The 125,294-nt window shown below is 44.0% G+C and overlaps 3 protein-coding genes and 1 non-coding gene across 4 annotated transcripts; 3 read left to right on the forward strand and 1 right to left on the reverse strand.

Moving 5' to 3' along the window:
- Positions 1-2,657: 2,657 nt before the first annotated feature.
- On the reverse strand, positions 2,658-8,988 carry TMEM9 (transmembrane protein 9). The gene is made up of 6 exons (XM_056844551.1): positions 8,869-8,988; positions 8,203-8,304; positions 7,320-7,411; positions 6,049-6,157; positions 4,994-5,125; positions 2,658-2,862 (listed from the first exon to the last, which is right to left on the reverse strand). Exons 2-6 carry the CDS (start codon positions 8,266-8,268, stop codon positions 2,713-2,715), a joined length of 549 nt encoding a protein of 182 aa, XP_056700529.1. The 5' UTR covers positions 8,269-8,304; positions 8,869-8,988; the 3' UTR covers positions 2,658-2,712.
- Positions 4,618-4,689, forward strand: TRNAG-GCC (transfer RNA glycine (anticodon GCC)). The gene has a single exon. It is a non-coding gene; the product is annotated as a tRNA-Gly (tRNA).
- Positions 8,989-13,330: 4,342 nt separating the features above from the next.
- LOC130473328 (uncharacterized) lies at positions 13,331-51,681 on the forward strand. The gene is made up of 6 exons (XM_056844851.1): positions 13,331-13,491; positions 44,016-44,133; positions 48,628-48,687; positions 49,533-49,694; positions 50,697-50,781; positions 51,425-51,681. Exons 1-6 carry the CDS (start codon positions 13,331-13,333, stop codon positions 51,679-51,681), a joined length of 843 nt encoding a protein of 280 aa, XP_056700829.1.
- Positions 51,682-70,817: 19,136 nt separating this feature from the next.
- On the forward strand, positions 70,818-105,537 carry IGFN1 (immunoglobulin like and fibronectin type III domain containing 1). Its single transcript, XM_056844852.1, has 22 exons — positions 70,818-70,836; positions 72,757-72,879; positions 73,478-73,617; positions 75,661-75,760; positions 77,503-77,550; positions 77,698-77,743; positions 78,805-78,982; positions 79,314-79,430; positions 80,287-80,458; positions 81,710-81,982; positions 85,261-89,259; positions 89,369-89,493; positions 90,414-90,555; positions 94,076-94,372; positions 95,662-95,961; positions 97,565-97,738; positions 99,106-99,234; positions 100,128-100,430; positions 101,011-101,099; positions 102,291-102,486; positions 104,623-104,922; positions 105,173-105,537. Exons 1-22 carry the CDS (start codon positions 70,818-70,820, stop codon positions 105,535-105,537), a joined length of 7,635 nt encoding a protein of 2,544 aa, XP_056700830.1.
- The last annotated feature ends 19,757 nt before the right edge of the window (positions 105,538-125,294 follow it).

Here is a 125,294-nt window from a genome sequence, read left to right on the forward strand (position 1 = left end):
ACACATCCAACATAAAATTCAAAGCATCAATGATCTTACACCTAAGAAATTTAGTATCGTTAGCTCCAGAGCAAGTACATACCGACCTGCCTCGTACATAACCAGCTGTTACAAAGTTGCATATGAAGATGTATGTACAACCTTGACAGTCCAGTCCCTTTCTATAATCCTTGGATGACACATTAATTGTGGTGTGGATACAAATGTAAGCTTCTATTTTCTTGCCTTGTCTCCTCCAGATTCTCATTTTAGACCTCTGGAACACCATTATCAAAGATGGAGAACTCTAGGTGCATTGGGGAAAAAACCCACTTTCAAATGCTTTAAGTACAGTGTCTGAGCTCCTGCTTTTCTACAGACTCCCTGTGGCTTGCACATGCCAAGCCCACAAACAGACTGAACCACTAGTGACAGTTCCCATCAACTAGGACTGAGAACTATGAATGGAAAATGGATTAAGAACAGCAGTGGCATGAAAACCAAACACTTTCAGACTACTTATGCTTTCTTCTCTCATGTACTGCTGACTTTTAAGATATTCTTTACAACTTAACATGGTATTCCTGATTTTAGGGGAACTGTAATTTATTACCTTGAGAAAGATGTTTTTAACTTATGCTTTCTTCTCTCATGTACTGCTGACTTTTAAGATATTCTTTACAACTTAACATGGTATTCCTGATTTTAGGGGAACTGTAATTTATTACCTTGAGAAAGATGTTTTTAACTGTTTTCTGCTGGTATGGTACAACATTAGCCACCTGAAGAAAGGCCCTGTGCCTGCAGCTGCCCCCTTGGTTCAATGTAATAAAAATTATCAGAGGCAGAGTACCAAATCAGTCTTCTCTACATTAAGACTAACTAATCTTGTATTAGATCAAAGATAATGGAGAGAATAAGAATGAGTCCACCCCAATCACATTAGTAATGCATCCACTTCTTGGGGTGGGGGGAGACCCCTATTTTCACATTTCCCATCATTCTGCAAGATGTGTGTCCTGCAGACTACAGGGTCCGGCGTATATTGCTACTAGTAGCAGCTTCTAAATTCAAGCCAATACAGCGCAGGTAGGAATACATAACCAGCTGTTACAAAGTTGTGGGGGGAGACCCCTATTTTCACATTTCCCATCATTCTGCAAGATGTGTGTCCTGCAGACTACAGGGTCCGGCGTATATTGCTACTAGTAGCAGCTTCTAAATTCAAGCCAATACAGGGCAGGTAGGAGTACATAACCAGCTGTTACAAAGTTGTGGGGGGAGACCCCTATTTTCACATTTCCCATCATTCTGCAAGATGTGTGTCCTGCAGACTACAGGGTCCGGCGTATATTGCTACTAGTAGCAGCTTCTAAATTCAAGCCAATACAGCGCAGGTAGGAGTACATAACCAGCTGTTACAAAGTTGTGTGGGGAGACCCCTATTTTCACATTTCCCATCATTCTGCAAGATGTGTGTCCTGCAGACTACAGGGTCCGGCATATATTGCTACTAGTTACAGCTTCTAACTTCAAGCCGATACAGCGCAGGTAGGAGTACATAACCAGCTGTTACTTCCGCTGATCACAAATAAATCAGGCGGCAGCACTCACTGCTTGGCCCACGAAGTGCAGCTTCAGCCAATGGGGGAGATAAATGGAATGTTTGTCCCATATGTACTTGTGGTAGAAGCCTTATCCTAATTTACAGCTACAGCAGCCAATAGGATCAGAGTTCTAAGGGTCTTACGGAACAATCCTAAGCAGGCTTGCTTGGAAGTAAATTCCATGGTTATTCAGGGGGGCTTACCCCAGGATAGGGCCCTTAGGATTGCAGCCAGCGTCAGTTAGAAAAGGTCTGGGAAGAGGGAGAGTATCAGGTGTATGGATTAAGGATTTTTAGCTAAATTCTCCTTAGTCTGATAGGGAACAGTTTTAGCCACAGGAGAAACAGTTTAGCAGGACAAAAGTTCTGATTCTTTGAAACCAATGTTGTTCAACAAGTTACAAGCCTACCAGGATTAAATCCTTCGCATTTCCGTCAAGTTTATATGTTTAAGTTATACATATTATGAGTTCTACAAAAGAAAGCTTTTACTTTGGAGCACTGGCGTGGGGGAGGGGCTGTGGCTCAGTGGTAGAGCATCTGCTTGGCATGCAGAAGGTCCCAGGTTCAATCCTCGGCATCTCCAGTTAAAGGGACTAGGCAGGTAGGTGATGTGAAAGACCTCTGCCTGAGACTCTGTAGAGCCGCTGCCAGTCTGAGTAGACAACAGTGGCTTTGATGAACCAAGGGTGTGATTCAGTAGAAGGCAGGTTCATGTGTGTTCGTGTGTGTGTGTGTTGGGCTTCTCTCACCCCATGCTTCTGCTAAAGGCTTGCCATTTTACAAACAAATCCTATTATAACCCCAATGAAGTCCTGTAGGCTATTCTAGGGAGGGGAAAAGCATGGAGGTAATCTTTTTTTTGGGGGGGGGGGAGTGTTAAGTGAGATACAGGCTTCCAGTGATCCACCCCAGTAGGTCACAGCACTAAAATACTTTTGGGATGTGCAGCCCATGGCTCTTGCTTCAACCTCGCTTACTCTTTGAAAAACAACAACAAACAAATCAAGAAGGGAAGGTGCAACAGATTCAAGCTACAAGCTTCTTTTGCACTGGCTAACCGGTATCATCTGCGCAGCTAACCCACAGAGGCTGTTCCCTCCAGGAGTGGGAACTCCCTGTGAGCTCTAACTGAGCATTTTGTGCCGATCAAAGACAGTCTTCCTCTGCTCCTGCACCTGACGCTTCCACCGTTGCTGAGCTCCTTCCACTCTCTCCAGCACCGTGTTTGCCCTGGTGCTGGCAGAAGGTCGCACGGCTGCCAACGAATGGGCATCCTGAAAGGCAAGGGGGGGGGGGGAAGAATCAAAGGTGACCAGCAGGTGGGAAAAGTGGCATTGAAGAACTGGGTTGTCAAGTGAAAGGGGAACTCTAGCAAAATGCATCACTTCACATAGATACTTCGTTGTAAACATAAATCACAAGGAAACCATAATGGAGTGACATCTTCCCAACATTCTTCAGAGGGGAAGAGCAGTTTCCTATTCCTGCAAAAATTCAAAGTCACCATGCAATGGTAATAATAAATCCTCCTTAACCATGTTCTTACAACTATCAATTACATTTTGTGGCATGAGACTGAAGAACGACTAAGAAACACTGAAGTGATAGACATTTGCCACCAATAACAGCAATAACCTAAAATCACCCTCAGCCATACAAGCTCCCTGTCACCAGGGCTCCATATGGAGTGATGGTACAATCTGCTGTGGTCCAGAGGGGCCCAGCAACAGCCCAGGTTACAATCCCCATTAGCACAAGGGGAAAACAGAGGGTAAATTGTAGATCATGCCTGAGGATATTTAAAGAAACTTATTTCCTTGTACCTATCATCCAGGTCATTCGTACCAATCATCCAGATTTGCTGCAGCCAATCAGAAGCAGCGTTAGAGCAGCAATCTCAAGTAACATTCTGAACTGCTGGTAGGGTTGCCAACTGCCAGGTAGTAGCAGGAGATCTCCTGCTAATTCAACTGATCTCCAACCGATAGAGATCAGATCACCTGGAGAAAAATGGCCGCTTTGGCAATTGAACTCTGGGGAGGAGAGGGACTTCAATGCCACAAACCCCGCCCTCCTCAGGCTCCGCCCCAAAAATCTCCCACCAGTGGTGAAGAGGGACCTGGCAACCTTAACTGCTGGGCCTCCTGCCCCAGACTAAGGCCCTTCTCTAGAACAAAGAGTGCTTGTGCAGTTAAATTAAGACTGTGTGAGTGAAACTGACAAGACTCTCAGGCAGGGTTTTATTATTAAACAAAAGTAGCAAATTTCTGCAGAAATATAGAACATGTAACAGTAATTTCATAATTAAAACAAACTTTTTTCATGGCCCCTGAGATTGTATCTATGGGAGGAAGGCTTGTGGTGTCAGTATGTGGGGGACATGTTACCGAGTCTAAAAAAATAATGCTTGGGCCCTGCATGTCACATCAACCTCTAAAACGATTTGACTCCAGACCTCTAGGTCTCTGTCTGTATGGAGCAAAACCTCTTCGAAGGGCTTTTTGGCCAGAGACGGTGGCATATACATTTGAAAATTAAATAAACAAAATCATTATGGTTATATGGATCAATATAATATGGGTTCCATGCATATCTATCCATCTTGTACATTTTCACCTCACCCTTCTTCCATGGAGGTCAAAGAGTACATGGTTTTCTCTTGCCCATTTTATCATCAAAACAAGCAAACACACACACTCAGACAAGTTCACCCAGTGAGCTACATGTCAGAGTGTGGATTTGAACCTGGGTCTTCCAGATCCTAGACAAGTACTCTACCCATTATATCTTGCTGGCAGCTCTCATGTGTTTTGCAGATGGAACATCATGCATGTAGCATTGAATCTGGCAATGAAAGACCTCTATTTGCCAGAGAGCATAGAACCTTTACAACTGGTATTTTCAAAGGTCTGGATAGAATGCTGCTCTCAAAAGAGTGAATAGCAAATCTGACTGAAAATATATTTCCCAAAGTCTTAGAACATGTTCAAAGATCACTAATGTTTTGGGGTTGCAGCAGACAGAAAGTGGGGGCTGTGGCTCAGTGGTAGAGCCTCTGCTTGCCATGCAGAAGGTCCCAGGTTCAATCCCCGGCAGCTCCAGTTAAAGGGACTGGGCAAGTAGGTGATGTGAAAGACCCCTGCCTGAGATCCTGGAGAGCCGCTGCCGGTTTGAGTAGACAATACTGACTTTGATGGACCAAGAGTCTGATTCAGTATAAAGCAGCTTCATGTGTTCATGTGTACCCACAATCTGAGGTGAAAATCTAAGTCCCCTCTATTCCAGCTGCTTATTTGGGGGCAACAAAACTTTGAGGTATGGTGTTACCCTCCACACAATCTAACTTCCCCAATGCAGCCCACAGGCCAGTCACCACCAAGAGCAGCCCTGTTCTGTCACACATACCTCGCTCTCTTCCTCGTTGCGCAGTGGCTGGGTGTAGGCGTCGGGCTTGCGGATCAAGGGGTCAACCAGCATCAGAAAGGCCATGTAGAGAAGCAGGGCTCCAACCACCGAGAGGTAAATGATGATTATGAACTGTATGTGAGCAGGCACAGCAACAGATAATCAAGGATTCTGGACTCTTAAGCCATCACTTAAAAAAAAAAAATCACATGCCCCAAAGCTTATACTACATTAGAAAGAAATCATCTCAGCTGGGGAGAATGCCAATGTATGTAGCTCCAGAATGGCGAGGAGACATATATGCCTGAACCAAGACAGCAAGCACCTTAGATTAAGCTTCCCAAAACCTACACAACTAAATAATGAGTTCAGCTGTTTCCCAACAGCCTATAGAATTAATTTAAGGCATGACTTCTCAAATGCAGTCACGGTCGCTGCATGTGAGCACCACGGATTTCTGGCATGGCCTCCAAGGAACTGGCTGTTGCATTCACTAGTAAGGAACATTACTCTGTTGTGGCCACATCAGCACCCCATAAGCATATCCTTGGCCTCAACTACAGCCTCAACACAAGATGCACATAAGCATGGGGAGGGGCTGTGGCTCAGTGGATGAACATCTGCTTGGCATGCAGAAGGTTCCAGGTTCAATCCCTGGCATCTCCAGTTAAAGGGACTAGGCAAGCAGGTGATGTGAAAGACCACTGCCTGAGACCCTGGAGAGCCGCCGCCGGTCTGAGTAGACAATATTGGCTTTGATGGACCAAGGGTCCGATTCAGTATAAGGCAGCTTTATGTGTTCACTACCAATTGTGGCTTTCAGAAGCACAAAGGTCATGGAACTGCTCCATTCTCTCCATCTAGGCTTCTTCTGTATCAAAGTGGATTCCACAGGCTCTGCACACAGTTCCTTACCTCCTTTGTAGGTGGATCCCCCACCCTTTGCATCTCTCTGCTTCCTGAAAATTGCCAACAGGGGCAGTGGTTTGTTGAACAGAGTCAGGAGGGACCAAGGGGCATAACTGTCTTGTATAAACCACGGGCTTGTCTTGTACCTTGATGGTGGTGGTGCTCCGTTCTTCATACTTGCACTCACATAGCAGGCAGTAGGCTTCAACATCATTTCCTGGCACGGGCATTGGTTCCACCACGTGCAGGCAGTTACTGCAATGGCGAGAAACAAGGATCAGTGGAGGATGTCCTGTGCCATGGAGGACAGAAGAAAGTGTGGGATCCCGAGGAGGAGATATTTGAATAAGCCAGTTGGGAAACAGCACTGGCTCAAATGTATAAAGAGGGAATTTGGAAGTAGCATATCAGCACCTGCCACTAAATTAGAATTCACTAGCAAGCTCTACACCACACTTTAACAGGGACTCAGGATTCCTCCCTTACTAAAGGAGATTCTGAACAGGCTCTTCCCAGCTTTTCTTAATGCAGAAGATGCTCTATGAAATGACAGGGCATAGGGAACTAAACTCACTGCTGCCTGTTTCTTTCTCCATCAAGATTTTGGAAGTGCAAATTATGAAGGAAACATCAAACATTAAAATGTCCACAGAAGTGTGTTTCATAAAGTCAGAGTAGCCATTTTGAGTTATTTCGGTACACATGATTCCAAAACAATTTCCCTATATAACACCATGCAAGGCTCTGGTTCTGAAACTGTTACGATTGGCATTGCTGATCAAGGGAATGACGTTTATTGACAATCAGGTAATGTGTGCATTTTAATCTGTTTTAATGCTGTTAATTGGACTATTATTTAAGTCCCCACAACTTGGTTGCTACACCCTTCACCGCCTTCAGTCCAATGAGAAGGCAGGATAGAAATGGTTCAAAGAAAATAAACAAATCTGTGATCTTGAATGTATCTTTCTGATGTGCATTTCAGCGTAAGTATCAGGAAAGGAAAATTATAGATTCTAGCTATTCACACTAGCCAAGACTTATAACTGGGTTCGAGCTAGAAAGTCTTCAGGAACGGTCAGATGAAAAACTAGGGTTCCCAACTTATAGAGGACATTTGCTACACACTTGGGGGCCATGGGACATTAAAACAGCCTAGAAAGAAACTGAGTGGCCTCTGTGGAGCTGGTAGCCCCACAGGGGCCTCTCAGCTCAGCCACTGGTAGCAATGATGGACTTAGGCTCCTTATCATTGCCGGTGGGTATGTCCAAGATGAGCAGTCTTTGGAGGGTTGCCAGCACTGGAGCTGCTGCTGGGCTTGCTCCTGGCCTCCAGTGGCCATCCAGGGAACCTTCTCTGTATATGCCAGGGACAATCTGCCCCTGGCTTGGATGCTGTTGCTGGAGGCTGACTTACCAGTCTTTCTGTGACACATTCTTCTTATAAATTTGCCCGCTGATGTTCCTGTATGGGGGGCAGATGCACTTGCAGCGGATGTCCTCAAAGCTCTACAGATACAGAACAGAATGTCAGCACCGTAAGGAATACTTGTGAAAATATTCTGACCCATCACAGGAGATACAATAGGGCCGTGATGTGTGTTAACTAGCAGTCTTTCTCTCCTGCACAATTAACTGTGTCCAAATCATCCCATTAAAAGCTAAATCCCACATGGATCTAGCATCCTCAAGGTCTTGCAGGAATAAAAATTAATTCTTCCTATTCCCAAAAGGCGAGTCTCAAGTTGTGCTTAGCTGGAGCTCAACTAGAGAGCATCCAACAGAAACCCATGGATTACAGGTTTACGATAAGTGATTGCTCAGAAGTTATCACTGCTTTCAGTATGGCTTACTTCCAAAGCAATAGGCATGGGATTGCTGGGAGCATCATTCATCTTTCAGCAACCATCAAGTTATCTCTACCACACAGTTGCAAAAGGACAAGACAATATCTTTGACTGCATAAGTGCAAGAAAGTGCAAGCTTTCAATGGACAGAGAAGCTTCCAATAGGCACACACTGTTCTGCAGTCCATTGAAAAAATTTAAATATAAAGACAGCATAAAATATAAAAATGGGCATAATAACCTAGCCCATGCGAATCAGGCAAGAGCTCCATTAGCATCAGGAGCAATTTTAAGCAAGTGTGTTTAAGCATCTCTCCTATTAAAAGCAACAGGATCTTGACGTTCATGACTGCGGCTAGAACATGACACAACGAGTCCTCGGTGCAATGCCTGTCCCCTCTCTTGCATTTAGTGCCTTTTAAAAACCCTCTACCAACCCTCTCGCTTCCACACCTTGGTGGCCTCAGATGGCGGTACTAGGACACACCAGATAACGGCAGCAAGAGACAAGAATTTCATGGTTTCTCAGATGTGTCGCATGAGCACCACAGGAGCCTGAAACAGAGAACAGGGAAGAAGATCAGCAAATTCTCCTTTGTGGAGCACCACAGATCATTTTCAATGACTCAAGGGTAGGCAATCCTTAGCACCCATGTTGCAAGGCAGAGTGCCACACCATGGAGCCAGTTCTTCACAGTACTCCCAATGTGTCAGGCCACAGACAACCCTCGTCTCCCAACCCCAGCTGACCCCAAAATCTTCACAGATAGACTCGGGGTGGTGGCAACACTAGGGCCATAAAGGTCATCTTTCTCTGCATTAGAATAATGTTATTGTCCACCATCCACAGCTAAACATGCTCTTCTGTTTAACCACAGTATACTGTTGACAATGAGAGCACATCTTCCTTGTTATCTTCAACAACCCCAAGTCCACAAAGGAATTGTCAGTCAAGTTTTAAAGCAATAACTTGGGACTCCTTCGGATTGTTCAGATTTGAGGAATATGACCCACTTAGAGTGGGTGTAACTCTCTCTGACGTTATGGCCCCCTAAAACATTGTAGATCAAAAGTTGCCCCCCAGGGGAGGGGGAATAAACTTCAAGAGGAGCACCCTACCTTGGAAAAAGGATGTAACTCTTGCAGTCATTAATTCTTTGGACCTTTATCTGTTCAATCAACAGGGAGAAACTCTGCGCAGCAGGCAGACAAAATACTGCAAGGGACAAGCAGTGCAAAGAGGTAGGTGTTAGTTCAATAGTTCCACACATTACAGAACAATCCTAGGTTGATCTCCTGAGGATCCTAAAGCCTATTTGATGGGGCATATTCCAAGGCAAGTGTTCCAAGGATGGTATTGTAAGTCATAGAACCGTGTTGGCGAACCTATGGCACGGGTGCCACTTCCGGCACTCGTAGCCCTCTCTGCCGGCACGGGCGGGTCCTCCAAGCCGCTGGCCTTTCCGGCTCTGCCCTGCCCCGGATGGGGGAGGCTGTAGCCCAGGGGTGGGGAACCTCCGACATCATTGGCGGTGGCCCCCGGACTCTCCCACAGAAGCTGCCGCCATTGCCGCCACTGGAGCGTGCGTGGCCGGCCAGGTGGATGGGAGAGCGGGGAACAGAAGCCGAGCGCCCACACTCGGCATGGCCGGCGGCTTCTCCGGCGCCCTCTGGGCCTGTGCGGGTGGAGGGGCGTGGCTGGCCGGTGGGTGCGAAGGAGGCGTCCTCTGCCCTACCCTGCTCGCCTCTCACTAGCCTGCCGCCGCCGCCACGCCCCACCGAGTGGCAAATCCAAGGCAAAACCTCCCATGCATAAATGGCCTCTTTCTTTTTCTGTCTCCCTCTGTCCTTTTCTTTCCCTACTTTTCTTTCTCTCCCTTGCTCCATTTCCTTCTCCCTTTCTCTCTCTTTTTCTTTCTTTCTCTCCCTCCCTCCCTTCCCTTTCCTTCTCCCTTCCCTTCTTTCCTTCCTTCCTTCTTTCCCTCCAGCGGCTTCTCCGGCGCCCTCTGGGTCTGTGCGGGCGGAGGGGCGTGCAGTCCTATTCCACCTTTGAAGTGCCCACAAGCCATCCTCCAAACACCTTTCCATTTGTCTTGATATGTAGAGAGAAAACACTAAGGAACTAGTTGCCAATCTCCAGGTACTAGCTGGAGATCTCCTCCTATTACAAGTGATCTCCAACCAATAGAGATCAGTTCCCCTGGAAAAAATTGCCACTTTGGCAATTGGACTCTATGGCACTGAAGTCCTTCCCCAAACCCCGCCCTCCTCAGGCGCAAAAACCTCCCACTCATGGCAAAGAGGAACTTGGCAACCCTAGCCTCTCCCTCTGGGCCCCCTCTGGGGGTGGTATTCAGGTTAAATTGCTGCATTGGCACTCGACGATAAATAAGTGGGTTTTTGGTTGCAGTTTGGGCACTCGGTCTCTAAAAGGTTCGCCATCACTGTCATAGAACATCAGCTTCTTCAGTCTGCACAGTCATACATTCCTCTACATTTTAACCCAGTCTAATGGAACAAGTCAACAACCATCGATGGGAGGACCAGCCAAAACTAGTATAATAATTCAGAGTCCCAGATGGATTCTGGCCTGACTGCCTATGAAAGCTTGAAATTGCTTTCAGGCCATAAGTCAGTGGCAGAGCACGTACCTTGTATCCCAAAGATGCTGGGTTCAATCCCTGGTAGCACCAATTTAAAGTGATGGGGTTGAAAATAAAATGACAGTTATCAAAATTCTGTTATTTACATCGCTGCCACCACCACATTTAGAATACTGTGTACAGTTCTAATATGAAGATCTCAGAGAGCTGGAAAAGACAGCAAAAAGTCAAATGGAAGGATTAGAGCACCTTAAGGGACAGGTTTTCTTTAACAAAAATTGAGTACAGTAAAATTAGGAATGGTGAGGAAAGAGACATCTCTCAGTCTCTCATAGTAACTGAGCATCACCCAATGAAGAGGATTGGGAGGAGGTTTAGAACAGAGAAAATGAAGCCCTTCTTCACACAAAGCATAATTCATACAAGGGATCCACCACTACAAGCCCAAGTTTTACTTCTGCTGTGCCTTACAAGAGAGACCCAGGTGTCCTGATTACTTTTTCAGGCGTCAGAATGATGCCTGTTTTTTTAAATTGCATTTTAAAGGGAAGAAGACATTTTTCTTCAGCTTCTTTGTCCCTGTAGCCCTTGGTGCACCATCCACTCAATAGAAGTCCGTAACACTCCCTGCTCTCCATGGTAAAGCATCTACAAACTGCAGACTTCCATTATGCCTTTTTGCATCATACCCTGACACATCTTTTTCTCTCTCTCCTCTTTTTTGTACTCGATGACCTCCTGAAGCATTCTGAAGAGCCTGAAAGTACTATTTTTGTAATAAAAAACATAATATTACTGCTACAAGAGATGATGAGAAACGCTGGTTTACAGTGCAATCCGATGCAGAGTAACTCCAGTCTAAGCATGGGCTCTGCATAGAACTGCATTGTTAGACAGTTTAGAAAGAGGACTAGGCAAATTCACGTGCACGAGAGATAATTCTTACTGCTAGATCTATCTATGGCCATTTATGCACGGAAGGTTTTGCCTTGGATTTGCCACTGTCTAGATGCACATTTTCCCTATCAGAATTCTCAAAACTCTGCAGAGGGGCTTATTTTTTATTTCTGAGAATTTGGATGGGAAAAATGTGCATCTACTGAGCGGCAAATCCAAGGCAAAACCCTCCCATGCATAAATGGCCTATGACAGCTAAACAGAGCCTCCAAATTCCTAAGGGTATACCACCGATTACCAGATCAGGAGGACAATTACAACTGAGCACTGGTGCATTTCTGCACTTCTCTTGAAGAACTACAATGAAAACACAGCAGTGAATTTTGTCGAAAAACGCAAACTCTCAATCCATCGCCACACTTCCGTTCATCCCAGAAGAAAAACACTGACCCGTTTGCAGCAATCCACCCCCTGACCACTACATCAGCATGCACTACAAGATGCAAACTGGACTACACAATCCACCCCGATGTTTCTCCCCAAACGTACCAGCATCAGCCCCCAGAGATAACAAAACACCCACCAGCGCAGATCCTAGAAACGGTGGGGCTCCAAGCTAATCGCCACTCATGTCTTCCGCTGACATCATCTTAACAGACACCACCTGCAGCCAGCCACAGGTTTTGCAAGAGGATGCACTAAGGGACCACTAATAAATTCGTATCCTTGGTTTGAGAAGAATAGGACCAAGATGCTCATCGTAATACAATAGTGATGAGGCCATGGACCATTTACGCTGCTTTCCCTGTGCTTCTATTTTCTGGATATCAGGACGAATCGGTTCTGTTTCAGTTACCTCCGTGCGTTTCTTCAGCTCAGTTGGTCTTCATTCACCGAGGATGTCAGGCACTCCCCAGATTAAAGCTCCTGGTTGCCTGGCGCTAGAGTACCAATGAGCGCGTGCAGAGTTCGATCATCACCACCCCATTAATGTATATCGCGCTTTACAAAAATAGCATTAGCAAAAAGGGAGGGGGGCGACAGGTCCCTGCCCCCATGGAGATGACAGTCTGACTGTGCGGGAGACAACATGGGGGAGGGAGGAAAGGCAGGAACAGTGGCAAAAGGAAACCAACAGTGCAACCCCCGGCATGTCTACTTAGAAGTAAGTTGTATTATATTCAACGAGCTCTACCCCCACGTAGGTGTGCATTTCCGAATGGTTAGGATTAGGTTTGGGATCAGGACGCCGGTTTTTATTTCAAAAGCGAAATGAAGGAAACTGTGCCTCGTTTGATCAGGGACAGAGCGATGGGCACCCAAAGGCATAAGGAATAAAGGCATAAGGAATAATTTAAAGGCATAAGGAATAATTGCCACAAAGCACAATATAAATGATCCTTGAGCCGCTGAAATTCCCCACAAAGGAGGCTTTGTATCAGACGCCGCGTCTCCCGTCAACCACACCTGTACTGCGATGCTTCAAATTGCACCTGGCGACCTGCTATTCTTGTCGGGCGCGGAGCACCTTGACCGCGCACGCCCTAAACCTGCAGCCCGCCTGGAGTAGCCTGCCTCGCAACCCTGGGCATCAATCTCCTCCATCGGCTTGGACGTGCAAAGGGTTAATTAGTAGGAAAGGGCAAGAGTCCAGTAGCACCTTAAAGACTAACAAAAATATTTTCTGGTAGGGTATGAAAGCTCCTACCCTACCAGAAAATATTTTTGTTAGTCTTTAAGATGCTACTGGACTCTTGCCCTTTTCTACGACTGCATTTAATACTATCTCCCATAAACTTTTAAGCTCCTACCCTATCAGAAAATATTTTTTGTTAGTCTTTAAGGTGCTACTGGACTCTTGCCCTTTTCTACTACTGCAGACAGACTAACACGGCGACCCACTGTGGATTATCTTCATTCACCCACTATGAATTATCTTCATTCATTTATTCACCCACAGTGAATTATCTTCATTCACCCACTGTGAATTATCTTCAAGGGTTAATTGGGTCGGGAAGTGACGTCGCCTAGAGGGCGGCGACTGCAGGGTGAACCCCGCGCGGGGCTGCTGCACCGGTGCGATGGCAGCCGTGGACTGCATCATTAAGCTGGGAGGCAGCGCAGTGACGCAGAAGGACCAGCTGGAGACGCTGAAGGCCGGCGCTTTGCAGAAAGCGGCCGCGCTCGTGGCGAAGGTCTCCGCGGCTGGAGCCCGGCGGTGCGTGGTTGTGCACGGCGCAGGGTAGGGCGCTCGGTCACGAGTCAGCTGAAGGCAGTGTTTTCAAGGCGTTGCTCCCGTGGAGCTGCTGCCGGGAGTGGCTGAAGTTTCCGCCCGTGTCTCCGCAGGCCGTCAAGTCGCGACCCGGTAGCTCTAGATGCTAAGCTTCATGGCGCAAATGGGATTCTTTTGTTCTGGGTGCAGGCAATGGATGCTTGCATTACCTTCAGCGGCGGTCTGGTTGAGCGTAGGGTTTCCAGCGGCATTGATTCCAGTGCTGGTTCCCTGTCCGGTTTTTAAAGCAGCCGTGTTTTGGCTGATAAGGCCTTTCTTCTTCTTTTTGTTGAGATATTGCAGCCATGTGTACTGGGAGCCCACTAACAAAAGCACACCACACACTGCTAGCAATGCATCTGGTATGCGCAGTTGCTACTTTTTGCGAAGAGGGCAATTCGTGTAGGTCTCTGGAAACGTTTTTTGTCTTGAGCTCTGAAGTTGCGTGCACATAAAAATCGTCTCATTGAAATCCATGTGGGACCATGCGATTCAGCGGTATTGTAGATTATACATGAACACATGAAGCTGCCTTCTACTGAATCAGACCCTTGGTCCATCAAAGTCAGTATTGTCTACTCTCCAGGGTCTCAGGCAGAGTCTTTCACATCACCTTCTTGCCTAGTCCCTTTAACGAGACGCTGGGGATTGAACCTGGGACCTTCTGCATGTCCAAGCAGATGCTCTGCCACTGAGCCACGGCCCCTCCCCATTGCTTAGGTAACATGGTTGTAATGGCTGAAAGTGTCTTTTCTTACAAGCAGGTGTGTGTGTTTGCTCTCATGTGTCTTGTAGCTTTTGACATGTGCTGTTGTGTGATGGAATAAATTTAAAGCTGTGTATTCATTGAGAATGTGCACAGGATGGGGCTGCATATTCTTTGCTCTCCTGGGATGTGTAATTGACAGCTGATGAAGGATTTCCAAAATATTTATTTATGTGGGCATTTCGATGCTCCTCAAAAAGGACTCCAAGGGCACTTTCACACATGCTGAATAATGCACTTCAATCCATTTTCAGTGCCCTTTAACGATAGTTTGCAAGTGGATGTTGCCATTTCACACAGTGAAATCCAGCTGCAAAGTGGATTGAAAATCTGGGGTGAAAGCACCCCAAGTGTCTCACAGAAGCTTTTAAAAAATGTAGTTTTAATGACTAATTTGAAAAATACTGTTTAAATAAAGCACAAACATGTCTTGATCTGCCTAACACAGACCCTGGGCTGTGAGCCCTTCTTTCAGATTTTTGGAGATGACTATTCAGTCCAGTTACTTTTCTGGCTGGGCGATCATTCTCATATTTTGAGTATCTAAAAAGCCCAATTCTCGTGGGTATAAACTAGTATCCGTATCACCTCTTGTAACAAAGATCGGTTCTGTAGGCCGAGAGAGTAGTTTGGCTGGATCTCCTCCCCTGTTGAGATCATGAACCACCTAGATCTAATCTGAGTAGTGCCACTCCACCTGCTTGTGGGTGACCCTCAGGTACCTAGAATGGGGGTGCCCCAGCATGTTCAATAGCTGTGATCTTTCCATCTCTTTTGGACGTGAGTATCTCTTGGAATTGCCTGTGCATTTCATCCATTCTTACTTGTCCAGGATTGAAGTGAGTTTCTGATAGACATGAAAACATCTAGGCCAGTTTGGTATATTTATGTCTCTTCTCTTTCTTAATCAGCTACAAATGTGGAGCTGGTTTATTATGGCTATTCTTTTTGAAAAAATCACAGTTGGCCCTGGAAATCCAGGTATTGAAATTGTTAAAAGGAAATAACTTGCTTTCCAGCTTCAAATGGAGTCTGTAGGATACACGTATATCAAGTGTATGGCAATTGCTCTTTGTAGATGGGCAGAGGAGTGCTTTGCCAACTTGTTGCTCGCTCAGAAAATGGAGTTGCTACCAAGGTCAGCACCAGACGCTTTTGGTGCCTGAGGCAGAAAATCCAAATGGCGCCTCGTCACCCCTGCCATGCTGTCAAAAGTGTAAAAATAAACAAATAGACAGCTTGCAGCCCTTAAAAGGAGCCCCAAAAATCTGTTGTCTCACCCAGCTGCCTAATGGGAGATTCGGCTGTGCTCGCTGTGGTGTTTATCGCTGTGAGGATGAAATCGCGGGCACTTCAATCATTTCAAGTGACATTTAGCATGTGATAAGTTTACAGCTTCTTGGGTTTCTTCCCACTGCGAGCAAGTCTTGTATCTTCATACACAATGCTGGGTGACGTCTGGTGCCTTCCTAGCCTGACCCTTGAAGGAGAATCTGCTGGTTGTCTTTTTCTTCTTGCTTTGCTTTGTGGTGTAAAGTAATGGTCAGAAGGAACCCTGAAAGAAAAATAGGTCCTGAGTATTATCTCTAATCCCAGAACAATTGGACAGTGACAAATGATTCTGGTGGGGCTAGCAGTGCAGCTTACACGGTTTAGGCTGTGGCCCGCCAGGGTATTAATAGAGACATTTGGACCTTTTAATTCAAGGTGCTAAAGAACCATCTAAAGCTGTGGGTGTTAAAGAAAGCTGGAGCTGGGCAGGACAGATACAAATCTGTTTCTTTCTAAATCAGATTTGGATGGTTACTTTTAAAGTTTCAGTTTCAGTTGAAGCTTTATAGTAATCTGAAGATAAATAAAAAATGTCATCTCTTAAAACTGAAGTTATGACCCTCTTATGCAATGCTGATTTTTTGGTTTAAAAAGAAACCCCTCATTCAAAGCACCATCATGAATTGTACAGCACAATAAGTCGTGCACTTCTGTGCTACCAAGAAGGAGTTGCTCCTACTTCGCATGGTCAGGGCCAGATTCTACAGCCGGCTCCTGCTACCTCTGCCTGCAGGGATGAAATGAGGACACACTGGCTAAGAACTCCCCCACCTCGCTCATTCTGGCCCTGCCCCCTATAACCCCTCCATTGTTGCCACTTCCGCCCCAGCCCTCTTGTAGTACGGAGGGAATATGTTTCTCCACGGGCCGGGTGGGAAAGGGTTAACACAGTTTTTTGGCCGGTCCTAGCAGCTCCATAGCTAATGACTCTTCTGCAAGGGGAAAAAAGGTTCATTTTCTCAGCAAAACAAACTAACATCTGCCTTGAATAGAGACTATTCCTGTCCTCAGGAGGAAGCGGATCACCAATCTTAAATCCTTCTGAGCTAGAGATCTTCCAGGACCCACGAAGGGCCAGCCCAAATGATTTAGCGGGCCTTAAATGGCCCCCGGGCCTGATGTTCCCCACCCCTGTGTTAAATGGACCAGGTAATAGGTGATGAGAAAGATCTCTGCCTGAGACCCTGGAGAGCTGCTGCCAGTCAGATTAGACAATACTGACCTTGGTCTGACTGAATAAAAGGCAAGTTCATGTGTGTGCTCATGTTCTTCTAGTATGGTTTGGTAATGAGAGCCTGGGACTGACAGGTCATCCTAGATATCATTCACCAGTCTACCTACCTAACTTTAACTCTTATTCTTATTTATGTAAAATCTTTATATGCCCACAGTTCTGAGCATCTCGAACCCAAGGCAGGTCATTTATTTTGCCTAGGAACTGTCTGACACCTGCCATTGGTTCAGTGACTGAATATACTTAGGAGTCTGCCTACCAGTAAACAAGAATGGGCGTTGACGTTCCATGTCACTGAGAATACTGCTCTTCCCAGTCACTATTACCAATCCTTGCTTATGGTTAAGATTTAAGAACATAAGGAGAGCCCTTCTGGATTAGACCAGTGGTCCATCTCATCCTGCATCCTGTTCTACACAGTGGCTAACCAGTTTCCCTGGAAGGTCTACAAGCAGGCCACAGAGACCTTGTTGTTGCTTGCTGGCACTGGTGTTTAGAGGTTTACTGCCTCTGAATATGGCGGTTTCCCTTCAGTACCTGTGACTAGTAGCATGGCAAGTTTATTTTTTTGTGGGGTGAGAATGAAGCAGGGGCACTAAGGGCAGACTGAAGCAGAAAGAGTCATTGGAAAGAACTGGCGCCTTCTAGCTTAATCGCAAACAGCAGCTGTCTGCAAAATAGCAAAACTTTGCAGGGCTCCTATTTGTTAAAGAGACCCTGTTTGGAGTTGTGAGTGTAAAGTTGTTTCAGTTGTGTATGATTTTGTAAAATTGCAATGATACTAAAGAAACTTACAGTGTAGCCTCTGAGGTTCTATGAAGCCTCAGTAGTAAATCTGTTTGTTGCTATCATTGTAGAAGAAGTATTTGAATATTAAACAGAAACATATGTATTTAAAACCAGCTGTTTCTAGGTGATTTAAACCTCTGATTTAAGAGTGTTGACTAAAATAAGTACAACTCGGCTGTTGAGCACTCCCTGTTCTCTTTTTCATCCCCACCCATGGTATTTCTTGCTCCTTGTTTATAAGCCCATCCTCTGTCCTGGCATGCAGGGATATATTGTCAGGAGAACGGGCTAATTTGTCTTGCCCGTAGGGGAATTGCTTGAAGAACTCCTGATGTTAAGCCTGATGTTTTCCATCATATCTGCCTGGGAGGGTGTGTGGCATTGCATTTCCAGCAGGTGGCAGTAGTGCTTGTCCTACAAACTACAGGAGATTGATTCCTTCAGTTCACAATCTTAGTTCCAGAAATGCATTCAGGACAACACAAAGTAGATATTTGAGGCCATGAATTACAGCCTAAGACAGAAAAATCTAGTAGCTACACCCTTAACTGGGAACAAAAATCTGGAGAATACTGGAGAGATCAAGACCCAGGTGACTAGAATGGCAGAAAATGGGACATGTTTCTCTGGGCTCTGGTCACTTCGTTGCCTTTGTCTGGATTGGTCCAAGTTCTGTATACATCTATGTGCAGTAGTATTTATAACTATCAGCTCAAAGAACGTATGGGATATCTCTAGAGGCCTTAAGTCTAAGAGCAGCTTTAGGATCCATGGTGTTTAGGATGGGACCAGAGACACAAAATTTACGATCTTTCATCCTCATCCACCTTGCAGTGTTTTCTTCAGATTAAAACAGGATAGCCTTGGAAACTCTTGGGAAGTAAAATGGGGAGAAAAGTAATTAGAGTCACCTTCACTCATTGTTGGACTTTGTGCTATCCTTGTGCTTGTAGCAGTCATTTGCAGTGGGTTTTTCTAACGTGGACTGCTGTGACACCATGGTAGTGCAGTACCCAGCAGCCTAAGGATGGGCTTGAACTCAATTTCCACTGCCTGAGTGGAAAAGATGCAAGAGGGATGCATGCAAGTATGAATTGCAGTCTTCTCATTCAACAAAATTCCCAAGCAATGAGGCCCCACTTTGAAGAATACAACTTGCCCAAATTATCATTAACTGGTACTGTGTGGATGTGTATTTTTTAGAAGAAGAATAGTTGTTTTTTTATATGCCAACTTTCTCTACCACTTAAGGAATAATCAAACAGGCTTACAATCACCTTCCCCTCCCCACAATGGACACCCTGTGAGGTAGGTGAGGCTGAGAGAGCTGTGACTAGCCCAAGGTCATCCAGCTGGCTTCATGTGTAGGAGTGGGGAAACCAACCCAGTTCACCAGATTAGCGTCCACCGCTTATGTGAAGGAGTGCGGAATCAAACCCATTTATCCAGATTAGAGTCCACTGCTCCAAACCACTGCTCTTAACCACTACACCACACTGGCTTGTAAAAGTGTATCTTAAGTTTCTGTAACAATTCAGGGAGTGGGAATGGGGGACATCCAGTGCCCATCCCATCCTCAGAGGCCACAGCTCCTAAGGATGCATCCTGCATCAATCTCCTGCTTGTCACCCTCAGTCCACGATGCAGACAGTGGTAGCGGCTTGACCAGCTAGACTAGCTTTGCACTCTGAGGTTTTTAAAATGGTACCTGCTTTAGCAAGATGGCTGCTTTAGCAAAGAAGCGCAGGACCTAGGAAACTGGAAGAGCATGTCCAGATATCAGCAAGTGAAGCTTCTAACCCTTGGGGAAACTTAGTACTAAAGGCAAGGGGGGGGAAAGCACCTCAGGGGATGTATTTTACAGTTTTTGCAAGATGGCGGACGGAGGGTGTAGGCTGCTTCATCTTCAGAGATGTTAGCTGATTTATGAGATTTTATAAGATTTGTGATTCAAAGAGACTATACAGTGAAAAGTAAGTTCATTTGTTGTGCTTTTAAAATATTCTTCCCAATTACTGGGAGGTGGGGTCAGACACTTGGTGTGCGAGGAGTTCAAGTGAAAGAATATTTATCTATTTACTTCAGTTGTGCCCCACCTTTTCCCCCAGTGGGCACCCAAAGTATCCCACGCTATTCTCCTCTTCATTTTATCCTCATAACAATGCTGGATGGTAGGTTAGGCTGAGAGTGTGTGACAGAGTGGAGATACATGCTTGGGTCTCCCAGATCCTATCTGGACACACTAACCACTGCACCACCAGATTAGTTTGCTCTGTGCCAGACCTGCCAGCCATCAACCAAGAAAGTGGTTCCGAAAGAACGCCATTCTCAGGCAGCAGACTTGGGGGTCCTGTTCCAGGGCAGCAAAATGTGGATGTGTTTAGTCTCATGTTACTCCTGTGGTGGCTGTCATTTAGATTTCTTGCCAGGCACCAACAAAACGTACATTGCTGGATGCTGTCTTATCATTCAGGAAGACACAGGAGTTGCAGACTAGGCAAGATGCAGGCCAAATTGTATCTTTCCCAGGGAATATTCTTCCTCTGTCTCCCATCCTAGGCTTATTTTTACATCCTCCCTCCAGCTTGGCCTCCTCAGCCTGCCATTTCTCAATTGCCGCCGATAAGCATGGATTAGCTCTGGAAAGAGCCAAGCTGGACTCCAAGGACTGCAATGAGTGGCATGCCGTTGGTATGGGACTGGCGGGGCATTGTCTGCAGCGATTGGGTTACGTTAGGGGTTAGTATGCAGAGGGTGGCTCTGCATAGGCATTGAAGCATCTGTGGCATGTATTGGAGCCAGCTAGAGGATCTGTCACATGTGGTGCTTGAGAGCAATGTGCTTTGATGCGCAGGGGCTTAGCCCCATGCTCTGAACATGTCTCAGGAACAGGTGTGAAGATCTTTCAATTACCACCTGCCCAGCAAACTTTGCAAAAGTTTGAAGAGCCAAACAGGGCTGGTATCTCAGGCTGATACTCAAGTGACTGTGGGGTATGGTTTCCAGCTGGCACAAATTAGATTCAATGTCAGTTTTGATCATCAGTTGCTCCTTAGCCAATGACAAATCTCTCATCCTAAATAGTAAATGTACTTCATTATCTTTTATAGTGTCAGGAAGGGACATCTCCTCAATGCCTGCACGAAGGTAATTGCTGATTTGAAATTAAATCAGTGCCTGATTTAAACATGATGCCAGCAAGGCAAAAGTGCTTTTTTGCGGAACTTTGCCCTTGCGCTGGGTCCCATTTAAACTTGGTTGCTACCTGTGCCAAGCAGTTACACATGTTTAACAAGAATGCCAGTTAACTGGTAACCTCGGTGGGTGTTGTGCAGGCATGCTAACTAAGCGTGCTTAGCATGGGTAACAGACCCAGTTTAAATGAGGTGCTGGATGAGTGCAAAGTTCTGTGGGAGAGTGGTTTTTGCCTTGCCGCCATCATGGTCAAGTATAGCCTTAGGCTAAATGAGAAGGGGATCAATGGCTGGCTGAGTTTATTTGGGGTATTCTGAAAGGCATGCATAGGCAGAGGATTGGGCCATGACTCGCTGCCAGTGTCTGATTTTACACTTTTTTTTGGTTAAGCTACAAAATTAAAATTCCATTTTTTTTTAGATAATCTGATGACTGTGGGACAGGAAACAATAGTTCTTGCTATTGGAGTTAAGATCCCCCACTGGAAAAAATGGGGACGCTCTAGGAATTAAGTATCCACATAATTCTTTTGCATCCTGTCCAGATCCCCTTTCCCCAGCTGTTTTCTCCATTGAGTGGGGAAATCATCTTCTGATTTGCTTATGTTCCAGCATATTTCTCTAGTGAAGGATCAGTAACAGGTACTCAGTTGCTGCATTAATGAGGAGATGAATTGTGAGTGCGCTCCAGTTACATACCAACATAACTGAGCACATCTGTACAGCTCTTGGCTCTGTAGCTTAGGCTGGAAATGCTCTATTTAGCTAGGGAGGTATGACGCACCCTCCCCCCTTCCACCACTTCAATATCCCACTCACTCAGCCCGGCTGTATATGCTGAGGGAAAAGCGTTGGCCTGAGTATATTTGTGAGGAGATTATTGTCCTTCTCCTCCAGTCCCACGCCAGTATTTACCTCAGAGAGAAATAGGACACAAGAGGCTTTTTAACTTTAACAGACAAAACAGGGCTGTTTATTGAACAGAACTCAGAGATTGATTTTCAAGGAAAAGGCAGAAATTGGAGGATAAACTCAAAGTCAGGTTTATCTATTTAAGATTACTTCAGAGAGATATCTTAGATGTTTTCTTCACTCAAGTTCCTTCAGTTCTTAGTTTCACGCTTAGTTCTGTCCCTCAGAACTGTTTCTTAGATTCAGACTCTCAGTCTCTGTCCCCAGCCTAGCTCACAGGAGCGAAGGAAGTCTGAGTTCCTTTCCCTCCTCAGAGAACTCACAGAAGTTTGGGCAAATATCCAAAATCCCTCTTCCAGTTCTCTCTGACTACTCCACACCAGTGGCTGTAATCCTCCACACCTCCCTGCTACCGGAATAGCTCTACCTCAGAGACTAATTCCCCTTTGTGACATGAGAATGGGCCCTCTCTAACCCAATTCTCACTCCTGTCACTCCCAAAGGTTGTGTGATTCAATAGCTTTACACATGAAGCTGCCTTATACCGAATCAGACCCTTGGTCCATCAAAGTCAGTATTGTCTACTCAGACCGGCAGCGGCTCTCCAGGGTCTCAGGCAGAGGTCTTTCCCATCACCTGCTCGCCTAGTCCCTTTAACTGGAGATGCCGGGGATTGAACCTGGGACCACCTGCATGCCAAGCAGATGCTCTACCACTGAGCCACAGCCCCTCCCCAAAGCTTTGGCTTTAACAGAATCCCTCAGGTTCACAGAGTACAGTCTGGCTTCCGCTCAGTCTCGCTACCAAGCTTAGAATCTATCACAGCCTTCTCTGGCTGGTTCCCATCTTAGGACTCCTTTCACAGCCTCCTCTCAGGCTGGTTCCCAAGGTCCCAATCTATCACATCCTTCTCCCAGGCTGGGTCCCAAGCTTCGACTTCTCTCACAGCCTTCTCTCAGGCTGGGTCCCAAGCTTCGAATGCTTTCTGTCTCTCAGAGCTCAGAGTGTCAGCCCACTCTTGTATGTCAGCTCTTGCTGCAGATTAACCCCTTATCCGTCACAGGAGGCCACAAACTTGATATCTAGTGGGATCTGTTGTGAAGTGTTGCTGCACTGGAATTGGACATATCAACAAATACTTATTTAAGATAATTTCTGAGGGTTGCCTTGTTGGTCTGTAGCAGAACAGATAGATTTGAGTCCAGAAGGGCCTTAGAGACCAAGAAAACTTTCTGACAAAGGGAGCTTTGACTCTTAAAAGCTTATACCGTGAAAATCTTACTAATTTAAAACATTTACTAGTAATCTTTCTACCTCAAGGCAGCTTACAGTGTCAACAACAATAAAATACATAGTGTAAATAAAAACCACTCATTTAAAATCAGTAATTTAAAACTGCCAGTAGGCAGGAAAATTCAGATACCATGGTCGAAGAATGTCTTACTTATCTGTAAGCAAATAACCTCAAATGCAACAGCAGTTAAACTTGTGAGGAAGGGTGTACCAGTCTCTGTGGTATCATTTCCCATAAACTGGTCTGACTATGAGGGGTGTTACTATGCCTTTGAACAATTCCTTTAAATGGCTTTGTTGGAGTTTCATAGGAATTTTGTTGAATTTCCCTTTTCGTTATTACAGGATCCTTTTACCCTGTCATTTAGACCTTACAATAGTACTTTCAAATGGTGTATCGAGGCCCGTTAGTGTTCACAAAGCTGTTCCTTCACCCTGACTCTGGCACTGGATGCTGGAGACGGCATGACTCCAATATGTTTTTGTATGGGTTCTGGAGTTTGGGGTGAGGTCAGAAGCTGAGCCCTCTAGTATGGCGCAAGTTAATTTGTTCCAAAGTTTGGGAGCCGGCAAAACAGCAAAGCAAAGGTCACCCTGCCAGGCCAGTTGAAACATTCTGTGCCTTGAGTTTTTCCATGTGAGCACATTTTTCTGGACTACCAGAAGATATATTTAATAACTGGTTCTCAAGGCATTTTTTTTCCTGCTCTACAAGGCTGTGGAGATATGCAAAGCTGATTATTCCATCTGAGGCTGCCCAGAATCTCATAATGCATAATTGCCATTAATCAAGGTCAGGAGCAGGTGCTCCCTAAGTGGGAGGGAAAAGTGGATTTCCCAGTATGCAGAATGGAGGGGCAGATACAGTATCAGTGACCAGCCTTTGGTTACACGGAGACAGACGGGCAATATGAAGGGCCTGTGTCAGGAGACAGCTCCCCTAGGAGCAGAACCAGGCTGTGAACAGCCATTAAGTTAACATCCATGACCAAATAAATCTAATGTGGGAAGTCAGCATCGGTGCTGAAGGATTTCCTCTCTTGGAAGGGAGAGGATTGCACAGATGGAACACATGAGTAGTGCTTTCAGGGTTGGAGAGAAGAGTTATAACCTGTGCAGAATGAGTCCAGTCTTAGCTCATAGAATCACAGTGTTGGAGGTCTGCCTCAATGTGCATATGCATCTCACTGGTAAACATAGTTTAAAAACAGACAAACCTTGTGTGTGATGTCATTAGCAGGGGATGACACCCTCTCTGTTGCAATTGTATTTGGGCCATTAATTTTCAAGCTCCCACACTAATGACACAAAATAAGGGTATCCCTCCCCAGGAGTTCCAAATGGGCTTGGAATGTGTTGGCCTGTGTGCCTATTCACAGTACCATGTAGGAATTGTAGTGCAGGGGTGGGCAGGTAGCAGGCTGTTACTTAACAAGTTGTGCAAGGCTTCTTGGATTATTGCTTGATTGCAGAACTGGAGGTGAGGCCAGGCTGTTTCTCAGTAAATTATAATGCCATAAAAAACCCTCTTTCAGCTGTCAAGGCAGATGGGCAGAATGGGGTTCCATATATTGGAATGGAGAGAGTGGGGTAGGAGGCTTCTATTAAAGGCATAACAATCAGCATCAGTAAGGAAAGGAGGTAACCGTGGGGGGTGGGGGGATATACAAGACCAAGCCACCCAGGAAAGGAAAAACGGTTCACAAAATGAACATAAGAACACAATGACTAGAAAGTGGATATCACTTCTGTATTGCCCATTGACAAAACTTTTTATTGGGGACAATTCGCACATAACAGCTGAGAACCTTCAAGTGATAAAAGAGTATTATAGAATCAGCCCTCAAAAGCTTGTAATATGTGGCACTATGCAAGACTCAGACCATGTAAGGGTTCTTGCATATTTCAGAATTGCACAGAACTAACTTTTCCAGCATAGACCTGCAGTAATGAAAAACAGAGAGTGTTTCCTTTCTATTAACTTATCAAATAGAATGTATTTTATAATGATTTTAATTACATCACTTAAACTTTCATTGTTACCTTATTTTTCTGTTTCATGTTGATTTGACATCTACCCTGTGTCTCCCCCCGCCTACTATTCTGGTCTACAGTGCCCCCCCCCCATATATGGTTTGAAGGACACACACATATTGAAGGAAGCACAGACATATGAGACAGCAACTTTGCTGAAGCTTAACAGGTTTGAGCCTAATCAGTGCTTTCATGGGAAACCCACTGCGAGCCCTGTGGATGCTGCCTTGATTTTTATGATAAAGGCAATTAAAAAAATCTATAGGATGTGGAGTACATACTGTTCTCTGGGTAGAATGTGGCTAAATCCTGAATTGATCATCTCTTAAACAAGTATTATGGAATATGTCATGATAGAAATATGTTTCTGCTGTCCACACTGTCTTCTTGGTGTGGCGTCACTTTGCATTCTTATGGCTTTGCATTGAAGATGTTAGTTCAAGCAACTTGGCTGAATTCCAGCTTGGGCTGTGGCATTTGGCATCCCTGAACACCCCCCCCCCCCATCCCCAGCACTCCTCCATTGCGTTATGGGATTCTTCTGGCTTCCCTCCTGCCCTGTTTACACAGAGCTGCCACTCACTGCAAAACAGCTGCCCCAATTCAGTTGGAAGCAAATTCTGCAAAAACCTGCTGGGCATGATGGGAAGTAAATGCTGCCAGCGCTTTTAACAGTAGGCTTTAGTGAGAAATAAATGTTCCCTTTTAGCCACTGATAAACTCCCAGGATTAGGATGGTGTGAAACTGGACGGAAATTAATTTATGCCTCCCTTTCAGTAGTCATAGTTTTCCGGTTGGGAGGGGGTCATTATTTGCCCAGTTATTTAGAATGAATTGCTGCTTGAAAAATGAATGATGGATTGCTCAGTGATATGGTTTAATTGGTGCTGAATGGAAAAGGAGGGGTTCTGACTTTTGGAGAGCAACTAGATAACGTGGGGGAGCATCTCCAAGATAAGCCAATTGAAACTATGGACTATTACGTAGCTGTCACAAGAATTCTAAAATCAGCCACTGAATTTTGTATTTGCAATTATATTGTGTGTTGTTCATATTCGAATGATTCTCTCTACCCTCAAAGTATGCTACACCAACTGTTTTCTAGTGCACATTCTCAGCAGAATGCCAATGCTGGGTTTTTCCCTGTAATAAATAAAACAGTATGACTTTTCTAAGGGCCAGATCTCTCCACATTCTTGGCAATCAGAAGGGTTTCTTTCCAGTGTGCTTTTCCATGTCTAATAAGGTGGGCCTTCCTCCTGAGGCCCTTTCCACAGTCTGAACACTTATAGGCGTTCACTCCTGTGTGGATTCTTTAATGGTCACTAGAGCTTATGCTGTGACTGAAGCTCTTTCCACATTCCAAGCATTTAATGGTTTCTCCTCTGATGGGAAATAAGATGGATTCTTGATTAAAACTCTTTCCACAGTTGGAGTATGTATATATTTTCTGTCTTGTATGCATCTATTGATGTTTAATATGCTGCCTCTCATTTATGAAGTTCTTTCTGCTCTCTGAGCATTTGTACAGCTTCTCTGAGGACATCGTCTGATGTAAAGTAAGGTTTTTGCTGAAGATCCTTCCATGCTCTGACCATTTCTTCCTTTTGTGGATTCCCCCCCCCCCACATGTCTGTTTAGGTTTGATGTGCCAGTTGAGAACTTCGCACACAATGTGTTCTTATTCCTCTTGTGATTTTCTTCTTGCTTTGGAATTTCAGACAAATTGGCACTCCAGTTTCCAGAAGTGATGGATTTCCTTTTTCCTGTTAAATTTTGCTTGCCTTCTCTGCTGTTGTCTTTTTCTGTTGCTCTTCTGCCCCATGTGTCGGTCTCTCTCTCTCTCTCCTTCTCAAAGCCCTGGGTAAATAAATCTTCCCCTTCTTTCAGCTTGGAGGTAAGGTCATATTTGAGGAATAGAAGATCAATAGAGACCACATTACCATGCTTCTGTGCCTTGGCTTTTCTGTGCAGAGCCCTTTGGCTTGGGTCCAGCTCAGCCCACTAAAAAATAAACAGCGATATCCTTGAGGGTCATTGGACCCTTATTCTGCTGCACAGTAGTCATTTGGACAATATGAAGATCAGAAGACTTCCTCTGTCCAATAAGGTGGCTCCTCAGACTTCTTTCTGTGTGGTCCCCCGATGATCAGCTTCTGGTGCAGCCCCTCTGTGTCAGTGGCCATACTGCTAGCAGCCTCTGTTCTTCTTCTTAGCCTCTGCCTGGTTCAGGAAGAAACCTTCTACCAGGCCACTGCTCGTTCTACATTCTCTCACCCATACCCCCATCTCTGGTGAAAGAAAGCTCAAGAAGAGCTTCAAGATCACCAAGTCCTGGAGATGCCTCTTGGTTTGCTTTTTCTGGCTTCTCCCACTGATGGCAAAAATGATGGCTACAGAGCTCTCAGGACCTCTTGGTCTGCTGGTAGTGGAACTGGGTAAAGTGTTGGTGTTGTATATAAAAAATGCCAGAATTTCCCATTCTTCCCAGTGTTGTTGTCTTGAGACTCTCTTGATTCTTCAGGACTAGATGAGTTTTGAAGCAGTGCTTCTAACAATTTTGAAGGATCTTCTTCTTATGCCTGTTTTTAAAGACACAGCTCAAATTTGTGGGGTTACGAAGTCTGGTTTCAAAGTGAAGCATCCCAGGGAATGTGTTGTGGGGGACCTCCTAGCTTTACAGGTTAGCTTCCTCAGGCCTTCTCTCTGCAATTCATCATGTTATTCCATTTTCAAATGTCATTTTATTCCCTTGTGTCACTAGCATAGGCATACTGTACGGTTGTTGTGTGTCATGCTGTCTATGTGACAACTGCTAGTGTATATTGGGGTCACACTTATTTGTTGGGAATATTGACTAAGGGGACTCATGTCATGTTGAAGCAGATATTGATTCCCAGCCATCGTGCTGATCCATAATAAATATGAACCTATTATTTAGCAAATGCCTCTGTGACTGTCGGTCTATTGGCTTGTAGCCCCACAGAGCTGTGCTTTTGAACTCCTCGGTATGATCTCCCACTGAGAATCATCTTCCAATGACAAAATAATTCCTATACCTGCTGGGAATGCCAAAGAAGATTTGAGAGTGTGGAAACACACATCAGTCTCTGTCACTACCTCACGTGTGTCTTTTCTGCTGTTTTCTTGAATATCTGGTTGATGGTGAAAATGCCATATGGATTATTCCATGTGCTTAGTTTTTTTCTCCCAAAGCCTTGTGCCATCCAGTGACATCAGCTGATATGGAGGAGCTCAAAGAGATTTATTGAAGCTTGTAGGAAGACTAAATATAGCTTCGCTTGCAAGGCAAAAAATCCTCAAAGTCCAGTGTTGATTTGAGCAGTTACAACACTTGACCAGTAGGCGGTGCTAGGTCATGCTGAGAGGGCAGAATCTCTCTGGGGGGAATTGGGCCAGGAGGGATGCTGGTTCTTAAATTGGTGTGGGTTTTGTGGGGTCCCATAGAACTAATGAACGAAGGACCTTCACTCTTGCTGGTGATTATAGATACCTACATGATTCTGTAAAAAGTAGACAGTCCCTTACATGATGTTTCTGACTTCATGGAATATTTTCTAATGTTTGGTCCCAATCAAATAATACTCAGCCAACTGCATGTTTGACTGGTCCCTGGAACCCATGGTGCAGCTTCGTACAAACTTATCCTAGACCAGATCTGCTACTGCCTTACTGAGTGACATAATGGAAAGTCTTCCCATTCCCCAAATTTTTATACTCTGTAGTGTAAAAAGGTCACAGAGGTACTGATGTAGTGCTTAGAATTTTGCTGGATGGAATGCACTTTGAGAGATGATACAGAATGCTTGTTATAAATGTGGGGGGGGAAGCCTCGCAGACTCAGTGGCTGGGTTGCAGTATTGCGACTGGATGTGCCTATATATGGTTGTGTTAGCCCAAGGATCCAGCTACAAATATCCCACCCTCTTGGTTTCATCTCTTTGTGCTTTTCACTTGCTAACCTTTCAGAAGAACAGCAACAGCCGCCCTTCCAGTCAGTCCTTTTGGTGCATGTGGCGATCTCATCCCATGTCTATGTTACATTAAAAATAGTTTGAAACAAACATCCACTCCTTTTTAAAAATGATCCCCCCGTGCCATGGGCATGAAGTCTCCCCTCCTTCTCTCCCCCACCCTTCTCTCATCACTACTTAGCATTCCTTCCTCCCTTCTACTTTCACATCCATCTTTTTGTTTGGTTTCCTTTCCAAATGATCTATGAGCTCTTTGGTGCAAGGAGAATGCAAACTGCAAGTTGCTCACACTGGGTTTATACTTTTTAATAACCTGCTGTCTTTCATGCTAACTTCTCACTTGGTGTGACTAGGGACATGCTATTGAGCACTTGCTGTGTCTCTATCCCTGGAGCAATTTAAATAATGTTCCACAAAGACACACAAATTGATTTTCTGATTTGATAGCCTGAAATGTATCCTGTCCGTAGTCTTATCAGTACAGGCGTAGAATGTTATCAGAGTCCAGCATAATCCCAGTTGGTTGGATGAGTTTCATTGAGTGAGGACCAGGGATATGGACAGTTTGCTAGCAAGTGTGTGGCTGTTTGATCCTTGCCCATCTTGGATTTTAAAGTTTGCATGGGGTTGCTTGCTTGGATACAAGGGGTAGTGAATGCTTCATTAAAGTAGAGGGTAGAAGAAGCCATTCCTGATCTCAAATTATGTTAATGACTATTGACTGGTAGCAAATATCAACTTTTTAGGCCAAGTACTCGAATAGATAGGAGTTGTGGAAATTCATGGAGGAGAGATGTATTATCAACAGTGCAATCATAAGCAGAGTTCCAAACTTCTATGGCCATTGTCTTAGATTTAGATGGGTGTAACTCTCTTTAGGGTTGTGCCCTTAGGTTCTTTTCAGTCCAGCCTTTGGCCTGGTCTGAAAATTAATTTGCCATGGGCACCTTCATAAATAAACCTTTGCTGAGAGAAACAGGGAAGTGCTACCATATTGTTTCTCCTGAATTTTTTTTTATACCGTTACCCCTGATATCTTTCTAGATAGCTGAGATGGGCATCAGACACATTATACACTGGTGGTTCTGTTCCTATCTGACTAACTCATTCCAGAAGGTGGTGCTGGGGGATAGCTAATCTGTTTTGTGGCATTTTTACTATGAAGTCCTGCCATGTTCTGTTTTGTATGGTGTTTAATATCTGCATGAAACCACTAAGAAAGGTAATTTGGAAATCTGGAGTGAAATGTCATCTACTCAGAGTTTCACCAAGGTTGACTGGTGTGCCAACTATATATGTGAGAAGCCAGTTTTGACCATGGTTATCCATGCTGTGATCACATCCAGGTTAGCTTACTGTTATAAACTGTTCATTGGGCTGCCTTTGAAGAATGTTCAATTGGTGCAAATTGTGGCATCAGGCTTGCTGAGTGGCATGGGCATATTCTACCAAACATAAGCAAACTATACTAGCCACCCATTCGTTTTCAGCAAACATTCAAAGTTCTGATTCTTACATTTACTAGGTCCCAATATCATGGACCTGGACCAGTCCTGACTTGGATAGGTCAGGCTAGCCCAATCTCATCAGATCTCAAAAGCTATGAAGGGTTGGCTCTGTCAGTATTTGGATGGGAAACCATCAAGGAAGTTGCGAGGCAGGCAATAGCAAACCGCCTCTGAACATCTCTTGCCTTGAAAATCCCATTGGGTTGCCATAAGTCAGCTGTGATTTGATGACAATTTCGCTCTCTCGCTCTCTCATCGGACCAGGATACCCAAAAGACTGCTATTTACTGTATGAATTAGTATAGCAACATAGAGCTGGAAGGGGCCTCCTGCACAATGCAGGAAATTCATAGCTAAACCCCCGCCCCCACTCCCGTAGTGACCTCTGCTCTATGCCCAGAAGAAGGCAAAAAATCTCCAGGATCCCTGGCCAATGTGGCCTGGAGGAAAATTCTTTCCTGACCCCAAAGTGGCGATAGGCATTACCTTGGGTGTGTAAGAAAGGGCCATACGAGTGAGCATTGAATCATCGCTTCCTGCCCTCCCTCACATGATCTGCCTAAGTTCACAGAATCAGCACTGCTGTCAGATGGCCATCTAGCCTCTGCTTAAAAACCTCCAAAGGAGGAGAGCTCACCACCTCCCGAGGAAGCCTATTCCATTGAGGAAATGCTCTGTTAAAAAGTTCTTCGTGATATTTAGGCGAAAACTCTTTTGATTTAATTTCAAACTGTTGGTTCTGGTCTGACCTTCTGGGGCAAAAGAAAACAGCACTATCCTCTACATGACAGCCCTTCAAATACTTGTAGATGGCTATCATGTCACTTCTTATCCATCACTTTTCCAGGCCAAACATACCCAGCTTCTTCAACCTTTCCTCATAGGACTTGGTCTCTCGACCCCTTGCCATCTTCATTGTCCTCTGAAACACGTTCCAGCTTGTCAACATCTTTCTTAAACTGTGGGGCCCAAAATTTAACACAATACTCCAAGTGAGGTCTAACCATCACTTTGTGTGATCTGGACACTACTGTTGATGCAGCCCAAAATCGCATTCGCCTTTTTAGGTACTACAAACAATACACAAAAGCTAGCATGTATCTTCTGTGCAATACACAGTAATATAACATTACATATCAGCGGAAGTACTAATAGTTCTCTATAATCCTAATATCCATCTTATAATAAATTAAAAGTTGTCTGTATTGTACTCATTTTCAAATTAAACATTATTATAAAGCCAAATTATTATTAAATCAAAATATTGGATCAAATACAACATATAAAATATCAATTACAAAATTTCCTTGCCCCATTTTAAAATTTTAATTCACTCTTTCCCCCTATATCTAACCAGATAAATAATATGCTTATTTTTTTTATCCTAAAAATAATACAAATCATGTGGACCAGTCTACATTTCTTAATGGGCTGCACTGGTGTCCTTCTAAACCAGAGGACCGTCGTTGTATACTAAGTACTGATTGCTCCAGTTTTTGTCAGGGACACCAGCAGTGTGCAAACAGGAAGGTTCTCAAAGCATCCTTTGTAGTATTTATGCTTGTGTAAATGAGTGGCTAAGTGCCCAAGCAACATGTATACTTATTTAAGTATTTGGGTCCCACTGTTCTCCTTGAAAGTACCCAAAGTGTCTTACAACAAAAGAGAGAGAGAGAGACTACACACAGATCAAGGAACATCAAAACAGCAGCACATGAGGAGGCTAGGTCTTTGGGCGGACCTAGACTCATACTCTGGCTGCTCTGAAGGCCCGTGTGGGGAGCCACACGCTAAGAACTGCTGGCCCCAATGCAGACACCTGCAGTGCATGGTCAGTGGTGCTACTGGAGGCCAGGGCACGCTCACCCAGCCGGCCTTCTCTCAGCTCTGAGGGAGGGAGGGAGGGAGGATGAAAGAGTGCCGGCCTCATGCCACCCAGCTAGTTGTGGTGGCTGCTTTCCTGCATGGCTCTGTATGATGCCAGGTTGGGGGGAAGGGGCTGGCTGCTCCCTGTGTGCCCAAGTTGTGGGTGGGGCAGGGTACCAAAGTCTTGGACCACTTAAGACACCAAAGGCTCTTGGGATGGCCCTGAGCTGAGGGGGAAATCCTCCACAAGATAGTGTAGCTAGTGAGGAGGCTCCTCTGCTTTCCCTTCCCGAGTCAACTCACTCTGCCAGGAGCTCATTACGTGGCTTTAAACAAGCTTCTTTCTTCCCCCTCAGCCCACATCTGCGATATGAGGACAGTAATACCGCCCTACATTACCAGAGTGGTGTAAAAATTAAAGTCCTGTCCGGTATGTCAGTAGTGTCGTATACACCTGCTTGTAGAAATGCGGAGGATGATTATTGAGAGCCAGCATGGGGTCGTGGTGGACTAGGATCTGTGGGACTTGGGTTCTAATCCCCACTCTTGCCTTGGAAGTTCACTGGATTGCTGGTGGCCTGTCACTCTCTCTCAGCCTAACCTGCCTCACAGGCTTGAAATGGAGGATGACATGAGGATGAAATGGAGGAGGGGAGAACAATGTTGTAAGCCACTTTGGAACGCCTGCTGGGGAGAAGAGCAGAATACAAATATCTAAACAATAATACTTGGGAAGTCGCAAGGCCAGCTCCTGCTCCAGCAGTGCCCTGCCCATCTAGGAATATTTACAGGCATTTTAAAGCACTGTGAACTATTCACTCTGTGGCAGGAGCGCTGTGGAAAAAGTTGCAAACAGCAGCCTGTCTGTCTCCAGCCTCTGGGTTATCCCGTTTCCTCAAGCGGTGACAGGATATCATGCTACCAGTATTGGAGCGCTGCAGGTTAATAGTAAGGGTAAAACTGAGTTTGTTTGAATGCCTGGAAGGACCACGTAGGCCGGTGGACAGAATGGGAAAACGTGCCCCTTTTTGGCAGCCGCCTCCTCCCCTAGCAAAAGTGTTTATCCCATTGACGGGCGGTCAGGCAAGCCCCTGTGGTCCCTTTTGTAATTGCTGCATTAGCAGAGGATCGGGTAGCCCTTAATGGGCGCAGGCCACCATAAAACACGCCCGGAAAGGTCGCAGACCTCGTGGAGGGAGAATATTTGTGGCCCTCTGACATAAGCCTTGGCTGCTCTCTAGCAACAGGTGCGTCTTCCTGGCTCCTCCTCCAGGCGGCAACTTTGGAGCCCCCTCCCCTTCTTCAGGCACGCCGGGCTAGTTTGTGTGATCCTGGGTCGCAGAAGCTCTCCTCAACAATTGCTGAGGTAAGCAGGGAAAGAGGGAAATGGAAGACACAGATTGCAAAGGCAACAGTAGTGCCCTGAAGCAGAATGCCGCATTCCAGAGAAACAGAGGCCTGAGTGCTGCTAGAAACCTAAGTTGTTTTCTAGAATGGAATATTCTGCATCCTAAGCAGAGTGTCACCCCTGTAATCCCCTTGACATCAGTGAATTTAGGGGGATGCAGCTCTGTTTAGGATTGCCCTGTAAGTCTGTGTCTTTCACTCCCCTTTACCCCTGTTTATCTCAGTAATTGTAGCTCACCTTCCCTACCAATAGAATAGGGTTTGAGAGGGATTGGTAGTAGGTGTTGCTTAAATTCTGTGGACTTTCAGAGGGTGTGGCTCAGTGGTAGAGCATCTGCTTGGCATGCAGAAGGTACTTTCAATCCTCAGCATCTCCAGTTGAAAGGGTCAGGTGGCAAGTGATAAGAAAGACCCCAGAAAGCCACTGACAGTTAGAATAGACCATTCTGACCTTGATAGACCACTGGTCTGATTCAGTAAAAAGCAGCTTCGTGTGTTCATGTATGTGACTTTTCTGGAGGTTCATAAGGAAGTAATGAAAACCTGCAAAGAACAGCAGGCAGAGATGTGAAGGATGTTGCTGCGTCGTGCCTCTCAGAGTTTTGTGCTATCATACAAGACACTTAAAAGAGGCGTTTAGCCTCTCATCACTGGCTGGGCCGATTCTTGCTGAGTTCTAATAAAGAGAAAGGTGCCCCCCCCCCCCCAAAAGCCACAAATATATTCACATACACCATTTGGTAAATGGGGAAGACAGAAGGCAAAAATGATCTATGGATAAATGCAATGTCATCACTTCCACCTGTGCTCCTGTTTCCCAGGGTAACCTGGATTTTTTGGTCTCTATCCCAAGTAAATCACAGTTTTGTGTTATGGGGAGATTCTTAACAATGCCTTTTCAAAATGCTATTCTTATGAGCTACTGATCTCACAGATCTCTGGAAGTTTATCCGCTTATTATGTACATTTTCATTCTGTCCCTCCCATGAGCTCAGGGCTGCATACATTTGTCTCCCCTCCTGAATTTTACTTTACAATAATGCTGTATGGTAGGCGGAGGTGAGGGGGTGACTGCTGCGAGGTCACCCAGCAATAGGGGTGCCAGGTCACTCTCCGCAACCGGCAAGGTTTTGTGGTGGGGCCTGAAGAGGGCGGGGTTTGGGGAGGGACTTCAATGCCACAGAGTCCAGTTGCCAAAGCGGCTATTTTCTCCAGGTGAACTGATCTCTATTGGCTGGAGATCACTTGTAATAGCAGGAGATCTCCAGCTAGTATCTGGAGGTTGGCAACCCTATCCAGCAAGCTTCATGACAGAATTTGAATCCTTTTTCTCTAATGAACTTGCTTGGAAACACAGACACACGACAGCTGAAGTACAGCACTGGGCCATTTCCAACCCAGAGATGCAGTTGAGTTTGCATTGTCATCAAAAATTACATTGCATCAAGTGAATGAAGGTTTGACCAAAATAATAAACAGTCCTTGTGTCTTTAAACTGTTGCAGACTGGGCTATTAGAAAGCAAATGAATTCAACAGTCAGAGGTAAAGAATGGGCTTTGCCGATATTGGGGAGGGGGAGTATTCTAGCTGAGTGGGGAGGCTTTGGCAGTGAGCCTGACTATCAGAATGGGCGTGTCACTGCCCGCCTTGCATCAGTAAAATATATGGAGGGTGGGTAAGGCGTATGTGAGTGCACACACATCCTTTTTTTACACACTGCTAGCATTATCAGAAGCCATGACAATTTTCTGAGGAGGGAAACAGCCCTTGCTGATTGCTGTGAAGACTCCTTGTCTCTGGCCTGAGCTGTCTTTTTCCTCCTGTGATTTAGAGGAAAGGATAAAACCTCAATGCAAAAGGAATGTTCCCTTAGGGAATGAGATAGAATCATAGAGTTGGAAGGGACCACCAGGGTCATCTAGTCCAACCCTCTGCACAATGCAGGAAATTAACTACCTCCCCCCACATCCCCAGTGACCCCAACCCTCCCCCCACCATGCAGGATCCCACAATCAAAGCACTCCCGACAGATGGCCATCCAGCCTCTGCTTAAAGACCTCCAAAGACAGGGACTCCACCACCCTCCGAGGCAGCACATTCCAGATTGAAAAACTGCCAATGGTGTAGCTTCCCCCAGCACTGTCAGGGTGGGATCGCTCTTTCAGAGGGGCATAAATCAGTGCCTCTGCTAAAGCTCCAGATAATGGAGCCTGTACAATTCTTGGAAAGAAAGAAAAAAACGGCTCTATTTTAAATAGCCACATTGTTGTGGTAATTGATTGGACCGTTACTTTTTAAATACTTTAAGAAATAATTAGTAACATGAGTGTGCTATCTGGACAGGAAGGGTACAGGTTGTCTGAAGCAATCCGAAGGCTTCTTTGTAAAGGCTTCTCAAGGAAAAGGACCAGCCCAGATTTGCTGTTGGGCTGCCTTCAGCCAGTGGGATGGAAGAGGACTATCTTAATAGTTAATGGTCATCTTGCATGATAGGCACTAAACTCGGCTGTTCCTGACAATCAGCCGTTGAATGTTGATTTGTTACAGCTGTTGAATTCTGTAGTGTTTTTACCCATTCAAAAAAAAATGTTAACACTTAAGTAACAAGAGTTATGCCTGATCATTTATTTGCGCCATTCTAGTGATTTCTTGTGAGTTCTACTATGCAGACAATGCTTCCCTGTTTGCCAGAACTTCTCTGTTCTTTTAAATGTATGGAGCAGCCACATTGCAGAAATTCATGAGAAGACCTGCTTGCAAAGAAAAACTGCATGAATGTATGTGTTGGAGTGTTTTGGAAGCTCTAGACTGAGTACAGTGTTTTTAACCTGGTAGCATCTGAAGCTTAGGTTTCTTCTGGCACGATTGCAGGGCTCACTGAATCCTTTTCTTAACTGATTATTATTCTCTATGTCAGGGGTCCCCAACATAGAATCATAGAGTTGGAAGGGGCTATACAGGCCATCTAGTCCAACCCCCTGCTTAACACAGGATCAGCTTAGAGCATCCCTGACAAGTGCTTGTCCAGCCTCTGCTTGAAGACTGCCAGTGGGGGGGAGCTCACCACCTCCCTAGGTAGCTGATTCCACTGTCAAACAGCTGTAAATGTTTTTTTTTCCCCTGATATCCAGCTGGTACTTTTCCGCCTGCGATTTAAACCCATTATTGTGAGTCCTATCCTCTGCTGCCAACAGGAACAGCTCCCTGCCCTCCTCTAAGTGACAGCCCTTCAAATACTTAAAGAGAGCAATCATGTCCCCCTCAACCTCCTCTTCTTCAGACGAAACATTCCCAACTCCCTCAGCCTTTTCTCATAGGGCTTGGTCTCCGGGCCCCTGATCATCCTCGTCACTCTCCTCTGCACCTGCTCGATTCTGTCCACATCCTTTTTGAAGTGAGGCCTCCAGAACCGCACACAATATTCCCTGTGCGGCCTGACCAATGCAGTGTACAGCGGAACTATGACATCTTGCGATTTGGATGTTATTCCTCTGTTGATGCACCCCAAGATTGCATTAGCTTTTTTTTTTGTCTCTGGTGCCTGTGGGTGCCCTAGTGCTGCTGACACGTTTACTGGTGCCCACCAAATGTTTTTAGAAAGTGGCTGGGACCAGGTGTAGCACTTGCCCAGCAGGGCTTCTGATCGGCCACTAGAGATCTGATTGACTGGGCAGATTAAAATAACATTGTTTCAGTGGCAGCTGCCACCACAGTGCTGCTTTTATTCTATCTCACTGCTGTTTGCCAGTGTATTTTTTAAATGACTCCTTCTCCCCTACACTTGGGCTTCTTTTGTATGTGTGGCTCCGCCTTCTGTGGCAGCCTTTTTGTGCCCACTACCCTGTATCAGAATTCTAGTTGTGCCATAGGCTTTAAAAGGTTGGGGACGCCTGCTCTAAGTTACATCTGAACTGCTTGTGGGTTTGGCACTGACAGGTTTCATTTTTTCATAATTTTCCAAATGTGTACATTTGCGGGATCTCTAAAAACTTTATTTCAGCACCACAGATTGTCAGAATTAGTTCTCATTTTCTGTTTCTAGGCTGAAATGAGTGGTGTATATTATCTTCCTTCTGTTTACATATAAGCAATCTGGCAAAATGTGATTTTTAAAAAGGCACGGGTAAGCTCTTCTGAGGTTTGTCAGAAAATAGCAGTTAGGAACAAATGGTATATACTGTCGGTCTGTATCTGAGCCTTTTTCCAGTATGATAAAAAGGCTGAGTGCAAATTAGATAATCAGATTAAATTTGCAACCTTGACAGCTAATTCAAGGCACATATAGACAGTAAAATCAATCCCTAATTCCACCGAAGTCAATTAGGCAGACAAATACAGGAGTGGATCTAAAAGTAATATAAATGTCATGAAGAGCAGAAATTATGATAGGACAAGTACTAAAAAGAAATTATTTGTGGCACAGGATGGGAAGTGTGACCGGTGGTTTAAGTAAGCAGACAGAGGCTCTCTCTGGTGAATTCCTAGACAGATCAGTTGATTAATAGGCTGGGAGGCATAAATCAACTCCTGAGAAAGGGGGATAATGTTGGTTTCCTTTTGTTGTCCAGTTTCAACTGGTGCAAATCCAAATCTTTGAAGCAAAGATTATGGTAGGCAAACGGTTTTCCACCTTGGACATTAATGAAGGCCATCAGGCTCCTGTCAGTCTCTTTTATTGGTGGATCAGGTATCCCCCGATGGTCCAAGGGGCCGTCTGTGACTATCTTCATGACACTGAATGAATAATCATTGCCTGAGGCAAGTCATGTGCTTTTTAGATGCATTCAGCATATTTCTTCAAGCACATCTCATTTTACGTTTGTTAGCCTTGAACAAACTCTTTTCATCCAGCAGAATTTTTTTTTCTGTTTTGAGGGGATTATACCCAGTTTGTGGCCCAAATGGCCCTTTGCTGAGCAGGCCTGAGAGGGAAACGTGCACAGTGAGAGCACATAGCACACCACTTGCACCAGGAGCCTGACTGATGACACCTTTATGTCCTGTGAGGACCTATCATGTATCCAGTGGTTCCACGAAGATCTTGGACAAGACTTCTTAGTGGCAGAGAAGCTAGAGTTGGCTGGGGAAAAGTTTATCTTATTCTTCATGAAATGAATGCTTTGTACCCATGCAAAGCTTTCTCATGTGGATGGTGTCATTAGCCACAGGAAAACAAAACAAAAATTCTCGTTCCATAGTAGAAGCGTCAACATGATATCATCGTATATCCAACACGATGTTCTGTTGTCACTTCATGATCTAACGTACAACTAGCTCTGCACCCCTGAATGGTATTTGAGCTTATGTTTCACAAACAACAGCCTGCTGCACAAAACTGTCCTTGAAACTTAAGGGAGTTTTCAAAACTTAATATATGATGCAGTATCAGGGGGTGAGGTGTTTCCTGTTAATAACAAAAAAAAATCCCACAGATCTGCCCAGCTCTTGGCAGCTGTTTGGATGTTAGCCTATGAGCCCTTTTAGTTAAAATTGTATTCATGGTCACATTTTCTTTAAAAACAGCAACAACTTCCATTCATTTGTATAAATTTAATGAAGAAGCCCATAAGCAGTGAAGGAGTTGGTTGGTTAGTTCAAATCAGCATACTTGAAGCCCAGTCCCTCTCTCTTCTCCCACCCCCTTCTGCTCTCTGGGCCTCAGGGTTGCCGGGGCTCAGTGCGGCAATAGCCACAGTGGACAGAATCCCCCTGTCAATGTTTAGACTCCACGTTGTCTTGCTTCCTAAGCCTGTCATCCCTTGCCTGGCCTACCCTCTGTCTTCCAGTGGGGCAAAGCCCTGGAGTTACATCCACTCCGCTCTTTCTTCAATTGCACATTTCTGTCATCCATTGTTTCCTCATATTCCTATTTTTCAAGTCACTGCTACATGAGCTTCTCTAAAACCAGTTTTTCATACAGTGCCCCTGGATCATCATCTTTAGAGAAATATTCCTTTGTGAATTTTTTTTAAAAAATAATGTGGCTGATGAGGATTTGAGTGTGCTTATTGCCCTTGGTTAAAAGAAAGGAAAATGGAAATGGGATGTGGAAAAGTTGCCCTACTGAAGCCAATTATTTGATCTTGGTTTGGAACAAGCCACCGTTTGTCATTTCAGACATCACGATTGCCATTTTTCCAGGAACCCGGGAAGTCTGTAATATTCAAGCCTCATGCAAGCAGAGGAGGGAGTGGGGAACGGTGCACAATCCCAACACCTTCAGATGCTCCATCTTGTAACCAATCAATCCTGGTTTGTTGGCTGCATCCGAACTCAGCATGAGGCATTCTGTTTCCCTGATATTAATGAAGATCAGCATCACTGCTTGTATGAAGGCAGAGCTAGTTGTTACGGTAACATGCATCAGGCATGAAAGAGCGATCATAGCATCAGAGTGAGTAGAATGCTGTTTTCTCTCCCCCCCTTTCCTAAACTGGGAACAGAGGCAGGAAAAAAGGACACAGTTTAACTTCATATGTGCTAGATGCTATGGAAGCAGGGGAGAGAGTTTAAATACAGCTCCTGTTTTGAGTTGCATCTATATGTTCTTGCCATTAGTAAGACTGACTTAGACACATGAAGGCTTATACTGAGTTGGACCATTGGTCTGTCAAGGTTAGCATTGTTTGACAGGCAGCAGTTCTCCAGGGTCTCAGCCAGAAGTCTTCCACATTATCTTCAACCTGATTCTATTTTCAACTGCAAGATGCTGGGGATGGAACTTGGGGTCTCCTACATACATACCCCTGAGCCATAGTACCACCCTGGCCCAAAGCATGTCAGTCCTTCAAGCAGAACACAACTCCTGCAACTTTAACAACAGCAGGGCAAGGAGATTAGACAGACACAGAATGGCAGTAGCACAACTGCAGAAAGGAGATTTTAAAAACCCACATCAATTTAAACAACTGTATATCCTGAACACTCTGTAACTTTATAATAACATCCAAGCCTGGTAATATGGTTGCCTGCATATCGGTTTAAAAAATATGACGGAGTTTCCATATTGTAAAAACACGGGCCTGAAACAGGAGGGGCACTGGTGCAAACTATCTGCAAAGTGTTCAATTCCTAACCCCTGCTGGGTAAAGAAATTCAAACAGTCCTTGGTGTTCCTTAGGGAGCAGTCCAACGGAGGCTGCCCTTTCTCAGTGCTAGCAGTTGTATTTGTTTACCATCAACACCAGTACCCTTTCCACACTGCCAGCTCTAGTAAAAATTCTTTCGCCACTCGCCTTGGGTGTTTGCATGGATTTTACGGGGAACCTATCATGTTGAGATTAGGTGCATCAACATAAACAGAAGTCAGGGACCAACTGTAGCATTGCCCACCTCTGAGGTACCACAGCTTCCGTGCACTGGCACTTCTAAAATATGAATTGGGTGAACAGTGTGAATGACCTCACTGATGTTTATCACATCTTTATATAGTTATTTATAAAAGATGCCTGAGCCTACGTAGTTGCTGCTTCAGCTTGATATATGGCCTTGATATGCTTGGCTTTCTAGAAAGGTGTCGACAAGGTCAGCAATAAGGAAATCTCTTGAATTAGTGATAACTGACGTACTGTCTTATGGCTCAGACAGTAGGCAAGGAAAAATGTTACAGGCTCTCCTCCAACCTTTCTAAGCAGAGATTCTCTTCTTTTTTTGCCAAAGAGATTCCGTTAGGCAAGTCCAACTGATAAGAAAAGAGGATTTCTATTAATGCCATGGCTCAAATCAGTTCTATAAGGAACAGATCTGAGTATTTTAGCATATTATGAGGCATTGATGAACTAATTCTTTAAAAGTGCTATACCTGACAATTAAAAAAGAACCACTGAAGAATTTTACATAAGTCTCTGTACTACCATCCTATGCAATATTATCATGGAAATCTGCATATGTGATCCAGTCTGGATACAGATTGGATCCACTTGAGGATTCCACAAATGGAAAGGGAAAGGAGAGCAATTTTCACAGTCCTCCGATTCACTCCTCGTGCTGTACTGGGGGGGGGGGTATCTCCAGTTTGGGGAGTCATTTCCAGTTTAGTGAGAGGATGAAGGTTGACATGTCCTGTTCTGCTGATGGAAATGCCTTCCATCAGTGGAAATTACTTGTGGTTTGTGCCAGAATTTGGGTAGTATTAATAGATAGTCCTATACCGGTTCTTCTGCTTCCGCTTGAGCAACTTCTCGCATAAGTGTTTAATATCAATTTTCTCAATTTTCTATTTTTTTCAGATGGTTGAACATAGTATGTGTCAAAAGTTGTTCTTTTATTTAAGGTTTGTCAAAACAAAACCACAAAATGCTGGAGTGTGACTCCTCACAACCCCCGAGTAACATGCTACCACCAGTCCCCTTAACTAATCCACCAGACAGCAACCAAGGCAATGAGACTCTAGCCTCCTCCCAGATCTAAGATCCAGAAGTCAGCCCCACAACGTAGGATGCTTGCAAGTTGAGTTTAAAAAAAAAACCATTACTCTGAGCTGAAGCCCCAAAGCCCAAGAACACCACAAAACATAATTGATTAAAGGAATGTGCAGAGACATACAATATAAGAATAGTGAACAACAAGGATAAATAATGAATCCTGAATATCTAAGCTAAGCACTTTTACAAGCATTGGTTCTCTTAATCCACATGTAACTTGACCAGACTGAGTCCAAAGAGAGTTTCAGAATCCAAGGTCCGAGGCAGGTGCTGCAGTCAGCAAGTCCCACTTGGTCAAGAATCAAGAAGTGATCCAAAGAAAGATGTAATCCAGACAAAGGGCACTAACCAAACTGAAGATCTTCCTTTATGCCAAACAATCCATGTTGGCATGATTCTAGTTGACCAATCACGTGTGTTGCTAAGCAGGTGTCCTTGACCAATCAAATATGGTGCTAATAGGTGACTTAGCCCATCAGGTTTGTTGTCACCATGAAACCATGTACTCTGCAGCTGTACAGTGCCTAATTAAGCAGGGCATCTTCTCCCACCCATGAGTCCTTGAATGAATGAGATGGAATGTGTAGGTGAAACTCTTTGTTCAGGTTCTTGGTATTGACACCTCTATGCTCAATGACTTCACCAGCACCTGTGTCAACTTCTTTCCTTGTCTTTCTCTCCGAAACTGCTTGTCTTTCTCTCTGAAACCTTGAGTTCTCGGAGAGAGAAGCTGGTATGATTTCTGTAGGCCTCAAGCCTGAACCAATGTTTTTGAAAAGACGAGAGGCTGGTGGGTAAACCACCAGTCTCTTGACAGTGTGACAGAGCTGTTGTTGGACAAAGGGAGCTGTATGTTACTGCTATACTGAACTAATGGCAACACATTCAGCCACCCCACTGCCCAAGCTGGGTGCTTTGTGGCTCAGGCAAAGGTGATTTTGGAGATGGCTCCATGAAGCCAAGACTGGGAAGATCTGCCATAATTCCCAGCTCAAGTTGCAAGGTTTCATTGTGTGTCTCCAGACCTGTCTCTGTCGAGTCAAGAAGCCACGGGATAGTTAAGGGTGACCATGAGAAATCTTCTGTTTTACCTGTCTTTCTTCACTTCCTGTGCTCATTTTTGGTGCATTCCCACTTACCTATGATTATGACTGTACTCATATTGTTGCTTGTTTATTGTATTCCAGTATACAGTCAGGAAAATTAAGAATAAACAATGCTCACAGAAAAAGATTAAGAACCAGTTCTCATAATCATTGTATATATTACTGACAAGTCTTAGCATGCCAACTGCATGGCTATGGCCAAAAAATTGCATAGATGCTACGGGGTACAAGATTAACCTTTTTGTCACCGGTGCAAGTGGCTTTGAAGGCTTTGCAGTGATGTTCAAAAAACCTGATGCTACACATGGGTGGCTAGTGACAGCTATGTGAATTGGCTCAAGGTTCAGCTGCACAGTACAGTTCTGCCAGAGCGGGTCTGAAAGACATTCCAAATGGCTTGCAATAAACGGCTAGTGTGAGCATGCCTCTTATTAATTCAGGTTTCTCTTGTAAGGCAAGACCTTTAAAGTATGCTGTTAGCCTGAGCTGCCTCAGAGCTTATGAGCAGCCTTGTAGATATTCTCAGTCTGTCCAGCCCACCCATGGCAGGCTCCAAAAGAAGCAATGAAAGCAGTGGGCCTGAGTGAACCAGCTTGCCGTTCCATGTAACTTAACTGTCTTGTTTCTTTCTAGCTCCTTTGGACATTTCCAAGCAAAGCAATATGGTGTTGCCTGTGGGTCATCGACCAGATCAGCTGTGAGCCCCACTTTGAGAAGAGGGCTGTGTTTGACCAGGCTGTCTGTCACCAAGGTACTAGGCAATCATTATCAAACAACTTCATTCAGCAACCTTGTAAATGCCCTCAGATCATCTCTTTAATCCCGCAGCATGCCGGGCTCCTGCTAGGACCCTTAGGTATGATGTGTTAGAATTCTGGCAAACAGATGGGGTAGGAACAGGTGGTGGGCCATTTGATTTCTTGAATCCTTAAAAGTAATTGTTGCAAAATTTGTTACTTGAAATGTGTTTCAGTTTCCAAGCTGTTACCTACAAATGTCTTAATTAGCTTTAAATCAGTATAGATAATTTCTTTCCAGATCATTTTCATGTCTATCCTGCAGCCTAAGAAGCCTTTCTTCAACCTAAGCTGCTCTTCCATTGGATGAAGAGCCACTGAAGTTGGTGGAAGGCTTCTTAGACTAGATGAAGGCTTCCAGGTTTGCTCATTGGAGTGGTGAGATACATGGCCAAGTACAGTTTGTTTGGCTCAGAGTGTCTGTAATAAGGGAGAATGAATGTTGAATTTGCAAGCTATAAAGGTGCTGTAGCTTTGCTTAAAGAGTGTATGACTTCACTGCAGAGTTGATCAACTGAGCTAATTGGAGAAGAACGAAGTACACCACGAATCGAAGGATTAAACTAGCCTCAGATTCAGAACTGATGCTTGTTCAGTTACTGCTACGAATTTGCATGCCCTCCAAATACATGGAAAGGGATTATACCACTTGTGCAATGTTATGAAGAAATTGTTGATAATCTCAAACCACCTGGTATATTGGACATGTGTTTCAGCTCACTGCCCAGACTTTCAGCATCAGTTGAGTAGTTGTGTCAGTTGTAATACATGAATTGTGATCTGTATAACAATGAAGATCATGAAAACAGCATATGGCATGTAACCAAGGTGCTAGGCCAGACAATGAAGTTCTGTGTGGGCATGCTGTATTTTATAAAGTGCATTTCTTTGGCAGCCTCCAGTCTCTTATTGTCAGTTCCTGACTGGACTTGTTATTCAGGTGCCTTCAAAAAAAGATACAAAGATCAGTTGATATGTACAAAGAACTTTGTCCCTTAGCTAGGGTTGCCAGGTCCCTCTTTGCCACCGGCGGGAGGTTTTTGGGGTGGAGCCTGAAGAGGGCAGGGTTTGGGGAGCGGAGGGACTTCAATGTCATGAAGTCCAATTGCCAAAGTGGCCATTTTCTCCAAGTGAACTGATCTCTATTGGCTGGAGATCAGTTGTAATAGCAGATCTCCAGCTAGTACCTGGAGGTTATGCAAAAACAATCCACACAAGTACCACTACACAGGCAAACGTCAACCACCAGACTACTATGTAGCATTAAGAAAACAACAAGGCTGAAGAAGCCATCATTGGTGAAAGCGTCTGTTACCTGGAAGACATTTCCATTCTACTATAAGTGCCAGCTTGGTCTCCTTTTGAAACACCTGCAGCACATAGCCAGTGGATATAAAAATCTGATTTCCCACTTGGACTCTTGGAAAATCTGTAGGAAATCTTTTTACTTTCAGGACCAGCTCTTAAAAGACTGAAATTGTACTGGAAAGTCTTTAAGACTCAAAGAGAAACATTAGACATAGATTTGTTGTATATATTGTTCTTTGACTTGTCTTTTGATATTTTTGTATAATGTTCTCTTGTTTGACTGTCGCTCACCTATATATATTGCTTGCACCACGTTTTGTATTGACTATCTCCTTTTGAATATATGTATATAACTGAGCCTTGTGTGGATTGTTTTTGCCTAGCCTATTAGCATCGCACTGTGAATTGTTTTGATGTACCTGGAGGTTGGCAACTTAGCTCTAAAAAACAGAAAATGGAAATTGAGAGCCAGTGTGTTGTACTGGTTAAGAGTGTCGAATTAGTATCTGGGAGGCCCAGGTTGAAATCCCAATTTGTGCCATGGAAGCTTGCTGGGTGACCTTGGGCTAGTCACACTCTCTTAGCCTAACTTACCTCACAAGGTTGTTGTGAGGATAAAATGGAGGAGAGGAGCACGATATAAGCAACTTTGGGTCTCCATTGGGGAGAAAGGCGGGGTACAAATTACTTATATAATTAAGTAAATAAATAGATGTTCCTAGGGATACTATATTTTGAAACAGTCCTGAAATCCTGATTCCGTGAAGAACGGTGAGGTGATATTTTGGGTTGTAAAACAAATTAAACTGGGATGTCAGAGGTGGCACTGAACGACAGCTTCATTGGAATCCATTGCATCATATCACTGCAGCAATGATCTCTTGACTAGAGTCCAAGGTGTCTTGCAGCCGGCAGCAGTAACTCACTGTCCAGCCTTAGACAACCACGTGGTGCCTCCAGGGGAATCTAATGCTCGTACCTGGCATGGCTCCTCCCACGTCATAAATGGTTACGTTATATTCAAGCTGGCGTTAAAGAGCAGGGTTGAAACCTCATCCATCTCAGCCCAATTTGGCTTAGCATCTGTGCAGGATATTAGAGATCACTAGGCCATCTTGAGGTCTCTGTTCTTTTACACAAGGGCCAGTGAATACGCATGTTTTCCTGGTAATTGTCCACAATGCTTCTGTGAACTTGTTGACAAAGTACTTGAATGTCTGGGTTTCTCTGATGTTGTCAAGGATTATAATCACATAGTGTCCCTAGGAAATGGTGGTCTGGATGCCGGTGCAGTTTTGAGTCCAGCAAGCCTCCTCCTCACTGGACTGTCTGTGTCACACCACGGTCCAACAATCTATATCTTTTTCCCAAGTGTGCCCCCTATTCTGCAGATATCTAAATCCACAAATCGGGGCCACACTTGCAGTAAACAGATATTTCTGCAAACTTGGGGGACCCCCGATGTTTGCAAGAAAATCTGACATTTTTTTTAAATGGTTTAAAAAACAAAAAATAAACAAATAAAAAGCATACCTCGGGCGGTACAGTAGGAACCATGCTGTGACAGCAATGGCAGCAGGGAGCCTCAGCTCGCCTGGTGAGAGGCCTCGGCAGGCCTGTCAGAGCAGCTCTGGGTGAGCCGCCAAGAGCGCGGCTGTGGTAGGGGAGGCCTCAATGAGCCCGCCATAGCAGCTCCGAGCAAGCTGCCAAGAGCGGGGCTTTGGGAGGGCAAGGGAAAGAGTGATGGGGTGGGGCCAGAATGAGAATGAAAGAAACAGTGATGAGTGGGGATCAGACAGAGAGAGAATGAAAGAGTGATGGGGTGGGGATCAGAAAGAGAGACAGAGTGGCAGTAGATGGACATAAAGTAAGAGAGGGGGTGGAGGAGTGAAAGAGAGAGACCCTTAGAGAAATGGGGGGGAGGAGAAGGGAAGAACCAAAGGCAGGGGAATGGCATGGCTGCTTCTGCAAGTTTGTTGTGGGTCCCAACTTGTCTATACACTAATAGCAAAGTTGGCCAAACCTGAGGATATTAAATCCAGTTACTGGAGCTGTGAACAGGCAAGACAGATCTTTCTACAAACCTGAAAAGAGCCCCAGATTTGCAGAAAAATGTGACATCTAAAAAAAAAAACATAGTGTTTAAAAAAACAAAACCAAAATGATAAAATGAGAGTCTGTAGCTTTCCGCAATGGATTCCCTCAGTGGTTGTTGCTAGGCAACCACAGCTTTCCAAGACAGGGAGGGGGCAGAGTTCTTTCCAGGCCTAGTTTAGCCTTTGAGGGAAGACTCATTGGGGCCAGGCCTGACTAGGGTTGCCAGCTCCCAGTTGGGAAGTTCCTGGAGATTTTGTGGTAGAATCTGAGGAGGGCAGGTTTTGGGGAGGGGAGAGGCCTCAGCCAAAAGTAATGCCATAGAGTCCACCCTCCAAAGCAGCTATTTTCTCGAGGGAGACAGATCTGTTGTCTGGAGTTCAGATGTAATTCTGGGAGGTCTCCAGGTCCAACCTAGAGGCTGGCAACCATAGGCCTGGAATCAGCGTTTGGGTGACTTGATACCACCTGACTTGCATGATTCAACTAGGCCTGGCTGCTTGCTGGTTCAACAGCAGCCACCCTATGAAAGCCAATGTAATGTAGCAGTTAAAGCTTCAGAGTAGGATCGGAGTCAAAACCACACCACTGTGTTGTGAGTGACAGTATCTCATACTTTGGACTGGTTTGTGACAAGTATGGCAAAAAGCTTTTCCAGTGCTTTTTGCTTTCTGAGCCAAGTGTCTTGGCTATTGAAAAAATAAAAGGCTGGCTTAGATTCAGTTCATTTCCAAGCCATATAATGTCCACGGGGTTTACTCTTGGCTATCAATATGGTCTGTTACGTGCCTGGGAGTGGCAGCAGCTTAACAGCAACACTGCAAACAAATTAAAATGATCTGGTATCTCCAGATGTTTCACTTGAAAACCTATGGAACAAATGAACCCCACATGCATGGCCAATTGTGTTGCTTTGTGACTTCTGCCCCACTAGTGGTTCCTTTAAATTGGAGAACTATTACTGAACTAATATTACAAATTGAGTACCAGGAAACTGAGACGTGAAAGCTTTTAGGGTTTCAGTGACACTTTTTCCCTCTCCACAGCTAAACCATCTGGTGACAGATCAGTTGGTCAGGAATGGAGTTCCAGCAGTGGGCATTTCGGTAAGGGCACCTGTTATCTGCCTTCTCTGTTTACATTACAGTGCCCTTCTAGGGAAGAAATTACCAGGGGTGGAGGAGAGGTACTGGGGAATTGTCATGAAGTTAAGTGTTGAGGCATGAGTACATCTTGCCCTAAATCACCTTGTTCTTTTGTCTTCAAAACACGATGTCAACAAATTAAAGAATTTTTCACAGATGGGCCCTCTATTTCAATTAAATGTTAATATATTAGCATATTATCCAAATGTAAGTGTTCAGAAATGCACAGTTTATTTAAAGAAATGCCACCACTCTGTTTTCTTTTAAAAAGTAACAAAATTGCAGTCTTAAATGTGTAGCTCCATCAATTAATCAAATTATATATCTACCAATATGTCTTCATTCACTAATCACTTCTTCAGTTTTGTCCCGTAAGATGACTTCATTTATTGCATAGGAATTCATCATGCAATTCTGAATTTTTGTGAACTACGAATAAATCATAGGAAAGAATATAATGTTTGATGTCTAGCAATGATGCTTGGATTAGTACCACACAAAAGACTGAATTTCAGTTCCAAGTTTGCAACTGGATCTGATTGCTGCATTCTAATTGATGGTTTGGGAACTACTAAGAGATTATAAATATATGGAGCTGTATCCTACCAGTCTGTTCCACCTGAATCTTCCCCCAGTACCTGGAATGTACCAACAACAAAGAGCAGCTTCCTCGGAGGAAAAGCCTCTTGCTTTGGGGGAAGGTTCCTTGAACCAGAAAAACACACCAGCTGCATAGGGCTGGCTGGGATTCAGGCTATGGATTGGATAGATATTGTTTATCTTTGTTCTTATTGCCTTTTTTAAAGCCCTTTGGAACCTGGAAGACAGCATTTAAAAATATCAGCCAGGCTGGTATTGATACAGTGATGGATGTTCTGGACTCTGGTTACGTCCCAGTATTACATGGTGACTGTGCACTGGACTCAGAACAGCACTGCTGCATTTTATCAGGAGATACCATAATTGAGGTAAGAGATGGAGAATGGGAGGTAGCATTTTTTGTGCACAACTGTAATAGGGTTTAGTTTTGCCTTAATTAATCATTCTCATCTTCGGCAAAAAAATTCATTATCAGCCCTCCACTTGATAGTAACCAATATGACAGAACTCCTCTTGTTTTCCCCCCTTCTTTTCCTCCTCACCCACCACTGCTGTCACTCCTGAGGTTACCAAACTCTGCCCTTAAAGTTAAAGGTAAAGGTAGTCCCCTGTGCAAGCACCGGGTCATTATTGACCCATGGGGTGACGTCACATCCTGACGTTTACTAAGCAGACTGGGTTTACGGGGTGGTTTGCCATTGCCTTCCCCAGTTGTCTACACTTTACCCCCAGCAATCCGGGTACTCATTTTACCAACCTCAGAAGGATGGAAGGCTGAGTCGACCTTGAGCCTGCTACCTGAAACCGACATTCGTCAGGATCGAACTAAGGTCGTGAGCAGAGCTTTGGACTGCAGTACTGCAGCTTACCACTCTGTGCCCTTCAAGCTAGATAGCTCAAAAGAAAAAGAATAGCACAAATAATATAAAAAACATAATTTTTGAAATCCATTAATAAGCTGTCAAAGTGGACATGTTACACTTATGCAGTTTGAATAAAATGTCCCTGAGCTGCAGTCAGGTCTCATTTCTGTGACTCGTCTCTCGGAAAAAGATAAAGAAGTAGTCATTCTCACAATAATTTCTGTGAATTTTCAGATATTAGAGTAAGATGCAGGATGAGTGATGAGACATGGTCCTTGGATCTTAATGTTGCACAGTTAGAAAGCCTAAGTGGTAGAACAGATGCTTTTGCATCCCTGGAATCTCCATCGATAGGCTCTCAAGCAGAGGTCTCTTCCAGCCCCATTATTTGAGGCCCAGGAGGGCTGCTGCCAGTCTGAGTAGCTGCTACTATGCTAGATAGACCAACAGACTAACTCACTATGAAGCAGTTTTATTTATTTCCATGTTAAATGCTTACTCTTCCAGATTCTTGCTCAGAAATTGTCTCCTAGACGAGTTGTGTTTCTCACAGATGTGAATGGAGTTTACAGCTGTCCACCTGACACATCAGGTACACAATAAGTAGTTGTATGTTTAGAGAAATGTGTTTTACCTGTTGTTTCTTTTGAATTGCAGCATTTAAAGGGATTGAGTGAGAGACCAGCTTGTTATGGTGATTTTAAAAGGAAAGTAGAAATACTAAAGTACAATCAGGTTAACCCAAAGAAATCCATCTTGGACCAATGAGGACTCAGTGGCTTGCTCTGAAAGTACAGTCTGTGAGCCACAGGCTAAGAGCTGAAGGTCCTTGGCTCTTGCCCTTCAGCTTGCAGCCAAGGGCTTGTGTTTCTGACCTTGTCCGCATTTTATAGTATCTGCAAGGATAGGAAGACAATCCTGGCTCAGATGGAACTCAGCTGCTGCTAGTTTGCTTGCCAACAAGATCTTCCTCATCACACCCCCTCACCCAGTAAAGTTCAAAATCACAAAGGAACTTGGGGGAAAGTTTGGGTCTCCTGATCCCTGGGCATTCATCTTAACCACATTGAGTCATCATTTTTGCTAGGTGCCACTGGGTGATTACGAGGTTTAAAGATTCATCTAGTCATTTCCAAATGTGGCATTCTTTTTCTTCAGGATGAGCCTTTCCATGTTGCATTCTAGCATGTGTTTCCTTGTGAAGTTAATTCTGAATCGTGTTTATTCTGGAACAGGTGCTAGACTTGTGAATTCCATCACTGTTGGCCCTGATGGAAATATGGAGCCACCGGTGCTCACGTCTGTGCTTCCACATGATACTACTGGAGGCGTGTCCTTGAAGTTACAATCTGCTGTAAATATAGTTTCCCGGAGTTGTGGAGCCATTCCAGTTCTGATCTGCAAGTTGGACAGCGAAGCAGCTGAAAGGGCATGTTTGACTGGGAAACTGGAGGAAGGGGAAGGAACACAGCTTTTCTTTAAGGACATATGAAGACGCCTTGGCAAGAGCCTTACATTAGGCAGAAGAAGAATTCCACTAAGGCCACATCTTTTGGCATGACCAAGTATTGTAAGGTAGTTAGAATGTTGTACTAGGGAGACCCAAGTTCAAATCTGTTCAGCCTTGAAACTCACTGGGTGACCTTGGGTCACTCACATCCTCTCAACCTAGTCTACCTCATATTTTGTTTGTGGAGAGGAACTTAGAGGCCACAGTCTTGAGTACCACAGAAGAAGAAGAAAGATTAAAATACGATCATCATCAGTGCATATTTTGTGATTTCCACATGGCTGCCATAGCCAGTTCATGACCCTTTAAACCAGGGGTCCACAACCTTTTTGACCCTGCGGGCACCTTTGGAACTCTGACACACTGTGGTGGGCGCAGCCCCAAAATGGCTGCTGCAGCTGCTGCCAAAGCAACAGTTTTGAAAAATCTGCACAGACAATCAAATCTTCAGCAACCATTCAGAAGCTTTGCTGGGCAAAGGCTCCACCTGGCCCTGCCCACTGTCTAAAAATACTTAGCGGGTACTAGGAAAACTGTTGGCGGGCACCAAGTCTCCCATGAGCACCACATTGCAGACCCTTTAAATTAAATCCAGACACCTTTATTAGTCCATTGTTAATAGTTTTGGATTGAATCGAGTTACTAGTGAGTCACTATAAATTCTTATGGATCCTGCTATGGAATTTTGCATCATGAAATGTGTCACATTTGGACTTATCCTTTGCTTTAGTTCTGTTTTTAGATTTCTGGTTGGTTCTACACCCTAATCCTATTGTATGGTTTACTGAATGTCCTATCTATTGATTGTATTTACTCAGTCTGTGTAATCTGCCTTCAATCCAAGTGAAAAAGGTGGACTATAAATAACATAAATAAATAAAAATTATGCTCTCTTAAAAAAACACATTAAATAAACATTATTACTACAAAAAATTATGCAGTCTTAATACATTCACCAGAAACATCAGAGCTTTATGGCTATGGAGAATCTCAGCCACTATCTTATCCTGCATTTAAAAAAAAAAAATTAGCTGTGGTCTAAATGTTTTGTTGAAGGCAACAAAGTTTATTCAGACTCTATTGTCACATATTCACATTGAAAATTGAGATATTAAAATAATCAAAGTGTCATTAAGTCTTGTGGGGGGAGGGAAAAAATGGAGGTGGAAACAATGGAAGGAATAACAAGTTAGAAGTGAAGGTGCTTAGGTAGAGGAATGAAAGGTGAGACTTGGGCCTGTAATGGGAAAGGAGGAGAGAGTGTGCCATCTCCCACTCTTTGAGGAACTGATTCTATGGACAGAAATCCTTTTTAGCCTATAGTTGCTTTTGCTACACATGCTGCCAAACAGAAGGTGGCCATTTATGCATGGCTGTTTCCTCGCAGTCACCCCGCTTTGCTTTGATTATGCTTGCATTTTCTGACCATCAGAGGTTCCCTCGCTCTCCCCACATGTTTCCGCGCATTTTCCCCGTGTTTTCTGGATGCTGGCTAAACACGAATCCAGAAAACGCAGGCAAAATTCATGGGGATAGTGAGGTAACCTCTGACAGTCAGAAAATGCAAGCATAATCAAAGCAAAGCCCCAAAGTAGTCAGTGGGTGACCACGAGGAAACAGCCATGCATAAATGGCTGGTGAAGAAACTGATAAACCTGGAAAAAGATGGACTAAAGAGACTACAGACCTCAGAAAAGAAGATGTGAAATCTGGATGAGGAAAGCAGGTTTGAGGGTCTGACCCGACAAGCTTTTCTTGAGAATACTCTTGTTGCAGGCATCTCGTCACATGTCCTTTGGACTGTATACTGTTGCTGTCCCTCTCTCCAACTGTAACTACAGTACAGATGTATGTTCAGCTCCTGAAATTGCAGTTTATGTTTTTGTTCTGGGTCTTTTTTTTTTAATTGAAGTTATTTTTGATGAGGCATAAAAAATCTCACAAATGAAGTGCCAAGTGTTAACAGATTTGATGATGTGTGGACTGTATTGACTCCTCATGCAATTTTCTGTGCCATATTGCATGAAACCCAACAAAAACCTGAACACACCCTAAAAGCCATTCTCAGGTTACTGCTTATGACTTGAATCATACGTAGCCCTCCTGCCCCACCCTGTTTCCTTTGTTCTTTACCTGAGGTTGTTGCCCAGGTTGCAGTCCTCCTACAATGGGGACAGACTTTGCAGGTCAGCAGCCCAGGGGATGGTAGGGGCATGCAGTAAAGACGTCATGTGGAGAACCAGTGTGGTGTAGTGGTTAGATTGTTGGAGTAGGATCTGAGAGAACCAGGTCTGAATCCCCCCTCTACCATGGAAGCTCTGTAGGTGACTTTGGGCCAGCCACATACTCTCAGCCTAACCTATCTCACTGGGTTGTTGTGAGGATTAAGTACAGGAGAGGAGAACCATGTAAGCTGCCTTGGGTCCCCACAGGGGAGAAAGGCAGGGTATAAATGAGATCATATAAATGTGGTTTTGGCTCACCCATTTATAGCAGACAAGTCCAATAGGAGACTGCATCTGAGGGTAGAGGCATCAGCTCTTTCTGTTCTGACAGTTTTTCACTTCTGAATGCCTCCTCAAGAAAAAAACTGGTTTCCTTTGAGCTAAGATGCCCCACCTGACCCCACCTGACCCAGTGTCCCCTTGGACATTTAAGCCTGGGCAACTGCTTTAGGCAAAAAAGGAAAATGTTGGTGTAGGTGAGAGTCCCATGGTGTATAGTTTGAGCCTAAGAGCTTGTGTGATACCTGGATTTGGCCATGTGAGTACTTTGCAGGTCATCCACCCAGAGGATGGTGGTGTTGAGGGGTAGTGGTCTCGTGGTCTTGGATGCCCTATTTATAGCTGATCAGGGAAGGTGACAAAATTAAAGTAGGTGTTAGAAAGATCTTCCATTTAAAGACCAAGCAACCTCCCTACAGTATATAATAATTATTGGCAAGAGTCTGCTTTCTACTCAATAACGTTTTATTTTACTGGACATCTTTGGCTAAGAGAAGACTATCTTCCTTACAGATGTAAGTACTAAATTTTAGGCAGTTTTGTGCCGAAGTAAAAGGACACAGAAAAGTGAATGTCATTTACAGTGCCATCCTAGTTGCTAACTCAGTGTATAAAAGAGGTAGAGAAGTTATTGCCAGAAAGCCCCAGATGACCAAACTGCGACTCCATTGTGTAGCAGTCACATTAAACCAAAGTCCTTTAAGTTGCAGTACTTTGTAAGGATCTAGAGAAAAGAAATCAACATTCCAGCTTACCATGATTGAACAGCTCATCTGCACATGAGTCCAGTTCCTTGTTTTTTAGTTCAAAGCTCCCCTAAGGCACCATGATGATCTACCTTGCATGTGCACAGTTTGTGGCATTTAGGTTGGCAGCTGCCCAGGTGGCCACTTATATAGACTTGCCTGCATAAGGTGCTTCACAGAGCTATAAAAAGCAAGGGGCATCGTCCACTCACTGGAAACCTTCACCATAGCACAGAATGAGAGCCATGGGATTGCCTAGCAAATATCCCAAAATAACATCTCCCTTGAGGCATTACAGGAATGTGCATGTACAGATGATTCCAGAACCAGATAGTTCACCTACCTTTGCCATTAACAAACATCAGCTGTAAGAAAGGGAGGAAGATACCACACACTTGTAGTCACTATCTGTGAAATATTAATGTTCTGGATGTTTAAAGAATGGGGCAAGCAGCAGATGGGGAAAGGAGGTGGTGGCAGCAGTTGATTTGCCATGGGAACACATCTGCACAACATGTATGCATGTGATGGAATATATGTGAATTGTTCAGTTTGTCAGACATTCAGCAGTGCTGCTTCCAACTTGGGGATAGGCTGTGAACTGAATCCTTATGTGATTGAGTAGCCCTGGTTCCAATTGCTTGGTGTTCTACAACCATGGTAGGTGGTTTAGACACACTGAGGTAAATAGTGCCACATAGGAAATTGGGGTATGTTGGACAAACACCATATTGCCAATCTGAACTTCAAAGTACAGATCACTTGGTTGTACATTTTGCACAATAGCTACATCAGCACACAATGTTCCATTAATTTGTGAAAGCCACAGCCACCAATACTAATGCTAAGTGTTTACTCCAAGGATATTTTAATATATACATATGCAAAGATATGAAACTCCTGTATACCAAGTTAGACCACTGGTCCATCTTGTTCAATATTTCATTATAATTTTGCACCTGGAATTTTCAGGGGAGGGGGTTACTGTGATTGCTGATTTTCTGGCAGGACGTTACCAGTTTGGGATTCAAATCCATGTGGGTTTTGGGGTTCTGGAATTTTGGGACCGTTATTTACAATGGGGAACTAATTCAAGGGTCTGAAGCAGCTGTTTTTAAAGATAATGGCACCAAATTTGCGTATCTAATCTAAAGTCCCCTTAAGTTTCAAGCAGATTGAAAAAAGAGGGTTTACTTTACAAGCCCCCTAAATAGGTGTTGGAGGAGAGTTTTACAGTCCACCAAAAAAACCAATCAGTATGTTTTAGATCAAATGAAGCCTGAACTCTCCTTAGAAGCTAAAATGACCAGACAGGCTATCATATTTTGGTTACTTTAAGACAAGACTCCCTGGAAAAGACAATAAGAGAACTTGAAGGCAGCAGGAAAAGAGGAAGACCCAACATGAAATGGATTGACTCAATAAAGGAAGTCACAGCCCTCAGCTTGGAAGACCTGAGCAAGGCTGTTAATGATAGAAGGTTATTAATTCATGAGATCACCATAAGTCAGAAGCTACTTGGCATCACTTATCTCTCACATACTGAATAGGTGCCTTTTGGCACAGGCAAATTCTCTTCACTGAATCATTTGTGTGTGGGCGGGTGGGGGTGTGCCAGCCACTGGCATTAAAAAACAACACCTGACTGCATTAATTTTTTCCTACTGTTACAATGACAGAAAATATAAATTAAGTTTCCACTGAAAACTCAATGTTTGCAATCTTTCTTTGGGTTTTGTTACTTGTTTCCATTCATATAGTGAGGAATGAGGGAGGGAAGGAGAAGAATAGCTCTGCTGTTATTGCCAAAAGGGGACTTGGGGGGGGGCGTGGAGTGGGTGTTTTTTCAACCAAATGAAACAAAAATTGCAGTAAAGAGCTCCCAAGTTTCAAGCAAATTGGACCAAGATGTCTAATTCTTCAGCACCCCCCCCAAACAAGGTACCCCTGGCATTATGCTTGCAGAGTAAAATACCCCCCCCCCAAATGAGAGAGAGGGAAAGGAGCAATTTAGAACAGCAACTCCACTGGTCCCTATGCCTGGCTTACATCTTTCAGAAGCCACCTTCCCCCAGTCATTGCCTGGAAAATGTGGAGAATCAAAGAAACACAAGACGCCTGAAAGTAAGCACCTGAATGTGAAAAATGACACAGATTTTTCAGGGTGTTGTTGTTCGTAATGCCTAAGAATCCCAGATTTGTGCGACCATTCCAGAAAATCACAGTAACAACCCAAAACAGCAACGTTTGTGTATATTTCAGCTCAGGAATTCCGGAATGCTCAGCCCTACTCAATATTGCCCACTACCACTAACAGTGGTTCTCCAGGGTCTCCGGTGGGGAAAGGTGTTTCCCAGCATCTGCACCTACAACAGGATATGCCACATAACAAACGTGAGACTTTCTGCATATAAAACGTATGTTCTACCACTGAGTCATGACCCCTCCAAAGGAAGGGTTCCAGGACTGGACTATGGGGGCAGGCAATTTTATTTGACCGCTTACTGAATTTTGCCTCCATTCCCATCTCCCACCCCAAATGCAAAAAGAAAAAATGCAGACAGGGTGTGGTGTTTACATGGGGATTACAAGGCATAATGAATAAACTTTGGGAACAGATGTGAAGATAGCTGAAATAGATATCTATTTTCAGGCATTCAGAAAATTCTTCTGTCATGTTGCCTTTCACATGGGCGTGTCAATGTTCACCAAACTTTTAACAATCCCTGGGCTATGTACAAGATGATAGTAGAAAACAACAGCAACTGGAGCGATTGTCATTTTACATTTCTTTTTCACCCTTATCCTAAACATTCAGTACAGACAGCCATGATATCATAAACAAGTGAAAACAACCTCTGGTGACTCAGTCCAGGGATCTGTCAAGTTTGCAGACGCACACAGAGATCTGCTGCACCTGGAGGCTGTTCTGTTCGTGGAGTGACCTGATCCATTTGAGCTCTGCTTTGTGTATGAAGAATGCAATGAATGGGGAAGTAAAAATGCATAAATGGACACCTATGCCATAAACATTGGCATAGAAAGATCGGAGCAAAAACTGTAGCAAATGCAGTGTAAATAATGTAATTGTAAACAATGTAATTTTTCAAATAAAATGTCAAAAAATTAAAACTAAAGTCCTAATACAAAACTTACAAACAGTCCCCCATCTGTCTACTCCCATATCTCTCTGCCTCTTACTGAGAAGAAGCTTTGCCTGCCCCTGAAAGTAAATGTGGGAATCTTTTCTGAACTCATACTTCAGTCAGTGACATCAAAACAGCATTCAAACATTTAACCCACCCACGTTTTCCTTCCTAATTCAGTTTCCTTTATAAACTGTCATAAACTGTCTATACCCTTTCATGGTATAGGTTTACCATGGTGCTGAAAATTAGTTTTAAAAAATCCAAATATGAATAATTTTGCCCACTCACCTAATTTTTTTACTATCATCACAATAATGTGTGCATTTTAAATTTTTCATAAAGTCATTAGCACTTAAAGTAGAACTGTGTGCTCAATACCTTCCCCAAACTAAATCTTATTGAATCTGAAATTTTTTCTTCTGTAAAAACTATGTAGTTGTTCCCTGGGGAGATATTTAAAGGTTTTAGGAGTGGAAGGCTTTGATGGCTACAATTCAAAGAGTAAATCAGATCTGCAGAAAATTAACACTTCAGAATGATTCATGACATGTCAAAGAATTAAAGTTAATCTCAAATTTGTGCAACACTGTCTCTGGCATGGACTGGAAATATTAGGGGCTAAGAGGCAGATGCCATAAGTTTCCAATTAAAAATCATTTGGATTTATTACAGGCTAACAGCTCTGTGACAAGCTTTCACCTATGAAAGGGAGAGGGGGAGAGAGAGAGATTAAGAGAGAGAGGGGGAAAAGTGAGACGGACTGAGAGGAGAAGAGCGGGAGGCTCTCGATGACCTATTTCAGCTGTATAGTAGCGAAGTGTTGACTACAACATAGACCCTGGTGAGAAGCAGTCAAGAGAACGGGAGGAGGCAGGAGTCCCAAACAAACAGGTAAGTCACAAAGTAACTCAATGTAGATGGTTGTGATATGACAGGGGTGTCTTTTAACTGGACTCATTATGGTAATCTTTGTTTGACAGCTGGGTCACCAGCAAGCCGGGAGACTCCTCCTGAAAGCACTAGAGAGAAAAAAGAAATGGATTCTAAAATAGCCTCTTGAATAGCATCTGAATCCAGTGTGTGTGTGTTTGTGTGTTGGGAGTGGGTGTGATATGGAATGGGGTAACGGAGGCATAAGGGATGAAGGAGCTCTTTCAGGGTGGTTACTTGCTGCTATTTCTAACATTTTTTGATCAGTGTTACAGATAGCCCTGTGACTGTGTAGGAGGTCCTATATTTCTTTCTTGGGGTCCTGATAAGAGAGGATTTTCCTTGGGGAAATTTGGACTGACGAGAAGCGGAACACAAATGTCAGGGGGCTGGATTCCTCAATCCTCTGACGATTCATTGCTATCAAATATTGGCCAAGGTGACCACTTGAGAGAAATAGAAATTAACTTTTAACTCAAAATGAGAAGTGAAATAAGGAGCTTTTCCCTAGACTGCGTAGCATCAGAATGTTATTTCGGGCATAGATGTCTTATGAAATAAGGATGGATAGCTATAAAATGGAGATTTTTTTTCAAAAACGGAAACAAGTTGGCTGTCTTGCAAACGCTGAGTTTTACAAATTCTGTGTCTGTACTAGTGCACATGATTCGGTGTACTCAAGTCCCATGGAAATCAGTAGCACTCAAAACACATAAAACTGCAAGCAGATTTTCAGCCTAGATGGGCAACCATATTTGTGCCACTGTTTTCCCTCTCCAATTTCAGAGAATGTGTGAAAAGAGTTTCCTCAAAATAAAATAAAAATTCTGCGATATTGACGTTTTTGACCGAGGTGATTGCATTGTTAACCCCATGTGTGCCGCACAGCACTGCATACTAAATGTATTGAAACCCACTGTTAAATTTAGCTAGAGCGAGAAGCTGTCTGCTGAGGCGCGGTGACCATATATGGTTATACGAAGTGAGTGTCGCAGACCGGACTTTCTGTGCTCATTACGATTCAGGGAGCATTAAAATGTGTTTCTCTAGAAAAAGGAGAACAGAGGATGCATCTAGCAGGCCTTCTAAGTAGCTGCCTAGGTGGTGGGACCACGCTGGACTTTTGTTCTACCTCCATTATTTCCATGGAATAGATAGCAGAATTTGATTCCTGACCATGGAGGTAGCAAGTGGAGAGGGGAAGTCCTAAGGGCAGGGAGGGCAGGGGAGAGGTGTGAGTATCAGATTTAGAAGCAATGCATGCTCAAATCTAAATCATTTATCAAGTTGACAGACAACACTGGTCAGTCATTTAAATCATTTTTAAATGGGGGGGAATAGATGAGCTTCTATGCATCACAGTGAAGGAAGGAGCTAATTTATAGCTTGGAGGCTGCATGGTGCTGCAATGTGTACTTGAAGTGTTATATTTTAATCCCCACCGACCAGACAGACACACAGCCTTCTGCTTACCATACCAGAATAAGAACCTTTGCTGGGAAAGAGAACCCAGAATGCAGGAGATATGCTAGAATTTTAGAACTCTTTAGACATACTGCTGTTAATGTCTGGTCCATAAACTGTAATTTGGCCATCTGTGCTTCAGGAGTGCTTCTCAACTCCAGTACCTTCTTCTGGAATCAGGGTCAAAAGCATGTTGTTACCCTTGTGTAGAAAATAAACACAAAGCATAAACATTTGTTGGTTGTGACCTAAAGGCTCCCATCTGCAAGTTCCAACCATTGGGCTTGGGATCAAGTCTGGACTAGGGGGTGTGCAAAAAAAAAATTCCGGTAAATTTCGGGTTCGTCTATATTGGGCCTGATTTTTTCAGGTAAACTGAAATAAGCCAAATACCCATACTATTGAATGGGTATTCACCTTGATTTCCATGTTTCCCCCCCAAAATTGGGTACATTATAGTCTATGGAATTTATTTTCAAGGCTCTGGGGAGGGGGGCGTTTTTTGAGCTAGAGTCACCAAATTTGCAGCATAGCTGCAAGGGACTCTCCTTAGATGGACAGCAAAGTCTGGTGATGTTTGGGACAGGGGGTCCACTTTTATGGTCCCACAAAGGGGTCACCCTATTCTCCAGGCATTTGTGAGCTGAGCTGTCAATCGGTTTTCAGGTTCAGAAGGTCAGTGTTGCCGAGGACTGGCGAAAAGAGCACTTTAGCAGGCTGGTGCCTCAAAGTCTGGGGGCTCCATTCATATCTGTGGCACATAGCATGATGTCCATGCAAATTAGCTTCCACACTGAGGAAAACGGTTTAAATGCAAGAAAAATAAGGCACAGAAAACATTTCTTTTGGTGGCAAATGACATCCTGTGAACAGTCCTTTATAGTAATCAAAAATCTGATTTCAATAGATGGTCATGGTGTGGGGAAACAAAGCCACTACTTGGGGCGACCTTCAGTTTTGGAGCAGGTTTTCATGGCAGGGGGGTGATATCAGAGCAAGCCATAGTCATAACCAAGGCAGCTCTTCAGAAGGAGATTGCTCATCCGTGTGGGTGAGGAGTCTACTTCAGGAGATGGATCAGCAGCTGTTGAAACTGGTGCTTTTAGTTGGAGGGTCTATTCCTCTAGACGGGACTGAGTGAGCCCCATCTTTTAAATGCCTCTTCTGCTATCTAGATTAATCCATTGAATGGTTATGGATAGTTTGGTCTGATCAAGTTGACTCCAATTACAAAACCCCTACCTTAAAAGGTCCCCAACTATGGGGTCCTAATAAAACTAGTAAAAGGTAGAAAAATGGGAAATGACTGCCTTCTTCCGTGCATCTGAGCACAGGCAAATAGCTGAAACCCTAAAAGCTGAATATCTTTTTGGGAATCACCTATTCAGCTTTGGACAGATTCCCATGTCTTTCTATTTGGCCAAAACTAAACCCAAATATTGCTGAGGTGGCTAATTTCAGGTTTATTTTCAGTTCAAGTTTATCAATAAGCTCAGCCCTAGTCAAGTTCATTCACAGGGATTATTCCATTTCATACCACTATTTTTATGAACATGAAAACAGAAAACATGCTATATGTCATCCACATTAGGCAGTAAAGCTTTTCTAAGACAGTATCTGCTGTGATCATATGCATAATAAAAAAATGAATGTTTGTGTATAAATGTACGTTTTATACTCATTTGCAGATTTAATAGCATTATTGATTAATACATCAAAACTGAAAACTTCTTGACTGACAGTAGAATCCTAGAAAAAGTTTCTTGGGAGTGAGCCCCATTGAATAGACTTAAGTAGGTCTATTTCACTGTAAAAAATTCACTGTTTTAAGATTTCACTGTAATCCTTTAAACACTTTCTTGGGAGTATATCTTATTGAAATCATTGGGGCTTACATCTGAGTAAAAATGTCATAGGATAGGGCTCCTTGATTTCTTAATCCGATAATACCATGAGCCTTAGTATGGTCCACAGAAGAGATGATAATTATTGCTTTCACTTCCTGTATTTCTTTAAATATGTGTGTATGTGTGTGTGTGTGTGTGTGTGTGTGTGTGTGTGTGTGCTTTTCACACATACATTTAAGAGATGGTAATGTCAGCAAGGTAAATTAATATAATCAGAAGGCCTGAATCATGAAATGTTCATAGCTGTATCTTCTGTCTGGAAAAAGATATCTACTTTTCTCACACCATATTTGTATTTTAAGACAACCTGGTAGCTCCTGAGAAAACATCTCTGTCTTTTATAAGTAACTTGGAAAGAGCCCCTCAAGGTCTATAGCCGACTAACTCCACTAAAATTAAGGATTTTTTTCTTGGAACATAATACTCACAAAAGCCCCTGGTGGGACAAACACTGATCTTTAATGTTCATGGAGATGGTTATGATCATACAGAATGCTGAGTGACTTGACTGGTAGGACACAGTTAGGAATGGGGCTAGCCAGTGCTTTATTGATCTATGAACAGTTCTTTCCATGGAGAACACTGATGGCTGCCACATTTGGGTGAGCTAGTGGGAAGTGAGCAGTTACAAGTGATAGTATCCTCAGTATTAATATATAAGCATCAGGAAAATTTCACAATGAAATCAGAAGGGCCATTAAACCAAACAAAAATCAGAAAACTCAAGAAAAACAGTCTCCCATAGGAAAGGTATTCTTGCCATTTATTAAAGGAGTCACTGATAGGATGGAGAAACTTTTGAAAAAACATAACCTACAAACAGTGTTTAAACCCACCAAGAAAATACAACAAATGCTACGATCAGCAAAAGACAAAAGAGACCCCCTCACCTCTGCAGGAGTATATCGTATACCTTGCAGCTGTGGAGAAGTTTACATCGGGACCACAAAACGCAGCATACAAACAAGGATAAAAGAACATGAAAAATACTGCAGACTTGGCCAACCTGAGAAATCAGCAGTGGCTGAACATGGACTGACACAAACAGGACACAGGGTCTTATTCCAAGACACTGAAAGACTGGACAATTCTACCAACTATTTTGTCAGATTGCACAGAGAAGCCATTGAAATTCATAAACATCAGCACAACTTTAACAGAAAAGAGGAGAGTTTAAGAATGAATAAGGCTTGGCTTCCTGCCCTGAAAAACCTCCAGACAAAGACAACATTCAACAATAGCCATACAGATTAGCTTTGGATTACACACATTAACAGATCACTTCAGGATACAATGGTTCCATATTAACATACCATACCCTCATTAGCACATTATCTTGATACTTACAGGACAATACTTTTGCAGGACAATACTCAGCTCAAACCCAACCCTTTCTGACTATATATTACTCTTCCTACACCCTTGACACTGAGAGACACTGTCCTTCAGTGTTACTACTCTGAAGATGCCTGCCACAGTTGCTGGCGAAACGTCAGGAAAGAAAATTCCAAGACCACGGTTACACAACCCGGATAACCTACAAGAACCAATCTTAATACATCGTTGGGAATACATAGAAAGTGCGAACAGTGGTTTTTATAAAATTTTAAAACTCTTAATACATAGCTGCAAATACAAGTGCGGTAACCCCCTTTGGCTTTCTCACAGATGGTTTAAAGTTAGCAGGCCATGCTGGTTCCGTTTTTTTGCCTCAGGGCTGAAATGGGAGGGGGAAGGGCAGTAGAAGAAACCTTTTCGCGAGCATCTCACTGTGAGGGGAAAAAACTGTTTTAAGGACTTCTCTGGATGGCAAATCTTCTATGCCCTGCAATGCCACTGATGCCACCTGCAGTGATAGCCTCATCTCTGCATAATGAAAAAAAGCCATGCAGTCTGTGGGTAGCGTTGTATTCAAACATGCTTTTAGGATGTGATAAGCTAATTTGCTGCACAGGGTATGTGGCCTCTAAGGAAGGAAAACCTGGGAAAATTAAGACAGGGGAATATAGGGAGTCATGACAACTTCTGTTACATAGCTTGGCACCACACAATGGGTGCCTGTAACACTGGACAAAGGAAAACAGTGCTAGTTAATCCAGATAGCTGTTTTCCAGGAAATTCTTTTGGAGATTTCCCTATTGGTTGTTAACCTCTATTTGTCTGCAGTGTAAGTGCTTTCTGGAGTGATATTAAGCTAATAAGGATGATACGTTTTCCCATATATTTTCCACACACACATACCCGATGTATGATAAAATCTTGCTGCTAGTTTCAGATGATATAAATTATGAAGATACCTTGGGAAAGCTTCTCCTGAGACTGTTTAGTCATCTATCTGGCCTCACCATGTTTCTGGTGCAACCAAAGCTTTACAGTTCCATTTTGACTATAATCTCTGGAACAGCCCCTAAGTAATTTAGGCAGAAGTCTTCATACTGCTTATTAAAGAGTTTTTGCATAGCTGCAAGTAACTTAACTTAACTTAAAACCTTTAATGGCATAAGTAATATTACAATTGTTACAGAAGGTTCATAAAATATGCTGTCATTAAGATAAAAACATAGGCCAGTAAATTCCAATAATAAAATTACAAACTTTGGGCTTTTTGAACTTTCATCACATCCACTAGAAAATTGGCAACATCTACAGTAACCTCCGGATCGGAACCATTCAGTAAAAATTGACGTTTTACTTGGGTAGATAGGTGATATTTGGAAAGAAGCCAATTTTTTAACCATTTCCAACGGGGTGTTTCGTATAGAGGGCAGACAAACAGAATATGATCAATTGAGTCCAGGGAATAGGTATCACAGGGACAAATCCTTTCCTGGATTGGTATTTGTTGATACCTTCCATATAGCATCTTTGAAGGAAAGGCATTAACCCTAGCAAGAGAGAAGGCTCTGCAGAGGGATGGGATGTCCAAAGTATGAGAATCATGGGGAATATTGTCGGTTAAATTCTCGAGACCCAACATTGCTGGGGAGCAGACCAAGGGTTGAATGGGGAGTAACTTCTGATGCTCCAAATCCAACACTGTTTAACAATTTTAAAAATATGGGCCTCAGTAGTTAAAGCCAGGTCTTCCACAGAGACTCCAGATGATCTTATTTTGGACAGAATTAGACAATGCCAGGAGGTATTATGAAGTTCTTTTAGCGCATAGCTGCAAGTAGAAGTGAAGACAGCATCATATAAAATAAACTAAATCTTAGTACCATAGTCCTTGTAGTGTCCTCATTGACATGAATTGTGAAAAAGTGATGCCGTTTGGCTACACATGTAGAAGTCTAAGATTACACTCATTACAGAAACAAGACTTGGATGGGGGTTACTGCAATTCTACTGCTCAAATAATCCTGCGCTGGCTTCTGAGCAGTTGTGTATCACTGGGATTTGATACAGTGTTCTTGTTCCAGAGAAGTGTATGAGCAGTGATGAAAAAAGCCAGACTGGCACCATTCTTGTGGCCAAGGGAATATCCTAACAGTGCATTCCTGAAAGGAATGCCTGCGCTGGGCTTAGGAGGCAACCCAGCTGCATTGCCTCCTAAAGAGGTTTCGGCACCAAAAACCAGTGCAATGCCTCATAGGGTTGCATGGGAGATACACCAGCAAAAAGCTGGCGTATCTTTGCAAAAACAAAAAGGGGCGTTCCCGAGCCGAAACGGCTTAGGAGGCTGACTAACATCAGCCCCGCCCCCCGCCCGGTGCTGGAACGCCCTGGGAACTCCTCCGGCCACTGGTCAATTTAAGAGTTTTCCAAGAGTCTTCCTTTGTAAGTCTGGCGAACTGGAATCAATAGAACATGTTTTGTTCAGGTGCTAATTTTATGACGAGGCATGTCATAAACTAATCATTCTCCTACTTAGTCAAATCGCAGCTAATTTAGAGTAAGAGAGAACTAAGAGTCTCCTTTGGGAAGGAAATGCTCAGATGGTAAAACGGGTAGCTAAATTCTGTGCGGTCGCATATAAAGTCCACCACTTAAAGTGAAGTCATGGCAACTAGATTTTTAAATTTTTAAAAAAATATTCAGTGAATTTTAGTTTATTAAATATTAGTCAAGAATTTTAACCAGGTATTATCTTTTAAAAATCTATGTAATCTTTTATCTCATGTATAGGTGATACAAATGTTTTACTGGCATATGCTGTACTAATAAATCTGATTTTGATTCTGTTATCTGTGATGTGATGGAGGCTGTTATCAGGACACCTATTAAAAGCTGAGTGATCTGTATGGGGAAGGAGTTATATACTGCAAGGACCGCATGTGAGTGCAATGCCTCTGTGTACACCCTGCACTTCCCTGAAGGCTGGTTCATCGAGTTTCAGGTGCAGAAGGCGACTCTTGTTGATTTTTTCTGATATATTTGCATGGGACTTTTCAAACCTCATTCAAAGCAGTTTAAATAAAGCAGCCTCCTCCCTCCTCAATTAAAATATAATAAAATAACTGTTTTTAAATTTTAAAACAAAATTTAGCACTGAAGAGCACTGATTAACCAGGTGCCTTTTGAACAACAACAAAGGTCTTGCATCCATTCTGCTAGGTAGACTTCCTACATTATGCCGTTCCCTTTTTTAGGAGCTGCCAGTGGTATTTCATTTATGAAATTCTTTCATAATTGTTTCATGATTCTGTAATCTGCCTTGAGCCTCCTCAAGAAGGGCAGGCAATAACTGAAGTAAATAGTGAGGGTCTGCTTCTAGCCATAACCATCCCTAAAAGATGGAATACCATTTGCGTTAACTACAACAGAGTTCGGAGCTATACCTTTCATTATAGGAATGAATAACGGCCAATTTCATGGAAAGAAGAAGAATTGACTGAGAGACACCTTAGAGGTGGAGGCTAAACCTGTTCCTTGCCTACTGTGATCCCAATAATTAAGAATCTAGCCTGCTTCTGCCTGCACAGCCCCATCTTGGATTCTGCATCTTGACCACCCTAAAGCATGGTGGAATGCTAGGAAATTTTTATATAAACAGGGACCTGCAGTGAGAACTAGGGTTGCCAGCTCCAGGTTGGGAAATACCTAGAGATGTTGGGGGTGGAGCCTGAGGAGGGCGGGGTTTTGAGAGGGGAGGGACTTCAGGGCCACAGAGTCCAATTGCCAGAGCAGCCATTTTCTCCAGGGGAACTGATCTCTGTCGGCTGAAGATCAGTTGTAATAGGAGGAGATAATTACAAAGAATGCACATAGTTTGGAAGAAACAGCACATTCACTTTAAGCCTACAAACCAGGGATTTGGATTAATGTGAGGTTAAAATTGCACCTATAGCCACATATGCATTGCATGTAACTTAAGAATAACTCAAAGAACCAACCCTCACTATATATGCAGCTTGTATTGTTCACTGCAATATGTGTTCAGCGCTGAAATGTCACAGCATAGTAAGCTCACCACTTTCACCCTCTAAGCCCTGAAAATTCCCTGTGGACAGATTGCCCCATAGCCTTGCAAAGGACAATTGTAGAGCTTGGATTGTCCAGAACAGCACAGAACATAGTGTGGCAGTACACACTCCATCTGTTGTAGGGATTTGCATTCTCTTTGCGGGATTTGTGTGGAAAATCATATATATATATTTTGCACAGTTGGGATTCTCTTGGTATGCATAACCCACACACCTCTTTTTTCTGCCTGTCCCCAAACTATGATGAATTGTTTGGGAATGCAAGCTTTTGAATAGATCCCCCTGCAGGTGTTCAAAGCACTTTCTAAAAAAACTTCAAAAAGCAGGTTCCATCAAGACATGATAGCTTATGACTGATCTAGCTGATGGGTGGACTAGAAATGCAGGAAAAATACTCTGAGCATGTGATGCTAATCCATTCACAAAGACTACAAAAATATTGTATTTTATTTATTTATACCCATCTTTTCTCTCTGTTGAGGACCCAAAGTGGATTACAACGTTTTTCTTCCCTGTTCCCCTCTATCCTCACAACAACAACCCTATGAAGGAGGTTAGGCTGGGAGAGTGTGACTGATCACCTGGTGAGCTTCCATGGCAAAGTGGAGATTCAAACCTGAGACTTATATCCTAGTCTGATTCTCTAAGCTATACACCATGTTATACTCTGCATAACCTGGGACCAATTTCCAATGTAATTTTTGCGTCATTTCTGTGAAAAAAGGCATGAAAAATGACTTAAAGGAATGAAAGATACAAAAGAATAAGCCACAAAGGAACAAAAACTGGGTGAAAGAAAAAAGCAATGACTCTGAAATAAAAAATAAACAAAAACAGCCATAACCCTCTCATCCAGACTCTGACTTGTCTATCTAGTACCACCTAGTGGTTTTATCCCTTAAATACAGCAGCCAGGTCTTCTTAAAAACAGCTGGAATTACAAAACAGCTCTAAGGGCAGAGTATTCAATGAGTCTCTGTCTCGATGGAGGAGGACAAGGGGATGAAAGCAATCACTTTCTTCAGTGGCACGGCACATGCAGAGGAGGAAAGAAAAATAATTCCAACCTCTTTTCCTTTGTTACACCAGGCTTCTATTTCCCCCCCCCCGCCCCCACATAACTATTCCTTCATGGCTCTGTAAATGTGAAGGGGCTGTGGGAAGTTAGAAGGAGCTGGGGGAACAGAGAGGAATAGAGAACACCTCTGTGTTCTGTGCCTGGATTGGTAGGATACACACCAATCAGGGCCAGCATCAGCATACACCGAGGTGGGGTAGTTGCCAGGGCCCAGAGTCTCTGGCAGGGCCCATTGCTTCCGATGTCCCCTGCACACTCACTTGGAGAGCCAGTGTGGTGTAGTGGTTAAGAGCAGTGGTCTGGAGTGGTGGACTCTAATCTGGAGAACCGGGTTTGATTCCCCACTCCTCCACATGAGCGGCGGAGGCTAATCTGGTGAACTGGATTTGTTTCCCCACTCCTACACTTGAAGCCAGCTGGGTGACCTTGGGCAAGTCACACTCTCTCAGCCTCTCCTACATTACAGGGTGTCTGTTGTGGGGAGGATGCTTTGGAGGGTGGACTCTATGGCATTGTACCCCTCCGAGGTCCCTGTCCTCCCCAGGCTCCACTCCCAAATCTCCAGGAGTTTCCTAACCTGGATCTGGCAGGTTCCCATCCCCCGCCAATGTCGAACTCAGTAGTCTTGAGATGAGCTGTAATTATGAAGGATTCCCCAGGCCCCACCTAGAGGCTGGCATCCCTATCAATAGGTGAACATACTGTTTGCAAGAGTAATGATAACCCGGGAGCTGGACCTCCAGTCTGTTTGTCCACTTGTTCATCTAAGATGGCTGTTGAATGGCTTTGCAGCTGCCCAGTAGCTGTGGTGATAAATGATTTGTTTCTGTGTGATGGTGGCGCATTGTTTCCTTGCCTTGAAGTAGGTGAGATGATTCTACCTAGGGCCATGGATGGTTGGGTTAGATGATGCACAGTGCTATTCTAAGCAGAATTAAGCAGAATTACATCCTTCTAAGTCCATTGATGTCAATGGCCTTAAAAGGGTGCACCTCTGTTTAGGACTGCACAGTAAATGGTGTAAGGCGAGAACTATGTCTCCCATAAGACTATGCAAAAATGAGCATGTGCAAAACAAGGTCAGTAACACAATTTAACTGAACACCAAATGATAAGAGTTTTAAAAAATTACAATATTTATTATTGCTGGCTGATTGTATTGTTTGAATACATGAAAAAGAACATGACAAACAGGCTGTAACTGTTTACAAACAACTAAACTGATAGACCTACCCACCCCCCAACAGTGCCTTGTTCATTTCTGGCAAACAGATTGTGAGCCTAACCTTCTTGTTTTTTATTTATTGGTCATTATTTATTTAGTTACGTTATTTATAGTCCACCTTTCTCACTTGGACTCCAGGCAGATTACACAGAGTGTAATCAAATACCTATGGTGTTTGACCATCTTTAGTACAAGCTGTAATTAACAAATCAGCTACAAGCCCTAGTTTGAAAGTCTTGTTGGGTACCAACCAATAAACAGCATCCATACATCACAGCCTACCAGTCTGATGCAAGAAAGTACCATTCAGTGAATTTCATCGTCCTTGGTATTTTGGATCCCAGTAATCATCATGTGCTCTAAAATCAAGTAGCCAATCTATGCATGAATATACCTTCTACACTTTAATCTTAAATATATTTATTTGGAAGCTGGTTTCAATGGCTCTTTTTTCTCCATGTGAGTGAGTTTAGGATTGGAGCTTTAGGGTCAAAGCCTACTAAGGACTAATAATTATCTCACCACTTACTGTTGGGTGCCCATACCCTAATACCATAGGGTATTTTAAAAACAAAACCTCCCAAATTCCAATAGTAACTATTTCTCTAAAGATGCTAATGGGCCATTGTTCTTTATTTGCAGGTGGGCTTATCAGATCGTGCTTCTGAGCTCCATTTGTCTACAGAAGAGCCATGGAAGGCCAGAGAGCAGGTGAGAGACACCAACCAGAGTTAATGCTACGAATGCTGTTGTTTTTGTCCAACAGTATCTAATATGGTTTTTCTCATGAGGCTCTGCTTCTGGCCTTGAATGGCAGAAGCTGTATTTTATCTGTCACTGCCATCAGTTCTCTGGTGCATCATAAAGACTTGCTGAAGTTTAAAATTTTAAGGAACTGGTAGACATAGTTCTCACTAGAGATATGAACCCAAGCCCATGTACACCTAAGAGTTGTAGCCCTGTCAAATGCATATTTAATGTATTAAAAATAGAGCCCAATATGGCTGTTGATTCAGTAAAAACCGAACCAGAAAAATACCAAATAAATGCAAATTCAGTAAAATTCAGGTTTGGGTTTACAAGTCCACAAAGTCTGGGAGGCTGGCAAAGCAAAATTTGCCATCCCTCAAAAAGCAGGATAAAAATCCTGCTTTTTCAGGAACGTCTTTCCACAGCTCCTGGGGGGGGGGACATTTTTGCAGGTAGAGGTCCCACATTTTCAGAGTAGCTAGAAGGGACTCTCCTTGCAAGAACCCCCACGTTTGGTAAAGATTGAGTCAGGGGATCCGGAGTTATGGGGTCTGGAAGGGGTCGCCCCCATCCTCCTCCATTGAAATGCATTGGCAAAGTGGCTGTGTTTAGATGCTTTACTGTGATCTTTGCAATGTATCTCAATGGAGAAGCCGGGCTTTAAATGGTGGGAAAGTTCACCCCGTGCCTCCATAGAGATACAATGTATCCGTGGAGGCAAGGGACGAACTTTCCCACTATTTAAATATTTAATGTATCACTGATTCAAAAGGAGTTTCTCCCCAGTGTTCACTGCAGAACAGTAAAATAAGGAAGACAAGAAATTGAACTGGGCACTGATAATATACCGCCTTTTCACAGAAAACCCCTTGTAGTTCATGACTGGCTTCTGATGGTACAAAGAGTTACCTGCCACTTTTTAAAGCTTCCCTCAAGATTCTGTTCAAACTCCAAATCTTTTCCATGTAAGCACCATGGAGAAGATGGAGATTGTAATGTGGCTGGATCATGACTGGAAACAGTTCTTCCTAAAAGGGTCAGTGAGGGGGGGGGCATGTCCTCTGCCCTGTGTGTTCCTGACAGGCATGCCGCTTGTATGATATGCACACAAAAAAATCAAGCAAAAAGTAAACTGCACCTCTAACTACTAGTGGAGTTCCTTGATGCCATGGAATTTTCATGGACATCCCCAGTGCTTGTAGCACAGATGTAGAATGCTAACTATCAGAGCTGCTACAATGTGGAAAGTTGAAGGCTGGTTTTGCTCAGAGAAAAACATAAAGCAAGGCTTAGAGGTGGAGGGAGATATGGGCTGGTTGTGGGAGCGGTATGAGGAAGGCAAGAGGCATAGATGCAAGTTGCTTGGGGAGGTAAGGAATCAGAGAGACTATATGATACAGCTGTGGAAACGATTAGATTTTAATTCCATCTGTTGATTCAAAACAGCTGGACCAAAAGTGCACATGTGCATGTGCTGCCTCCTCCTTCACATGGAAGACAAAGAGAGAAGCTTCTGTGGTAACTTTAAAGGGAAGGAGAAGAAAGTGCTTATACCAGCTGTGAAGAAGGGATGGAGAGCTACTTTTCATTGCTTAGAAAGTGAATGATCACTCCCGAGTGAGCTTCTGCCCACCCCTGTGTTAATGCATATCTGTAACCCAAATACAGCCAACTGTTTACATTTTTTTGCTATAAGGATAATGTTAGAAAATTCAGTGCACCGGATTCTGTGGAAGTTCAGAGCACAACAATTCTGCAGTGGCTTTAGTCTTTGAAACCTAAGAATTTGAGAAACTGGCAGCTTTGCAAAACTGCAATTTGAGCTGTCATTCCCTTCTGAATGGATTTTCTTTTTCCTGTTCAAAATTTATTCCCTTCCAGTTAAATCTGTGATCAAGTCTTCTGTTCCTGGGGTAACCATCACACAGTTCGTTGAGGATATTCCTAAAGGGTGCAGCACTCCTGACTTTGAACGGAAGCCATTTACCTTAACATTACAGGAAGGTAAGAATCCCTGAGAAACTATTATTCCCCCTATAGCTTGTTTCAGCTCTGAGGCAGTAGTATATCTTGTAACAAATTTAATTTGAAAAGTCATTTATGGCCCAGCCAAAAGACTCAGTGTCCCAGCAAATAATATACTCCATCACCTCTGGGGCAATGGCGCACATACTGATCCTGAGCCCATCTGTGACCCTATTTTTAGTCTGCCTTTCTCACTGAGACTCAAGGTGGATTACACAGTGTAAGTCAAATACAATCAACATGATGGGACATCCAATGAACAAAGCAATAAAGTCTGGATTTCAGAAACCAGAAAATAAGCAGAAATCTGAAAATGGACTTAGAAAAAGCTTAAGTATTAACATAACATGTGAAATGATGCAGAATTACTTAGTAGGATCATGCTTACAGAAATAGACAGTATGGACTATAGACAGTGGTATAACTTTCTGCAATATGATCTGTGTTTTTTCTAATATTTTATTTCTTGTTAAATAATAGGGGTGAATTCATAGATGCCAGGCAAATTTTGTGAAGGGGGAGTCTGTTGTTCAGTTCATTTTGTTTAATTATTTGAGTTTCTTATTTCTTTTGCAAGGTAAAAATGCCATTTTCCGAGCAGTGGTCAAGGGGGAACCAAAACCAGAGGTGGTGTGGAAACGCAATAATAAGGACATTGATGATCCTCAAAAATACCAAATCAATTTCAGTCCTGCAACAAATGAGTTCATCTTGCAGGTGAGGATTAGCTACCAAGACAACCAGTTTGGGGTAATAATCAGAGTGTTGGATCCAATCTGGGAGATCCATATACAAACATCTACTTGTCATGAAACTTACTTAGGATTCTGCAACTTTGTGGTGGATGGATTCAGCAGGCAAACTTGGCTGCTGGGACTATCCGCGAGCTGAGCCTTGCCTGCTGAGTGGTGGCAGTTCTCCTAGCGCCTCATGCCTCCCTTGCTGCAGGTGTGTGGAGAAGGAGTGCAGGGTGCCCTGTACTAGACCATGCTTCACACTAGTGGCCCAACCAACAGGCAGCCAGCCAAACAATGTATTGCTCACAACAGCCTGTATTTTCGAGTGCTCCTCGGTTCACTGGGAGACCTTGGGCCACTCTTTCTCAGCCTAACTTACCTCAGAAGGCTGTGCTGAGGTTAAAATAGAAGTGGGAAGAACCATGTACAGCACCTTGAGCTACCTGGAAGGAGGACGAGATAAAAACATACAAAATGGATAATAAATAAACATCACTGTATTCACCTGCTGTTTAGTCATTAAACACAATAAAATATTGGGGACACATATCTTATGCCTAAAAAAATAACGTCTTGGGATTTCTCTGACCTTGCTAGATGAGTATTATGGCAGGTGCATTTGTTTCTAACAAAATACAGCACAACAAGTTTATTAATATTGTAGTTAAGTTTACTGTGGTTTACAGCCCATTCCAGAAGGGGGGGGGCGAAGGTCCTTAGGAGCCAGCGTGACCCCGCGCCGGTGTGGGTGCCGTCTTATCATGGAATAAGGTGGCACATACGCCGGCACAGGGGCAAACATGCTGGTGTCCGGATGCCGCTGGCCCCCGCCATCAGTGCAGCCACGCCGGCAAGGCCTTCCCAGACGGGAAAGCCAGTGGCAACATGGATGGGGGGGGGCATTTCCAGGGCATTCCTGGGGGAGGAGCTGCTGTTAGGCAGCTTCCTCACCCCTTTTGCCCCAGGAACGCCTCCTCGCGCTGTGGTGGTGCTGCACCACCTTTTTGGGTGGCACAGCCTTGTTATAGGCAATGGGGGATTCCCCCCTTTTTAGTTTTTATTTTATTTTTGAACTTCTCTTTTTGCCTCCACGGATCGGGCCCCCCTTCAGGATTGGGCTGCCCGTCAATCACTAAGCAAATGTCTCTTTCAGATTATTGTGAAGTGTGATCATTTAAGGAAGGGTAAGATCAATAAAGACAGTGTTTTAGCTCACACAAAAAAATTTTCATCTCCGAGAAAGAAGATGAAAAGAGTGAAATAGTCTTTGCTTTTGTTTGTTACTTTTCAGTATGCTTTTATTTGTCTAAAGTCGCAACACTCTTGAATCACAATAGCATATGAGATGGCAGGAAAGCAATTAAACTGATTCTCCTGAGATGGGAATCCAGCATGGGCATAGGACGTTAGGATCAAAGTGCCTTTGATATAGTGAAACAGAATTTCTTACCTTCACTTTTGAAGTCTGTATTGTCCCCGAGGAGAAATATGTTATTGGGTTTTTCTAACATTTCTAAAGTAATAATAGCAGCCAGAGAAGCCCCTTGTCAGTGGGAGAGGGAGAAAAAAGCTTTTAACTGTTCCACTCCTGCTGATTTCACCAATCAAAACCAAGTATTTTCTCTTCACGCATATACTGTTATTAGACTAGGAAAATAAAAGGACAGGAAAAAGATGATGGCCTTAATTTCCCCCTTCCAAGACTAATAACATTGTTGGGGGGGATGTATGATTCACTTGTCAAATTATGTAAGGGTAGAAAAGCTAAATCCCATCTCATCCCCTGTACAGCCCCAGTCTGAATCAAAAGACCCAAATGGATTCTATTTCTATTTTAAAAACAATGGAGAGATCTGATAACAGACTTGAAGTACAACATAAAAGAAAACGCAGAGCTTCAGCTGAATCAGCCGACCGATGATTTTACATAGGCTGTAGGAAATACGTGCTCCTTTTATCAGGAGTTAAGCAATGGAAGAAACAAAAGCGATCCACTGCCCTGACCCCTATTTTCTTTTTAAAGATAAACAAAATCACTTCAGATGATGCCGATTTATACCGTTGCACTGCTGTGAATGAGTATGGGGAAGCCACGTGCACTGCTGGCCTCAAGATTATACAGGGTAGGTTGGACAACCTAGCATGCTGTGATGAACTTGAGCCTGTTCACCCTCATTGCTAAGGCCTGGTCAGCTGGCTTCCATTTAAAAAGTACTGGACACCATTTGGAGAGTTAGGAAACCTTGTCAAGACAATCATTGTGGGGTATATTTAGGGTTGCCAGCTGCAGGTTGGGAAATACCTGGAAATTTTGGGGGTGGAGCCTGAGGAGGGTGGTGTTTGGGGAGGGGAGGGACTTCAATGCCCTAGAGTCCAATTGCCACAGCAGCCATTTTCTCCAGGGGAACTGACCTCTATTGGCTGGAGATCAGTTGTAATAGCGGGAGACCTCCAGCCACCACCTGGAGGTTGAGGTTGGCAACCCTAGGTATATTGGAGAAGCTGTGAAAATGTAAATTTGCCATGCCCAAGTCAACTGGTTTCAGTTTTTCCTAACAGCAGTTGATAGTTTCCTTTCACTTTTAAGTGCTATTAAATACTGAGCCACTACAGTGCAATCTAGAGAATTTGCCATACCCTATTCACTTGATAGCATTTCCATCATTCCTGTTTGATAAAACTTCCCTGTGCTTACTGATCCTGAAAAGAGCCCACTGTGTACTCCAACTTTTCCCTAAATGCTATTCATTCTTGTGTCAAGGTTTTTCAGTTTTCTGACCTTAGAGTCTAATATGGTAATCTATATCAGTGGTGTAGTGGTTAAAGTATTGGACTAGGACCTGGGAAACCCAGGTTCAAATCTCTACTCACACCATAGAATCTTGCTGGGTGACCTTGGGCCAGTCACACGCTCTCAGCCCTGACCCTGGCTCGTATTTGGATGGGAGACCTCCAAGGAATAACAGGGGCATGAAGCGGAGGCAGGCAATGGCAAACCACCCCTGAACATCTCTTGTCTTGAAAACCCTATGGGGCACAATAAGTAAGCTGTAATTTGATGACACCCCCCAAAAAAATCTGAAGCCTGAGTCGCCAGAAAAATCATCACAGAGCTGTGATCAGAGGATGGGGGTGGGGTGAATCTTACTGTCATTGTGAAGGTTGAGGTATAAAAGCAAGGTCTGACACTGACAGGAGCAGCTGTGCACAGTGGATGGACCACCAGAAGAGGTAGGGAAGAGAGTGAAGTAAAGCTCTTCACAATGTCTTTTTTCTCAGCCCCAGGTCCCTTTTACCTCTTTTTTGAAAGGTGGACTTGATTAAAAACCACTGAATCCTTTAACTGAATGTAAACTCAAGGACAAATTAGCTTATTCTGAAAAGGCAACCATATTCATTCACCAGATTTTGGCAGTAATTTTTGTCATGGAGACAGTGACCTATTAACATGCATACATCTGAAAAAATAATGTCCTATTTAGATACTATTGTAGTATTTTTGCAATGAAAATAATGTCACTAGTTTAAGACCCACATTTGTTGGCCAAGAAAGGGATTTCCATGAGACTGTAAAGTTTGCATTACACCATTTCAATGTTATGCTTATAATGTATTTTTTGATGAAAAACATAGACAAGATCCCAGATGATCCAGCACAAAAGGAGGGATGCTTGTCCAGCTGAAATCTGCATACACACAAACTGTACACTTAATTCCTCTGGATTCTGTGAGGATTGAGATTGCTTAGCTTCTAGATTGGAGCATCTGTTAATGCTTAGGAAAGGCATTTGTACAGCTATGTTGTTAATTAAAGATTTCTCTTTTGCCCCCCACCTCCTTTTTTTCTTCACTCCTAACCCATCAGTTGGATTTAAGAAGAAAACAAAGGAGGCACCTTCTGCGCATCAGAAAGGTAAGTGCCCCAGGGACACGGACAAATTGACCTATGTGGTTTTACTCTGGAGGCCCACAAATCAGAGTTTGGCAATATGCTGACCCTCCTAAAGCTCTTATCGTACTCCCGTTTTCACTGCATGCCAATTTTTGAAATCTCTTGCAGACTTGAAGAAAGAGATTCAGGACTTTAGAAAAACACTAAAGAAACGGTGAGTGATTCCAAGAATGGGTCGAAAGAAAGGACGTTTTTCTTCTGAGCTGGCAATAAGCAAAGCAGGGAAAAACAACACTTTCAAGGGCAATTGTCTATTTAGCTCTCTTGCTTTTCCTCCAAGGAGCTCAGAGAAGAATGTATGATTGCCCCCATTAGTAGTTATAGAAGGCTACCTTTCATCATCTCTTTTCATCATACAGAATAAGGTTCTACAGAGAATTTATCTGCTACTCATTAACAATAAGATACTTTCTTGTACTTCCAGTAGTCACAGGATCAGCCTTCAGTGGAGAGTGCTACCAATATATCAGTGGTATGATTCCTTAGGCAATTTTCTGTACAGCTACTTATATCCTCTCCCTCTTAAATGTAAACTCTTGTACTTAATGGGAGTCTGTACAAAGAAGGGAATAACGTGATTGTTTAGATTTCTCAAACTGTGTCTAAAATATTGTCTATACAGATGGACTTAAATATCTCTTTTTGGTAAATGTTTAGTTGCCATTTAGTGAATCCGAACAGCCGAACAGCCCAATCTCCTTTCCACATAAGGAGTTCTGGTGCTGAGTTATAGTAATTCTAGAAGCAAAAGTATCATAATTGAAAATTTCCACAAACTGAAGGCAACTCTGCCAGGTGCAGCTCTGACTAAATTTGATGTGCAGCATATGTTTCAGTGGGGGGTGCTCTGGGCAATGGTGGGATATTGTATTTTAAAATAATTATGTGGTTTAAATAAAAAAAAACACAGAATGGGTTTAAATAAAATTCTACAAAAGGGTTGGGATTAGGAAAAGATGTCTTTTGCCATCTCCATGCAATCTGGGCTTTGGCTCAATGGTAGAGCATCTGATTGGCATGTAGAAGATCCCAGGTTCAATCCCTGGTATCTCCAGTTAAAGGGACCAGGCAGGTAGGTGATGTGAAAGACCTCAGCCTGAGACCCTGGAGAGCTGCTGCCAGTCTGAGTAGACAATACTGACTTTGATGGACCAAGGGTCTATTCAGTATAAGGCAGCTTCATGTGTTGATGTGTTCTTATGGCTGCCCCCACAGAGCACCTTCAACTCTTCCTAAGAAGGAACTTGACATGGAACAAGTCTGGCAATTGTTGCTTCATTCAGATAAGAAAGATTATGAGAAAATCTGCTTGAAGTATGGTGTTGTTGATTTCCGTGGGATGCTGAGGCGGCTTCAGGAGATGAGGAAGGAGAGAGAAGACAAGCAAGCCCAGGTAAGGCCATCTCTGCAGCATCAGTGCCCAGGTAAACCAATCCAAAGCTGGGTTCCATGTCTGTGTCAAAACTATGAACAGGCATGGAGTGAACATTTGCACAGGGCTCTAGAGATCTCCATTTGACACCATATCAGTGCCACAGAAGGGAAGTAATCTGTGAAAAGGAATGTGGTTAAATGTGTCCAAAGACCTTCCAAAACTAGTAATCCTGCTTGTTGCTTCTGCTGTAAAGATTTGTTGATGCTTCAAACTGGCCTCAGTCCATGTAGCAGTACTTCTTTCATTGAGAGGCCCTTAATGTTTTGGATCTTCTCCTTGTTCTTTACAGTATATCTCCAGTATCACAAACCTGAAGCATGTCAGAGTCAATGAGGAGAAAGGAAATGCTTCCTTTGATCTAGAGATGGAACTGAAAAATCCAGAAAGCAGAATTTACCTGTACAAGGTAAAGAAGGATAAAGTGAATTGGGAAATGGATAGGGTTTAGTGGTAAAGGACTTGCATGCAGAAGGTCCCCAGGTCCAGTCACTGGCACCACTAGTTGAAGGATCTCTTGCAGCAGATGTTGGGAAAGACCTTTCTCTGCCTGCAATCCTGGAGAGCTTCTGTCAGCCAGAGTGGACAGTATTAAACTATATGGACCTATAGGTTAAGTTGGTATAAGGCATACTTCATACGTAACCAGGTTATGTGGCAGGATTTGGCAATCCTGCTGACCAGGTAAGGTCTTAATCTAAAGTACTGCTCTGCGTACGTCCATCCATGGAACTGAGGTAGGTGGCAATCAGTGATGGTGCCCTGTCTATGGAATGCTCTCCCTCAAAGAAAGTTCCTGTTTCCTCTCCCACTTTCTGTTTCTTCTTTCTTCTTTCACCATGGCTTCATTTTTTCCAAAACAATGGTACATCTTGAAGATTCGCTGACTGGTAAGAGGTAAAAGTGTGAGGTTTTATTTTATACAAATAGGGAAGAAATAATTGAAGCAGACCAAAGTCATCTGCTCTGAATCTAGCAAGTGAATACTTTTGCTTTTCACAGCAACAAGCAGGTACTGTATCACCTTTAAGGCCCATGCAGCAGATCTCTTAGACTCAACCCTCTTATTAGTAATTGAGGGCAGAGTTGGGTAACAGTACAATCAAACTTTCCAGAACCAGTGCTAAAAGACAGTAGATACCTTTGGCAGAACACCACAGATGCAAATGTTTACAAGGATAATTTTTGGTCCTGTCCTGTTCTAAAACACTCGACTGTACAATGATCTGTTTACCTTCTAGTAAACGTCTTCCCTCCTTCTTCAGGATGGCCAGATGATCCATTTTGGATTTGACAGTGACAATGTGAAGCACTGCCTGAGGAAGGTTGGCAAAAAGTACAATTTCGTCATCAACAATGTACAGCCAGAAGATGCTGGCGTGTACCAGGTCAAGGTGGAGGATGCTGATATCTTCTCAACTGAGCTGGAAGCAGAAAGTAAGGGCCCAGGCCTCATCACCAGGATGCTGTACATCATATCCTGAAATCCCAGCCATTAGTTTTAAAACTTGAACTATGAAAAACCAATGTTCAAAACAAAGTATTGGAGTTGCTCTTTACATTACCGTTTGGGAAAATAACAAACATTCCCTCTTTCATTTATTTTTCCACAACAACAATACAATCTCCTTTATTGGCATAAAATCTAAACATGGGGTGTCTACATAGTAACATAGAATTGTTGCAGTTGAGCATTTCTTACAAAGTTAGAACATAAATAGATAAAAAAGATGCTAGAATTAGTAAAAGCCCTCTAATTAACTTGCTGGCGAACATTCACAGCAAGTCTCAGAAACTGTGCCACTTTCTCCAATATAACAGGCGAGTGATTATTCAGTAAAAAACGAGCATTAAGAAAATCAGGGGAATTTGACTTTTTTGTCAAAACAGGGACTAGAAATTTGCTGCGAATTTCTGCATAAAATCTACAGTGGAATAAGACATGTATTTTTCCATTCATTGAGGTTTTTGTCACTGGCTTTGGCTCTGTTTCTTGCTGTTGGCTTAGTAGATTGTATTGTGTATGTATGTTATATGCTGTTTTTATATGCAGTTTGTACTGTATTTATATGTACAATGCCTGTAATGTATATGTATAATGTGTGCGTTTGTTAAGTGCCATCAAGTCGCTTCTGACTCATGGCGACCCTATGAATGAAAGTCCTCCAAAATGTCCTATCTTTGACAGAGGTTGAATATATATAGCTGGTTTATTGATGCACAAATAACTTGGGAAATGCACACATTTTATGGAGAAATGTGCAGATTTTATGGAATTGCATTGAGTTCAAAGAATCAGGGAATGTCTTGCAAAGAAAGAATTATGATTTTAGTTTGTACAATGGGGGAATCAAAATTAAAATGGATATTTAGGGGGTTGAAATGGCAAAGATAGGAAATTTGAAATAACCCCTAAATGTCATATGAAGTTGTATTCTCTTTTTTTAACATGCTAAAACAAGTAATGTGTGCAGGCAATGAATACATACTTTCAATTGCGTATAGTGCATGTACCAAGGACATGGAGCTGTCATATATAAATAAATAAATATTTGAAAGGAGCAAGGTTTTGAAAGAAGCAAGGTTTTTCTCCATGTTCCATCTAGGTTTATTTCCTCCAAAATTCAGAGCTGCTCCACAGGTCAAAATCTGTTGTATGACTATTTACCTTCCATTTTTGTACTGCAGCCATTCCAATGAGTTTCCGCTATCCACTGGGTGAGGTGAGATGTCATGAGCAAGGAAACGCAGTCTTTCAGTGCACCCTCAACGACGCCTGCTTCGATGCTGCGTGGTTACACAAAAACTGTCGCCTGCAGCCAAGTGACAAATATGATATCTCTGTCTCAGAGGATGGCTTGACTCACCGTCTGCTCATCAAAAACACCAAGCTCTCTGACAAAGGGACTTACACTATTGATGTAGGAAGCCGCTCTTCAAGTGCCTGGCTTGAGATTGAACGTGAGTGGCAGTTTAATCTTGATCTCTTTGTAATGCAATCTACTGGTGTAGCCCCTTCCCACCTAACATCAAAGAACAGTGCAAATGCTAGGTGAAAACCTCCATGATCAACCCTAATCCTCTTCTGTTTTATGAGCACTACTATTGGACACTTAGAAATGCTCAAAAAACAAGTGCAAGGGTTTGAAAAGGATGCTCACAAAATGTTTGCATGTGCTACAACATAGGAGTCTGCCCTTCCTTTCTACTTCTTCATTCTCCAGGCCACAAAATGTACTTTTCTACCAGGCCAGTCCTGAGGCTGTGGTGGAGGGAGGCCATCTGCTGGGGCAACAGCAGTGCTGCTGAACCATTTCCTAAGGAGGTAGTGCAGAGCTCAGGGCCATGCAACTGCTCCTATAGCAGGACTGCGTGGATTGCAACCACACCAGTGTCCCCAGCAATGGCACCATCACACTCAGTAGACCTCCCAAGGGCACAACTGGGGGGTGGGGGAACCAACAAACCACAGGACAGCAGCCATAGGGAGCTGGCCCCAAAGACACTTGAGGAGAGGGCACGGGGGCAGACCCATGCAGTTCCAGGCCACACCTGTGACCCCTACCCCATCCCCTTAAAGGCACAGGGCTCCACCAAACAGAACAGAACAGCAACACGAAGAGTGGAAGGGAGACCCCACCACACAGCACACCATCATCCAAAGCCATGCTCCACAACATAGACATCTGGCAGCAGCTGCCACTGCCACTGCTGGGGGAGGTTCCTGGCCCAGGGACATGGGGACAGGCCTGATGTAGCCACCACAGGAGGTCCAGAACATTTGGGGCATCACCAAATGGGAGCATGGCTGGCAACCCATTTGGTGGCAGGAAGACTGAGATAGCACCTACCCCTGGAAATGCCCTGGCATTTTTGTGTGCACAATAAAGTTGACTGTTTATTTTTTCAATTGTACTCTGTGGTCTCCATCTGGGTGTAGGCCCCACTCCACTCAGGTCAATGGCATGCCATGGGCACCTTTGAGGGGCAGGCCCTGGGACCCAGGGCCTTGTTTCAGGGCCAACAGCCCAGGGGTGGGACAGTGAGGCATCGGGGGGGGGGGGGTTAGTGTCCTATCCATTGCCATGGATAGTTCTGAATGGTCAATCCTTTGTTGCAAAGGGTTCAATCACTGGGTGGACCCCACCTGCAGAAGAAGCACATATTCAGTGGATGTGTAATATTTGCCAGACCCTTGGCTCCCACAGGGAGCCATGGACAAACTCAACCCCGTTCAGGGCAAGGCCAGACACCAGGAATCAGCAGAGTGCAAACCATCCCTCCCTGTCCTCTGTTGTGGTCCCAGTTTGGCAGTGGGTGGGGCATAGGGTGGCACACCCCAGGGGCCATGGCTGATGCCCTTCGGTGGCTTGGTGCTGTGTTGATGTCACTGGCAGGGGTGTCTGCTGCAGCCCCTTGGGCTTGGCTGCAAACCCTGACAGGACAGGATGTGACAGGGTTGGCACCAGGGGACTGGGTGGGGTCCAGCCTAGTGGGGGGCCAATGGGCTTACTTTGCTGCACCAGGGGGTGAGGGGTTAAGTCAAGTTTATTAATACGGTCGACTAACCAATCACGTGCCAATACATCAAAGTTTCCAGACACAATTGTTTTGCACCACAGAATCACAGACTGCCTGTACATATAAAGGTGTAAGGTCAATAAAAGCAACCCCTGGTTAGGGGTGAGGGGTGGCTGCCTTTGTTGGTCCCATTTGGCATACCTGTGAAAACTTTAGGGTGCACCATCACAGCAGTATGAGGCACGCTCTGTGAGGGGAATCAGATCTGCAGATGTCTTCTGGCCCTCTGCAGCTGTTCCCACCCACAGCTGCCTCATATTAGGGGGTTGTACCCCCATATGGTGCCCCCATTCCCCATGGGTTTTGGGTTGCCACCTTTGTGCAAGATGCTAAGTTCCATAGTCACACAGCCAGCCAACATAGCCCCATGCTGCATGATTTAGCATCTGGCCTGCTCATGCATGGCCTGAGGTTTATATTGGCCTTAACGCCGGGGATGGGGGTTTGGCTGAGGGCCAATAAGTGTGGGCCATGTTGTCTGTCAGCCTCCTGGTACGTGAGGCTTTGCTTTTCCTGGAGTCAGTAGGTGCCTATGGGCTACATGGAGGATTTTTGCAGGTATACCTCTGGGTTGTTCCCAGGCTGGGGAAGCATAGGGAGCCAACTAAAACCTGCCATGCCATGTTGCCTGCCCCTTTCCCTGCTGGTGCAGTGGGTTGCACCCGTGGTGCCCTGTGGGGGTCCACAGCATTGCAGCATTTGCATCCAGACTCCAAACAGTGCTGTTGGGTTGCTCTGCCAGTACGGCTGTGCACCATTTTTTTCAGTATGTTTTGGGTTCAGGTTTGATAGATGCAGGAATTTTTGAAAAGTCCAGGAAAAGCCGAATTGCCATTTTGGCTTTCCCCAGATTTTCAAAAATGTTCGGGTTTATTAAACCCGAACCCGAAAAATACATGGCACAAGGCTGAAGGCTGAGCTTGGAGGGAGGCCAGCCTCCATGTGGACTTCGGAGCTGATGCCAACACAGGACTGAAGGCTGGACTTGGAGTGAGCACAGCCTTCAGTTTTGTGTTGCCGCCAATTCCGACGAACACGTGGACTTCTGAGCCAGTGGCAGACCCAGCTAGAAGGTAAGTGAGGGAGGCAGGTTAAAATGGTGGTGGGGCCAAAGCAGCCCCAAATAATGCCGAATAAATTTGGCATTATTCGGGGATCCATTTTTTGCCGCCCTTTATTTGCAGTAAACCCCCCCCCCCCAAAAAAATAACAAAAATGTATTTTTCGGGTGTGTGTGTGTCGGTTTGGCTTTATCCAATGTACACCCCTATCTGACAGTGTATCTTTGAGTTGCACTGGTGTAATGGATGGACAGTCCCCTGTGCAGTTTTGGCCCCTCTACTTAGGATTGTGCTTGAAAGTTGTGGAGTAAGTGGCCATGGTGGGTGGTTCTTTAAACAGAGGACAGATCCTGACTAGGTCCTTTCTTTCCTCCAAATTATTCTTTACAATTTTATCCAGCATAACTTTCTGCTATAGCTGATGGAAACTGTAGTTTTTGCACTCTCCTAACCTGAAACAAGCCTCCTGTTTTAATGTTTATTAATGTAATTCTCATTCCAAAGTAATTGTCTTGTACTAAATTTTATTTTGCCCCATTTTGCTTTGTATAAATTTTCCTGATGTTTTCCATTAACCAGAAATATGTTTTAATACAGCTGCCAAAGGAAAGAGAAAACAGGCTGAAGGAGACAGTGATAAGGCTGGATGGAAGGGCAAGCTACTAGAAGATGGTGCTAAAAAACTTCGTCAAGGAGAAGGGCATGAAGACCAAGATTCCCTTTTAGACTTCACCATGGGCAAAGATGGCCAGTACAGGGATGATCGAGATGGCAGTGGAGAATTTCATGGTTCCTTGGGAAAAGATGGCTCTCTGGGAAGAGAAGGGAAGATGGGACAATTTTCTGGAGCAAGAGGAAATATGGCAGAGGGGAATCAGCTTTCTAGATTTGCAGGGGATAGTAGTGGAGTTATGGGATTTGATCAGAACATTATGCTAGGTAGAAGTGGTGTTAGTGGAAGTCCAGGTGGTTTGGCTGGCATGGGAACATTGAATGGTAAGGATGCTATGCTGGGCGGTATATCTTCTGGCGCAGAATTTGGAAGTGAAGGTGGCCTGCATGCTGTAAGGGGGCAAGGTTCTATGCTGAATGGAGTTGGTATTAGTGGTTCTGGAGCTGGAACTGGACAGCTAGAAGGGTTTTATGACAAGAAGGGAGTACTAGGTGGGCCTGGTGGGCCTGCAGCCGTACTTGGTGATGCTGGAGGTCTTTATGATAAGGATGGTATGCGAGGTAGTAGTGGTATGCTAGCTGGAAGTGGAGGCACAGCAGCCAAAGGTGGACTCTATGGAGAAGGTGGTATGGTAAATGGGGTTGGTATCACCAAAGATAGCACAGGGAATGTACTCTATGGTAGAGATGGTGCTAGTGCTGGTAAGTTTGAAGCTGGGCATGATGGTATAGGAGGACACTTGGGAAAAGATATGTTACCTGGAGCAGGTACCAGTGGACTTGGTGGTACTGGGGGTGTTGGAGGACTCCATGGCGAGGATGGTATGTTCACAGGAATAGGAAGTGGTAGACCAGGAGCTGCCGGTGGCATTGTTGGGCTCTCTGGCAAAGATGGTATGCTAGCTGGAGCAAATGGTGGTGGATTTGTTGGTGTTGGAAATACAGGTGGATTCTATGGCAAAGATGGTCTACTATCTGGTGCAGCTGCTTGTGGACCTGGTGGTCTTGGAGATGTAGGAGTATTTTATGGCACTGATGGTATGCTAGCTAGAACAGGCACTGGTGGTCTTGGCAGTGATAGAGGCATGAAGGGATTCTACGGTAAAGATGGTCTACTAGCTGGAGCAGATGCCGGAGGACCTGGTGGTGCTGGAAGCATAGGGGGACTCTATGGTAAGGATGGTATTCTAGCTGGAGCAAGCACTAGTGGTGCTGGAGGCATAGGTGCACTCTATGGAAAAAATGGTATGCCACTAGGAGCAGGTGCTGGAAGACCTGGTGGTGCTGGGGATGTAGGGGGTGGCTATGGTAAGGATGGTATGCTAACTGAAGCAGGTGTTGGAGGACCTGGTGGTTTTGGGAGCATAGGCGGACTCTTTGGTAAGGATGGTATGCTAGCTGGAGTGGGTGCTGGTGGACCTGGGGGAGCTGGAGATGTAACTGGTCTCTATGGGAAGAATGGTATGCTAGCCGGAGCAGGTGCTGGTGGACCTGGTGGAGCTGGAGGCTTAGCTGGGCTGTATGGTAAAGATGGTATGCCAACCGGAGCAGGTGCTGGTGGACCTGGTGGAGCTGGAGGCATAGATGGGCTGTATGGTAAAGATGGTATGCTAGATGGAGCAGGTGCCAGTGGACCTGGTGGAGCTGGAGGCGTAGCTGGGCTGTATGACAAAGATGGTATGCTAGCTGGGATGTATGGTAAAGATGGTATGCTAGATGGAGCAGGTGCCAGTGGACCTGGTGGAGCTGGAGGCGTAGCTGGGCTGTATGGCAAAGATGGCATGCTAGCCGGAGCAGGTGCCGGTGGACCTGATGGAACTGGAGGCTTAGCTTGGCTGTATGGCAAAGATGGCATGCTAGCCGGAGCAGGTGCCGGTGGATCTGGTGGAGCTGGAGGCTTAGCTGGGCTGTATGACAAAGATGGTATGCTAGCCGGAGCAGGTGCCGGTGGACCTGATGGAGCTGGAGGCTTAGCTTGGCTGTATGGCAAAGATGGCATGCTAGCCGGAGCAGGTGCTGGTGGACCTGGTGGAGCTGGAGGCTTAGCTGGGCTGTATGGTAAAGATGGTATGCCAACCGGAGCAGGTGCCGGTGGACCTGGTGGAGCTGGAGGCTTAGCTGGACTGTATGGTAAAGATGGTATGCCAACCAGAGCAGGTGCCGGTGGACCTGGTGGAGCTGGAGGCTTAGCTGGGCTGTATGGCAAAGATGGTATGCTAGATGGAGCAGGTGCCGGTGTTCCTGGTGGGGCTGGAGGCGTAACTGGGCTGTATGGTAAAGATGGTATGCTAGCCGGAGCAGGTGCCGGTGGACCTGGTGGAGCTGGAGGCGTAGCTGGGCTGTATGGCAAAGGTGGTATGCTAGCTGGAGTAGGTGCTAGTGGAACTGGAGGTGTAGCTGGACTGTATGGGATGGATGGTTTGCTAGCTGGAGCAGGTGCTGGTGGATCTGGTGGAGCTGGAGGCATAGCTGGGCTGTATGGCAAAGATGGTACACTAGCCCTAGCAGGTGCCAGTGTTCCTGGTGGAGCTGGAGGCATAGCTGGGCTGTATGGTAAAGATGGTATGCTAGCCAGAGCAGGTGCCAGTGGAACTGGTGGCGCTGGAGGCGTAGCTGGGCTATATGGCAAGGATGGTACACTAGCCAGAGGAGGTGCTGGTGGACCTGGTGGAGCTGGAGGTGGAGCTGAACTGTATGGGATGGATGGTGTGCTTGCCGGAGCAGGTGCCGGTGTTCCTGGTGGAGCTGGAGTCATAGCTGGGCTGTGTGGTAAAGATGGTATGCTAACTGGAGTAGGTGCTGGTGGACCTGGTGGAGCTGGAGGCGTAGCTGGGCTGTATGGCAAAGATGGTTCGCTATCCGGAGCAGGTGCTGGTGGACCTGGTGGAGTTGGAGTCATAGCTGGGCTGTATGGTAAAGATGGTATGCTAACTGGAGTAGGTGCTGGTGGACCTGGTGGAGTTGGAGGCGTAGCTGGGCTGTATGGCAAAGATGGGATGCTAGACGGAGCAGCTGCCAGCGTACCTGGTGGAGCTGGAGGTGTAGCTGGACGGTATGGGATGGATGGTATGCTATCCGGAGCAGGTGCTGGTGGACCTGGTGGAGCTGGAGGCATAGCTGGGCTGTATGGCAAAGATGGTATGCTAGCTGGAGCAGGTGCCGGTGGACCTGGTGGAGCTGGAGGCGTAGCTGGGCTGTATGGCAAAGATGGTGTGCTAGCTGGAGCAGGTGCTGGTGGACCTGGTGGAGCTGGAGACGTAGCTGGGGTGTATAGTAAAGATGGTATGCTTGCTGAAGCAGGTGCCAGTGGAATTGGTGGGTCTGGAGGTACAGCTGGGCTGTATGGGAAGGACGGTATGTTAGCTGGAGCAGGTGCAAGTGGACCTGGAGGTGCTGCCGGTGTAGGTGGGCTTTATGGTAGAGATGGTGTCCTAGCTGATGGGAGATCTGGTCGTGCTGGAGCTGCGATTTATGGGAAAGATGGTATACTGGCTGGAGCAGGTGTTGGTGGATATGGTGGTGCTGGAGATATGGATGGATTGTATACCAAGGATGGTATGCCAGCTTTAGCAGGCATTGGTGGTGCTGGTAATATAGGTGGACTCTATGGCAAAGATGGTAGGCCTGCTGGAGCTGGTGTTGGGCTTGGTGAAGGAGGGATAGGTGGCCCCTCTGATAGGGATGGGGGAATAGGTGGTGTTGGTGTAGGAGTCAGAGGCATTGATGGGTCACTGTCAGGTGTTCCTGGTGAAGAGTTCTTGAATTACGATCAGTTGTCTGGTTTTTATGATGGTGGAGTCCAAGCTGGTGACAGAAGAAGACAGCTGTCTGATACTCATGCCAGTGGACTTATTTTAGCTGATATTTCAAGAACCAGGGACAGGAAAGGAAGAGGAGGAAGTCTGCTTGAAGAGGATATGAGAGGTATGTGCATATATCTTGTGTTAAAAATATTTTAATTTACACTTGTAACATCTGATACATAACAAATTCCTTTCCAAAATGAGCTGTTTTGTCTTTTTTGCCTGTTTAGAATCGCATTGCCGTTTCACACAAGGTTTGTTTGATGTCCATGCCGAGAAAGGAAAATCAGTTGTCTTATCATGCAGCCTCAACTATGACCAGCTGGAGGGAACCTGGTTTAAAGATGGCTTCAAGGTATGTTGTCAGTTCCTCTTTTTTTTATTTTTATTTTTAGATAGTTGGTTTCACTTGAATCATGAGAAGGCTTTTTGAACCATGAATCATGAGAAGGCTTTTTGAACCATATAGCAGGGGTCACTGAGTAAGAAAAAAAGCAAAAAAACAAAGTGCACAATGATCTAAATTTCTTTCTGACACATTTCAAGTGGAATATTTATTCACAGGTGCTACTGCTCAACATCATGCTACTCCATATTGTTTAAAACACATTTTATACTTAGTACGAATAACCACAACACATGATGTATATATGCTTTAGAGAGCCAGCTGGTTGTGGAGAGGGGAAGGGAAGGTGATTTTAAGCTGGTTTGATTCTTTCTTAAGTGGTAGAGAAAGTCAGAATATAAAAACCAACTCTTCTCCTCCTCCACCTCCTCTCACAGCCTAATCCTTGGTTTTGGCTAGCTAAAGAGGCATTTTGCTGTGCTGCTCTGTCCACAGATGAAAGCCATAGAACAAGACCTCCAGTCCCTCTGGAGAAGATGATTGCTTGCATGAAAGGCTTTCTGAGTGCTTTATATATAAAATGGAGCTATAGAAAACCCCTTGCCATACAGAGCAGTATGTCCTTGTGCAAATGAGCCGATAGCCTTCATGGGAACAGGTGGTTGCATGAAAACGTACTTTTAGCTACTTAGTCTTTTTGACCCCTCCCCTCTGCAGGATGTCCTATCAGTTCTTGAAACCACAGGATCAGGACCTGCAGAGGATCAGTGTGAAACCAATACAGGGAAATTGGCTGACTTGGGGGGGGCGGGTCTCTGTATTCATGAGTGTTGCATCTGTGGCTTGGCCGGTTGTCTGTAGCTGTTCCTGGGTCGCACATACTTTTTGATAAAGTTTATTCCTCTGACTTCTACTCTCTTCTTCACAAGGTGACAGGACTGGAAGGCATCTCTGTTGAGAAGGATGGTGTGGTCCATAAGCTGATAATAGATGTAGTACAAGACAACCATGCTGGGAAATATAAATTTGAAACTGAAGGCATCCGCACGGAGGCATCTCTTTTTGTTGAAGGCAAGTGTGGTCAAACTGTGTCGTCTATTAACTAAAACGATGTTAAAATGCAGCAGGTGGAACCATACCCCAAATGCAGTATTTTCACCGTGCCTGTTCCAAGGCTGAACCCTCCAGACATCATCTTTTCCTAAAGTTAACCTATGTAAACTGAACCTCAATGTGCCACAAGCAAAGAGCAAGGATCATCTTGGAAACACTTAAATGGTGGTTACTACTTTCTGTGATCTTTTACAAATGGATGCATATGCTCTGCACAATGCTTAAGCCACCGCAACCAAAATTCTAGACCAGAGATTGGCCAAAATAGTGTGGAACCTCTTTGGTCAATTCAGAATCCTTCTGCTAGCCTCACTTGTTTGTCCTCCTCCTTACCTCCCTGCAGTGGCTTTCAGTCATACTTTGAGTTACATTTCTCTCATTCTTACTCATAATTTGTATTTATTTATTAATTTTAATATAGTCTGCCTTTCTCACTGAGACTCAAGGTGGATAACACAGCGTAAGTCAATGCCATCAATATAGGATTCATGGAATCATAGAGTTGGAAGGGGCCATACAGGCCATCTAGTCCAATCCCCTGCTCAATGCAGGATCAACATAAAGCATCCCTGACAAGTGTTCATCCTGCCGCTGCTTGAAGATTGCAATTGAGGGCGAGCACACCACCTCCCTAGGCGAGCACACCACCTTCCTAGGTGAGCACACCACCTCCCGATTCCTCTGCTGAATTACTCTTACTCTAAAAAATATTTTTCCTAATATCCTGCTGATACCTTTCTGCCCATAATTTAAAACCATTGTTGAGAGTCCAATCCTCTGCTGCCAACAGGAACAACTCCCTGCCCTCCTCTAAGGGACAGCCTTTCAACTACTTAAAGAGAGAAATTATGTTTCCCCCCACCTCCTCTTCTAGAGACTGAACATGCCCAAGTCCCTCAGCCTTTTCTCCTAGGGCTTGGTCTCCAGGCCCCTGGGCATCCTCATTGGTCTCTTCTGCACACACTCCATTTTGTCCACATCCTTTTTAAAGTGAAGTCCCAGAAGTGCACACAGTACTCCAGGTGCAATATGGTACTCCTGACCAATACGGTGTACAGAGACACTATGATATCTTGTGATTTGGATGTTATGTCTCTGTTGATACACCCCAAGACCGCATTAGCCTTTTTTTTTGCCATTGAATCAAACTGAGGCAAAAGAAGCATTGAGCCTTTTCTGCTTTCTCTCTGTCTTCTGTCAGAGTTTCTCCATTTTCACCCAACAGTGGGCCTATTGCCTCTTTGACCTTGTGTTTGCTCCTCACATATCTGAAGAAGCTTTTCTTGTTGTAGCAAGCCTCTCTGGCCAGCCTCAACTCACTCTGAGCTTTGCTGTCTCTGATGGCTGACCTACAGTGCATAACAACCCACAGATACTCTTCTTTAGAGGTATGTCCTCACCTTCATTTCTTGAACATTTCCTTTTTCTTCCTTAGCTCATCATGGAGTTCCCTGTCCATCCGCATTGGCTTCTTGGATCCTCTATCACGTTTCCATCTTGCTGCAATAGCGATGGCATGAGCTTGCAACAGCTTTTCTTTTAGGAGAGTCTACCCTTCACTTGCTCCTTTCCCTTCCAGCATTCTTGCCCATGGAATGACTCTCATCATGCCTCTGAGTTCATTAAAGTCTGCCCTACCAAAATCTAACATTCACGTCTTCCTTGGCCCCCCACAGCAAAAGTAATTCTAAGGGGACATGGTCACTTCCCTCTAAGGTTTCCACCACTATTATGGAAGTATTATGGAAGGTTTCTACCCTATATGGAAGTAACAGGTGTATGGCTTTAAGATTGTTGCTCAGTGGAGAGTAACTAAGTGTTCAACCTTGACTGGTGGGGGAGGTTTTTTAAGGCATTAGCCTCGCCTTGGGGGCAGCGTTTTTGCTCTCTTCTGACGCCCTTTACTAGTATTGTCTTTTTGCTTGTTATGAATTGAGAGTGTTTTCTTTAGCTTCTCAAAAATAAATTTTGTTTTTATTAAAACTAATGAGAGGAGCTGTGTGTTTTGTGAGTGCAACTTTCCCAGGGAAGGACTGAAGGCCAGTGAGATAAGGTTTTGGCAAAGAAAAGCTTTTGACCTTATCATCGAACGAACTATACCTTGCCCACTGGGAATCTGAAAGGGCTGTTGTCAGCATTTCAAACCAGGGCAAGAGGTTGCCGGTTCACACACACCCCATCTACCAATTCTTGCCTATTGGTTAATATTAATTCAAGTATGGCCAAGGCCCTCATAGCTTCCCCCAACATTTGAAAAGGGAAGTTATTAGCCAGGCAGGTCAGGAAGTTGCATTACTTTGGACACTTAGCAGAGTTTGTTTCCCAGTGCATATCAGGGAAGTTGAAGCCACCCATACCTTACAAGGCCACGTTGCTTGGATACACAATCAAGCTGGAACAAGGCATAATGTACTAAACACAATATGATTACACAATAAAGAAAACGGTATCACATAAGTATAAAAACAAAACAGTGAGAATAGGAAAATACCTATAGCAAAAAGAGAAAAAATACTACAAAAAGTGGTAAAGTTCACAGTCCCGCTCTTTATCAAAGTGCCTTCCTAAACTATTTTGTTGTTGTTAGAGCCTTAATACCTGTATAAAAATGCCCTCATGTCTGAACTATGGGTTAGATCCAGCACAGAATTACTGCAAGGATATCTGCCCACACAGCATGACTTTCTCAGCCCCCCTTTCCCATAGCAGCCTGAACCCCCATCTGAAATGCTGTTTGTGCCCCCCCCCCCCAAATCCCCTCTCAAGAACAGAATTTTGAGAGGAATTTTGGGCTGCCGAAGTTGAGAAAGTTGGGTTGTTGAGAAAGTTTTGCTTTGCAGGTAGAAGGTCTTTGAACTCACAGAAACACTGCAAGCCTATACCTTCCCCATCGATGCCCTTGACATGCCCTCTTGCACTATCCAGTCTACTCAGACTGATTCCCCACCTTTCTTGTCTCCCTTTACTAGTTCTTTGCCTTCTGCCCTGCTAGTCTCTGCATTTGTAACCTTTATGTTAGGTTGCTTGCTCAACTAATTTGTCTCAGTCCCTTCCTGAAACTCTGTTTTTTTAGAAAAACCTTTTTAAAGCATCCTCTCTTGCTACTCCACTGCCATCTCTTTCCCTTATCACATCCCTTTTAACCTCTGACTCTTTCCTCCATCCCTGTCCTTCACTAATATTTATTTCATGTACATCCTCTTGGCTAGGGCTGTGTTGTCTCTTTGTTCTAATATATTTCTTATCACATTAATGCCAGTCAAACAATATCAAGGCGCTGGAGAAGTAGATGATGGATTTGGCGTTAGGAACTGTTTATGGAACAGTTTCAAAACAATTTATCTAGATTCTGTGAGGCTCTTGTCCAGGATATCAAGATTTTCCATTTCCTGTTGAGGTTGTGGGTTATTCAAAAATGTTCACAATCACTTCTGTACCTTGGGTTAACTCACTGTAGTCTTTGCTTCTGTGTGGTTAGAACCTCCAAATGTTGATGCTGCTGAACTTGAAAAACTGCGGAAGGAACCTGTAGTGGTTAAGGCAGGAAAGAATGCCATGGTCAAGATCCCATTTGAAGGCAAGAAGCCAATCAGAGCTACTTGGCTGAAGGATGATGGTGAACTGCTGGATGATGCCAGGATTCACATTGACCATTCAGATAACTTCACCCGCCTTTCCATATTCAGCACCAATCGAAAGGACTGTGGGGATTACAAAGTGAAGCTGAAGAACGACAGTGGAAGCTTGGAAGCTACTGTTAAGTTGGTAGTGATTGGTGAGATGTCCTCTAGTATTCAGACAGCCATTTTCATGAAATGGAGAAACCTCTTTATAGATGGCTTTTAGGTTAGAACACACTGCCATCAGGAAGGCCTTTTGTGGGAGGTGAGCTTACCAGGTGCCCCCTGATAGTGGGCAAACTCCTGGTAATTATTCCCAATGCCTGCTGATGCTCATCTCATAAGTGGGTAGAAGCAGGCCAACAAAATGGGGTGGGGAGAGCAATGATCTTTGCAACCAACTGATGATGTCACTTCTGGTGTGACCCAGAAGTGCCAGCATCACACCAGTGCGACACTGGTGTGATGCCAGCACTTCTGGGTCATGCTGGAAGTGATGTCATTGTGCAGCGACAAAGATAACCCCCCCACACACCCTGCAATAAGAACCAACTTCCCCACAACTCCCATCAGTTACCAGACCATGCTTGGCGACCATAGTGGGAGGGGAGGCTGCAGCTTCGAATCCTATCTCAGCCCAGACTTGAACACCCCAATTTAAATTATATTTGTTATGATTTTTCATTGCTATAATCTGCTATTGGAGCAAGGTTTTGACTGAAAAGTAGAATAAATGAGGTGGGGAAATGAAACATATATTTACTACGTTTCATAGCAAACTGGTTTATAAGTTGCAAAGTAGAGTAAGCAGTACTTTGGGCAATGGCTAAAGACAAGTGTATATTTAAAAAGGACTGGCTGCATCAATAAGTGTCCCTTTTTACATCAATAAGTATCTGAAGCATACCAGCAAGTGGAACACTGATATGTCAGTCTTTCCTCTCCACTCCTGACCAGCTACTACTTTTGTCTTCTATGAAGACAGTTTCAGAGGGTAGCCGTGTTGGTTTGTGGTAAAACAATGAGATGCTCAGGAGTTACTGGACTTGAATCACACTGTACTGCTGTGTTCTCCTCCAGACAGGAAACAAAGCAATCCTCATCAGGTGCCTGATCTAGCAGGAGACTGTTTCCTTTTTAGCTCAGGTACCCACCAATCAATAGCTGGGGTTTCCAAGAAGATGGAAAAAAGGACCAGGCAGGGGAACAAGCAGAGAGGAGATGAACATATCAGCTATTTGATTCACTGGTATACTAGAGACTTACATTAATATAAAAAGAGAGCTGACAAAGCAGTTCCAGTGATGTAAGCTCTTGTGATCTCTCTCTCTTTCTCCCCCCCCCCCACATCTGACTTCAGTCTAAATCTTTGGATGGGAATCTTGGCAACTACCAGTTCCAGTAGCCACCTTTTCCATATCCTTTGTTTTTCTCCTCCATTCAGATAAGCCACAGCCTCCTGTGGGTCCCATAGAAGTCGTTGACACATCCACAAGTGGCATAACTATCCGGTGGAAGCCCCCAAAAGATGATGGGGGTAAGCCAATACAGAAGTATATTATCGAAAGGCAGCAGGTTGGTAGAAAGACCTGGCTGACACTGGGTGAAACCAATGAGAGCAGCACTATTTTCACCACCAACAAAGTGGAACATGACAAAAGCTACTACTTCAAAGTGAAAGCGGTGAATGCTGAAGGAACCAGCGAGGCACTTGAATCTGAAGAGGTGATGGCTGCTACCAAAGGTAACAGAGGGCCTCAGTATGTTGGTCAGATATTTGTGAAACATCTAATACCCCATCCGGAATTGTCACATAACTGAAACATGGACCAGGTTCAACTGGAATGTAATGTTTCCATTCCATCTCATAATAATGTTTACCATTATGCACCATTTATTGAGCATTCAAAATGTTTCACACACATTATTTCAGTAATCCTTTCAAAAATTCTGTAAGGTAGGTTAATTCTATTGTGTCCATGTTGCAGAAAGAAAGTGGCAAAGGCCCCTTCATGTATTCACGGCAGTGGTGAAATCTGAATTGGATGCTTCTTCACTAGGGCTGTTGATTCGGTAAAAACCGAACCAAAAAAATACCGGGAAAATGCCATTCTGGTAAATTTCTGGTTCGGGTTTACCGAATCCACAAAATCCGGGATGTTGGCAAAGCCGAATTTGCCATTCCTGAAAATCTGGCTTTTTCAGGAAAGTCTTTACATGACTCCTGGGGGGGGGGCATTATTGCAGGTAGAGTTCCCAAATTTTCAGGGTAGCTAGAAGGGACTCTCTTTGCAAGAACCCTCAAGTTTGGTAAAGATTGGGTAAGGGGGTCTGGAGGGGATCACCCCATCCTCCTCCATTGAAAAGCATTGGCAAAGCGGCTGTGTTCATACTCTTTAATGTGATCTTTGCAAGGTATCTCAATGGAGAAGCCGGGCTTTAAACAGTGGGAAATGTATCATTGTATCTCTATGGAGGCACAGGGCAAACTTTCCGAGAAGTATGATGGAAGAAAATCTGATAGAGTAGGGAGGACTATACACCACAGAGAAAAAAGAAGTGGACAGTCAAGGGGGAGTTGGAAACTAGATTGTGGGCTAGAAAACCAAGGGGAGAAAGTTATTAGGTATATAAAAAAGAATTAAATTTTGCATATTGGTTTAGGACAGTGATTCCCAACCTGAGGTAGATGTACCCCCAGGGGTACAAACCAGGATATTTAGGGGAATGCGGGAAAAAAAAAGAATAATGGCAGGAAAAGGCATTTGAAATAACATCAACTATATTATTTACAAATATTTTGGTAATACAAGGGGTACAATTTAGGGAAATGGGCTGCCAAGGAGGGAGCAAGTGAAAAAAGGTTGGCAACCACTGGTTTAGGAGACCAAGCAATCATTTATTTGGCTGCAACTCCTGGTAACTTTCTTCTCCATACTTTCACCATCATTACTACTATTTTTGTGTGTTTGTGTAGAACATGGAAGTGATATGGTTGCTAAGCAGAGGGCTTATAATTTAACCCTTTGTTACTATTGTTCTCAGCTATTTGTTCAGCACAACTGAAGTTTAATAAGGCATATAGTTTCAGCCATCTTAGCAACATTCTAACGGCTTACTAACTAGAAGAAAATAAAATGTGTCTTGAACGTAACCTACTGAGAATAACTAAACATCTTATAGCTTTCACCACAAAATCTCTAACTTCCCTAAATAGCAATCTAATTTTTGAAAAGTTGCTCTATCGCAATACCCATTTAAGAACATGCACTCTCTTAGAAATTATCCTTGTAATATGGGGTAGCAGAATTGTTGTAACAGTATTGAGCATCATTTTTTCCCCTTAGCTTTTCCTGGCCCTCCCGCTCCTCCTAAAATTGTCAGTGCCAACAAGGGTGCCATCACACTCTCCTGGGCACCACCACGTAAGACAGGCAACTCCCGAATCTCAGGCTACACAGTTGAGAAATGCAAGAAGGGCAGCAACACTTGGACCCCTGTCAGTGACTTGCCCATCACAGGTAAGCAACTTAATAGTTTCAGTGTGGTTCAAAAGCAGGTCTGTAGGTTTCCTTTATACTACTAACGTCTGGGTTGCAAGAAAGCCTCCTCATTTCTCTAAAGTTCCCTAAGGAGACGTAGCCACAAAGGCTTATTTTACTCACCACTTAGGCTAATAACTTCTGCATAAAGAACACAGGTTTCTGTCACTTTCCGCAGCACCTCACTCAATCTCTTCACCCTCTCTTCACTTTCTCTTTTCTCTCACACACCAACCCACTGAACATTTGTCTCTCTGCCCCCTAGGATGCAGCTACCACCCAGTCATAACACACTTCACTCACCCATCCAGCCTCCCTCTTTCTTACCTTAGTGGCCTACCTTTTAAACCACAGCATACTCACATGAATTCACAGAAATAAAAGACACACAAAATATTTCCGTAGCAAAACACCACACACCACAACACACTGTCTTTACTGTTCTATGAATTGTGATATTTCCCAGCCAGGGTTCCACCTTTCTGTTTTGGGGTTTCCAATCTTCAGGCCTCATCTGTAGATCTCCTGAAATTAAAACTAATCTCTAGACTGCAAGAGATCAGTTCTCCTGGAGAAAATGGCAGCTTTTGATAGTGGATTCTACGGTATTATACCCTGCTAAGGTCCTTCCCCTCTTCAAACTCCACCCTCCCCAGGCTCCATCCACAAATCTCCAGGGATTTCCCAACCTTCCCCTCACTCACTGTAGCATTCTTACCAACCTTACCAACCTTCCTCTCACTCATTGTCACATTCTTACCACTCTTGCTTAGAAGTGCACACCTTGTTTTAAAATTACTGAAGCTTTTACATTGGGGCTTAATTTTGCACCTTTACACTTGTGATAAGGTTGTTATGCATATAGATAATTGGAAGGAGGAGCCATAGCACAACTCTTTGTACTGTATACATGTTGTTTGTGTAATCCCCACACCACAAACTTTTTCAGATAATCATAAAAAGTTTTGTCAGGCCTTCTTAGTAGAGCTGATGTTGATGCTGTGGTATTATTAGGGTTGCCAGGTCCCTCTTTGCCACTGGTGGGAGGTTTTAGGGGTGGAGCCTGAAGAGGGTGGGGTTTGGGGAGGGGAGGGATTTCAATGCCATAGAGTCCAATTGCCAAAGTGGCCATTTTCTCCAGGTGAATTGATCTTGCTTTGTTCTTCTGGGCAGAAAAGCAGACAAACATATCATACAAAAGTGACGCTATTATTTCACTGCATTTCTGCTGTAGCTGTTTACTACAGAACCCAAAGTATGACACATTTAAAGGCATCATGGCACCAGTAAGATAGTTTGCAAAAAAAAAAAATCATGATTTCACATTTGATTATTTATTTCCATAGACAAAAAATACACAGTGACTGATCTGAAGGAGGGGCTGCAGTACGAATTCCGTGTGGCCGCTATCAGTGCTGCAGGGGCGGGTGAGGCCAGTTCACCCTCAGATGCCGTTTTTGCTCGGGATCCCATGAGTAAGTGGTTTGGACAAGCTCTCCTACTGGACATGGCTCTGGGAAGCAGCACAGAAAGCGGGTAGAAAATTAATTCACACAAAACATTTGTGATATGTCCATAAACACATCTGATCACTTGATGAGTCCTAATCATGAATTTGTATGTAAATTGCCATATAGATAGCAGGAGGTGGCATACAACCACCTCAGTACTGTCGAATTTGCACCTTGGATTAAGGAAAGTCCAAATGATAAAAATACTCACTAGCCACTGATCATGGAACTGACTGTGAGAAAATGCAGGAGGGGAAAATATGGCTGTAGCATTTCAAGCATGTCAGTTTATTACGCTTTATGGGCTTCAGGCACATACCAGATATTAAGAACATAAGAAAAGCCATGCTGGATCAGACCAAGGCCCATCAAGTCCAGCAGTCTGTTCACATAGTGGCCAACCAGGTGCCTCTAGGAAGCCCACAAACAAGAAGACTGCAGCAGCACCATCCTGCCTGTGTTCCACAGCACCTAATACAAAAGGTATGCCCCTCTGATCCTGGAGAGAAGATATTGTAACACAAAGTATCATAACACTGTTGATAGGGGGACAGTATGGGATTTCAGTGAATTATGAAGAGTGATGAGGACAAGTTACTATAGTGGAATAAAGAGTTAGGAATAATTGTCAGGGTTATAGGAAGAATTGGGGATGGATATTTCCTTTCATGCCTGATGTAAAACCATTTTTCTGCATTGTACCTGCAGTCTGTATCATGTCTAATGTGCTATGCTGTATCATCTCTAATATGCTATGCTCATGCATATTACAAAGTGCAATGAAGCAAGACAAACAATGGGAGGCAGAATTTAAGTCTTTGAAATGTACAAATGTCAATTAATCATCTCTTTTCCAGAACCTCCGGGTCCAGTGAGGGATCTTAAAGTGGTCAGTACTGACTATACCAGCATTTCTTTGTCATGGAAGAAACCAGAATCAGAGGAAGAAAGTCATGCAAAGGGGTATATTGTAGAAATGCGACACTCTGATGTTCTGAAATGGACCCAGTGTAATGCTCTCCCAACAGCAACAACTACTTATACAGTGAGAAAGCTAAAACCCAGGGAAATGTATTTCCTACGTGTGAGAGCAGTCAACGATGGAGGTTCTGGTGATCCTGTTCAGCTAGACACTTACATCCAAGCTGTTCCTCCCTCTGGTGAGTCAAAACAGATGGCTTTATGCCTTGGAAATTATAGCTTGGACCCAGAACACCTTGTCTATGGGCACAAGGATTTCTACCTGCGGACCACATTTTTCCTTTTTCTGCAGCAGCCCCAATTATACCCCCATCCAGGAACAGGATTAGGGGGCAAATGGGGCTGCCACAGGAAGTGGAAGCAGGAGAATCATCCTCTGTATATGGAAAACCACAACTGCGGACTCACCAAAAGCTGTGTTTGTGGCCGTAGGCGCAGCACCGTGCAAAATAGAGGCAAAGCAGCCAGATGTGTATCCACAGGTGCTTCTGCCCTGCTGGCCAGGGATGATCTGACTGCCTCAATCCCATTGTGGGCCCATACTTCATTTCCCCATTCAGTCCCCCTCCCCCATATAAATCAAAAGCTTAAGGTAATGAATTGTGAGATTATTTACAGAACATGATTGAGTAGTTGTGAATACTGTATTGTTGTGGAAGCATTTGTAGTGGATGGTATCTCTAGGTATTCACTATATTTTCAAAGTGTCTTTGGGTATGCATCATAAATCTGCAATGTGTTTATTGGTTTTCATTTCAGTCTACCCCAAGCTCTTAGTAAATGACACTATGAAAAGCTTCATGATTGTCAAAGCTGGGGATACCATTCGTGTGCGCGTTCCTTTTGAAGTAAGTATAGCTCATTGTTGAGAACACAACAACTCAAACTCCAGCACCATATATTGTTTTCTTGACTGTGTTGTACAGATGGTGGCCAAATTTTGTAATCCTTTTGTGTATCCCTTTACATTTACCATAGTGATGTCACTGAAAATACCCTCCATACTTGTAAATGAGCCCCACCCCAGCTCTAGTATTTTGAAACACATTAAAAATGTGATCCTAAGCATGGTTACTAGGAAGGGCATCCAGTTTTAAATCACTGGGACATGCTTCCACCTAAACAGGGTTTAAGATCGAGCAGTTACAATGATCTTCCGAAGTGATTCCTAAATCCTGCATTCAGTGGAAGTAATACAGTTGATGTAGAGGTATCCAGTTCTCTTCTCTGACAGGAAACGTTCCAGAGATGCATAGGGACTCAACACTATAATTACAACATTCTTTTTACTGATAAAAGCAAATGGGAAAGCCTGGCACTATTCAACTATATTTAAGCACTTCTAAATATCCCTTGAGAGAGCCAGCATGGTGTAGTGGTTAAGAGCAGCGGACTCTAGTCTGGAGAATCAGGTTTGATTCCCCACTCCTCACATGATGCCTGTTGGGTGACCTTGGGCCAGTCACAGTTCTCTCAGCCTATGAGGAGGCAGGCAATGGCAAACCCCCTTTGAATGTCTCTTGCCTCGAAATTCTCTTGCCCCACCCCAAACCCCACCATTTCCAGGCTCTACCCTCAAACCTTCAGGCAACCCTATAAGATCCACTCTCCTCACCTCCAGATGGTCTGGTTGAGATTATTGTTGTTGTTGTTATTTCAAAGGGCATTTTTAGAGGAATACATTGTTGAATTTGAAACTGTGTTGATTCCTCTTTATTTTGACTTAATTCTATGCTGTTTTAATTCAAATCGGATGCTTGCTAATTTTATCATTTCAAATTGTTTAGTTTTAATGATTTTTTAAAAATTCATTGTAAGCATTTTTGGCACTATTTATTTGGTGGAAAGGCAGAATTCAACTATTCTAAATAAATAAATATCTGAGTGCAGCTGTGGTGTTACTGCAATGGCCTAGATGGTACCAGTGTTGCTGTCTGTGAGAGGATTGGTTTGTGTGGAAAAATACAGTTCTACTCCTGAAACATGGTATGCTACTGTTAAAAACCGTGTAGGTTGATTATGTGTTTCTTTTTCAATAGGCTTCCCCAACTCCTGAAGTGATTTGGCTTAGGGATGGGTTTTCTCTGCCCTACAAAGCCACAATTGCTACCAGAGAAGGCCTGACCCAAGTCATAATACCAGGAGCTGAATATTCGGACAGTGGCCTTTATACCATCACCCTCCAAACTGAGAGTGGGAAGAAAGAGACCTTCAGCTTTCTAGTCCAAGTCATAGGTAACAAGCACGCACAGAGTTTGCAACTTGCAAAACACAACTTGCAACTTGCAAAACACATTCATCCTTTTGGAAAATGGGCTCAGTAGCATATTCCTGCTTAATTTACCTGGGCTAAACAGGTAGGAGCTATGCAAGTTTTCCCATTGTCCATAAAAGGGATAAAGTCAGTGGGGCAATTAGAGGTCACAACAAGTGAACACATTTAGCACTATCCAAAAAAGGAACATGGAGCACATGCTGCAGCAAGCCTTTATGGACAACTGTCAGAAATGGAATAGGACACCCACCCCCAAATATGGCAGACTATCAGCCTCTTCGTTTACACTTTACGAAAAGCAGTTGTACCAACTGTCAACAGATATTTCTTTCTGGAAGACAAAGAGAGTGAAAACTGGCTTCTTTCCATAGGCAAACTCTGAGCTAAGGTCTTCTTCTTTTAAAACTAATTGTTTAGTCTGCCTCAAGTACACCATAGGATAGGATACAAGTGATCTGTGGATCTTTGGAGTCAGTTGGCTACCTTTTTAAGAAAGTGAACAATGAACAAATTAAACTAACAATTACATTGTTGCAACTAGTTAGAGGTTTGTTAGCTTTCCATGGCTATTGTTGATAAAGGCTTAATGTGCTGAACATTTGGTCAAGGGGTTTCCAGTGTTTTTCATAATTTGTGTCTCTGATTCCAAAGACACATTTTTACTTTATTATAGCCACCACTGCCCACTTTCCAGACTAGCAGTTGTTTTTGCATTCTGTGAACATGAAATTTACTGTTCCCTATACTTGTGCCTTTTGTGGCCTACGTATTATGATATACCGTATATACTCGCGTATAAGCCGAGTTTTTCAGCCCAAAAAAAGGGCTGAAAAAGCCGGCCTCGGTAGAGGAGGGAGAGAGGAGGGAGGGGGCAACTTACCGCCACCGCCATCGCTGCCGCCACCGCTGCCGGGCCCACGTGGTTTCCCCCGGCCAGGAGCGCCCTGTGAGGGCCTCCTGCAGCCGCTGGAAGGCAGCGTGGCCGCCGCCGCCGAACGCACCTGACTCCCTCCACCCAGGACCGGACTGGGGAAGCCTTCTGCGGCCGCTGATTTTTGGCTTAAAAAACTCACCTCGGCTTATACTCGGGTCAATATGGTAATTTGCCTGACGGGCCCTCTCCCAGCGTGCTCCCGCCGGCCAGCTGATGGGTGGGCTGTCCTGCCTTCTCCCCCTCACCCCACCCGATAGCGCCTTCTGCGCGGTGGCGGCGGCTTCTTCCCCCCAACCCCACCCCACCCACCCGATCGTGCCTTTTGCGCGATTGTGCCTTCTGTGCGGCGGCAGCGGTTTCTTCCCACCCCACCCCACCCCTCCTTCTGCTGGGCAGCGGCGGTTTCTTCCCCCCCACCCCCCACCTCACTCGGGCCGGTCCTCCCGCTTGCCAGCTGACCCTGCGGGGCCTCCTGCGTGCAGGGAGGGGGCCGCCACCGCCGCCACTGCCTGCCTGCCTGCGCGCCTGGAGCCCGATCAGGTAAGCCTACGGGGGGGGAGGGGGTGCATTTCCCCCTCAGCTTATACGCGGGTGCCTAATTTTTCCCCATTTTTGGGGTGAAATTAGGCACCTCGGCTTATACTCAAGTCAGCTTATACCCGAGTATATATGGTATTATGATATGGTCCCCATTTTAAAACATTTTAAACATATTATGATATGGTCCCCTATTTCAAAACATTTTAACCTGCCTTTCGTGCCATAAACAGTGATCGAAGGCAGCTTACAAAGCCAGCCAAGCTAGCTACAAGATGTCAAAACCATATGCTTCACAGAATTTAAAATACCAACAGCAGACATGATTCACCACCTGGCCTAATATCCATCAATATCTTGCATGAACAGGCCAATCATGCATTGCCACAGGAACTGGACCATTCTCAAGGTTCAAGGTTCAGTTTATTGCCTATGGCCAAGGCTGTTACAAGAGTCAGGAGCCATTCTCAGTTCTTCCGGAAATCCATTCTGGGGAGCAAGCCCAGGTGGTGGCCAAACAAATAACTTTGATAGAGGGCTTCCATGGGAGAACATTCTGAGGGTGTACACAGCTGGTGCAAAATTCTAGCAATAGCACCTGATTTCGTTTGTTTTCATTTTGCAGATATCCCAGAATCCCCTGGTCCTATTCAGCTGGTTGAGAATGTCCCTGATACAGTGACTCTGATTTGGGAGCCTTCACCAACAGAGAAAAGAGAAAATAACCTCTATTACATGGTCATGAAACGTGATGCCTGCAAGGGATCATGGGAACTGGTGTCTGATCTGATTTACACAAACAAGTGCACGGTCTCCAGTTTTGTGCCAGGAAGAGAATATTACTTCAGAGTTCTGGCAAAAAATTTCATGGGAATCAGTGATCCTTCTGAAACAGTACAGCCTTGGAGTATTCACAAAACAAAGGGTAAATTGGCCATGAAGGTAAACCGGTGCTGGTTTGCTAACTGTTTCTATTGTGAATGAAATATCGTGCAACTAGTCATTCTCAATACATACAATATGCTCCTATGAGGACATGACATTACATTATTTCCAGGAAATTTGTTTGTATCAAGAGAAGTGATCCAAGTGTATCCACAAAATATATGAAGAGCATTTGCTTAACTCTTAATTTAACCCTTTGTAACCTCATCTTTTTTGTGTGCCTCTTACAGGTAAATTTGAAGTCAGGCTTCCAAGATATAAGGGGATCAACCAAAGCCAGCCTCCACGATTTCTTGTCCAACTGAAACCACACATTGTGACTTTAGGATTTGATTGTCACATGAGCTGTGCAGTGACCGGATATCCAGTTCCACAGGTGACTTGGTACAAGGATGGCAAGAACCTCTCCCAGGATCCTTCCTTCTTCACCAAAAATGATTTTGGGGTCTGCTCCCTGGTGATCCCAGGAGTCACACCATCAGATGAAGGAGAATACAAAGTGGTAGCGAACAATGCTCTAGGCCAGGCATTCAGCAAAGCCATTGTCGCCATAAAAGGTAAAGACCAACAAGTGGGTAAGATCTGCTGTACTTGACTCTTGAGGTCAGTATGTGAAGACAGTTAGCACTTGATCCCTATTGACATGACACTACTACTCCACACTAACAGCCCCCTCTGATAGTCCTTCCCTTAGTTCAGTGGTAGATCAGCATACTTATTGAAGAGATGGATGTTGTTCTGCTCCATTGCTGATCACTCTTTGCTGTGTCAGCAGCCCCACAGTAGAATCAAGTGTTAGGCAGGAGAACCTTCAGTGAAGATCTAGGCCTTTACTTTATCATGATGCTTTTAGGGGGGAAAAATATAGTTATCTTTATTCATCCAACAAGCAATGCAGAAGACAAAACAGGCTAGGGTTGGGTTTTTATTTGGGTTTTGAGACAAGAAAATAATTGGAAGAGTGAGACAAAAATCATGCAATTTTTCTTTTGAAAAAGAAAGAAAAGGGAATATTTTTATGTCAACTGAGGACAATGAAGGGAAGTTATTTCCCCAACAGAAAGCACATTAAGTGAATGTTACAGGCCATACAAAGTTTCTCATGCAATCTGTGCCTAGATAGAGTTGGGATCAAAGTGGAGACATTTGGACAGATACTCAAAGATCTTGAGAATTTCTACTCAAGTCAGTGCAGTTGGGTCACAGACCTTGTTGATTCCATTCTGTCATTTCAGTTCTGATCCCTTTTGACTTCCCAGAGCATGCACATTCTTCTTTTGGATGCCTTCAGCAGCAATTACGAAAATTACAAATTATAAATCAATAACTCATGGAATAGACTTCAGAGTAGCATATAGTGTCCACCCCTGCCCATGCATACTGGCTTGGGTCCTATGTGCTGCACAGTGGCCTTCACACCTTCCTTGTCTGACTGTAGTCCTCTTGAAATTAGCCCCTGTGGGTCAGTGGATGCCCCAGGTACATTGTGGGATCAAAGTAGAGGGCTTTAGTGAAAGGGGGTCAATCAGCAAAAATTGCCCTTCCCCTCTATGAGCAAAAGTGCTTACTGCAAGCAGTAAGGGCACTTAGGATCCAAGTCATAGTATTTGCCTGGGATGTTTTCATTTCACTGGGTGATGAGAATCTTTGTTAAATTAGACAATTTGTAGATTACATATTAATCCCTTTTCTGTGTATGTTTTTAATCATACCATCCTGACAGCCCAGTGACCTTTCTTTTTCTGTCTTTTTCCTATGGTAAGCATCTACTTTTTAATATGGATTCCACTGTACCAGATGTGCATGGCCAGCTGTATGATAATGCTTTTCTGTAGGACTGATGCAGTAATTGAAAGACGCATATTGATGGCACTTGTGGAAAAACATGCTGTGAGTGTGATCAAAGCAGCCCTCCCTTAATTTTTACAATTTTCAATAAAAGGAAAGCCTTTGAAAGAAAAACAATACATGCAATTCTACTCAATGGGCCATTCAAGAACACTGGTCTCATCACAGATTTCAATGGAAACATAACTGTAATGGGAAAGAGAGACCTATAGGTGGATGGAGGTGATGACGGTGGGTCAGGGCAAGAGAAGATGATTTTGCAGTATGGAAGAATTGTTTGATGCATATGGACAGGGCTGCAGTATTTATTTAAGCAGAAAGATGCTGTGTGAGGAGATACCTGAAGTTGACCTAGTGCAATTTGGATTCGAAAAGTTTTGCCCTTCCCATATGGGTTCTTTTAGGATATGTGATTTATGTATGTGCTGGGATTCAGACTAAATGATTTTGATCTCAAATACTTACTGGAGATGTCTGATCCTTCACTTGGGCCACATCTTACCCCATGATGTAGCCTGAAGACACAGCAACCTTACTAAGAAGACCTGCGTCTTGACGCTTGGACGGGAGGTCTCCTGGGACACTGCCTTGCATTCCACAAAAGGTGGGGATGACAATATAATAAATAACCTTGCTTAAATGAAATACTGATTTTACAACAAATATTTGAGATAACACTACCTATGCAATATCTGCAACAATGGAGGCAGATTCTAAACTGAGACTAATTTTAGAACAGAAGAGAAATTTTAAAGAAAGGGTGTCCTTTTCTGATTTGCAAGCATTTATCTTTGCACAAAGTAACAAGACTAGGCTTTTTTCACTTGCTGGACAGTGCACCACATCCTAATAACTTCTAAAATGAGATCCACCTCCAAGACAAATTATATGCTATATGTATTTTCTATGGATGCTTAAAATATGGCTGTATTTTTTTTTAAATGGGAAGTTAACAATCTCTTTAAATAAGATGGACATATGAAACAGACCCTACTCAGCAGCTTTGCAGGGTCTCCGGATGTCCTAACTATACTAACACCTGGAAAAACTAGGGAATGAACCTAGGCAATGCATGTGCTCTGCCAATGACCTATGCCCCCCCCCCCGTCTGCACCCCCAAATTCTTGCCAGTCTTCAGGGCATAGTTGGGGTGATTTTAATGGATCTGATCTGCGATTGGAGAATCCAGCGAAGTCGCACTGCATGAGTGATGGTTAACACCCCAAAAATGTATGAGATGACGAGTATATATGAGCACCACTCTAGAACTTCAGAGATGAATAAGCTGCTAAACAATAGGATTGGATCATGGAGAAAAGAGGGGAATTCATTGAGGTCTCTGAATATTGCTCATTGGCTTGCAACACACTGATGTCTCCAAAGGGTTTCTTTTTTGCCTCAGCAACCCATCATATTACATGGTATAGGCCAAAGAGACTGGCAGCACATGAGGCCCTTTAACTGGAGATGCAAAAGACTGAACTTGGGAGAGAGAAAAAATGCACTGAATATCACAGAGCTATGGCCCCACTTAGAGAAGCCTTGTGGGTGCACATCAATGCTTCTTCGCAGTTCACCATGCCTCTTCAGGTTTTCACGAGACAACTAGGTTCAACTCATTGTGGCATTTCAACAGCTAAGGTTCACTGACAGAACAATAAAATGGAGTCCACACAATTTATATTTAGATGAGTGAGTGCTATAAATCCTCCTGGTTCGAAATGCAAGGCAAATAACTACCTGAGATAAATCCCCAAGTTCTCCGCTAGAGGGACTTTTCCTGCACTGCAATAAATACCAGCTCTTTGCCAAGGCCAGAAGCTGGAGTTGTGATGAAGCCTTTGCGGTCTTGATTTTGTACCTGTCATGTAAAAAGTTGATGAGGCAGGGAAGTGGTTGCTTCCTGCTGCATTTGTTTCATTTAAATGAGGAAAAAGAGTAAGGTGCATAAATAAATAAATGAAAAGCTTTCATCAAATGCCTTGTAAATGCAGATCCGGACACCCACTGCTCCCTGGTAAAAATGAGAGCTGAAACAGCCTATTCAGTTTTTTGTATTACTGGTGGTATCATCGTTGGGAATGCCAAAAGTTGTTTCAATAAACTTGGTGTGGAAAAAAAATCTGTGTTTGAGAAATGTGTTATTGCTGTGTCAGAAAAAAAATCATAAGGGGATTTCCATTCTCTTCCTAGTCTTATGTTTCCATGGAGTTTTTCTTTTATTTAAATTATGCCGGTTTAGCAAATGAGCAAAGATTAAATATTGTAAGGGAGTTTGCAGAAGCAGTGAGGAATGTACTTAAAGTAGGGTTGCCAACCTCCAGGTCATGCCTGGCGATCTGGAATTACAACTGATCTCAGACTGCAGAGATCAGTGCCCCATGAAAATGGCTGCTTTAGATGGTGGGCTTTATGGCATTATACCCCACTAAGTTCTCTCCCTTCTCCAAACTCTGCCCTCCCCAGGGTCCATCCCCCTAAATCTCCAGGAATTCCTCAACCCAGCGTTGGCTGATCCTTCTGCATTAAAATTTGTGACTTTTCATGTCATTAGTGCATACATTAGTGATGGGTTAATCCTCCCAAATCATATGTGGTACACTTGTGCGTAAAGGACCATCTCCTCCCATATGTCTCTGTGCACCAACCACAGACTTCAGGCTGCCACCTACTGGTTATTCCCCCACTTAAGGTAGCCCACCTGGCATTCACCAGAGCCCACATGCCTTTTTCATTGTAGCTCCCACTTTGTGGAATGGGCTCCTTGAAGTGAGGGGGACATCATCTTTTTCTTCAATATATGTAATGTCTCAAGCTGTCTTGGCCCCTGATTGGATGCTCGAACATAGTTGACTGAGAGAGCCAGTGTGGTGTAGTGGTTAAGAGCACTGGACTCTAATCTGGAGAACCGGGTTTGATTCCCCCATTCCTCCACCTGAGCGGTGGACTCTAATCTGGTGAACTGGGTTGGTTTCCTCACTCCTACACACGAAGCCAGCTGGGTGATCTTGGGCTAGTCATAATTCTCTCAGCCCCCAACTACCATTAGAATTTTTAGAATCCTGCCTTTTTTCCATGGAGCTCAGAGTGGGCACCCATGGTCCCCTCCCCCATTTTATCCTGGCAACAACTCTGTGAGGCAGGTTAGGATGAGGGGGAGAGAGAGCAGCTCGCTCAAAGTCACCCAGGGAATTTCATCCCAGAGTGGGGGTTTGCCCAGGACTTCCCAGGCATAGTCTGATCCTCTAAATCAGGGGTGGGGAACGTCAGGCCCGGGGGCCGGTTAAGGCCCACGAAATCATTTGGTCTGGACTCTGGCCCTTCGTGGGTCCTGGCTAGATCTCTAGCTCAGAAGGATCTAAGACTGGTGATCCTCCCCCTCCCATGGACAGGAATAGCCTCTATTTTTTATTATTTTTTATTGTTTTTTATATTTAAACAAAAAATAATCAAAAATAAAACCATAATACAATACAAACAAACAAAAACATTAAAAAACATAAAAAATAGCCTCTATTCAAGGTGGATGTGAGTTTGTTTTGCCGAGAAAAGGAACCCTTTTCCTCCTTGCAGAAGAGTCATTAGCTATGGAGCTGCTAGGACCGACCAAGAAACTGTGTTAACCCTTTCCCACCCGGGCCATGGAGAAACATATTCCCTCTGTACTACAAGAGGGCTGGGGGTGGAAGTGGCAACAATGGAGAGGTTAAAGGAGGCAGGGACAGAATGTGCGGGGGTGGGGTGGCGAGTTCTTAGCCAGTGTGTCCTCATTTCATCCCTGCAGGCGGAGGTACCAGGAGGTGGCTGTAGAATCTGGCCCCGACCATGCAGAGCAGGAGCAACTCCGGCGTGCAGCTGGACGGCTATGCCCGGCTGGTGCAACAGACCATCCTGGGCTACCAGGTGGGCATGTGTGCCACGGGTGGGATGCCTACCTGCTTGCCCGTGCGGGGGTGGGGGGTCATCTGAGGCAGCTGCCTGCTTGGGGCTTGGTTGGCTAATTTTTAAGTTGATAATTTTGTATGGCCCACAAATGATGTTATAAATATCCAAATGGCCCTTGGTGGAAAAAAGGTTCCCCACCCCTGCTCTAACTGTTACAGAACCCTGGCTCTGGTGTGTTTGTCGTCAGGAGTTCTTATCCCTTCTCACGTGTACCTAAATCTACTGTGCATGGGTGAGGCGCGGCTCATCCAAACAGCTTTTAGTGCTATCCTCCAGCCTCCTAAGGCAGCAGCTACCACAAATGAGAATGTGGCAGCAATTTGACAGGTGTGTTTCTTTTCTCAAAGGCAAAAGGGGAAAAAATCTTTAACTGTTGCTTATTTGCTTGTTAACTCATTTAATTAAATAGCAATGTGGCTATTTCCCCTTGACTAGTAACAAGACAGAGCAAGCCAAAACAACCATCCAAACCAGAACCAACCATTAGATAACAATCTGCTTCTGGTTATTACAAGCTTGCTCCATGTCCCTTGTCAGGAGCTCAGTCTCACTCTGGCAGGCTCTTTGCATGCCCGTCTGAACATTCAGCTTGGAAGGCAAAGGCTCCGCTTTGGCTCTGCATCCAATTTGGCCGCTGAGAGGAGGACTGGACGGAACCCCTCCCGTGGCTGTCTCATCATACCTAACCTCATCTCTCTTTCTTCCATCTCACCCTGTCACCTGTCACTCATGCGCCTCCTCTGGTCTCATTGCCTGGAAAGCTGCCATGTGTTACCCCATCATGGAGACCGCTTATTTCTCATACCATTCTGCTACTTCAGCTTCAGTCCATTCATATCTCACTGGAAGGGAATACATGGAGGAAGTAATGTCTAACCTGGTACAACCACAGCTACAGGTGCCGGATCCTGCTTCAATGTAAGTGAACGTGGCACCTGTGGGGGAAAACCCCACACACACATTGATGAGCAAGGTGAGGTAGGGGAGACAGGGAATCGTTTTCAGGAACAGCACTCTGAAATTATTTGATATAATCCAACGTACAATGCTATATGTGACCAGCTAAACTGGAAATGCCTTGATTTATGAAAAATTCTGTCCTTGAAGACCTGTCCACCTGCCCTTGAAGATACTACTTTTCACTTGTACCCGGTTCTTCTGGGTGGGAGTAGAAATATCAGAAGCAGTGGATACATTTGTAGCTGACACAACTACATATTTGTTGTGCTGAAATTAGAAAAACTCTCCCAATATCTTATTTTATTAATTATTTTATGCAAAAAACCAACAACGACCCACACACACCACCACCACTAGGGTCCATGAAGTGGCTGCAGTGTAGAAGATTGCATTGAACAGAACTCAGGTTTCAGGTCTGCTAAATGCTTTCCACTGGGAGAAAACAGATTTTTTTTTCATTTAAGAAAATCAAAGGTCCTGGCATTGCTTTGAAAAGGAATGGGTTGGACTATGTTGCTGCTGATGGATGGAGTAGGTCACTGGGAGAATGATTAGCTCCAGGATCATTCTTACAATCAAACCCGGTTCTCCAGATTAGAGTCCACTGCTCTTAACCGCTGCACCACCAATATAAGGCTAGCATTACCGAACCTTACAATCACTATAAGGTTTGGTAATGCTAGCCTTATAATGGTGGTGTAGTGGTTAAGAGCATGGTGTAGTGGTTAAGAGTGGCGGACTCTAATCTGGTGAACTGGGTTCGATTCCCTGCTCCTCAATATGAGCAGCAGACTCTAATCTGGTGAATTGGGTTTGATTCCCCACTCCTCCACATGAAGTCTGTGGGTGACCTAGCACTAGTCACAGTTCTCTCCGAACTCTCTCAGCCCCACCTACCTCACAAGGTGCCTGTTGTGGGGAGAGGAAGAGAAGGCAATTGTAAGGCAGTTTAAGACTCCTTAAAGGTAGAGAAAATCATGGTATTAAAAACCAACTCTTCTTCTAATAGAAAAGAGCTCTGGGTTGTTTATTTGTTTAATATGCTGATATCCTGCTTTTTGACCACAAATCCCCACTGAATAGATCTGAGTAGGGTTTTGAGTAGACCAGCCCTGTTAATTTGATTTCTGTATTACTTGGAATTCCTTATCCACTTGACAGAAATCACATGCACGTCCTACACTGGAAAGTATCCAAGGACAACAATAGGCAAGGGGGATTGTGACTTGGGTAGTAATTTCTGTTGTGATGGAGAGGATTTTCAAGACATTTTCAGACCAAGCCTAAACATAAATGCTCAGAAGTAAAGTCCACTGTGTTCAAGGGGCTTGCACCTGGCTTAAGTATACATAGGACTGCAGTTTTAGAGACAGAACTAGGGAGCTGCTGATCAGGCCTCCAGTGTAGCCCCATAAACTCTGTTGAATTTCTCCATTCTTCCTAATGACTCCTCCACCCAACCTGCATGCTTTTGTTTCTTCCATCTGAGCAATGCTGCCCCTGTACGAAACAGATCCTGCTTCAGGTGCAACTCCCTGTTCTCTTTCCCATCTTTGATCTCATAGACCAAACTGCTCTGCTTAGTGGGAATGCATTGCCTTTTCATCTGGCCACTTCACAAACATCTAATTAAGCCTAATGCCAATCCTCTGGAATAGGTACAGAGTTGCATCAGAAGACTTCCCAGTGGCTGCCACGTGGGCTCTTTCGTCTTGATTCAGCGCACACTCAACAAGGCAAGAGGAAGCAGGTTGCAATTGAGATGTGTAATGCTTCTCTAGACAGACCTGGGTTTGGGTGGGGAAAGAAATCCTTGCTGCAGCTATCGGAGCAATTGTGTCTCTTGACTGCCACCCCACCAAGTTTGTTAACTATGATGTCTACTAGGCCTGTTCCACAAACAAAATGAGCCCTATCTGGGTGCTTTCCAGACACCTCCAAGGGGCACGGCCCCACAGCAAGACCAAATTCCTGGGAGAACAAAAGTTATTGCTCTCTTGGCATTCATGCCAGCATTCCAGCTCAGGAACTGGGTGTTGGCTTGACTCATTATTGCAAACCCAGCCTTGTTCCTTGGCCCTCCCCACACCTTTCCATCTGCCACTGCCTTGGCTTGGGAGATTATTTCTAAATATGGCTTGAAGAAGCCTCATAACCACAACTCATAATAGTCCAATAATAAATAAACCTGGGACTTAAAACAGTGAACTTATATCCTTCTGGCAATGCTTTCATTTTGGAATTCTGTTATTTAGGACTATTTTTGTACATTTTCCAGCTGTACAATCTTCAACTTAACATAAAACTTAACGAATGAAGACGCTGAAGACTTTTAGGAAGTGAGCAGAATAAGACTGGCTGTTTTTAATTCTTGCAGATAAAACGGGCTTGCAGTGCCTCCTGAAAATTTCTAGAGGTAGTATTTCCTCAGGGTCCCCGTTCCACAAAGTAGGTGCCACAGTGTAAAAAACGGGCTCGAGCTGATGCCTGGCAGGCTACATTGAGTGGTAGAACAGCCAGTAGGGGGCAGCCTGAGGACTGCAGTTGGCATATGGGGACATATGGAAGAAGAAGGTCCTTTGGATATGTCGGTCATAACTAACCCTTTGAACTGAAGTCAGAAACAAGCTGGCAACCAGTGCAGCTGTTTTAAGATTAGGGTTGCTAGGTCCCCCTTTGCAACCGGCAGGAGGCTTTGGGGTGGAGGCTAAGGAGGGGAGGGTTTGGGGAGGGGAGGGACTTCAATGCCATAGAGTCCAATGGCCAAAGCAGCCATTTCTTCCAGGTGATGTCTATAGGCTGGAGATCAGTTGTAATAGCAGGAGATCTCCAGCTAGTACCTGGAGGTTGGCAGCCCTATTTAAGATAGATGAAATATATTCCCATCAGCTAGCCTTCGACAATAATCAAACTGCTGCATTCTGAACCAGATGCAGTTTCCACATTGTCTTCAAGGGCATTCCAACATAGAGCACCTTAACAGTAATCCAGCTGCAAGGTTACAAAAGCATAGATCAGCGTGGCCAGGTTAGTAAGTGTGCATGAATAGAAAACGTAGCACTACTGTGCTGTGAATGGCAGTATGTACTCTGGAGTGCAAAGGGGAAAGGGTTGAAGTTTACAGAGGGATTCTTAGAGACTTACTCTGCTGCAAAAATAAGACATTATAGCCAATAAACCTTATGTAAATTTGACTACCAAGCAGCTAATTGTTCTGAGCAAATAGTGGTTCCAACCTTTGCAGCAGGCCTGCAGAGGGGAGCGGTTGGCTTCACTCAGGCTTCACAGTGCCAGTGCGTGTAGGCACGTGACACGGGAGGCAGGCACATGAGAGTTTATTTAAAGTGCTTGCATACTGCCTTCAGCCTTTTTCCCCTGACCCAACTTCAGTACAGCAAGCCGGCTTATTGAATCTTGTACTAGACCAAGGATGAAATAATCAGGAGTGTTGTGCTACGTTAGTTTTATTCCACACAAGCTTAGGCTGGAATAGAAGTCTTTAAGAGGCAACAAGATTCTTTTTTATTTTTGCTGCAAACATGACTACCCTTCTGGAATTAGAACAAAGATGGCATTCTTTCTGCCAGATGTGTCCACTAGCAGGATAAGTGGCAGTATTAATTGCACTGCAGTGTTACACATAGTCAACCTTCCTGGCCCCTGTAACAGAGAATATAGCACTAAACTGGCAATTGAAAGGGGGAATGTACCTTTAAAATGATGCATTAGCAGAAGGGTTTGCTGGTGTGCTGGTTGTTTAAGTACCCTACTGACTTCTCCAAATGCACTGATCCCCCTAGTTCATCAAAGTGAGCAGCAACCAGCACAGAGAGATCAGACTATTTCTCATGAGATGGTAACCAATAGAGTACTCAAGCCATCAGCAAAATACAGAACCTGGACATGCCCACACTGTGTGGGAACAGAACCCTTGGTGTTTACAAGGTTTGAAAAACCAAAGCTCTCTTTCCGTCTAATATTTAATTGCTGCCAATTGTTTTGTGGTACGCTGAAATATCAGACAGCCAAGAGGTGCTAAGGCTGGAAACCCACAGACCATCATTAACAGGTGCAGCAACACAACTGCCTTTGAAAACCTTGTCTTACGTTGTAAAATAAACCAATTCAAGCACGTCTCTCATTCCTAGGCAATACCTCATTCCCATCCTAGCTCTCCTACTCCTGCAAAGTATTCAACTTTTATAGCTCAAGCCTCACCCAGGTTTTATTTATTTCCTGGGAATGATAACCTGACTCTGTAGCTTGTTCCAAAATAAAAAGGGCTCATGGAAACCATTGCCTTTCCTAGGAACAGGATTGCCAACTAGAATGCTGGTTTATGCAGCATTTCTGACCATGGCTCAGCATTTATAGTATTTTTAGCCACTGTATGATTTTTAAGTCTCACCATATAGCTTATTCTCTCTTTCTATTAGTGCTATTGATCCAAACTGATGTGAATCACTTAGCACAGAAGAAATCTGTCCCTCTGCCTTTTGAAATTCTGTTTTCTAAATTGCCCCTAAACTATGCCCTATTTCAGTTGTGGATCTTGCTGCTCTGCTGGACAAAAATGATCAGTTTTTGAAGACATGAAGTAATAAAATACCCTTGCCGGCTCGAATCTGGCACTGGATTGGAATTCTCTATACTTTATTGTCTCTGTACCTTTAGTTGCCTGTTGGGTGGCTATACAGGATCGCTCCTTTAGTTAAGCAATCTGTGGAAAGGACTGGGATCTCCCAGATGTAATGACTAAGAACTTGAGAAAGGCTGTGCTATAAAAACTGCGCACTATTAAAAACTGAGTATTTAGCTGGAATAATGTACGTCGTGTGTTGCTCATGATTTACTAGGGAGGTAGCTGCACTTTAAGATAAAGGGTAGAACAAAGGCTGTGTTGCTTATTCTTTTATTGCATCAAAATTGGGTCTTCTCTCCCCCCCCCCCAACTGATTTGGTAAAGCATAGTAGAGTCTAAATGAGATCTCTCCACGCTCCTCTCAAATACATGAAAACAGTTGGACTTAGTCAAGAGAGGTGTTTGAGATTAGGGATATTCATTGGCTAAAGCCGAACCACCCCCACCCCCCAAAAAAACTTACTATTATTTTTCAGGAGGGGTGGTCACTGGGAAAGAACGGTGGCAATTAAAGGTGGGGGGGCAAAAAGCAGATCCAGGAAAATCCAGGAAAAGTTTTTATTACCATTCGGCTTTTTCTGAGTTTTCGAAAAGTTTGCAGAACTGTCTGTTTTAGTCAATCTGGGCCTGATACGTGTATTTGGATATCCACAATCAAGGCCACATGGCTATTAGGTATATAAATTGACCCAATGAGTCTGAGCTGGATTGGACCAATGGCCCAACTCTCAGCATTCTAGCTACCAAACAAAAGCTCCCTCAGGGATGTTGACATGAATGACACAGTAGTAAAGATGTCTATCGTTGATCATACTGCCTCAGAAAATGAAGGGTCCATTGTTCAGCTATTGCTATGGCTAATCATCACCAATTGACAGACATGTAGTCACCTAATGTTGAAATAAAAGCCATTCCCATAATTGCCTTCTTACTGTCCTTTGGTATTAACTTAAAATGATTATGTACAGTGCTATAAACAGCACACAATTACTTTAGAAAATAGATGAGAGAAGATGCTCCAACTGAAGACTTGGGTTCCCTTTTATTGGTACCTTCTCTCCTTCCACTATAGTCCGTATTGTTCTCCCACTATATTTTACTTTTTTGTGATAGCATGCTCATCCGCTATCCATATCTGGGTTAAAAAAAGGAGGACAGATACCTGCACCAGGATGACACACAGATACCAAATTTAGGAAGCTTCAGGAGTGACAGAATTACACAATCTTTTGAATGCTTTAAATGTAGGCTTTAGTTAAAACACACCCAGGTCTTCCAAAATTTAAGTGTATATTTAGAGTGAATATTATTACTTGAAATTGTAAAACAGACATTTATTAATTAGGAAAGAACTGGGATGTAAGTGGTTGAATAGGAAGCCCAGTACCAGCTTGAGAGGCTTTTTTAGAATCTTGAGGAAAAACACAGGCAGGATACTTAAGGAGTTGGGACAGTTAAAGAATGACAGTTGCAAAATGTCAGTTGGGGATATGGCAAAAGGAGTGTGAGAGAGTACTGGATAGTTAACATTTTGGGATCGTGATCTATTTTGGGATCTGTTAGCGTACCAGATTATGATAGAGTTAATCTATAAGGCTAAGAAAGAGGTATGTAGAAAGTTCTGTCTTCGCATCTAAACCAATCAACTTGGTTTCTAAAACAGATTTAACAAATGGGAACACAGAAGGACTTGCAGGAGGCATCTCATTCCCTCTCCACCACTACTTCCTCTTTCCCTTTCCTGAGAGTCCCCATAATGTCTCCCTTATTCCTGCTTCTCTCCTGCTACAGTTCCTAACCTCCAGATGTGGCCTGGAGATCTCCTGGAATCTCATTGGATCTCCCAACTCCAGAGATCAGTTCCACTTCGGGTTGCCAGCTCCAGGTTGGGAAATTCCTTGAGATTTGGGGATGGAGCCCTGGGAGGGTGAAGTTTGGGGAGGGAAGCAACCTCAGCAGGGTATAATGCCATACAGTCCACCTTCCAAAGCTGACATTTTCTCCAGGGGAACAAATCTCTGTCATCTGGAGAGCAGTTGTAATTCCAAGTGATCTCCAGCTCCCACCTGGAGGCAGGCACCATTAGTTCACTGTAGTATTATAACTCCCCCTTTCAAACCCCACCCTTCCTGGACTCCACCCCCCCCCCAAATCTCTAGGAATTTCCTTATCTGGAGTTGGCTACCCTATCTCCTTCTCACCCAATAACCAACCTACCTTTATCTGACCCTCTCTCTTAAATCCCCCCTAGCAGTCCCTACTTTGGAAAATGTGATGCTGGGCTGGCCACTAGGCTAGGCCCACTTGCATGGTAGGGAACCCTCAAGGACTTGTGGGGTGCTCCTCACTTTCCACTGCATCTTCACACTATTTCTTCTTTCTGCCTTCCTGGCAACTCCCATATCTACTCTCCTTTCCCTGCCTCATTCTCTCCTTGGGGGTTACCGCATTATGTATTCCCAGCAATGTATTAAGAGTTTGAAACTGTTATAAAAAGTACTGTTTGCACTTGCTATGTATTCCCAGCGATGTATTAAGAGTTTGAAACTGTTATAAAAAATACTGTTCACAATTTGTTTGGCCCCTTTAGCTGTGAAGACGTCTTCCAACCATTTTTTAGCCGTGGCATCCAAAAACCCTTTTAAAGCGATGAATATAACATTTTCAAACTCTTAATACATCGCTGGGAATACATAATGCGGTAACCCCCCTTCTCAGCCATTCATCAACCTACCTTTTCTCTGGCTCCCATGTTCAGCTATATTTATTATTTATTTACTTAATCTCTACCACACTTTTCACCACAGTGAGGACTGAAGCAGCTTACATTATTCTCCTCCTTTTTATCTGCACAACAACCCTGTGAGGTAGGTTAGAGTGAAAGTATGTGACTTGTCCAAAATCACCCAGTGAGCTTCCACAGCAAGATGGGGATTCAAACCTGGGTCTTCCAGATCCTACTCTGAAACTCTAACTGCTACATCATGCTGGCTTTCATAAGGTGGCTGCTGTTGAACAGTAGCAAGAAACCAGGCCTAGTTAAATCATACAAGATGGGTGGTATCAAGACACCCAGAGCTGCCAGGAGGGGAAGAGAGACTCTAGTTGGGAATTGGGGATCTTGCAGAGTTACAACTGGACTCCAGTCAACAAAGATCTGTGCCCCTGGGGAAAATGATTGCTTTGGAGGGTGGACTCTGTGGCATTATGTTCAGCTGAGGAGTCTCCAAACCTTCCCCAAACCCTGCCTTCCTCAGATGCCACCATAAAATCTTCAGGAATTTCCCAACCTGGATCTGGCAACCCTAGTCAGGTCTGGCCGCAATGACAAATGAAATGACAGACTGCGGTATTATAATGAAGCATTTATCATTAAACCAGTTAGAGCGAACAATTCATTCTATGCCTATTTCTGTTCTGAAAGAAGAATTGGATTTGGGGGCAGCATTTGATACTTTTTTTGATGCTTTATATGTATGGAGTTTAATGTCAACGAGCCTTTACGTTCTACAGCTGTATTATTGTTTCCTGCATCTATCACAGATGTCACAGTATCAGCCAAAGAATTTAGGATGGCACTACTTTGTTTCATCTGTGACTCCTTAGAATGTATGCCCATATTAAAAACTCTTTAATAGAGCCTCTGGCTCTGACTTGTGCCTTATATTGAGCAAGGAATGATATTCTTAATTACAGGTCAACCCATAGATCCCAAAAAAACATCTTGTTCCTTGTCTTCCAAGGGTTCCAAGGGCAACATTCCAGCGATGGCGCAATCCCCTTTCAAAAGATATCTCTTGCAGCACCTACTTAAAGGGGAATGTAAACCTCAATAACAAGACATGGGTGGCAACCGAAGTCAATAGTCCTTTCTTAATCCTGTCATGGGGACACTTCAGATGCCATGATTTCGGATGTCATTTGATTCCTGCTTTAAATGCCCCACTTGCCCAAGTTTGAGCCATTTCAGGGCTCTAGTTTAGAATGGGAAAGTTTAGAGTGGGAAATGAAGACACAATAGTGCTGCCCTGCTTCCCTACTTTAGGAAGCCAAACTCTGTATTTTAAAATCTTGGCCTGTGGATAATGGCTTCTCGGGACTTTTCTTTATTCAAATTCTATCAGAAATGAGATGAACCGTTGCCAACCTCCAGTTACTTGCAGGAGATCTCCTACTATTACAACTGATTGCCAGCCAATAGAGATCCGTTCATTTGGAGAAAATGGCCACTTTGGCAATTAGACTGTATGGCATTGAAGTCCCTCCCCAAATCCCGCCCTCCTCAGGCTCCGCCCCCAAAACTTCCCACCAGTGGTGAAGCGGGACCTAGCAACCCTAACATCAAAGCTAGAAACCATCTTTCTCTCCTCCCCCACCTGTTTTTAATCTCATACAGAGGCGGATCTACTGTGAAACTAGTGAAGCTTAAGCTTCAGGGCCCCTAATCCCAGAGGGGCCCCCTGAAGCAACTTTTTTTTTTTAATGAGTAAATATCTCAACAAAATCGATGGAGTTTTTTAGTGATAGAATTATAGGCCAATGGGTTGAAGTACTTAATATTGACGTTAGAATGTGCTCTAATACCCATTTCATATGGCCTCAAAGTGTCCCTGTAATTGGTCAAATTTCAAAATTTTCTCGGGGGCTTGCAGTGCCCAGCTTCCCAGCTGTAAGGGCTCTCTGAATCTATTCATAGACTATATTTTGGCAGCTGGATCCTCAAATCCGTGATTGGTACACAGCTAGGGTTGCCAACCTCCAGGTACTGAATTCAAATGATGCAGCACAAGAATAAAAGGCCAGGATATGGCACATAAATACCAACACTGAAATATGCTGATAGAATATATATTATACAAGTCAAACAACAAGTGATCGACTGCAGTTGACAAAAAACATGTGCATGACCAACAGGTCAATAATCACAATGAGCATGAAACGCGAAGTGTTTAACAATTCATAAGCAATGGAGCAATAAAGATGCAATGGGCTTCCGGTAAATTCCCATTTCATAACAATTTTGTCAAGCTTCCAGTTCTTCTGTGTGCTTGAGAGTTCCTGCTTCACAAGGAGTGTGCCTCTCTGTTACTTTGCAGATGAAGCTACCTTCATACCTGTAGTCCTATCTCTTCTATAGACTCTACTTTTCCTCTTTTGTCCTTCTCCTCGCTGCATTGTCGATTTAGTTATCGAGAAGGTACCTCTGTTCTCATGTGACCCGCACAATTTCCACCCACCATTTTATTTTATTTTTTTATTTTGAAGCAAATGTTTTTGAGAAAGAAATGGGCTGTTAACAGTCTGTGCACAAATAGAAAATGACATCTAATGTGGAAACAGGGGGTGGGGGTGGAAACCTGCGCCAGTTCAGTGTCTGGAACGTGGGAAATCCTTGGTGAGAAAGCAGCTCAGGTCACAACGCTGATATCCAGCCAGGTTTCAGGTTTCAGCCACCAGAAGTATGAAATCATCTTTCCGTCAGGCTAATGCTCATAGATCAACAAAGCAGTGGTTGGCACTAGTCTCCATATAGAAACCTACTAATTGGATACTATTGCACAAGCCTGGATCCCATGTTTGTTCAGGCTACTATTTTATATGAGTATCCTGTGAAGTACTGCATTCTTCAACCAATGCTAAGATCAATTATTTTTGACCACGTTCCACCACTTGGCTATTTTCTTCCTTTCTGCTTCTTCCAAAGGATTGGGTGTGAGGCCACGGCGGACGTATAAGGCATGCAGTAGCCACTCCCAAGTCTGACTGATGTTATTCTCTAACATTTCTTGGAACGAAAGCAACCAGGGGCCTTGACAGTCACTGACTGCATGGCATAGAGAACAATGCCGACAGTGAAACCAAATTTACAGGCAGCACAGCTGAGAACAGGGACAGGACAAAATATAACAAGCTGTGGCAATGCCTAGGGAGTTCCTTTCGTGTGGCTCATCCAATAATAACCTAAAGCCATTTCCCAGCAGGGTTATATTGCTCAAGCACAGCAGCAGAGGACAGAGCAGTCCTTAATGGAAGAGCAACATGTCGAGGACATGAAAGTGAGGAGATTCCTAAAAATCTATGTGAATCAAGTAAATAACAGACCTTGGTTCCAGAGGAATAAAGGAAGAGAATGAGCAAGATCTTGGATTCGCATAGGAGTGTTTGTTGGTAGTGATGCTGCAGGATTAAAAACTTTGCAAGACACAACTTGATATGCAGGCATTTGCAAGGGAAACTCAGCTCGAAGCATTCAAATAATATTCGCCATGTTTGATCACCATATAGAAATATTATGTAGTGATGGAAAGGGCTTTGAAGTCACAGCTGAGTTATGGAGGCACTGTAGGGTTTTCAAGGCAAGAGATGGTTTGGAGGTGGGTTGCCATTGCCTGCCTCCGCATGGGCTGAGAGCGTTCTGAGAGAACTGTGACTGGCCCAAGGTCACCCAGGAGGCTTCATGTGGAGGAGGGGGGAATCGAACCCAGTTCTCCAGATTAGAGTCCGCTGCTCTTAACCACGACACCATGCTGGCTCCCAAAAATAATATAAAATACAATAAATATACAAATGCATGATAATCCTGCTGCCAAAGGGGCTTCACTCATTGTGGAATTTTATCTGCACTTAACATGACCAGCACAGAGATGAAAATGCTAGGAATATGGAGGCCAAATTGCAAAGTAGTCTGGCTGTCTTCAGAAGAATGTGCTGAGTTAGAAGAGAAGCAAGAACAAAGCACTTCACAAATACTTTTAAAATCACCATTCAAACCATTTTAATTTTTTTAATTTAGATATTTATGCACAGCTTTTCTGGCCCAAGGGGACCCAAAGTGTCTTACAGCATTGTTCTCTTTTCCTCCATTTTATCCTCACAATAACCCTGTGAAGCAGATTAGGCTGAGAGAGAGAGTGAGTGCCTGGCCCAAAGTCATGCAGCAAGCTTCCATGGTAGAGTGGAGATTCAAATTTGGGTCTCCCAAATCCTAAACCAATACTCTAACCATTGCACTGAGCTGGATCTCAGTATTTATTGATAAGAAGAATGTATGTTTGAGTCAGAGGGAGCATAATGTAGACCATTTGATGTGCACAGGGTGGTAGAATCTTCCGCATACATAATAATTATAAATGGGAGCACTCATGAAAGGCTCAGGGATATGGTGAAACATTGAAAGGTGCATGGAAATATAAATGTGCATTGGCAAATGTGCACACTTAGAATGGACAGTGAATTGCATTGTTAGGTTGGCGCGTCTTTCAGGGTGGGACCGGTGCCATAATAAATATCTTTGGCATTAGTTTTCTCAGCCTAGAGAATGACAAAGGGATGCATGTTCCCGAAGTCTCAAAGCAGGGAGCTGTTTTGTTCTTGGGAAGGCAGGGCAAGTGAGCAATAAAAATAGTACAGTTTTTTTGTAATGCACTTTGCATGGCTGTTTTGGTTGGCAGAAAGCAAGTCCTTGTCAAAATGCTTTTTTAATTTGCCTTCCTGGTCTAAGAAGAAAAACAGAGGCAGATCAGGCAAGCAGCACATAAAGGGTTGGATATTCAAAGATAAAGAGCTGGAACAAGCAAATAGGATCTTGACCAAAAAAATAAATAAACGAGAATCTACTGCTCTGTGTGTGTAAAGTGCCGTCAAGTCACAGCCGACTTATGGTGACCCCTTATGGGGTTTTCAAAGGCAAGAGACTAAATGTTGAAATGTTTTGAAATCCAAGGACATTTCAAAATGTGAATTTCTCCATACAAATTTCAAAACGAAAATTTTACTTCAGAATGCGAAAGCTGTTTTGTGACTTTGTCATGTGATTTAGGTTTAGGGTCAGCTATCCCCTCATGGCCAAATATCAATAGCAAGTCAACTATTCAGCATGTCCCTATACCTGCTGCTGTAAGTCAGGTTTCTAATAAAACAGCAGAAAGTAAGCAATCATATATATTCAGATGAATTACTATATGGCAGCTTTAGTCTCCAGTGAATCCACAGGAGAGAAATGAAGGGATCCTTCCTGCCCAACATGCAAGAATTCTCATTCATAGGCCACAAGGAAAGGGTTTTATATGAGGTATATGACTTTTTGCACTGTCATATACGAAACTTTATCATTGTTCAGTGCAGGCTAGCAAAATAACAGTTCCTAATATTGTCGAAGGCTTTCACGGTCAGAGTTCATTGGTTCTTGTAGGTTATCCGGGCTGTGTAACCGTGGTCTTGGTATTTTCTTTCCTAAAGGAAAGAAAGCACCAAGACCACCGTTACACAGCCCGGATAACCTACAAGAACCAAGTTCCTAATATGGCCAACAATCCTTTTAACAAGAGTGTCCCTTGGGGTTTATGTGGGATTGCTAGAGAGGAACAAGTTTTTCTTTGCAGTATAAGTGTTGTTAACCCAAACCAAGGATAGTTTCATATGCAAAAATGAGTTCTGATTGTACATCCTGCCCCCTTTTAATAACAGCACTGATAGCAGTTGATTTCCTGGCTTCTTTATAGCAGGATGCTTATAAACTCATGCAGATTCTGAGTCAAAAAAGGATTATGCCTGGAGGAACTGATGGCTCTTAATGTTTTAGGGCATTAATATTCTTAAAATCTTCAAATATCATCTACTCTTGAAGAAACCACTCCAAACCTTTGCTGCAATCAAGGCCAGGTTTAACTGGATCCAGAACTTGTTAGATTCTAACTCAAGGTTTATGGATAAGGATAATAAATTGGGGCCAGAGAAGAATTTTAGCAGTTTGGGGGGTAGGGTAGGAAATAAATGCCTACAGTTCGGATACCACTATTACAACCCAAGCCAAATCCCCCTCCAAATGTCACTTCTACTCATCATGGCTCAGCCCTCACCTTTCCTTTCATCATCCAGGGACTTTCTTCCTCTGCTTTCTCTACAGGGGGAAGGTTGTTGGAGCTGAAGCTGAGAGTTACATGGAGGTTATACCTAAG

This window comes from Euleptes europaea, chromosome 2 (assembly GCF_029931775.1).
Source record: "Euleptes europaea isolate rEulEur1 chromosome 2, rEulEur1.hap1, whole genome shotgun sequence".
In the NCBI taxonomy this organism is placed as follows: Eukaryota; Metazoa; Chordata; class Lepidosauria; order Squamata; family Sphaerodactylidae; genus Euleptes; species Euleptes europaea.

Bases quoted from the DNA above. Each gene is read 5' to 3' on its own strand.
- LOC130473328 (XM_056844851.1), top strand. From the start codon at position 13,331: ATGGCAGCCGTGGACTGCATCATTAAGCTGGGAGGCAGCGCAGTGACG. The intron at 44,134-48,627 runs GTACTAGGCAAT...CCCTCTCCACAG, and splicing joins CCAGGCTGTCTGTCACCAAG to CTAAACCATCTGGTGACAGA. The intron at 50,782-51,424 runs GTACACAATAAG...ATTCTGGAACAG, and splicing joins CTGTCCACCTGACACATCAG to GTGCTAGACTTGTGAATTCC.
- TMEM9 (XM_056844551.1), bottom strand. From the start codon at position 8,268: ATGAAATTCTTGTCTCTTGCTGCCGTTATCTGGTGTGTCCTAGTACCG. The intron at 6,158-7,319 runs GTAAGTCAGCCT...TCGCCATTGCAG, and splicing joins AATGTGTCACAGAAAGACTG to TAACTGCCTGCACGTGGTGG. The intron at 5,126-6,048 runs GTACAAGACAAG...GCTCACATACAG, and splicing joins GGAGCACCACCACCATCAAG to TTCATAATCATCATTTACCT.
- IGFN1 (XM_056844852.1), top strand. The intron at 80,459-81,709 runs GTAAGGGCCCAG...TTTGTACTGCAG, and splicing joins AACTGAGCTGGAAGCAGAAA to CCATTCCAATGAGTTTCCGC. The intron at 100,431-101,010 runs GTGAGTCAAAAC...TTTTCATTTCAG, and splicing joins CCAAGCTGTTCCTCCCTCTG to TCTACCCCAAGCTCTTAGTA.